We start from the raw sequence: 144179 nt of genomic DNA, 5'->3' as shown, positions 1-144179 counted from the left end.
GCCTGTTGAGCTGAGACTTGGTCAGGACCGGCCAGGGTTTTAGTCCAGTTCTTCTTGTTAGGATATGCCCTGTGGCCTTCTGGCTGGTCGAATTCAGACTGCCTTTGCAAGTTGAGACGTCGACCAGCTCTCGGTTCCGGTCTCCTGGGAGGGGCGGACCCCCGGTTGTGGAGTTGTCACGGCAACCTTTGATGCGCAAACGCAAGCAAACCCCCCCCTCCCCAACCTCACATTCGACCAGTACCAGTCAGATAACATCTCTATGTGATTGACTTAAAACACAGTATTCACTTCACATGTTTTGACATTGTTTGATCGTTTTCTGACATTGCAAAATGGAAATCTGACCAAACATTGAATACTCTACACCTATAATATTGGGTCAGAAAATATGCTCAACACCTAAACCTGTAATCACCAAATGTCTATAATGAAAGATAATGATAAAAATGTTACTTATATAGATGTAGTTACAGTGTTTAATCTTTTTATAAATATTGTTGAAATTATTTAGTTTTTATGTTACCTGCAATATTACTAAAAATATCCGAAACAGAGAGAAAATGTGCCTGGGGAGTCTCAAAGTGAGTAAATAATGGCTCACTTTTACTGAAAGTGACAATGGACATTCACATGATCTACAACTCACTTGGAATGGGGAGCTGATGTATAAATTCCTGCTCCCAGAACTCTTGAGGATGCAGCCAGGCAGGGATTGTGCATTACTGACTTGTCATTGACCAGAATGCAGACAGTACGCGCTAATAATTGTTTGTCGGGCTCCCATTGGTTTTTGCCGTTTCCATTGTTTACACCAAATTGGTTTCATTGTACGTAGGAGTGTATCACAATTTTACCTTTGCCAAGAAAATTGTTTTTGTGGACTGTTCCATCAATTAGCAATATTTGTTTCGTTGTTGCCTGGATTTTGTTCATTTATGTTGTATGTTGGAATACAAGTGTGTTAAGTTTAACTTTAGCAGACACTCAAAATAAAGAGAAATACCTCAAAGGTTTATAACTTGCAAGAAAAGCCAGGAGAGGATCTTTCAGATAAAAGATTTCCATCCCTTCCCAAAGCTCTCCTCCGAGGCCCCTCTTTTTATTAAATCTTCAAGGTTGCAAAATTAACCAATCAGTCCTAAAGGGTGGTGAATTAAAAGAGCAGCAACAGATAGGCCGATAGCAATGGTGTTATGGGCATCCTATGAAATCCCCCTTGCAATGACCAAAATTTATCAATTCGAAAATAAATGTATTAAAAAGGAATATTGTTTTGATTGTTTGAGTCTCCCCTGACAAATACTGATGAGATTAATAGTTACTTGGTAGGTGGTCATTTGGTAAACAGCCTTGGGAATTTCGGAACATGAGTTTCTTTTTTGTTTTTTTGCTCATGCAAACTACCACAGACAAAAAAACAAAAACAGTTGTGCCATAAAAAATGTTTGTACATTCATCTGAACTTACAGTAACTTTCATTTTAAGTTTACAGTAAATGCTTACATATGAACAGTATGTAAAATTCGAAACTGTCAACCTTTTCTGATTGCCGCCCTTATTAATAATTGAAAATCCTCCTTATTGAGGGCTAATAAACCTTACAAACCAGGACAGACTATGTAAAACACCACAACAATATGAGCAATCTATGAAGTCCGCTACCAGTGATGGACCTGTTTTGATCCCGACCACGTCTGCTCTCCCAGTCCCGGCTACCAACCAGGTTTCCACCCCTGACACCGCCATCGCTCGCTACGGATGATCCACTTCCGTGTTCGGATCACAAGCCGAGTACGAGAACGAACACCGGATCGTGGGCACAGTCCTTCCTCGTTCTTTAAATAAAACTTGTGGTAAATGTTTCGCAAGTAGGTCCTGTTTCCGTCCTGGTCCTGACACTCGTATGAAGACGTACCACTGTATGGACTGAGGATGTTTGCCTAAGAGAAGATTCACAGCAAACCTACCTGAATGGCACAACATCCCTTAATCAGATAATATGAGGGCACAACATTTGAAGATATACGTCAAATGGCATTTTAAACTTGTACGACCAGCGTCAGATGGGATTTACAATAATGAAAGGACGAACTCTAACTTGCATGAAGTGTTACATTTTACTTCTCGTTCACGATGTGACTTAAATACCACAATCCTTGGGGCGAGCAATAGGCTGTTATTTGTTTCCTCTCCCATGATAGTGAATCAGCACCCACCCTTGTGCCTGGTTGTCATAGCGACCACCCCCAACATTATTCAAACATAGAAATAAGGGGCACTTTCAAATTGAGAGGAAATCTGAGCGTGAAGATATGGAAGGCTGCATTAAGTAGAAAACCTTTATACAGTGGTACCTCTTCAGAAACCAGGCTGCTCCACATGGTTGCTTTTGTGCTATATGGACAATTAAGACATGGAATTCCTTTTTTTTCATTTCAAATTGATTGGTGTGTGTGTGTGTGTGTGTGTGTGTGTGTGTGTGTGTGTGTGTGTGTGTGTGTGCGCGTGCGTGTGTGTGTGTTTGTGTGTTCCAGGTTCAAACTGAAATCCTGTTTTCAGTTTGAGCATCTTGGGTCTGAGCCCAATAGATGAATGAAGGCTTTTCTCTTTATGACTACAGTTGGAGACTAAAACATTGAAAAGAATCATAAATGTTCACTTTACAATGACAGCTACCTCTCTACCCAGTTGTTGTTTTTGAAGTTGTTTCTTATTGGGAGGTAAGGGAGTAAGGCTTTTTTTGGACCTTCTTTTTAGAAGCAGGGATTTTCCTTCAGTGGTTTTTACCCTGGGATCAATCGAACCCTAAGGGTTCGGTCAGTCAGTCTCAGTAGTTCGGTAGAGCCTCTTGCTGCGAAAGTGGTCGGACCATTACAGTATGTCCAATATAACTGGCAAAATGTCCCCTTTTTGACAACTACTCTAAGTCGGATCGAATATGTTCCTGGAATGGTGAGATTTCAATACCCATGGAACTGAATCAATCAATTGTCACTCACTAAGATAAGCTCGCTAAGGCTTTCGATGGATACTTCTATGACTTATTGCGGGTTCATGCACTATGTTGGTTTTGTTCTGCACGGTTCTTTTTGTGCACCAGTAGGAAAACTATATGTCTTGAATTTGAAGAAAAAATAACATTGTACTTTACATAAAAGTAGAATTTGGTGAATGCACCAATGACATTTGTGGAATCCGGTAGCTCCAAAAAGGTTAAGAACCATTTTATACATTAAGCATTAAGGTTAAGACTAGCATCAAATGGGTTAACCTTCTTTATTTTTGCTCCTGTCTAATGTCAACTGCATGTGTCATGTGCATCATGCACCCTGGCAAGTGACAAATGCAGCTGACTACCATGGCCTTCAGTCAAGAGTGAGGACAATGAATAATGCAAACATGAAAAGATTGTTCTGTTTTTAATTTAGGTCCTTTTATACTAGGGTGCACGTAAATTGGACTCTTTTTTTTCTCACACCAATATTTTCGTTGACGTAGGAGGAATTGATATCTCAGCTATTTTATTAACACTTGTCTAGGAAAAGAATGTATCCGATCAAAACAACTTTGTTGTTAATTTGATCAAATATAAAGTTAGAATTGTTCGTAATTTTTATGTTGGCTTCCTATCCACAAAATCCTGCTCTACACCTACATGGCCATTCAAAACCTTGCCCCTTCCTACCTCACATTTCACACTGCCGCGCCATCCCGCACCCTCAGATAATCTTACTCCCTCTATCTCACTATACCCCCTGGCCGCCTCAGCTCCATGGGCAGCAGAGCTTTATATATATATATATATATATATATATATATATATATATATATATATATATATATATATATATATATATATATATATATATATTGTCACGACCAAAAAAGAAGTAGGACCCAGATGCGTAATGTTAATCACAAATTTATTGAGATATAGAGGAAAAAGCAGCTCCCCCGTGTTCGCTGGACGCGGGGAGCAAGCGGCCCACAGAATCGGAACGTGTTGCGGATGCAGAAGTGGATCTTCCGGAGCGGGAGATCCTAGTGTAGTAGACGGAAAAACAGCTCGTTAGTCGGGATGGGAGATCAAAACGTGGTCGGGGTAAAAAAACAGGTCGTAGCCGGAGACAAACAAGTCCTTTGACCTGATTGATTTGCCGTTTCTGGATAGTAGGTGTATTCCGGATGGTACCCATCATTAACAAATTTGCGTTTTTCCGAACAGATTTTCTTGTACGTCGTACTCGTCTTCAAATGCATAAAAAACTTACTTTGTACGGCAAAACCGTACAGGTTGACAGGTATGTTTATTCCTCAACAGCAAGCAAAACAAGAACACAGCTACATTCAATAGAACATGGCAATCAACAACTAGCACAACGAAATATGGTGCGTGCGTATTGACGTCACACAGTTTACAATGTCTCACTGCAATATCACGAGTAAGAGCGCTATTAAATTGACTAATCTTAACAGTCTCTGAACCTCAACATTTGCTACTAAACTACATTTTGTATATCCAATGGTTGGAGTTGATAGTTTAGCACCCGGATTAAAAAAAATACAAAATTAGAATTAATAGCACGTGGGTGTCTTGCTGAAGTTTAAGGAAGCTTTAATTCCTTTCTGGTGATTAAAAAAATCTAGCAGCAAAATTTCCAAATTCAGGTAAACAAACCTTTTCATGCCCCCGATAAGCAGTTAGGCGCCTTACATGGCTCTCGCAGCTATCAGTGTGTGAGTGTGCACGTGAAAGTGTGAAGCACATTGTAAAGCCCTTTTGGAGGTGTTCAATCCATATACTTTTACTTTTTCTTGAGTAAATTTGTGAATCAAAAATGTATTTTTACCCCGCTACAATAGGCGACATTGAAGTCGTTACTTCGTTACTTCAAAACATCCCCTCCACGAGTTACGCGTCTGTCTTTATTATGACGGACACCTCCGGCAGGCTCTACCACGTTTAACCAATCAAACGTAGCAGCCTCGTCATGTGACCATATTCAACTTCAGCCGGGGTCAGAATTTGTTTTACGTGTGAAACAGATGGATAATGTCTCTTAGCAATACCGACTATGAAAACACAGAAGAGAAGGATCTCCCCTGGCCTCATATCAAAAGCATGTTCACCTTAAAAAGGTTGCCAAACACCAGCTACATTATGAAATGTCTCCTTTCTTCAAGTTCATGGGCTAGCTTGTTGTCCACTTGCAGAGCCTGTTGAAATAAAAATGCGGTACAGTAAGACCTCGGTTATCGCGGTTAATGCGGACCAAAACCACCGCGATAAGTGAAAATCCGCGAAGTAGCGGCGCACCTTCAAAAAAAAAATATATATATATATATGTATAAATATATATTTTCTAAATCATTATTTTTTAGACCCGGTTAACAGGGACCAAAACCACCCGCTAAAAGTGAAAATCTGCGAAGTAGCGACGCCCCTTCAAAAAAAAAAAAAAAATCTCATCTCATCTCATTATCTGCACCGTTTATCCTTATTAGGGTGATGCCACGTCCGCCGAACTCGCTCCGTCGCGCGGCCCGGGAGTGACCTACGCCGACTCCCTACAGTGGGAGACTAAAACATTGAAAAGAATCAAAAATGTTCACTTTACAATGACGGCTTTTTTTTTTTTTTTTTCAACCATTACAGACCGCGAAGCTCTAAAGCCGCTAACGTCGAACCGCGAAGTAGCGAGGTCCCACTGTACTTGGTTCCAAAATGTGCTTAATGTATTTATTTAATTTATACTCTTTTATTTGATTGTTTATTGAAATACTTGATTGACAATAATCATTTTAATCTTCTATTAAATGAAATGTATTTTTTGTTGATTAGATGGACTTTCATAATTTGATGATCTGAATGGTCTGATCTGAAAAAACAATTCGATGTTGCTAAAGTTACTCAGTACTTGAGTAAGCAGGTAGGCGCCTTGCATGGCTGCATGGCCGCTATTGGTGTGTGAGTGTGTGTGTGAATGGGTAAGTGTGAAGCACATTGTAAAGCGCTTTGGGAGGTCTTTATTGACTTGAAAAGCGCTATATAAATGTAGACCATCTACCCTTTACCAAGTACTTTTTTACTTTTACCAAGTAATTATTTTTACTTCTGCGCTAGGAATATCATTTTGAAGAAAGGGTACTTTTACTTCCAAAACTTTAGGCTACTCTACCGACCTCTGGCGATAGTGGAGTAAATTCAACCCCCTCATTAATTGTGTTTTAGTCGAATATTATATCACTAAATCATATTTGTAATTTAAATATGATTCTGCCAAAAAATCCTCTGCCCTCCAGGGAATACTATTATTTAGTAGGGCCCCTTTGAGGTTTTTTTTAATCTGATGCATTTTATAAGTGTCTAGGCTTTATAATCTAATTTGGCATGGGTAGATGATATCTGAGTGACTGTGTAGCACGTTTGCCAAAATGTGTCGACTGCGTTTCTGTGTAGACACCGCCATCTTTTGCATTTATAATGTAAGTGCATGCAATATTAATAAATAGCAGAACCGGTCCAGACGCCTTCATCCGTGCGGTGGGCGGCTGTCAGGGCCCACGAGCCCTTCGCTGTCGGACAGAAAAATATCTGAATCATGTGATCTTAATTATATTTTGTCCATGAATACATATAAATAATTCCAAATGGTCAGATTCCTCTCATTGTTTTTACCTTTGTGTGCCTTTCATATTGAAACATTTAACCAATCACATTACAACCTTTACCTGTTGCCAGGGTCAGAAATCTACCCGGAAGCAATTTACAATTAGTTTTGCAAACGTTGTAGCATAAATCAAGCGTTGATAAAGCCGTTGTATTAACGATTCAGATTTCGAGTTGGCAAAGCGTCAGCGTTTTTACATGGTATTCACTATGCCAACCGCGGTGAAATTGAAGAAGACAATATATTGAGTTGATTTACTATCGTTTTTTTTTTTTAATGTCAAATCATGTTAATTAGTATAGCACTGCAGAGTATTGCAAACTACAGACTTTTTTCACACCATCCCCTGATCTAAAACCTACACGAGGGCACGGAAAAAGTCAAAAACTTCAGCATGAGAAAAATGAAGAAACCTTGGGAAGGTACCGCAAATGACGTAATCCCCCTTCCAGGATGATCAGGCTGCAGCGAATGTTGCAAAAACAATCAATACACAGATATTGTCAATGAGAATTATTGGTAATTCATAAGCTATAGAATATAAGTGTGTTTTAAGTCTAGTTTTGTTTTCAAGATTAAGCCATGCATGTCTAAGTACTAATGGTCAGTACAGTGAAACTGCGAACGACTTTTTAAATCAGTTATGGTTCCTTTGATCGCTCCACCGTTACTTGGATAACTCTGGCAAATTCAGAGCTAATACATGCAAACAGGGGCATCAGTGGCTCAGGAGGTAGAGCGCTTGTCTTGGGATCAAGAGATCGCAGTTCGAATCCCGGCTCCTCCGTGTTACATGTCGAAGTGTCCTTTGGAAAGACACTGAACCCCTAATACCCCCAATAAGCAGGTTAGCCTTACATGGCTTCACTGCCGCTATTGGGAAATGTGAAGCACACTGTACAGCGCTTTGGGAAGTCTTGACTTGAAAAGCGCTATATAAGTTCATTTCTTTCATTTCAGTTCCACTGAGGTTGCAGATCAAATCTCGGGAGGAAGAGCGCTGTGGCCCGGATGGAGAACTCTCTCGAACCTACGGATCTCTCTTGGTATCAATAGTAGACCAGCATTTTCAGAGAGAAGGCTCCGGACTGGGACATAGGGGGAAATTAAATCTGAAAGATATGAGGGAGCAAGTTCATGTATCTTTTTGTATAATAGCAACAGAACCGGGCAGCACGGCGGGGCAGTGGTTAGCGCGTGTGCGGCACAGTTCTAAGGTCTTGGGAGCCTCCTGTGTGGGTTCAAATCCAGCTACCGGACTTCCTGTGCGGAGTTTGTATGTTCTCCCCGTGCTTGCGTGGGTTTCCTCCGGGCACTCCGGTTTCCTCCCACACTCCAAAGACATGCATTTCAGGTGGATTGGCCAGTCCAAATTGTCCCTAGGTGTGAATGGGCGAGCGAGTTGTCTGTCACTGTGTGCCTTGCGATTGGCTGGCCACCCGTTCAGGGTGTCCCCTGCCCACTGCACGATGATTGCTGGGATGGGCTCCAGCACCCCCGCGACCCTACTGAGGATAAGCGGTGCAGCTAATGAGATGAGATGAGATGAGATGAGATGAGCAACAGAACCTTAAAATCATATGTTAAGCAAATAAGGAGCCAAATATAGGTTAGCTAAAATCGGGGTAATGTGATCAAACTTTCTTGTCTTAGTAAAAGCCTCGCTGCAGCACTTTGTACCAGCTGCAAGCTCTTGATTTTGTGCATTACAGCAATCGAGACGGGAGGTAACAAACGCACGAATTACAATCTCCATATCCAATTGAGACAGCATAGGGCGAATTTTAGCAATGTTGCGAAGATGGAAAAAAGCTGTTGAAGTAATATTCTTAAGGTGTGTTTGGAAGGATGGATTGGGTTCAAATATGACACCTATATTTTTGACTGAGTCACTCTGGGTTATATTACATTTGTCCATGTTCAGAGCAGTTTTTGAGTAGAAGTCACAGCATTTAGAATACCAATAACTAACATTTCGGTCTTTTCAGAGTTAAGGCGCATAAAGGTGGGTGACATCCATTCTTTTATCTCAGTGAGGGAGGCCTCCAAATTTCCACAGTTTAGTGTGGCAGATTCCTCCATCGGTTATATAGTTGAGTGTCATCGGCGCAGCGATGGAAACTGATACTATACTTGCAAATAATATCATCTAATGCAGGGGTCGGGAACCTATGGCTCGGGAGCCATATATGGCTCTTTTGATGACGGCATCTGGCTCTCTGAAAATTTCTGAACGAAACAAATCAATCAATAATTTTACTAATAATGTTACTTTAGCAAAATAAATAATAATAATAATAAAGTCAGAAAAAAACATGTCAAAAAAAATAAATAAATACACACATTTTAATTTATATATATTTTCACCTGCAACTTTTCGTTCAGGCACGCAGCTAAGAGCCAATCTGTTCTCCGGTGAGCGGGAGGGTCCGCTACCCGGAAAGTCTACTTTTAATGGATAATTTACAACAATCTGCACAAGTCATTTTGAAGCAAAGAAGTAATATTTCCTCGTTTTTGGTTAGCTTTTTTATGCAGAGTGAACCCTTCTAATCAAGAAGATGATGAAAAGGAAAACAGATGAAGATTACCGTACGTTTCAGCAGGAATGGACAGAGCAATTTGCCTTTATTGAGAGAGCAGGTTGTGCAGTGTGTCTTATATGCAATGATAAAATTTCCTCGATGAAACGGTCAAATATAGAGACACTTCGACACACGCCATGCCACATTTTCAGCGAAATATCCAGTGGGAGACAACAGAAAGAAGGCCTGTCAAGAACTACTTTCCACAGTCCAGGCTAGTCAGCAGCAGCTCTGTGTATGGGCCAAACAAGGTGATTTTAACTCTGCTAGCTTTGCTGGTTATATAGCAATTGTGAGGAGCGGGAAGCCGTTTACAGATGGCGATTATGCCAAATCATTCATGCTTGATGTGGCCAACGAGCTTTTTGACGACTTTAAGGATAAAGATAAAATAATCAAACGGATAAAAGATATGCCTCTTTCAGCAAGAACTGTGCACGATCGTGCCATCATGATGTCGAATCAAGTGAAGAAAAAACAAGTCGTTCTCACACCTAAAACACATCCAAACCAACTTGCGATCACGTTTAAAAGATGGAAGCCTAAACGCCAGCATGAAGCTGAACCTCACCACCTATCAACAGGACTACAAAGCCATCAGCAAAACCATGCAACACCAAAAGTCGCATTAATAGTAAGTCAGAAGTACTTTTCTTATTAATAAATACCTTTAACTTTATTTTGAACAACATGTTATAACAGAGTCTTATTATAATATATATATTGTTGGTCTTCTTCGATTTAGATAAGAAATTGCTGACCTGAGGGCCTCAGACAGCGGTGAACAAGCAGAGCGGGCAAGTAAACATGGACAGATATGAATAAAACCTCGGCCTGCAGACCAGTTGATTGTTATAATTATAAATAATTGTTAGTTTTTGTTATTAACTTACAATGTTGTTCAAAATAAATTCTGTCTTATTATACTATAAACTCGTTGATTTTCCTCTTCCATTTAGCGGTTTTTGGTATTCAAATATACATATGGCTCTCCTAGGATTAGATTTTAAAATTTGGGTTTTTTCGGCTCTTTCAGCAAAAAAGGTTCCCGACCCCTGATCTAATGGAAGCATGTAAATGCTGAAAAGAAGGGGGCCGAGTACTGAACCCTGCGAAAACCTCAGGTAACACTAAAGGGCTCAGATGTCATTTCACCATATTTATCAGAGGTAGGATCTTAACTGTAACAGTATGGTTCCTTAGAAACCAGTCATTTTTTCCAGTCGGTTTAATAAGATATTATGGTCCACAGTGTGGAAGGCAGCACTCAGGTCTAGCAGCAGCAACTGTGATAAAGCGCCAGAGTCCATTGCCAGTAGAAGATCGTGGGTTATTTGGTAAGAAAGAAAGAAAGAAAGAAAGAAAGAAAGAAAGAAAGATAGAAAGATAGAAAGATAGAAAGAAAGAAAGAAAGAAAGAGAAAGAAAAAAAGGAAGGAAGAAAGAACACCGACACCGTGACGCTCCCAATCACAAAACAGCTACCTAAAAGGGCTTTTGCAAAAGACGCTCAACAATAAGAAAAGCTCAAATTGGTATGCCGGAGTGACATGCGGTCTGAGGAGTGAGGTGAGACCTTGCGGTTCAAGGGTGTTAGCCACTTTGCTGAAAGACAGTTTGTGCTTTTTGAGAAACTTTTTAGACCTCAAGCTGTCAGACTTTAAAGGGACCCTCCGTAACATTTGACCACTGAATTTTGCTCCATTTGTGCTACCAAGCACAAGGAAGAATGCAAACTATGGAGGCTTAAGTGACCAAATGGGACATTTTTCTTATTCTTTTTCTAAAGAGCCTTTCACAGAGTTTTTGTTTATTTGAGGTACCTTTGGCAGGTGAGCCTTCCTCTAGGTGAGCCTAATAGTAAGTAAATTAAATACAAGTGTCTTGACATGTAAGCATTTCTAGAATACACATGTATTTTTGCCTATTATTCAAATCAATATTGTTTTATTAAGGGATGATTTTTTTTTTTTTTACAACTAAGAGAGCCAATAAAACACAATGTTACTCAAACTTTTGTGAAGCATTGTTATGATTGACTTTGCAGAGGTGGTAATCCTTTAACTGTCAGGACCAGACCGGAGACAGGACCCACTTTCGTTGCGTTTCTCACAGATTGGAAGAAAGCAAAAAGGTTGCTCCCACGATCCGGTGATTAGTGGACGCGGGAAGCAGGCCGCTCTGAACGCGGAAGTGGATCTTCCGTGGCGAGAGATGGCGTGTCGGGAACGAAAAAAGCCAGGACAGGAGAGCCAAAATGTGGTCGTGTCGGAAGCGAGTCGTAAGCCAAGAAAGGAGAGTAGACGTGGTCGGGGACAAAAAGAGGTCAAAAGCCGGGACGGGAGAGTAAACGTGGTTAGGATCAAAAACGGGTCGAAAACGGGAGCAAAAAACAGTTGGGAGTCAGGGTCCAAAAAGGCTTGCCTAGTGTTAACTGAGGTTTGCAGACGGACTGACAAAAGGGGACGGATAGGAGCGGGTTTAAATAGGGACAGGGAGCCAATCAGAATCTGTGGCAGTTGGCGCCAAAGGAGTGGGCACAGGTGATTCACATCGGTAATCATGACATTAACAGCTACAAGTAACACTTAGTTTTTTCTGTTTTCAGGTAAATTAATTCCTTTCAATGACTCTTTGCGGACTTGATGTGCTAAAAGGAGTACTAAGTGTCTTTTCTTGTTAGTCGTCACCGGAGCAATTCAAATGACTTTCATGGTTTTTCTTTGCATTATGTATGATTACTAGTGTGGTAGTGCTATCTGCTGGATACTATGTAGTAGTGCAGAGTATCTTGACCTCTTAATGTTTATCATTGCTGTGCATGTTTCCTCAAGATGTTGCTGTCTCTCCGTCTCTCTAGTCCTCTCTGTCACTCTAGTGCTCTCTGTATCTCTCCTACTGTATCTACCACCCCGCCCACCCTGCCCACCCCATATTCTCTCTTGCTCTCCCTCACTACTCCTTTGGACAATGTTCCTTTGTTAAAGTGGTTTATGACATACTTCCTCCAGTAGCTGTCTTCCTTTGGACTTGACAGATAGCAACACACACACACACCCCATATAGATATACATCTACAGGGCCTCTTTTAAAATATTGCCCCCTTTTACCTAATCCGGTGGTTCAGGCCCACCAGTGTATAAGAGATTAAAACAAATATTTCTCCACCTCTGTGTAAAGGAAAAACGAATGACGACATGGGGGGTGGCCAGAACAGAACATTTTGGCGTTAGCAGATAGTTTTTACATTTGATTCCATTGTGTTCTGAGCATCAGTTTAATGGTTGACTTTAAAGAGTGTCAACTTAAAACCTTGAAAAAAGCACACTGGTTTAATTCAAAGACCTCTGTCAATGTCACACTGAAAAAATGAATAATAATAATAATAATACTTTCAAATGCATAAATCAATTGTTTCAAGTGCTGAGACATGGTAAAACTGTTAAAATTAGCAATAACATGAGTATATGTGCCAATTCCAGCCTTTTTTAAGGTGTCGGTACACTCTGATAGGCCCCCCCCTAGAGCAATTTAACATCCAGGAACTAATAATTAGAGGAATAATACGTTTTCATTGGTTACATGTCAAATTTTAAAAAAATAGGTTGGGATTTTTTTCCACAGGGAAGAGATTTTAATGCACTGGTGGGATCAGTACCTAGTAGTGGTATCGATGACTTCTCAAGTTAATCATCATTATCAGGATTGGTATAAACACAATGTGGTATCAAGTCAAGTCAAGTCAATCAAGGATCTTTGTTAAAAGTGTTCTAGTCACTGAAAACTTTTGACATAATCAAGCTTGTGCGCCATTTGCCACTTTGACCCACATCGAATGTGTCGCATCCTTCATCCCATAAACTGCAAAAAAGGTGATCAATACGACTATGGGTTTTTCTAAAACAATACCCTAGATAGATAGATAGATAGATAGATAGATAGATAGATAGATAGATAGATAGATAGATAGATAGATACTTTATTCATCCCCTAAGGGAAATTCACATTTCCAGCAGCATCCCTGAGCTGAGAACAATACAATAATAAAGCCAAAAGAATACAATATACAAATACCCAGTGTGACGTGCAAATGCCCACTTTAGCATGTTATATAGAGTAACTAAATAGTGCTACACAGAACACATAATGCAGTAAGATTCGGTAATATCCAATGTAGGTGGTGTGGTTTAATGTGGGCCTTTACTCTGCCGGGTGGAGTTAAAGAGCCTCATGGCATGAGGAAGAAAAGATCTCTTCAGTCTGTCCGTAGTACAAGACAGTGACAGCAGTCTGTTACTGAAACTGCTCTTCTGTCCGGAGATAATGCGGTCTTTGGAGTGTTTTGACTTGTACATTATAGGATATTAAAAACCATGAATAAATCAGACTGACAAACATTAAATGCTGTTATTTTTTGTATTAATCTGTGGGACACAAGCATTTCCTCTTGTATAGTTTTGATATAATTTTTTCCTTCACAATCTCTTCCAACCCTCAGTCTGGTTTACGTTTCCCCATCTTGGCTCTCCTGAGTTTTTGGGGAGTGAAAGCCAAACAGATGGTCGAAACAAAGGGCGCACTGTGCTGCTCCTGAAGGTGTTCGTCACCTGTGGTAACACAGTGATGTAGTACGACCTGCATTACACAGCTTCAGGAATGTGACAGCTGGCAGTTGGGATGAGATGGCTTTTGTCAAACAAGGAAAACTCGGTGCGGCAAATGCTAACTGTAAACATGTATAACCTTTTCTAAAGGAGGTCTTAGGTACCAAAGTGCTAATCTCTAAAGCATAGGACTTGCCTATACAGCCCTTAGGGGCCGGTCACACAGACATTTGCGGCTGAATCACGGCTAAAATTTTGCGTTTTTTTTTTTGCCCGTGGTTGCCCGCGATGGAAAATGCGCAAAATTGGCCAACCCGCTGTTCATCCGTGGTATGCCCGCAAAACACGCCGGCGACTGTTCCGCTTCCTCATCGCGTCATTTCTGCGTCATTTTCTCGTGTGGACCACGGGTATAAAAGCTCCCGAGCCGGTTTTGTGCCCAAATCCGACTCCTACGCAACACATCCACCCCCCCCCCCCCCCTCGCGTGAACGCGCATTCTGCTGCGATCGCTTTTGTAGGAAGCGTGCATTGACGTTGGTGACTTTTTCATCCGCGTTAACAAACGCATTTTGTAGAATACGATCGCACTTTATTGTTTAAATAAACGCGGTATATAGACTAGGATCTCCCAATTGTTATAATTAGCTCGCTTTATAGTTTTAATAAGCGTTTTATATAGAATACGATCGCTTTTGTTGGAAGCGCAGCAGAATGCGCGTTCACGCGAGGGGGGGATTTACCGTTCGATTACGTTCACAACAAAAACAAAGACAGAATGGTTTAAGTTGTATTACATTCCCAACAAATGCAAGACGAAGTGGTTTTGGTTATATGTTCGTGATTACATTCCCTAAAAGTGAGATAAAACGAGGTAAAAGTGGGGATGCGAATCTCGACAGGGATGCATTTCTCGGATAACACCGGGCTGTAGAAATCATAACCGCTCAAGACACAGTCCAGTGAAGATCAAGATTTCAAGCTATGGCATCATTTGTATTTTATTATCTTGAAAAGAAATGTCAAGAAATAAAAATGGATTAAGACGAGGTCACTACGCTGACGGGGATCCATGTTCAGCCCCTTGACGTCTCGAGCACAACTGACGTGTGCTCGGCAAATTGCGCTGTATATACGCGGAGAAAGGCGTTTGACTGTCACACGCGTAACACGCTAATTTCACGTAATAACACCGCGATACAGGCGCAGAACATGCTATTACCATGCTCCACCCACGATTACCCGCTGAAATTTCCCGTCCTACCCATGTGTAACCACGACCTGGCCGCGGCCAGAGCACGTCGTTCCGCGTCATTTCCGCGTCATTACCTCGTGTTGACCACGTGTGCGGCACGCGGTTTAACACGTGCTCAAACATTTGAGCAGCTCAAAAGTTTTGCGTGCGGCCAACCACGTGTGAATTTCCGACCGCGAGTAAAGCACTGCTCTATCTCGTCTATATGGCGGTCTCAAAACGTCCAACAGCGCCCAACAGCATCTGCTAATTTCTGGCCGTTGTTCAACCTTGATACGCTCGTGAAAGGCTGTGTACCCGCGCTCTGAAGAATTGAGCAGCGCAAAACTTTTACGCGCTGCCACCCGCGCGCGAATTTCCGACCTCGTGTTAAGCACTGCTGTATCTCGTCTGAATGGCGATCTCAATGCGTCCAATAGCGTCCGCCTCAAAGGTAGAAATTTCTGGCCGTGATTCAGCCGCAAATGTCTGTGTGACCGGCCCCTTAATGGGACCCTATCCCAAAACCAGGATAGGTCACCAACAAGTGGCAGCGGATGTTAAAACTAGTGAAAATGCACGTTCATCAACAAGGTTTAGATTCTTCTTGGGGGCTAACGTGTTGATGTAAAACTCCACACAAGTGTTGCATTGTAACCCAAAGCTTTAAAGTCGTAAGGCACACAGGCGAGCCAAAAACCAATACCCCCTTTGTTGCTTTTACAACATAATATTTCAGTTCCTGCTGCACTTGTTTGGATCAACTATTGATGTCGCACACAAGCTTTTATGTAGTAGAAAATGTGATCTGCCTTATATGAAAGGACCTTAGTGATCATCGGAAAGGGCCGTTGCTGGCCATTTGGGTGCCCTAGGCACAAATGCTTTATGGTGCCCTCTATCACCATCACAAAAACATTAAAAACATTCTTAGGGCAATTTGTTTTTTTACATAATACTGTCAACAAACACGAGAATTAAATAAGTAATTTTCTTTTTTTTTTTTTTTTTGATTAAAAGGTGAGGATGGGGTGGCACGGCGGCTGGATGGTTTTGCGCGCAGCTGAAGTTCAAAGTTCAAGTCAAGCTACCGCAGAAGTTTGCATGTTCTCCCCATGCCTGCGTGAGTTTTCTCTGGGCACTTCCACCTTCCAAAAAATGCATGTTAGGTTAATTGGCTGGTCCAAATCGTTTTTGAGTTTTTCCTTGGCCTCATGTAGGTTTTAGATCAGGGGACGGTGTGATAATAGTCTGCGGTTTGCAACAATCTGTGGTCTGTGCAGCCCTTTTAGACTCTTTGTGATTAAGGGCGTCACAAATAAAAATGACTTGACTTGACTTCAAATGCTACCATAACCAGGCTGAATTTTTTAACCATAATTTGTCAAGAACAAACGCAAATAACCTAATTTTATTGCCATGTTGGCCTGCACCATCCATCAAGTGGCACGCTCAAAGTGACCAAGTGGATCTAATGTGCTGCAAGCCAGAAGGGAGCACTTAGACAGAGGACTAACTGTAACTCGGACGCCCGCCCCCCCACAGCCTTACCCTCCCTTCTCCTTTTTCCCTCCATGTGAATAGTTTTTACTGTCTCTGCCTCGTCCGTTGCTTCCCACATTGTCTCGGTGGCTGACAAACAACCCATTCATGGGATAAGCAGACATCCCAAGAAACCCCATCGTGTGTTTATGAATTCTCCGAGCAGACGAGACTGCTTTGCGGTCGAGGCTCTCTTCCATGTTTTGGGCAACCTTGTTGTCTCGGAGTAATTTTCCAGTCCTCCCGCTGTCCACTTTGATACTTTTCTGCTCTTAATGCCAGTTTCCAGCCTGCCTTCACCGCCTCATAACAAGAAATGTCAATATTATTTTCAGGGAGGTCGAGTACCATTTTTTCCAGATTGGTACCAGTACAAATACTACATTTGAGTATTCATCAATAGTCTGCGGTCATCAAAACTCTGTAACTACTAATTGTCATTCAAAAAAAACGGAGGGATCATGGTATATCTCAATATGACATTACTACTGTTTTCATTTCTTTATTTCAATTGCGAAAAATGGATAGACAGATTCCAAAACAGTCACAGGAAAGCTAATGCCTTGAAAAAAGACAATGTTTTTCAAAGTTTTATCCTTACATCAAGTAAGACCTGACAATTTTGCTTTACAAGTGTCCGATCAGCATTCAAGTAAACTGATCACCATCGAAAGTTACAATTGAAGATAATGCAGCACAAAACAAAAGCAAAGTACATTGTCGTTGCACAACTGTTTTTAATACAAAGTTGACAATAAACTGTTCTAAAACAATACAAGCAAATACAGCAACATTAAATACAATTGATAGGCACCTTCAAATATGGTTCACATTTGAGTTATTGGGTGTGGGCAAGAACTGATACCAGCTTGAGTTTAGTACTCATATTGACGAACAGTACTAAACATCAAATTTACCGATTTGTTCTTACATGCTTCGGAAAGACAAGTCTTCTTAGGTCATAATTATAGTGGGGAATAAATCAATTGAGCAATTAAAGAGTGAATATGTAAACCACTATTTAAAAATATGGCATCCAAAACCATTATTCAGCAACATGTGAATTGTCAACAAACATGAGCTCTGTAGTACGACCAGGTGGTTCAGTTCATTTGGACTTGTTTACAATTAAATGCCTGAAAGTGACAACAGAGCAGTTAGGTTCTTAATAATCTATCATAATGAAATCCCCGGGGCCATCTGCCTGTGTTAGAAAATGTCTGGGTTGGCGTTGTATCAAAATGAGGACTAGGCTTGGATATTACCTTGAGGAGGTTTTATATGACTAATGAACTAGTCTGGATGAAACTAATCAATATGATAAATGTGGAAGTAGATGATTATGAAACACGTTGGTTCTCACAGCAAGGTGCGACTCCCACGAGTCATATGTCAAGAATCGATGTATTAAATCTTCAACTTTAATGTATGTTCACACAGTACTGTTGTTAGGTACTTTGATTCCAGCAACATGGTTATGATTCCTGTAACAGTGTGCAAAATTAATGTACAGTGAGTGTCCTTACCAGGGACAGACATGAATTTCATTAATTTCAGTTCATTGTTGTCGGTCCACCAAAACGGACTGCAACTCCCAAGCAGTCAAAAGTACAGAATGAGTTGGAGGATGTTTCAGAGTTCTGCATCTGATCAGCTTGCACGGCGAAACTCGGCTTTGACTCCGCACTAAGAGAGTGACCCAAACTTTCCAGGATAAGAAAACTTTCCATCAACATGTTATTCTTCAGCGTCCTCAAAGGATACTTTGTGCAGAGATCCAGAAGGACATACCAGTCAGTGAAAGAGGCACTGTCTTGTTGTGTTTTTCTTTTTTTTTAGGTCAATTGGCCCCCTTCCATCCCTCTCTGGAGCAGCCTTTCTCTCTCCAACAACAGCTGCTTGATGCCTTTGGAGGCTGAGTCAGAGAAGTTCGGCCCAGACATCTGTAGGCCCTTAGCCAGATACCCTGAGAATTCCCTTCTTTAAATACATGTAAAAGGCCAATTTCTACTCAGCATAAAGCGTTTTTTTCTCCCACGGAGCCGACTGGTGAATAGGTCACCTGAAAGTCTTAAAAGCTTGATGGAGAAGCATCTTTCCAAGGGCACTCTATCCCACCTTGAATTCAAGTCACGTCCACAGAAATGGTAAAGTAATTGAACATCACGGATAGCGGCTAACCTCAAAGCCAGCCAAAGGCCGGCATCCATAATTGCAGGAGACGTTCTCCAGGATAGAGGTGCTTTGACCTCGGTGTGACTCCTGCTTACATCTTATTATGAGTGCCTTTGTAAAAATAAGCAGCAGCGTCGACATGCTTGTGCGTCCCCCTCCCCTGTGTGAGTTTTACCTCCTCACCCTGAGAACGGGGCATTCCAGTGTGGAGGACTTGCTGCCCTGTTCTCACAATGGGATCTACTGAGGGAGGCTGGAGCAGAACAGAGATCCTTTGTACCAAATGAATGTGCCTCGTGAGAAGTTTGGGAATGTCGCGGTTTGAGAAACATCGCAAAGTTTTTCGAAGGCCCCACTGGTCGACAGCCGTGCACTTTCAACATCCATGGTACATTTATACGACCTTGCCTCATAGATGTGATAGCGTGGGAACTGTGGTGTTAAACGCCTGCCATGAAGTCTTTGCTGTAGCTGTTCCGTAGCAAATCTCGAAATGTTTGAACCAGGATCATTAAGTACCTACTGGGTGTTGGATTTTGACAGCTTCACCACCTGTGCCTTGACACTCTAATGTGGTCACCCAACAAAATATCCAGCAACTCAGAACACCACACAGCAATTGGATGGATGGCAAGAAAATAACAAATCTTGCAAACTGTTATTGCAATACAGTCCATGGGGTTGTCATGTCAAGCACACAAAGACATATGTCATATCCTTTCCTTGTTACTGTAAAGAAATTCTGAAGAGAAGTTCAAGACGTTAAAACTTAGAGGGCCTTGTCCATTACTTGAAATTGCTATGTTGTCATCAAATGAATGCAAATTTTAATACAGTTAGTTGCCTTGTTCAAATTCACCATGTTTCGCAAACAGCCCCAACTTTCAGTCTATATATTTCAGTCTAAGTATAAAACATACTTTTCGGCGTATTTCTAGGTCACTTAGAACACCGGTCCGTCAAGAACTGGACAAAATGTAAACCTTTCGTACAAAACAGATTGGAGATCTTGAATTTTAGTGCACAAAAGGAGCACGGTTGCCACATATTGTTGCTCTTGACCTCGTGGTCTCATGCAAACATGCACACTTTTTAGATTGTCGGGGTAAAAATGTTTCATGCATTGTATGAGATGCTGACAGAAACCATTTTTATATTCCCCTACAAAAAATAGGATATCTAAAATATACCATATAAATATATAAGTGGATCAGTCCTAGTAGTGCAAAATAGATAAAATTAGTATTGTTTTCAAAATATATTATAAGTTTACTAATTTAATTTAGTAATTTATTTTTCCATTAAAACAATACAATTGTAAACAGCTAAATGTTAACACGACCAAGTTCATACTACAGATTTATTTAATTTGATCTATGAAAACAATAATTTCCTTCTATTTAATTGATGTAAGATTTTGGTATGACTTGTTTTGGGATTGAACCCAAGATTTACCAGACAATTTACCACAAGGCGACTGAAATGATCTAACTCTATCTTAGTGTATCGTCTGTTCTTTTCAGTACTTTATAGTCAAAAACATTTAAATGTCTATTTTTTGTTGACTTGCATATATGTTGAGTATAGTTTATGTAAAAACCGTAGAAGGTAAATTTAATAAAGCATACGTCTGTGATGTTCCTAAAATGAAGTATTTAAAAAGTATACTGAAGGTACCCTGCCTCCCTTATATGGTAAAAAAGGTAGACGCGAGTTGTGCCTGAATGATTTACTTTTTGCAAAGGTTTTTTATATCGTAGTATAAAACCGCAATCTGAGTCAGGTTCTGCCATTAGAAATTCGAAAAAAATCCCAAGATTAACACAGACACACAAAAAACGTCTCAAAACACATATTTTCAGCTCATCTGCTCGTGATTAGTGACGACACAGAGATGTCAAACGTAAGAAAGGGATCTCTTTCCTCAGCAGACAAAGCCTTATTCATGGGAGGAAACGTCAGATGTAGGAGGATAATTCCAGGACCTCGGAGCGTGGGCACTCACCTTCTCCTTCCTTGGTCTTATTGATCTTTGTCCATTAATTTTGTTGGGAAAAAAAGAAAGATGTGTTTGCAACAGGATAGTAGGACTGTTTACCTTGCACTCTTGTCTGATTTAAGTAGACAGCAGTTTGTTTTCCATTAGAGGCTGCTGAGGATAAACAAAGTAGTTGTTGTCTACTTTAAAAACCTTTGCCAAGGCTGAACAATCCCAACCATGTGTACTTCATGATGTGCTTAGGCTCAGTTTTGGTTTTATCAGTGTTGTAGATCACAATGAGTCTTTGGTTTCCCTATTATTCAATACCTAATGCACAGTGTGCTAATATTATGATTGTTTTACGTATCTTTACAAATATACGTCTTCTGATTCACATGATATGTCACTGAAAGTCAGTGGCAGGCTGTGCATTTAGTCCAACCCTCAGAACTATTTCATGGTTTTAAAACACGAACGGCAGCTACATAAGCGTCAATAACAACCTCATAAAATTGCAATATTATTTAGGCATATAGCCACATTTTACCCTTCAAAAATCAGTATCATATGTGCACATATTTCTTTCCTAGATATTTCAATTTCTCTGTCATACAGATTCCAAGTAGTTCTTTTCTATCGCCATCAAAACTAATGCTGAAAGTCGAGCCTGGCAGAAGTTTTTATTTGATTTATGGCTGGAAAAGTCAGTTTGACAGAGCAGTGGACAAAACCCTCTTGAGTCATATTTTTCAATGCCTCAATTTAACAACAGCTGTAAAGACTTTACCACTATATTTGATGGTTTATTGCCTTCCTTTTGAAATGTCTATAGTTAAAAACAAATACATTCTACTTTTTGTCCAAACATTTTCTTTTCCATTCAGCATATTCCCTGATTGCACAAATAATAGAGAGACACTTTGTGTTTGGCTCCTTGTTAGTTTTGTGTGAGTGGCAGCAGTTTCATTTCTCAGGCCCTGAGGTTGCTGACCTGCCGTTCACCTGTTCAGATCATAGATGACAACGTAAGATTTTGTGTGTTGTCTTGTCATGCAGGTGTTCACTGAACTCACAATGTGTGAGATCTTTATCTCCAGTACTAATTCTGCTGCTTCAAAGGACTTAGCCAAATGTTTGAATTGCAAGCCACAAGATTTGTACTCAAGGGACCACATGCAAGTCATTCAGTTGATTCCAGTGTTAGTCAGAGTGCACACTTCTATTCTACAGCATACGAATAACCTATATTTTATGTCCACAATATAAGGAAATGGTGTCATGATAGTCTGTGGTTTGCAATAGTCTTTGATCTGTGCAGCCTTTGAGACTCTTTGTGATTAAGAACTATACAAATAAACATGACTTGACTTGACTTAAATTGGACCGAATCTTGTGGCTTGTAAATTGTGTTTTACCTTGATTTCAGCAATATAATATAAAATGATCGCCCGTACTGTGAGTATGATCATAATTAATTTGAGGCATTTTAGTGCTTTCAAGACTACTTCTTGAACTCTACTGGCTTATCAACATACTGTCATAGAGAGATAGACATTAAAATGTGCTACACCAACCATACTCAAAATCGCCCTGAGCCTAACCTTTACTCCACTTGAGCTTCATCAAACAGGACCAAATAGGAAATCATTTTGATCAAATTCAAGTACAGCAAGTACTACAAGGTTCACTTTAATCTACAAAAACAAGTTAAACGTTACGGGCTTCCTCTCTTGCACCACCCGCCTGCTCCCCCCTTTTCCTCCGTAATGCACGGAGCAGGGTTCATTTGAAAGGCGCTGTTTGTTAAGGCTTTAGCGGTTAGTAAGTGCTTTCTTTGTGTGGCGGGAGCACAGAGACAGGGGGTTAATATCTCCCAGGGAGTGCGTACAAAGAGGGCCTTCAGCTCGCCTGGCCGAAGAGGGGTGGCGAGATGAATAAGGCCTGGCTGCAGGGCAGAGGTGCCAGCAAGGGCAACCGGAGGGCGTGGAAGTTCAGATCAGGAGGTCACAGGACGTCGAAAAGTCCTGAAGGTTTTATGTGAAGCTGTCTGCTGGGGGTTTATGGCAATGCCGGGGTAACCTTCTGCTAGTGATCAGAGCGGCTGAAGGATAAACGTCATCGAGGTCAATTTGGAGAATCTCGGGAGAAAGAGCGTTTAAGTGGCTCAGGGCACAGAAGTCCTGTAGATTGATGTTTACGACTCACACAATTAAATAATAAAATAGGCATTAGGAAAAATAACTTTCACAATTTGATTCTTCAAGTGCTAAATCCAGAGGTCTCCTAGTGCAGACAGGTTGAACCGAATCTCAAAAAGCCTGGGGCTCTGAATTTTTGGGATGGTTCCCTTTCAACATTTGTTGATGTGATTGACCTGTGTTTAACAAGGAAATTTCTACAATATGCAGTGTTCCTTGATTTATTGCTGGCTTGCTTCGCGTTTATGGCCGAAGCTGTTGTTGCTTTTTGTTATTGGTTCCAGTTTAGCCTGGCTCGCAGTATGTTTTTGATCGTCCAGCCACACATTTTTCCACTAATGCTGTTGCAGCCTTTCGTTAGCCCCTGTTGGCAGCTTTATGTGTGTCTTTTTTTCCCCCAGTAAGTCTCTTTAAGGCTGACCGCTCTTTGTTGTACTATTACTGCATCCACCTACGACACGATGTCTAAGCATTTTCTACAATAACGACCAACCAAAACTTTGCTTAAAACACTCGTAACCTCTTTGACTAGTAAACACGAACAACAAAATGGCGACTAGCTTGCTAGGATGCTGTCTTTAAAATGCATTAACTCTAAAATTACCAAGAATGTACCAATGAAATATATAGAATTTTTTTTGCCTATTTGGCCTGCTTAAGGATTTGAGAATACCTTAAAGTCATATTTTGTTGCTGCTTCTAAAATGATTTGCAATTGTATTTGAGTCAAAACCCATGTTTTATCACACATAATAACTGTATGGCTTGTAATAAGATCACGCTACAACCCAGTAGTTACGAGTGCTACTAGTTATCATAGGGCCCTTCAAAGTCATTAGGACCACAAACACCGAAGATTTATTTTGTGTTCTAACCAACAGCAAACCCTGACTAGGGTTTATCTGTTTTCTTGATGGCTTCATTTTGGGCTTCGAGCTTTGCTTTTCTGTGTGAAAAATGCAATTTTATCTGATACCCCTTTCTGTTTTGTTGACAAAGTGTCAAGGTAATTGATTATGGAACTTACCAAAATCCAGTGTTTGTTTTATTCATCAATGGAGTATACGTTCGATTGACATAATGCCTCTAGTGATTCATTTGTAGTAGCATGTTGGGGCTTTGTTGGTGTCAACATCTCTTTTTCTTTGAGAGAGGGAGGAAGAGCGATGTGTCTGGTGGTAACTCGTCTCTTCCCACGAAACGACTATTGCATTCCCGCTGTGTCGTGGTCGAAGCAAAAGTCTCTTTGTGCCTTGTCTGTCCGAGGTCCATCGCCACAAACACTGGGCCCTCTGTGAGCTGCAACCCAGTGCTGCTGGCTATTGGACTGCACCAACAACAGCAAAAATATGCTTTGCTTCATCCCTTTGCCCTCTTTTAGGACAATCATCTTCTGTTCCTTATTTAATTGCCAATGGTACTCACCTAAGTATTGGGTTAGAAAAAGGTCCCAGCTCTGCTAGGGTCAAAAGCAAACATCATCATGATCACAATAGTGATTAACCTCAAATAAAAATAATTTCAAAACGTTGTGGGAAGTTGGTTATAAAAAACAACTCGCGGTGCTTACATTATTTTTCATGTTAGTTTTCATATGCTTCTTCCTCCCAGTCCCTTTAGAACATGTACGTTAACATTGTTTTGTGTTTTCTATTTTTCTCGATTTGTTGTTTTGCTTTTGCTTTTGTCATGTTCGAAATTAAAAGTTTCATTCATTCGTTCATTCGTTCATTCATTCATTTACATTATTGCAAGAGAAAACTGACCATATACCTGTATACCGGTACATACATAGATGATGTGCAATCACTAATAGCACAAAACTCACTTGATTAGTTCATTTGTTCATTCTTGCAAGTCCAAAACATAAGGGACCGAAACATTGGAGGAAAAAGTATGTTAACGAATATCCCAAACTGAATACAACCTCACCCTTTTCAGATATGCTCATTTTGGTGTCACATATTTTGCTAAATCCCTGCCTCAATGAAGTAACAATAAATTATTTTCACTGGACTAGATTTTAACAAAAAAAAGTTTTTAATGTTTTTCTACAATGGTCATTGACCCCATACTTTATGGTGCATGTGTAAGTCAAAAAGTGCTCTACAAGACTTAAGTTTCATTTTTCGTTTTTGCGGCCTCTTTCAACACACTCCAAGGCACTGATTCAAAGCAGTATTGTAGAAGAATAATATCTATTCAGATTAATCCTCCCTCTTATTCCCAACACATTCCCCAGTTTACTCAAGTGCAGCGGTGTGCCAATACAAGCACCTCCTCCCTTCTTCTCCGAAAACTTCCCCTTTGACCTGCTCTGTTACAATGAACAGCAGGTGTTATGCTAAGACCACATTGCAGGAATCGAGTACATGTAGAATCTGGTACAAAAGGATGTTGGAAAAGTGATGGTTCTGTCTCTGCTCAAAGACATATTAAGGAGCAAAGCAGATGCACAGGGCGCCGTGCATTTCATTAAACTGACTGGTTCTTTCTGTTGCTGTTTGTTATGTGCAGTATTTTATTCAAGGTATGCCGTAATTGTTTACCAACTCAAATTACAGCAGTCTAATAATTTGATTAATTGTGATGAATTACATGAAAACGATTTTATTATAAATATGTTTTGCTCTCCAAAATGTGGGGGCACCTTCTCTCTACTTTGTACTGAGTCATGCTTGATGTGGCGTGGTTGATAGTGAGATGTTTATACTAGTTAGACTTCAACTCATTCATTGTTGCTAAGGAAAAACTAGAATATGTTTTCTATTTTTAAAGATGCATAAAATAAAAGCTCAATCAAAGCTCTTGGGAGAAAATAGCACAAATACATTTTGTTTTATCAAGAAAGTCAACATAATTAGAATCTAGCCGTCTTATCTACCCACCTATCGATCGATCTATCTATCTATCTATCTATCTATCTATCTATCTATCTATCTATCTATCTATCTATCTATCTATCTATCTATCTATCTATCTATCTATCTATCTATCTATCTATCTATCTATCTATCTATCTATCTATCTATCTATCTATCTATCTATCTATCTATCTATCTATCTATCTATCTATCTATCTGTCTGTCTGTCTGTCTGTCTGTCTGTCTGTCTGTCTGTCTGTCTGTCTGTCTTCCTGTCTGTCTGTCTGTCTGTCTGTCTGTCTGTCTGTCTGTCTGTCTGTCTGTCTGTCTGTCTGTCTGTCTGCCTGCCTTCCTGCCTGCCTGCCTGTCTATCTATCTATCTATCTATCTATCTATCTATCTATCTATCTATCTATCTATCTATCTATCTATCTATCTATCTATCTATCTATCTATCTATCTATCTATCTATCTATCTATCTATCTATCTATCTATCTATCTATCTATCTATCTATCTATCTATCTATCTATCTATCTATCTATCTATCTATCTATCTATCTATCTATCTATCTATCTATCTATCTATCTATCTATCTATCTATCTATCTATCTATCTATCTATCTATCTATCTATATCTATCTAATCATGCATGCATTAACACACTTACTTATTTTCCACCCACCGGCCCTAATTTCGTCTGCGGTCCCCTCCCCATGCCACTATTCTTGGTTTTTGCAATGTTGTGACTAGATGTCATTAATCTTCTGAATGTTGACAATGTGCCATAGAGTCCACGCGGAACGCTGTGTGTGTCATGCTGCTGCCACTGCCACCCTAAGGGCACCACGACACCCTAGTTTATCATACACCTGGGTGCAAAGCTGTGCCTTTTCAAGGTCACAAAATTATGTATAATGCAGAATTAAGTCAACTTTAACAGGCTTGATTTTGCTTTTCATCACCTGTAGCAACCTTGTTAAAATTGAGAGAAAGAAATAATGAGCTGATTATGGATGTGGGAGTCAGTCGGTCTTTGTGATGTTATCAAAAAATTGCACACAATTAACATGATGACTTTATGAAAATGATGATTTTATTATTACAGTAAATTGTAAAACAATTGTGATCTGTTATTTTATTGAGACTTTTCCATAGCCTTCAAACTCTGAAGTTATGGTGTACTCTCACCGGGAAGTTTCAGAAGAATGGGTTGCCAACCAAACTATAGCTAATTTAGTTCCTTTTTGAGCCATGAAGGCAAAATATATAGATTTTGTTTTCAGTGAGAGACACATCCTATATTTCAATACAAAATCAAACAAATCTGCCAAACCTGATTTCCAGAAGAAAAGCTAGTTCATCAGAGCATTTAATTTTTCCTGTGTGACAGTTTGATAATTTCCTAAAAAATTATCAACTAATAATGCTAGAGCCTGTCCGCTTTATCAACAAATATCACACTTAAAATTTAGCAGTTACTTTAGGTCAGAGACGTTCATTTTGACCGTCATTTCCTTCATGAATAATAGTTTCAAAACAAAGTGCATGCAGAGTACCTTTGTAAAAATGTCACTAAATACTGAAAAACAGAAGTATACAAGTGTATTTACTTACAGTTATTATGTTATGTTATGTGGTCACAGTTCCAACTTCGGAATTCTGGTGGCCATTATTCTTCCTCCATTCAGTTTCATAGATGTGAATCTTTGCCATTATTAAAATCTACAAATATTCGTCTCAAAAGTCCTCTCCAAGTTAGAAGTGAAAAGAGCCATACCTGACTCAAAGGCAATACATTCCCTGCTAACAAAATGCTCATAACCAATTTCAAGTAGACAATATCATCAAAATTGTAAAGATCATTCCAGTTGACCATGCCCAAACCTGGTGAAATCCTTCATGTGTGTCCCCTGGCCAATGTCTTCCAAAGCAACACCAATTCTGAAAATGTTTGTCAGTTCCCACAAACCCTGACTGAATCCTTACAACAGCCTGCCTCAAAAAGGAAAGTAGGACAGTGATGTGGCCATCTGGAGGGCATACATCATCCAAATTCACATTTGTTAAGTCATCATTCTTTATATATCTCAGATACTGTAATTAATTTTCAAGGTTGAAATGAATTAAGTGTTCGGGGCTCAATTATGGCAGGCCGTTGGAGAGACGAGTCTAAAATGTGTTTTGTTTATATTGGTGTTCTATGTGTAGTGGAACAAAGCTATTGCTGTTCTAATCCCCCGCAACCAGTGTTCAGCCTTTGAACAAACAGTTTATGTCATCTTCAGTGTGTTGGCAGAAGACTCTGGACTTTGTGTTGCATGTGAAATAAAAAAGAGGAAACGCAACAGCACTTAAGGCCGCATGTGGTGCAACTTTTTTTTTAAACAGTTTGAAAATATTAAAAAAAGATATATATATATAATATATATATATATATATATATATATATATATATATATATATATATATATATATATATATATATATATATATATATATATATATAATATATATATATATATATATATATATATATATATATATATATATATATATATATATTATATATATATATATATATATATATATATATATATATATATATATATATATATATATATATATATATATATATATATATATATATATATATATATATATATATATATAAAGTCAGTAAAAATGTAACTAAAGAGAACTAAAATGAGGGTTAGTAAAAAAAAACCCAATAATAAAACAGTCGTATTATCTCAGGCTTACACAGCTAATTTTGGTCATTTAAAAAAATTATTAAGTAACTTAAATTGTTTTATTTGAATAGGAACACTGAGATTTATTGTTGTTATTCTTTTGAATTAGTGAAAGCTCATTGCATCTAACAGCCAAGTCCACCTAGCGACATAATGGCCGCTCCAACTGCATTGTATCATCGGTGCAACTGGGCTGAAAAACAACACTCATCATCAGTTGGAGCTTTTTAATCCATACACATGTAATAAATATTTATTTTCAAGGGTGCAACTTTACTTGTTTAACTTGGTTTGAATAAAACATGATAGCTTGGAAACATGATTCTGTTTAAACAACGGAGTTTATGTGTGATTGCTTTAAAGTTATGAGCCTCGAGGCATGCGGCCTTTTAGCTCAATTTCAATGCAGCGACGATGCAATGGGAGCACAGGGTTGGGTGGAGTTGACCTGACTCTGCTGTCACGCTCACTTGCGGTTGAGTGAGTCAACGGCTATGAAATACACACGGACACACGCACACACAGTACATACCTGTCAACCTCAGCCAATTGCTTCCCTTATTAGTGATTGTAATTCCACCTATGAAGTGATTATAAACAAAACGGCACCTATTTTCTCACGGCAAAAGGCCTATGTAGAATGAAAAGAAAGATAAAAACGATTCCTCGCATTTTTGTTCCTTCCCCATCTACTCCACTTGCCGAGCGTTCTCAGGAGAAACAACCTGGAAAAGAAGCCGCTGGTGTCCTTATACAAAGCCACTGTGGAGGGCTAGCATGTGGCATCATACAGTGGTATGCTGGGTGCACGGCAGCAGACAGGAAAATACAGAAAGTCACAAAACATGCTAGAAGACCATCGGCTTCTCTCTGCACAGTCTAGAAGAGACATGGGCGTCACCAACCCGTTTTTGGCTGTGCTCAAGCACACCCAAATTCAGCCCAAGCACCCCCAAATCATTTTCAAATGTAAAATTATAGTAATCAAAACATGCTAGAATATCATCAGCTGCTCTCTGCACAGTTTAGAAGACATCGCAGCAGAGCCATCAACAAAACAAAGGACATGGGCGTCACCAACCTGTTTTGGGCTGTGCTCAAGTCTCCCCAAATTCAACCCAAGCACTCCCAAACATTTTCAAAATCTAAAACGTGTTTCCTTGATAAAGAACAGGGTAGGATGAAAAATGCCAGATTTAAAAAAAAAAAGAATAAAACAAAATAAAAATGTGAACAACTCAGCGCCGGAAATACTCTAGTCTGTAGAGGCCCAATACCATGACATTCTTATCATCAATAGATATTAGTCCTCATTTTATCAGAATTGAATCGAATGCAATGTCTTCTTCTGTATATGTGTGTGCACTCTTAGAAATAAATGTATAAAAACTGGGAATGGTGTAATAATAGTGTTTCTGCTAACCACAAAGTGTGATGTGATGTTCCCAAATAGGAGTTCACACTCCTTAATAGTGTTGAATGATCCTAAACTACAGCCTCTCAGTGACAGCCTCTTCCCTAGGGCCATCACCACTGCAAACAAGCCCAAAAACTGTGAAGACATATTGTATATCCATTGATCCATTTTTTTAAGCCGCATATCCTCAGCAGGGTCGTAAGGGTGCTGGACCCCATCGCAGCCAACTTCAGGCAGTGGACTGGGGACACCCTGAACTGGATTCCAGGGCAGACAGAGACATGCAACCATACATGCGCTCATTCATAGCTAGGGACAATTTGGAGTCACTCATAAACCTGCCATGCATGTCTATGGATTGTGGGAGAAAACTGGAGTGCCCGGGGGAAACCCATGGCAACACAATGTATTTTGGGACATAATTCAACAAAACCGCTAAACCTGCTCTCCAGACAAAACATTATTTTTCAGCACATTCAGCCAGTTAACCTAACATGCATGTTTTTGGAATGTGGGAGGAAACAGGATTACCCGGAGTAAACCCACGCAAGCATGGGAGAACATGCAAACTCCACACAGGAAGGTTCGATCTCATGACCTCAGAACTTTGCCGCACATGCGCTAACCACTGCTCTGCTGTGCTGCCCCGTCCTATATTTACTAAACAGTAATTCCACGGCTTGCAGGCTTGGCATGGTTTCGAGTGCATTTCAATGGCTTTTCATCATTCAAGGTAGGAACGACATGGAGAAAATGCGCTCGCTTTCAATTTTGTCTCAGAGTCATACGTACTCATGAGCCAAAGGTTCCCAACCTCTAATATAAAGTCTTTGTACAACGTTCAATGCTTCATCAAAAAAAAAAAGTCCCAGCTTTTTGAATAGCCCTCTTCAGGGGTACCGCTGTAATTAATGAGTTGTCCCGAGTGGTCTGGATTCGACAACCTATCAGTCTCAAAAGTTAATTCCACAGATGTGTGATGACTTTTGTAGCTACTGCTTTCAATGAAAGTGGGTGTGGACTCAGAATTTAGGGTTCTAAACTTTTCATGTTAGTCCCTGCGCCTTTCAAACAGCTACCTAACCTTTTGAACTTCATTGAAAATTCCAGGTAAAGTATTGCGTTTCTTTGCATCATTAACAATTGGAAATGGTAAAAGAAATGTACAAACATCAAGCAAAATACTTGGCAAAGTGCCTATTGATTGGCAGGTGCTTAAAATACAGCTGGTATTGGAGGACCTTAAAGCCAGTTGTAATGCCACGTTGCTGGCATGCCTCCAAGCGCACCTTGCAGCGAGAGCAGGGACAATAAGCTTGTTTATCTGTGACGCAGCTGTCACACTTCATATCCAGGAGATCCTTGGTCTCCAAATATGACAAGCTAAGATGTACCAGATGACAGAATAAACAATTGTGAGACCAACAAAACACAATCACAATTGTGTCGTGAAAAAAATATTAAAAATGAAATGCAATGCATTACGTTCCTGTGCTAATGGCTTCATATTCCCAATCAAATAAGCTCTTTGTCTTGGGGTTTCATCCAAACACGGCTGAACAGAGCGCTACATTGACGGGACGCAGACAGATTATCTTGTTTGAATGGCTTTCCCAAAGCAGTAGAAAGGCCAGCACAACAATAGGTAACTTGTTATTGGCACAAATCTAATATTTGTTTTACATGGCCCATAAGGGGTGGTTGAGAGCTGCTCTTGCTGGTACAGTAACTGTTTGTATTGTGCACAATGCAGCACCTCAGCAGGCTGCTAATTGAGCTTGTCGGACGCCGCCAAAACCCCCCGATGAAAGAAAATGGTGGCCGCGAGCTGTCGCAAGAGACACAACAATGTGGGGATTGAAATAATCTCTTTTGCGTGATTGTTTTGTCATTGAGTACAGTCACACTGTATGAAAGGTCTCGCTGGGTGCCCATATATCCCCAAGTGGGTACATAAGACATCGATTTAAAATGTATTTAAAAGTTAATGATTAGCTGAAGAGTAGAACTGGAAATGACTCAAAAATGGAAGCAGTGGGTTATTTGTGATATTGAAATAATCATATCTTCAGTAGGCATCAATACCAATTCCACATTTGAAAACTAGTACTTGATAACATTTTTTTTCCCATTTGACAAAATAAAAATCACATTTTTATATACAAACCCTAACTAAATTGTTAATGGGTATTTACCAGTCCCTAAATTCCAGGTCCCTGTTTTTACATAGCCAACAGGAAACATCTGGTACTGGTATCTTCCACAATTGTATTGTCTAATGTGATCAAAAACCAGTGCCAAATGATCTCAGAATAGTAAAAAGATGCAAGGCAAACACAGCGGCGATTACTAGGTATGGATCCCGCTATGCCCAAGAAATACAAATTTCTCGACCCTTGAATATTTATAAAAATAACAATTTTATAACAGTTTTTGTATTTTTGCCTATTATTCAAATAAATGTTTTCTTTTTATTCTGAATGAAGGTTTTTTTTTTTGCACCGCTAGTAGGCACTCAATGTTAGACACTGTCCCTTTAACCACGCTTGTTGTCGGGGGACCCCACTGAGCACGCGACTCTGAAAAGCTTTCTCCACTGCTGACGGTACCTTGCCTTTGTTTGGGTTGTACCAGAGTTCGCACATATTCGTTCCTTTATGTTGTCGGCCCAGTTCTTTATCTGTCCTCCTCTCTTAGACCTTGTAAAATGATCTTGCCTAGTCCTGATCTTCTGACATGACCGTACCAGTGCAGTTCTGTCTGCGCACAGTTGACAACAGTTCTCCATGGGGTCAAATTGCCCTTTTGACGGTGTTGCTCACTGTTTCATTGGCCCATGGGCTTTGTAGCATCGCATCTGTATGGCCTGGATTGCGGGTACAGATACCAAAAAAGGACTGGTATTGTAACAATGCTAAGAGCAGAAATTTCAATATACGTTGTTCTATTTAGGTACCATAGGTAAACTGGGTTATGCAGTGGTAATCATGTCTGCTTTACACACAGTCCTGGGTTTGATCTTCCCCCTGAGATCCTATCTGCAACCTCAGTGGAAATGTTTAAATCTAAGCTTAAAACTCACTTCTACTCTATAACATATGAATAACCTAAACTTGTCATGTGTAATAACCTGTGAAGCCCTTTGAGACTCTTTGTGATTAAGGGCTATACAAATAAAAATGACTTGACTTGACTTGACTTGATCGCCTGTGGAACTAATTTTCCTTTAACACAGAATATGTGTACTGTACATGGCCTTTTCATTTTTGTATGTACACACTGTACACCGGGGTTAAAAATACAAATTTATATTCTATGTTAATGACAATAAATAGAAACTTAAGTTTTGAATTTTATATTACCAACCAATTATTTGATCCGACAGAGAGCACAAAACGACGCCCACCATAGTTACGGTATGAATGTATCACTTGCGGAGCAAAAAGAGAGGCCGAGACAGCAGCGAGTGACTCTTTTGTTGCTATTCCTGATATCATAGCTGTATAATTTCTTCTTTATTATGCAAAGTTACCGCAAAAGACAGTTATATCAAAAGGTCTCAATTATTATATACAGAGTTGTATTCATGGGATCAAGGTGTCCAAAGATGCCAATAACCTTTTAAAGGTTGCAATATGCAATATGTTGGCGATCTATTAGGAAGTCAGAAGCCACGCGCTAACTACACATAGAAATAGATTCAGTTTTGTGTGAGATTATGGTATGTAGAGGATATAATAATTTACAAGTTTAATTTTAATTGCAAAACGCCACTTTTAATTGTATTTGTTTTTGTCATATGCTAACGAGGTACAGTGGCTTGCTAAACTATTTGGCCCCCTTGAACTTTGTCATCTTTTGCCATATCTCAGACTTCAAACATCAAGATATACAACTGTAATTTCTTGTAAATCATCAACAATAAGTGGGACACAATCATGAAGTGGTACACACTTTATTGCATATTTTAAAAAATTTTAACAAATTAAAAACAAAAAAGTGGGTGTGCAAAATGATTGATCCCCTTTACTTTCAGTGCAGGAAGCTCTGTCCAGAAGTTCAGTGAGGATCTCTAATGATTCATTGTTGATCTAAATGAGTAACGATGATAAATGGAATCCACCTGTGTGTAATCAAGTCTCTGTATAAATGCACCTGCACTGTGATAGTCTCAGAGGTCTGTTTAAAGTGCAGAGAGCATCATGAAGAACAAGGAACACACCAGGCAGGTCTGAGATACTAATTGTGGAGAAGTTTAAAGCTGGAGTTGGATACAAAATGATTTCCCAAGCTTTATACATCCCAAGGAGCACTGTGCAAGCAATAATATTGAAATGGAAGGAGTATCAGACTACTGCAAATCTACCAAGATCGGGCCGTCCCTCTAAACTTTCAGCTCATGCAAGGAGAAAACTGATCAGAGATGCAGCCAAGAGGCCCATGATCACTCTGGATGGACTGCAGAGGTCTACGGCTGAGGTGGGACAATCAGTTGTATACTGCACATATCTGGCCTTGATGGAAGTGTGTCAAGAAAGAAGCTATTTCTTAAAGATATCCATGAAAAGTGTTGTTTAGAGTTTGCCACAAGCCACTTGTGAGACCCACCAAACATGCGAAGAAGGTCCTCTGGTCAGATGAGACCAAAATCGAACTTTTTAACAACAATGCAAGATGTTATGTTTGTCGTAAAAGCAGCACAGCTCATCACCCTCAATACACCATCCCCACAATCAAACATGGTGGTGGCAGCATCATGATTGCTTTTCTTCAGCTGGGACAGGGAAGATGGTTAAAATTGATGGGAGGATGGAAGGAGCCAAATACAGGACCATTCTGGAAGAAAACCTGATGGAGTCCGCAAAAGACTTGTGACTGGGACAGAGATCTGTCTTCCAACAAGACAATGATCCAAAACATAAAGCAAAAGCTACAATGGAATGGTTCACCAAAAATTATATCAAGGTGTTAGAATGGCCAAGTCAAAATACAGACCTCAATCCCATTGAGAATCTGTGGAAAGAACTGAAAACTGCTGTTCACAAACGCTTTCAATCCAACCTCACTGAGCTCGAGCTGTTTTGCAAGGAGGAATGGGCAAAAATATCAGTTTTCTTGATGTGCAAAACTGATAGCGACTTGCAGCTGTAATTGCAGCAAAAAGTGGCGCTACAAAGTATTAACTCAATGGGGCTGAATAATTTTGCACACACAATTTTTCATTTGTTAAAAAAGTTTAAAATATCCAATAAAGTGTGTTCCACTTCATGATTGTGTCCCACTTATTGTTGATGCTTCACAAGAAATTACAGTTTTATATATTGATGTTTGAAGTCTGAAATGTGGCAAAAGGTCACAAAGTTCAAGGGCGCCAAATAGGCCACTGTATGCAAATGAGGGCGCAGTTTTTTTTTGCACTTTCCTGAAAGAAAAATGTTGTACAGATAACTCCAAAAGTTGCCATATCGGCCACAGTAAAGCGACACATTTGCTTGCAGGCAAGAAAAACATTATCATTTTTAGGAAACAGATAAATACCCCATACACACCCTGCCCTCTATGTCATCAATAGTGCAATTGTGTTTTCAATTTTGAAAATGTATTGCAAATGATTCATTTCAGGCACAGACTACATAGGACGCCGAAGAATTCTGGGATTGAGTTCAAAAGAGATCATGACTAAGATAGGATTGATTGCATTAAAAGTCGGTAGATTGCATTACGGGAGCATTTTAGAAGAACCTTGCGAACGTCTTCAGGAAACAGGTGCTGAGTCAGTGATGACAGGAATGCATCATAGAATGGGGAGGAAAAGCAAACTGTGTGAGTAACACTGAAAAAGAGCCAATAGAGAGAATAAGGGGTGGAGTTTTACCAGTGATCGCGTGCGGACATCAACTGTTTACCTGTAGCGAAAAGAAAGATGAAGGTGTAGGAGGGAAAAAAAGTGCCTGGTTCACAGGGGTGGGCGGGGACACGAAGCTCAGAGCATAAGCTTCGCACGCAACCTAACAATACTACCTTTATAGAGACTGTGTTGCGTTAGTCACACACGCACACATACGCACTGTGAATGATGATGCAGAGAATCTCGTAGCAACATGGTGATGACACTGTAGCTTTTCATGAAGGTGGTCAGACAAGTCAAAACATTTTGTTTTTTCATTTTCATAATGCATTCCCTATTTTTAAAGGGAAACATCTGGTATGTCTGCCCGCTGTGAATGCAGATAAGATATTGCTTATTAGTGTTATTTTCATCAACAAATGGACAAAATGCCCCAACTCTATTTAAGCCCTGCTAGCTCTGACACTAACTGTCCACCACCTTTCATCCTTGACTGTGTCTCTTACTTTGTCTTCTTCTGCACTCATCTGCACTTCTCATCACTTGTCAGTTGCAAGAACAAAACATTTGGGATAAAGTCAACTAATAATAGATAACCAAGGCCAGGCCAAACATTTTTAACCCCCTTTCTGGCAGACCTCTTTTGATCATCATGGTGTCAACGGTACTGTACATGATAAACACACTTCCACCGAGAAGTTAACAATTATGGAATTTCATGACCTTTACAGTTGAATAGCTTTGATTGTCTCTAGACTTTTGAAATTGCAAATCCATTGATTCCGTGTTTGAGTACTCTTTCTTCTCTTACCAGGAGCTAAACAGCAAATTGCACAACAGTGTTATTCATAAAAAAAAAAAAAAATTGTTCGTACCAATACCGTAGTTTCTTTCTTCTCCAGTTCTTTTCGATCTATGTTGCAACCAACTGAAGATACTTGTTGGCTACTTCCCCTTGAAATAAAACTTTCTGAAGGACAGTGATCTCTCATTTTTTGCTGGATTTAATTAAATTAATAACCGGTGATTGGTGAAATGCTTTAAGACTTAACAGTTTTGTTACAATGATTGTACAGTCAAATACTCCTGATGGGAATACATTCCAAAATATATCTATGAAAACATCAAATAGTTTAAAGGAAACAAATCATTCAAAATAATCATACTTTTTTCTCTGCAGGAGATTTACGAAAAAGATTTCTAGTTTTAGGGTTATAAGTATAAAGTTGTAACATTGCTTGAGTAAAAACAAAAAAAGTACAACTGCTGTAAAATTGGGCCTGTGGAGTGCACCTGATTATAAACCGCACCCTGTACATAAAAAAACAAAACAAAAAAAAAAAAAAAAACATTTCTTACCTACAAAAGCCACACCTGACTATAAGCCCCATGTACCCACATTGAGACATGAGATATTTAGAAGGAAAGAATCTTAATATTATACGGTACCTTAACCCCTTAATGTTACGTTTGATAAACAAACACTTGTCTGTCCGATGTCACCAGTCACTGAAATACAATTTCAAAATATACTCATCAGAGAAATATGACGAGCAGTCTGAAACAAGATACCCGGAAACTATAAAGCCAGCGTAACTCACCATTTCATACCTTGGCTGTCTTCAACTTCTTTAAATGTCCGCAAAAATTACTATTTTACAAAAAGAACAATCCACAAAAATGCCTACAGACAAATTGAAATAGTCAAGTCAAGTCATGTTTATTTGTATAGCCCTTGATCACAAAGAGTCTCAAAGGGCTTCGAATAGTGTGAATCTAACTGTAAATCTAAAACTGAGTTTTGGGATCCAGGACTGCACATTTAAGTCAAGTCAAGTCATGTTTATTTGTATAGCACATTTTGTCAATGTTCAGAGCAGTTTTTGAGAACAAGTCACAACATTTAGATAAACCAATAACTAACATATCGTTCTTTTCAGAGATACCCCTCAAACATTTCTGCTTTGTTGTTGCTTCTTGTAATTCGTTCGTTTCCCCACATTTTTTCTGTTTACAAAAATCAGACTCGTAAAATTGTTTCCAGTATGGTAATTAGCTCTTCCCTTTCGATTTATACCTTTTCCATGATGAGGGTCTGTTCGTTTTTTAATGCACAAAGCGCGAAGTTACATTAAACATGCATCTTTCTCGACATATACAGTATATATTCCTCGTGTCTCACTCTTACCTTTACTGCTCGGGCGCTCCTGGTGGCCATTCGAAAAGATGCACATTTAGCCACATCATTGTATTAGCCTCAGTGTAAAAAGCTTTGGAAAAAAGGCTTGGTTTATAGTCCAAATTTTACCTTGTTTCAAAAAAAATTCTTTTAGAGAATGTATGGTCAAGTCATGTCAAGTCACATTTATTCATACAGCCATTAATCACAAAAATGTCTCAAAGGACTGCACAGGATTACAATGATACAATTACCTGATCTTAAACCAACATGCGGGCAAGGACCAACTCAAAACCTCAGCGTGAGGAAAAAGAGAAACCTTGAGAAGGGACCTCACAAGTGGTAATCCACCTTCCAGGATGACCAGGATGAATTAGATTTAGCCTTACAGTACACAAACATAGTAAACACTAGGTAACATGTTGAAAATTTTGTCCGGAAAGGGCATGACAGCAACAACGCCCCTTGCCTGTAAACTAGTCCAGAAAGTCTATGACGGCCACAACACAGCTTCCCATCTCTGCCAGCTGGTCAATACAGGCGTTCACATACTTCAAGTCAAACGCTGGTCCGCTGACTTATCTCAAATCGTCCTTCTCCTTCGTATCACCACCAGGCAGGCAGTCGGAAAAAGACAGAACAATACAAAATATGAGGTGGGCATCAATCATGAGCTTTGGAATAGAAGTGTGTTAAGTCTTGATTTAAAAACTTCCATTGAGGTTGCAGATCTTATCTCCGGAGGCAGGGCATTCTATTGCACTGGGGCCCGGATGGAGAACGCTCTCAAGCCTGCAGACTTCTTGGCTCTCGGAGTCACAAGGCTCCGTGCAGGAACATAGGGGCAAATCAAATCAGAGAGAAAGGAGGGTGCAAGTTCATGCAAACATTTGTATGTTAATAAGAGAACCTTAAAGGCACATCTTAAGTGGACTGGGAGACAGTGCAAGTTGGCCAATAAAGGAGTAATATGCTCAAACTTTTTTGTCTTAGTCAAAAGTCTAGCTGTTGCATTCTGAACCAGCTGCAAACTTTTAAAGCAAGACATCGGGAGACCAGAAACCAATACATTACAGTAATCAAGCCGAGAAGGTATAAACGCATGAATTAAAACCTCTGCATCTGATTGGGACAGCATCGAACAAATCTTCGCAATATTACGGAGGTGGTAGAAAGCTATTCTAGTAATATTTTTCATGTTTGACTGAAAGGACAGATTACGATCAAATATAACACCTAGATTTTTGACGGAGTCACTATGGGTGATATTACATTTGTCTAGGTTCAGGACAGAGTTTGAAAACAACTCACAACAATGAGCTGGACCAATAATCAACATTTCAGTTTTTTCTGGGTTAAGGCGCAACAAATTAAGTGACATCCATCTTTGAATTTCGGTGAGGCAAGCCTCCAGATTTCTACAACTTAACTGTCCAGTTGTCTCCAGTGGCACATACAGTTGAGTGTCATCTGCATAACAATGGAAACTAATATTATACTTGCGGATAATGTCACCAAGCGGAAGCATATAAATAGTAAAAAGAAGGGGGCCAAGTACAGAGCCCTTTGGAACACCACAGGGGACATTAGAGTATTTAGAGGTCAGATTGCCATTGTTAACACATTGAATCCTGTCTGACAGGTAGGACCTAAACCACGAGAGTACAGTTCCTGAGATACTAATGCATTCCAGACGAACAAGTAATATGTTGTGGTCGACAGTATCAAAAGCAGCACTGAGATCCAGCAGCAGTAACATTGATGAGGCACCGGAATCTATTGCTAAAAGGAGATCATTGGTTACTTTAGCCAGGGCTGTCTCGGTAGAGTGATTTGCCCTAAATGCTGACTGGACAGTTTCAAAGAGGTTATTTTCTGACATGAATGGGAGTTAGAATCTTGAAATGTTTTTACTAACTTAAGGGAGAGTATACTATAATATTGTTATACGACAATACACTGTGATGAACTGAACAGTACATACCTGGCTTCCAGTAGTGTACAATTCAATTACAAGGGGCTGTAATAATCCCGCCATCAAAACACTAATTTAAACGAGTTTCACCTCTGCTGTTGGGCGTAGGTTTGGTCTTGGCATTGGTGGAGACAATTATATAAATGATCACACATGATTGGTGGGGACAAAACAATGATTGCTAGATATTGGTGGGGTTACATCCCCTACGTTTATGCCACAACCACACCCTTGGTTTAACGGTTCTTAAGCTGCAGTCGTGATTCTTTTTGCAATAAAAGTCAAGCCAAGTCGAATTTTTTTGCATAACCCTTAATCACAAGATGTCTTAAAGGACTGCACAGGATTACGATTACACCATTGCCTGATCTTAAACCAACATAAAATTGGGATTACTCTAAAAAAAAAAAACTATGAGTATTCTTAGTGGTCTTTACCGATTTGACAGCAATACAAGTTCCTTCACATTAGCCTAATCTATGCCATTTTGCATTGTGTTAAGCAACAGTGTAGATGAAGGTATATCATCCTAAATACAAAGTGTGATTATATGTGTTTCATGATTAGTATGCGAGTAGACATAATCAACAATTTAAATCATTTGCCTCTATTCGGAACAAATGTTTGATAACAACCCAAATCATTGAAATCTTTGCTGGGATTCTGAAAAACTATATCACACGCGTTACTTCTACTTAAAGTCTCTACTCTAGTGAAATTGAGTTCAATGTGGTAGTCCAAGTTGGAATTTTATAAAACAGTGTCAATTGAATGAATGCCTAGCATCCCCCCCAAAAAAAAGTTACTAGAGGAGAGAGATTTTTTTTTTGTTAATTCAAGCCTGGGTGGTGGTCCATGCCAAACTAGCTAAACAATGCTGCATGATTATTTTTTTCTCTTTTTTTGTAGTCAAGAGTTGTGATTGGCAGCCTGCGTGTAAATTCCCGTGATTTTGCCAGCGGGTGCCCGCGGTTAGCATAATGTTCGTGCTAAAAATAATTTGATGGTGTCAGAGTGTGCGAGCGCGCAGATACACTTTCGCGTAAGTGCGTGAGGCTTCCTCCCGTGTGAGCGTCTGCAGATAGCTTCGCTCATACAATGGAGAGCATTGTTCACTTGGCAGGCCCATGCCTGCCTGACTACTTGCACCCTGCACCCCCACCAACACTCCTACCTGAGCACTGAGACAGGTGTATTTGTCCCAGTCACGCATAGCCTGCCACACTCCCACACAACTTGAAACTGACACATACACCAATGACAGCGTGCAGAGGAGTTCAGGGCAGTGTAAGTAATTGTCCACGAAACTCACCTAAAACAATGAGAGGTCATTTGAGGAGTAAATCATACATGCGCTCACATATAGCGTCATACTCTCACACATGCACAACTATACTCTCATACAGACACTGGCATAGCCATGCACAAACACTACTGTACACTCGTTCTGTACACACTACCATAGTATCTCACACACACTACTACATTCTGATACATACACAACTATACTCTCTCACACACAACACTATACTCTCATACACACACTATTATACTCTCACACATACTATACTCTCATACAAACACTGATATACTCTCTCACACATATTACTATACACTCATACACACACTACTATACTCTCTCTCGCACATATGATTACACTGTCTAACATACACTACTATGCTGTCACACACATACTGCCATACTCTCACACATATTACTATACTTTCTAACACATATTACTATACTGGGAGCGACTCCTGTTTGACGTTGAACCGTAGAACATATACGCGCTGATCAGTGTGCATCACTACGGTTACCAAAAGTACCCAAAGTAAAACAACAATGAGAGGTGAGGTAATAATTACGCAATTGGTGAAAACATCGCACAGTAATAGCAATTTTAGTGGTGTGTGATAACATAAAGTAATGTGAGTGAAAGAGTATATTAGTGTGTGTGAGACTCTACAGTATTGTGTGTGACAGTATGGTACTTTATAAGTGAAAGTATCGTAGTGTGTGTGAGTATAATAGTATGTGTGAGAGAGTGTCGTAGTGAGTATGATAGAGTAGAGTTTGTGCATGGGTATGACTGGGTCCGTCAGAGAGCATTGTGCTTTCAAATTAAACATAGTTTCACACGTGTTAAACTGTGTTATATGCAGGGTTGGCTAGGTTACTTTAACTTGATTACTTTCAATTACTTTTGGATCACTCCAATACCAAATATGCTAATAAAAGACAAAAGAAACTAAATATGAATAAAATTACTAAATTTTGTGCAGGCTTGGGGAGTAACGGAATACATGGAACGGAAAAAATGATGTTGGCAACCTGTTTGGATTTATTTTCATTTTGTTTCTGTCGCATTTTATGTTAGTTTTGATGGAGATCAAAGAGATCAAAGCCAGGAGAGAAAGCTTACCACGTATTGTGAGTCAAAATTTTATTCATACTTAGTTTATTTTGTCTTTTATTAGCATATTTGGTATTGGAGTAATCCAAAAGTAATTGAAAGTAATCAAGTTAAAGTAACCCTACCCAACCCTGGTTATATGTGAAAGCACATATGATTTGCTTCTTAAACGACATCTCACATTAAACTGTTGAGTCTGAAAGAGACCCAATATTATGTAAAATCCAGCAATGTGTTACACTGATTTTATTTTAAAATACACCTCAAGGTCAAAACTGGACTCACAAGCACAGGAAATGATTGAACAAAAGTCTTCAACGCCAAAGAAAATTCTGGCATATTTCTATGAAAACGCAAACCAAATCCAGAAAGGGTGTGTTTGTCTAATCAAATGTCCTCTCACATGTCTGCATCTAGAATATCTGAATCATCATGAGTCAGAGGTTTATTTTATCATTGCTTAATTTACATTATGATATTTTCCTTCAGGCATGAGGCAGCGAGATAATTAAAACAACATTTTTTAACAAAAATGACAACTTTCTTTTTCTTTTAACAGCTGTATGAGCCCATGCTTAAAAAATATAAATCTATTCCCTTAATCCCTTAGCCTCGATAAACTATCTATTCTGCTTGCATAATAATAAAAACAAAATAAAAATAAAGATAATAATAGTGATAATAATAATGATAATAATGATAATGATGTTAATAACAGGGATAATAATGATGATCACGGTTTACTTTTGTGGTTTTGGTACTTATCGGATTTTGAATTGAATTGTCTTTATTTTCATTGATACCAATGTATTTTGCATTGTGGTTTGCAGGAGACAGCCCACAGCAAATGCCATCAGAGGGGCAGTTAGTGCAGATGTGTTTTGGGAACGCGTGACTGTCTGTGCATGACTGTGATAGGCCGGGTTACAAAGTACGGCTCCAGCTAGTACTGTATTTCACCGGTTCGTTACATTGAAAATAAATTAATCAGTTAAATTGGAATCTGAGGAAAGTCAGAAGAGCGCAAAAAAAATGTCAAAAAAGCAATAGCTGAGTTGCAGGTCCAGCCTTCTGTTACGGCTATGAAACAAGCCACCTCTGCCGAGCCTGTATTTAAACAATTCCGAAATCTATTGCCCATGAAACAGATAACTCTTGGGAAACCACTACATTCGGGATGCTTGTATTTTAATGACCACAAAGAACTGGGTATATTCGAGGATACCCAATGCTAGCGTGCAGCTAGACAGCTGTTTTCAAAATCGCTCACTGACATTGAAAGTATAAGCCCTCCAATTCTGGTGTACTTTCTTTTTATGACAATAAGGACCATTTATTCATCTTCTTAGTAGATCTACAGTTTTGATTGTTTTACACTTCTACACTAGGTCAGTTTCATCCCTGGGGGCTGTTATGACCGATCTTTTCCGTTGTTATTCCATATATTTACATGTGAAACATGCTTATTTGTTCCAGGTTTTTTTAAGTACCTAAGAACATGTCAAATGTATACTCCTAGCATAGATGAAACCATTGTTATTATTTCTGTACTGACTGTAGTGGCGCAAGAAGACAATTTGACATGGTAATGAGTTGAAAGCTTCGACTAGTGTGAATCTTACTGTAAATCTAAAACTGAGTTTTGGGATCCAGGACTGCACATTTAGGTCAAGTCAAGTGATGTTTATTTGTACAGCCCTTAATCACAAAGAGTCTCAAATGGCTCCACAGATCAAAGACTATTGCAAACTACAGACCGTTATGACACCTTCCCCTCATCTAAAACCTACATGAGTGCAAATAATACAGAGATATTGTCAACATAAAATATAGGTTGTTTATATGCTATAGAATAGTAGTGTGTTTTAAGCTTAGATTTAAAAATTTCCACTGTGGTTGCAGATCGAATCTCAGGGGGAGTAGCATTCCACAGCACCGGGGCCCAGATGAAGAACGCTCTCGAACCTGCTAATCTCTTCTTGGCTCTTGGGATCTCGAGTAGACCAACGTTTTCAGAGCACAAGCTCCGAACCAGAACGTAGGGGGAAATTAAATCTGAAAGATATGAAGGAGCAAGTCCATGCATGATTTTGTATAATACCAAGAGAACCTCAAAATCACATCTTAAGCTAACAGGGAGCCAATGGAGGTTAGCTAAAATCGGGGTAATGTGATCAAACTTTCTTGTCTTACTTAAAAGCCTGGCTGCAGCATTCTGTACCAGCTGAAGGCTCTTGATTTTTGACTTTGGGAGACTGGAGAGTAGTGCATTACAGTAATCAAGACGGGAGGTAACAGACGCGTGAATTATAATCTCCGCATCCGACTGAAACACCATAGGACGAATTTTAGCAATGTTGCGAAGATGGAAGAAAGCTGTTCTAGTAATATTCTTCACGTGTGTTTGAAGGGACGGATCAGGGTCAAATATGACACCTAAAATTTTGACTAAGACACTCTGGGTGATATTACATTTGTCAATGTTCGGATACGTTTTTGAGAACAAGTCACGGCATTTAGATGAACCAATAACTCATATTTCGGTCTTTTCAGAGTTAAGGTGCAAGAAGTTGAGTGACATCCATTCTTTTATCTCAGTCCTCCAAATTTTCCACAGTTTAGTGTGGCAGATAAAATAGGTAAAATATATGAATACAATCAGCAGGTGTTCAAGTTGATATGCCGTCATGAGTGTTCATTTCTCTTTTTACCAGGTGGAGAGAGATCAGTTGTCTCACTGCCTGGTGGAAAAACCTGTCCGTGAGTCTAGTAGTGCAGGAGCAGAGGCTTCTTTTTCCAGAGGGTAGGAGCCTGAAGAGACCGTCTGCTGGATGGGTTGCGTTGTTGGTTTTTGAGATGTCTTTGCGGGTGAGACAGTGGGTGTAGATTACTTGCAGAGACAGAAGTTATACTCCAATTATCTTTTCAGCTTTTCTTACAATGGGTTGTCAGGCCTTCCTGTTGTTGTCCCTGTAGCTGCCGCCACACACAGCAATGCAGCTGGAAAGGATACTTTCAATGTTTCCATGGTAAAAGGTATTTGTGGCACGAGGCTCCAGGTAGTCGCCACCTCCACCATCAGGAGATGTAGTGATTAAAGGAGAAAAACTTTGAGGATTGGTGGTTCATAGCTGATGACCCAGCAGCTGAACCATGGGCACTGGAGGAGGTGCGACAGGCAGCAATGCCAAGCAGGAAATACCAACGATCTATACTTTAATTGAAGCTCCAGAGACCACAGTGACTACTGAGAACAGTGCAGTTGGAGTCCAGGGAAGACTGGAGGACATCCTGGAAAGACTGGATGCCAGCAAGGAAGGACTGCACGGGGAGTGGGCAGCTAGTTACTGTTTTTAGTGTCTTTGAGACACTGTTTGCAAAATTGAGTCAATACAAGTAAAATGAGGGTTCGGTCTAGTATATACATATATATATATATATATATATATATATATATATATATATATATATATATATATATATATACATATATATATATATATATATATAGGACACAATTTTAACTACAGTTTAGAGTCAAGATGTCACACCAGTAGACCCCGTTGTGGCTGTAAATCGCTAAATAATCCTTTATATGGAAGCTCATTACACAGTTTAGGTTCATTGTTGAGACACTTTATGATGAAAAGCCACAAAACAAGCTTTCAACCAAAACAAATGTTTTACCAAGAAGCTTCAGCAAATAATTTACAACAATTTGATAGGATGAGTAGTATGTATGGGCAGAGCTATACACTGCAAACGTCCACTCTTACGCCTTTGCCCAGCACAATCTACACTGAAGATTAATACGTTGGTGTCCTTGATTGCAGTTTTAAACAATTTTTTTTTCAAAAGAACTTTGTTTGCACCTTGCTTTGAAACCATTATTAAGAAGAATAATGAGATTCAACACTCTTAAATAACTATGGGAGGGAGACAAATTTAAAATTTTATGTTTATATTTTATCATATCATCTAACACAGTAAAATAAAATACCGGTACAATGAAGAATTAGCTTTTGTCTGGAGAGCGGGTTTGGCGGTATTGTGGTATTCACCAGCTCAGTAGCCTAGATGGTAGTGTGCCCGCTTTGAGACTGGGAGGTCGCTGGTTCGCGCCTCGGCCGAGTCATACCTAATTGGTAAAATGGCGGCGCCTTCTGTTGGCTGCGGCTGCATCGGCTCGCTACAACGGGTCAGGTGTATCGATATTTCGTTCTGTGTACATTGTTACAAAGAATGACAATACAAAGGAAATTATTATTATTATTATTATTATTTTGTCTTAAAATATATGTAAATGTAAATGTCAATGGTCTGCATTTATATAGCGCTTTTCAAGTCAACGAAGACCTCCCAAAGCGCTTTACAATGTGCTTCACATTTTCCCCTTTTTACACACTAAATAACCGATATCAGTGTCAGCCATATGGTATGGCTCTCTCAAAAAAAAACTAAATATGTTTGCTTTTATGGCTCTTTGAGTCAAAAAGGTTCCCGACCCCTGCTGTAGCCCTCAGAGAATCCCAAATTTAACCAACTCAGGATATGATTGGTTGAATCAAGAGTTTTGTTCTTACATGTTATGTCTCATAAGAGTCTACAGACCTTCTACTGCAGACCACAGGGTAGATTTTGGAGTCTAGTAATAAAAGATCGCTGAAATGTGATTCATAGAATGCTTAAATATGAAAGCAGACATCTGGAAGCAGTGTCACCAGCAATGAAAGGAAGCTACCAGAGAATTTGAAGTTATTTGATTAAGTGAAGTATTGATGGAAAAAATATAATTTACACCACATGATTCAGATACAAGCGCCTGTAGTTTTCTGCACAGGATGGCTTCCTTAGACATGGGGTTGGAAGCTTGGTCATCCGTGGGGGACTCAGTGTAGAGCCGGTGCTCCTCTGCATTGAGAGGAGCCAGCTGAGGTGGCTTGGTCATCTGATGAGGATGCGTTGTGGACGCCTCCTTCCGGACGTGATCTGGGCATGTACCACGCCTCCCAGGGATGACCCAGGACACGCCGGAGGGACTGTGTCTCTAGGCTGGCCTGAGAATGCTACAGTATGCTGTTGGATGAAGTGGCTGTGGATGGGGACGTCTGGGCTTCTCTGCTGAAGCGAAATATAGCAGATGAGTGATTCAGATATTTTTAACACCAGCAGAGAAGGCCCTGCAGGTCCATATGGCCCACCACTGATGTAACCACTTTAAAACGTTTTCAAATAAGTGGATCAATTTTTATTATTATGCATAACATTAGACAGGTCACTCAAAATTAAATGTACTTGAATCAAACCGTTCATGTGTTCAAAGATCACAATTATTAAGTTGATAAATCATTTCAGGAGCTGTTCTCCATTTTCCGGGCATTTGCACTGTGGTAGACAGAGTTTGGTCAGTGGGCTACACATAAGGAAACATTTGTTCCCGCTGTCCTTCAATGGAGTGCTTGTGCGGGAGCTCGTCAAAGAGATACAAGAGGAGAGCACATCCAAACAGTTTGAACACAAGAGCTTCGCTGTGAAGCCTCCTTTCTGTCTGAGTAATGAATGTCCTCCAGTCTTATGATGATGGAGCACAGCCTGGCGATATAACTGACACCATTGTGCTCGCTGCCGTCAACGGTGAAAGTCGCATAGATCACTCAATTTTAGATTTGGCTTTGACTGGAGTTATACATTAAAAACAGTATTTATAGGAAGATACATCTTTAAAGTGTAGATGTTATTGGGTCAGGCAAGGAGAGGGCATATTACAGTCCGTAGGCCACATGAGGCCCGGCAGGCTTTTTCATCTGGAATGCAATTGAAAATTGTCAAAATATAATTAAAATATATACTATGGTAAGTAAACTAATACTAGAAAAATAATTGTGCAAACTTTCTTCACTTTGCCCCTCTGTGAGTCTCCAACTAAAATACTATTTCAGAAATACTATGAAATTACTACAAATATATAAATAATACAAATATAATTCAATTAAATTAATATATTATTTTACTTTTATTCTGAAAAGGAAAAAATACCATAGACGTACTACCAAAATACTACCACAGTAATACTATAATACAAAATACCACCACAGCAATATTACAACATAAATACAACAACAATACGACTACAGTAATAATACAAAAATACTTCAAAATACTACAAAATACGAATAAATACTTCAAAAACAACACAGCAGTTCTATTTTAGTACAAAAATATAAATATTATGCAAAAAATACTAAGGAAAATACTACAACACAAATATTAAGACATAAATACTAGTAAAATACAAGTACAATAACACTAGAAAAATACTGCAGATACATACAAAAATGCTACTATTCAAATACTTAAAAAAAATGCGACCATGTACATGATACAAAAATTCTACTACATAAATTCTACGAAAATAAAATTACACAAGTGCTAAAAATTGTTCCCATAGTGCAGAGGTTAGCATATTGCATTATTTTTAATCATAATGCAGGATTACTTATCTATTGGTGTTATGATTCAAAATAAGATGCGCATAGGCTCTATTTATTAGTTGTGGTAAGACATCAAAACATTTTTTTCCTAGGGTACAGATTATATATGTCATAATTACTGATTCGGGGCACCTGTGGCTGCTTCGTTGGCGCCAACAGCCCTGGTCGCTGATTGGCTCCTTGCCACTTTTTAAACCGTCTGGCTCCCTGTTAACGGCGTCAGACCGTCCTGCAAACCTACACTTTTGATAGGCAAGCACCGTACCCTCCGACAATCTCCTGCTCTGTTTTCTCCTGCCTGATAACCCTTTGCCGACCTGTTTCTGGACCCGTTTCTGCCCTGCTCTTCTGTCCCAGCCTTCGACCTTTCCTGCCACCCACGACTGTTCCCACTCGACACGGAAGTGCCACTTCCGTGTTCCGGCCATCAGCTGCCCGTGTCCGACGATCGTCGGATCGTGGAAGCAAGCGCTGCTTTCTTTTCAATAAAACTAAGTTAAACAAACGCTATTGGGTCCTGTCCCTGTCTCTGGCTTCCGACAATATATTGCTTTCTTCTCAGCAAATTAAATGATGAATGAGACGATGGTTCATTAATTAGTAAATCTGAACAGGTTCACAATGTCATGATTATTGATATGACTCACCTGTGCCCACTCATTTGGCGCCAACCGCCGCGGCTTCTGATTGGCTCCCTGTCACTATTTGAACCCAGTCATGTGAGTCCCCTGTTTTCAGTCCGTCTGTGAACCTCAGTGTATAATAGGCTAGCCCTTTTCGACCCTGACTCCCACTTGTCCCGTTTTTGCTCCCGTCTGTCTCCGGCTACGACCTGTTTTGATCCTGACCACGCCTACACTCCCGTCCCGGCTTATGACCTATTTTTGTCCCCGACTACGTCTACTCTCCCGTTCTAGCTTACAACTCATTTCCGACCCCGACCACCCTTTGCTCTCCCAGTCCCGGCTACCGACCCGTTTTTCCATCCCCGACACCGCTATCGCTCGCTACGGTAGATCCACTTCCGTGTTCGGATCACAGTCCAAATCCGAGAGCGACTTGCTTCCCGCGTCCAGCGAACACCAGATCGTGTGCGTAGCCCTTCCTCTTTCTTTCTAAAACTTGTGGTAAACGTCACGCAATTGGGTCCTGTTTCAGTTCTGGTCCTGACACAGAAGACACAAACTTCTTACGTTACTGAAGTAACCCATGTTATGAGTTTTAGTTTTTGAATAAATGACGAGAATATCTTCTTTTCCTTCAATGTTATATGTGTATTTCTTAATGTTTGTTCACTTTTTGCAAGACAACTATAGCTTTATTGCAAGTATTTTCAGTTGAACTAATGAATTTAATAACATGATTTTCAAATAATATATACATTTAATTTAATTTAGGCATTTACATCATGTGAGAATTTCTTACATGCTTTGATAAATATTGCTATTTTTGTTAGCAATCGTTCTTGATATCTGAGTTTCAATGATATAATGTTGCCCAAGCCGCCTTGGATTGAAAATCAAACCTATTAATTTGCAGCCTACCCTTAAAATAAAAAATACAAAATGACTTGTGTGCGAGCTCAACAGAGACAGACGCTGGTATGGAGATAAAGCCGAGTTCATGTACTCTCACTGAAGATGAACATATTTTCTGACTGTTGTTTACATTTGTTGCATAGTTTGAGATAAGCTCTTCCCCTGTCATTATTTCCCTGTTGCTTTTATTTTATGATTTCAGTAATTGATGCAGCACGTCTTGAAGATTTCCACCATGAGCTTCATTAAGATGCCTCCTCAATTTATTTCCTTTTCTTGTTTTTCTTCTTTTGCCTCAAGAGGTGGAAAAGGGCCTTCACACAGCAGTGGTGGTGAAGGAATGTGAGACAGGAATGCTGCTCAGTTACTATAAAGGGGGACTGATCATAGAAAACAATGTCTTTGTGTTTTCATCCTTGGCTGTAGTCACGCAACCCTGTGCGTGCAATAAAGAAAAAAGGGGGAAAAAAACTCACCTTTTTAACCTCTGGCGTATTCGGCTAACAAGAAAGCAATCACGCCCTGCCATTGACAGAATCGCGTGTGGTTCAGGTACCCTAAGGGCATACTGGAGAGGCGCCAGATGAAAATCTGAAGTATTGCTTTGCTATTGGTCCCTCTTTGGAGTCTTTTAATTGTAGTTGATATTCATCTTTCCTGAGCTAAGACACAGTTTGCATGGGCAATGTCAACCAGAACAAATAATAACACAATCTATGCTTTTTCTGGTTTATATGTTCTTTTAATTTGGTTGGCAAAGGCGTTAAAAAATGCCAATTGGTAAAAAACAAAGTTCTTTGTTTGAAAAGAATAATAACGTTACTTGGGAGCAGGGTTGGGTAGGGTTTCTTTAACCTGATTACTTTCAATTACTTTTGGATTATTCCAATACCAAATATGCTAATAAAAGACAAAAAAAACTAGATATGAATAAAATTACAAAATTTTGTGCAGGCTTGGGGAGTAACGGAATACATGGAACGGCAAAAATAATGTTGGCAAGCTGTTTGGATTTATTTTCATTTTGTTTTTGTTGCATTTTATGTTAGTTTTGCCGAAGATCAAAGAGATCAAAGCCAGGGGAGAAGATAGATAGATAGATAGATACTTTATTCATCCCCGAAGGGAAATTCACATTTCCAGCAGCATCCCTGAGCTGAGAACAATACAATAATAAAGCAAAAAGAATACAATATACAAATACCCAGTGTGACGTGCAAATGCCCACTGTAGCGAGTTATATAGAATATCTAAATAGTGCTACACAGAATACATATTGCAATAAGATTCGGTAATATGCAATGTAGGTGGTGTGGTTTAATGTGGGCTTTTACTCTGCCGGGTAGAGTTAAAGAGCCTCATGGCATGAGGAAGAAAAGATCTCTTCAGTCTGTCCGTAGTACAAGACAGTGACAGCAGTCTGTCGCTGAAACTGCTCTTCTGTCTGGAGATAATGCTGTGTAGTGGATGCGATGGATTTTCCATGATTGACCGCAGCTTTTCCAGTGCCCGTCTCTCAGCTACTGTTGTTAGGTTGTCCAGCTCTTTGCCCACAACAGAGCTCGCTTTCCTAGCCAGTTTATTGAGACGAGAGGCATCCTTCTTCTTGAGGCTGCCTCCCCAACACGCTGTCGCATAGAAGAGGGCGCTTGCCACAACTGTCTCATAGAATGTTCTCAGGAGCTTTTTGCAGATTTTGAAGGAGGCCAGCCTTCTGAGGAAGTAAAGTCGGCTTTGCCCTTTCCTACATAGAGCTTCTGTGTTGGCAGTCCAGTCCAGTTTGTTGTTTGAGAAAGCTTACTACGTGTTGTGAGTTATAATTTTATTCATATTTAGTTTATTTTGTACGATATTTTATATGTTTAAGGTTTATATAAGTATGTTTAAGGCTTATATAAGAAACCTGGATTGTTCTGTACTAAAAAATAATATGCTCTATGAACATAAATATAGTGAAGTTTAACTAACTTTTGAAAGATGAGCTTCAACAGTTCGACAAAGTCTTCCTCTGTGGTAAAAAGTGGCAGAAAAAAAGCGATCCAACCATTTCCTCAACAGCATCAGACTTCCAAATTTCACTTTCATTTCAAAAGAAATGGCTCGCCTCTTCTTTACACTTTACACTAACCATATTGAATGGGTGCACAAGCTTTTAAACAATGAAAATGTCAATGTTCTTAGGGTGTTGGACATACAGTATGGCAGTGTTTTTCAACCTTTTTTGAGCCAGGGCATGTTTTTTTACATTGGAAACATTTTGCGGCACACCACCATCCAAATATGTTATAAAATGACACTGAACAGTATGTTTAATTACAATATTATATATAATACCCCGAATGTTTACAGCGCAGACACATGACATTAACATAATATTTGCAAAAAATGATTCATATATGTTTTATAAAATTTAAAATTTTAAAAAGTGACATTGGATAATTTCTCACTAGTGTGCCGTGGCACAGTGGTTGAAAATCACTGCAGTATAGAATGTTTACACACGAACTAGAAAGAGGAAGCGGAGTTCCTCTTTGGGGTGAATGCTGGGTGACCTCTCACAGCGCACACCAGTAGCGGGGGAAAGAAGCATTTCAGTAAAAGGTGCACACAATACAAAATCTAACTTACAGCAATGTCCGGATATTTTTCGACTTCCCCCAAAATTTTTTCATGTCTACTGTTTTTCGTAAGTCGAATGGTCTTAAGCAGGGCAGCGTCTGTATGTACGGCGGCACGGCGGATGTGTGGTTAGCGCGTCCACGGCACAGTTCTGATGTATCAAATCCTGCGACCAGCCTTCCTGTGCGAAGTTTGTGTGTTCTCTCCGTGCTTGCGTAGGTTTCCTTTGGGCGCTCCAGTTTCCTCCCACATTCGAAAAACATGCAGTTCAGGTTAATTGGCCCGTTGAAATTGTCCCTAGGTATGAATGAGCGAGATAGGTGTCTGTCTCTGTGTGCCCTGCGACTGGTTATCAACCAGTTCAGGGTGTCCCCTGCTGATTGCTGGGATAGGCTCCAGCACCCTTGCGACCCTACTGAGGCTAAGCGGTCCAGATAATGAACGGATGGATGCAACAGATCTGATCATCAATTTATACTTTTTGTATGCCTCAGTAAAGAAAGTCTCACCCACACACAGTCTGAACATGAAAAATAGGTTTAAAATAAAGTAAATAAAGAAATACGTTATCATATGTGGGATTGCTAGATTTTCTTTTGGAAAATTGCTTTTCATATGTGATTTTACTTGAAAACGCAGCAGTAACGTATTTATTGTGACTCTCCAGTTTAATTCTGAATCCTCCATTCCTTGTTATGGAGCTGCATGTGAAGCTCTTATACGAGGAATACTATGGAAGGAGGCCCGCAGGCGTGAGATCATGAAAGTGAAGTCAGCAAAGACAAGAGATTCATTCATTCGTGGGAAGGTGATTTAATGCACCAACATCCTTGTGTGTCTGCACGCTGCCTTAGAGTATGATCATTACTCATTCACTGCGTTCACACGCAAGCTGCCTTCATGCTTACACCTGACGGCAGACAATCGAATCTACTGACACGAACGATGACATAATGATACACTTGAGTGCGCTACTTGTAATACCATAATGTTATGGGTTACTGTTTATGTTCCTGTATAAGAAAATGTGAAGAAAAGTTATCAACAGTTTTAAGTTTGTTTAGTGGATCAAGGAAAGGACACGTGCATACCTTTTGACATTGAAAAAAGCTTGATTTAATCGCAAACTCTATTTTTTACGCACAAAACACAATACGTCTCCAGAATATAACAAAAAACGTTTTTTTAAAACCGAAAGGTGCAAAGTATTGCCAGAACAGAAATGTAGTGTTATCCTTGGTGATCCTTAATGCACAAAGACAGTCTCGCTTCAAGCCTCTGGGAAGAGGTACTGCAGGTTCCACAATAGTCTTGTCCCCCTGGCCATTAGACTGTTAAATGGTCAATCAAACACATAGTAAATCTAAACTGCTGCTAATCTGTACATCTGTTGGTTTTGTTTGACTTTTTGCACTACTGGCAGTTCTTTATAGCTAGCCACTCCTTGCACATCTGTTTCTCTGCACTATTGTACTTACAGTGTTATTGTTACAGTGTTATTGTTACTGTTTACCTGACTTGTTTACCTGACAACCCATTTTGCACATCTAGTTAGCTGCTCCTCTTGCACTATTTGCGCTACTGTAAAATACTATACATAGCCATAATTATTTAGTATATTATTAGTACTCAATACTCCAACTCAATACAACATTTTATTTATATCTGTACATTCAAGGAAACTGTGCGGGTCAGATGTATCGACATTTCGTTCTGTATACACGTGTACTAGAATGACAATAAAGTAGATCTGAATCTGAATCTGAATCTGAAAGTTAAAGCAGAATGAAATTAAGTCTCAGATTGTTTTGAAAAAAAATGGGAGGCATTTGAAAGGATAAGAAAGTGGCAATCGCAGTGTTTCTCAACTGGGAAGGCGGAGTAGTTTTCATTGGGTGGCGGTCCTTTGGCAACGCAATATATTATAATAAGAAAAAAAATGATAGTCAATCACACTCTTTTACAGTAGATGGCAATAATGCCCTGCCCGATCTCTTTCACCTGTTCAGTCAATTGTCACTGTCCAGATTGTGTTTAGGGGAAAACCTTTCATTTTATTGCGTTTTTATATGTTTTCCTTCCCTTTTCTGCCCATAATAATGGGTTTGCAGAAGATTAGTGATACAGAGAACGAAAAGTGGACACCAGTGACCACAACAATCCAGTCGAAGAAAGATATGATTGCAAAATACTAAAATGGTGTACAAGTGTCTGCCATTGAAGCCCTACTTGACGGTTAGATTTTTAATATTTTTACTAGTATATTATTCTCTATTATCTTGGTAATAAAGAAAATACTGTCATTTAGGTACATATTTTATTAATAATTTGGTACGTATTATTTTGGTTTGTGGCCATTTTAAAGCAGTGTTAGTGGGTAGACTTATATGCCATGTAAGGTTATATGCGAGTACATATGGTAATTAAAGTCATTTTGGTTTTGCTGGTCTTTTTTTAAAGTGAATAAACTGTACGCTGTACGCTGGTTTAAACTACACAATCCTTAATCCTTTATTCAATGAATGTGACTTTTTCTCTTTATTTTGGTTACAGCTTGTAATTAGGAAGGGAAGGTGGGTCCTCAAGTCAGACCAGTTGGGAAGCACTGGTCCAACGCATAAAATAGTCGTGATGGTGAGTATGTTTTTATATGTTTTAGTATTTTCTTAACTTATCATATTTGTCGATATTATAATATTTGACATGACAATGACCAATATTTACAATTATCACACTATCTTTAGTTATGGGATTAGAGACAATTATAGATTTCCGCATGCATTTCAAATCACATTAATAATACATTTGTCACTTACAATAATTATGAATAGACTAGAAGAATTTAATTTATTGTCATTGTAACATGTGGAACACACAACAACATTAACATTCGTCTCTGGTACTGTGACCAGAAATAGTGCGATAATGAGATACGATTTCGCAGGTCATCTGTTCCTGTGCTTGGACGACTAAGCTGATCTTGAACCTATAAAAATTGTGTGCCACACAACAGAAATTTTATTGATTTTTTATGTACTTTTTGGTGAGGTGAAAAACCCCAGTGAGTGTTATTTGGTTATAATTAATTTCATGAATAGTGTTAATTATTTTTGACTGTTGTTATGTAAAGATTCCAGAAAGGGTCATGTGGCCAAAATTTATTTCATTAATACCGTAAGTTTATAATTCATTTTCTGACTTTTGTCCTGTGAGGAATCCAGAAGAGTAATTTATTTGTAGCTTTCTGGAAAACATGACATTTTTACATTTATGCATTCCTGCAATCTTCACACTTTATAAGTTACAAACTGAGGGGAAAAATATGTGGCCCCCACAGGAAAAGGTTTGTGTACCCCGGTTCGAATTCATATACTTTAACTGTCTAAACATAACAGTCTAAATTTCAAAAGATTGTCTATGAAAAACTCTTTTTGTATTGTGTTGAAGCAAAACAAAAGCGTGTTTTCTACTCCATACCTGTCAACCTGTACGTTTTTGCGGTACAAAGTACGTTTATTATGCATTTTAAGACGTGTACGATGCACAAGAAAATCTGTACGGAAAAACGCAAATTTGTCAATGATGGGTACCATCCGGTATACACTGACTTTCACGAAACGGCAAATCAATCAAATCAAACGAGTTCGCCGCAGTAGCCTCTATCTCGGTATCGTTTTATTCGTTACAAATGAAGCGAGCGGGTTGATGCTACTGTGCGCATGCGTCTGCTGCCTGGGGATTTCCCATCATGCATCATTCCGATCATGAACAAAGAAAGAAAGACATGAACAAAGCAAAAGCAGAGCAATAGGCCTATTTTACAACATAGTTTTTAATTTTCTTTGGATACAGTCATCAAGTCGCAATGGCCGACCCTGAATTAAAACGCCGTAAATCATTCTGATCTGAAAACAACAGGCGGGGTATATTGAGTAAATTTGAAATACACGTGGTCTTAAAAAACATTGGATTTCATGTGGTAGTTGTGTAGTGAAAGGAAGTCTGTCTCTTTTTAGTAAACCGGCTTTTTCGGCTCAACTCATTGAAGAGAGCCATCTCTCAAACGGCTCACTTGCTTTGATGCGTTATATTACGAACTAATATCTTGTATAAAGAAGTTAAGTAAAAAAAGAAGTATAGAAGGAGAAAATCAAAAAAAGACAGGTTTGCGGTTATCCCTTTAATCAGTATATTACCAACAATAATTAAATGCAGAAAATGAAAAAATAATTTGAATAAGAAAATGTATTATTCTACTTGGGCAGCACGGCAGCGCAGTGTTTAGCGCGTGTGCGGCACAGTTCTAAGGTCTTGGGAACCTCCTGTGTGGGTTCAAATCTAGCTACTGGACTTCCTGTGTGGAGTTTGTATGTTCTGCCCGTGCTTGCGTGGGTTTCCTCCGGGCACTCCGGTTTCCTCCCACATTCCAAAGACATGCATTTCAGGTGGATTGGCCGGTCCAAATTGTCCCTAGGTGTGAATGAGCGGTCGAGTTGTCTGTCCCTGTGTGCCCTGTGATTGGCTGGCAACCAGTTCAGGGTGACCCCTGCCCACTGCCCGATGATTGCTGGGATGGGCTCCAGCACCCCCGCGACCCTACTGAGGATAAGCGGTGCAGCTAATGAGATGAGATGAGATGAGATTATTCAACTTAATTATATTTGCATGTATTTTTTCCATCCACAGTGAACGTCCAAGCTACTTAATTTTTGAACTTCTTTTTTATAACAAATCTCATTCATGTCGAGCAACTTTGTATCTCACAACAAATTTTTAATTAAAAATATGTATGATATGACAAAATACATGTACAATGTATCATGTTAAACTACATAAATAAACATGTTTTAAAAAAAAATAAGGTGTAATATTATTTTGTATTTTTTAAGGGAACATTCGACAGTTTGTAACGGCATGGAGCCGCAGAGTTTGACAGGTATGCTACTCCCAAAAGCAATTCCCCTAACTCACAAATACTTTATATGGTTTAAACTTGCGGTTCGATATTCGATATATTCGAACTACTTATCCCATAATGCTTTGCACGTTGTGCGTCAGATGCTGGCAGCACGAGCTCAAGTGTAGAGCTCCAGTTATGGCTCAGTGTCGCTTTGACGAAGAACGAAAGCGCTCATTTCGAGGAAGCTCGCTGGATTTACTTCACTGTGCTGGATGGTAAACATGGAAAACATTTAGCTACTCGTCTCCCATTGGACTTACTTTAATCGCTTGGATTTTAATTTCGTTTCCCATGTACCTGTTATTTTTGGGGGCAGTTGGGAGAACTTTGAGGACGTGTCGTTTGAATGCTGACCGCGATGTTTTTTTGTTTTTCTTCTTTTTTATGTAACGATGTTAATTTTTGTGTGAAATGCAAGGTACACGCCTGAGATGGATGCCTGTTATGGATTAAACAAGCTCCTCCTGGGTCATTCTGTGGAATACTCATCTCGTCTAATGGAAACAGTGATGCCCCAGTCCAAGTGCGGGACATGAGGAATAGCGAAACGACTCTCACAGGACAACAACCTCCTCCTACATTCTTGTCCTCTTATAAATGCCATTGAATCTAAAATGGATTATAATCTGATTTCTTGGAATGTATATATTAGTGAAGCAGGTTCTTAACGACCAGCGACCACATGGAGCATCACCTGAGATCAAGCAGGTATGTGAGATGAGAACTAAAATGATATTGATTATTGTCAATCGTACACTCAAATGACCCATCTTTAGATGCGACACAAAGCCGCTTAGAACAGTCAGATTGCCGTTGGTTATGTTTTTGTTTCTGCAAGTTTCTCCTCATATTCAGTTGCTTTAAGTTTGCCAAGTCTGAATGTGTCTTGTGAACTTTCTCACATTTTTAGTATGTCAAAAGGGTAAATAACAGGTGTCTTTTTTTTCCCTTTTAAAATTAGTTTTGAAGCAGAAGCTGAAGTGTTGCCATTTTTTTCTGGTTGTATTTCAGAAAAAAATTTCAGAGCTAAGAATGGCCCTTGATCAACCAAAAGCTTGCACAAATATTGCTGTAATAGACTATGTGAGATCTTCTTACTCCCTCAGTTAGTAAAAGATTCATTGTGTGACCTGCAATGCACCTGCTAGTTCTAACGGCTCACAGCCTCTGGTTGTGCAAGTGATTTACTCACTGATGTGACACTCACAGGTAAAAATTGAACTTTGCCTTTCATGTCAAAATATAAAATCTCAAGAGATACCTTCACCGGACAAAAGGCAAGCTCACACCTGACCATGTGGCAAGGAAGACTGATGTCTATTGTCAGGAGTCGAGGGACAGAGCACCTCTATGTGTCTTGTAATGCAAACACAAGACTCCTTTACTCCACTGAAGAGGGACCCTCTGTCTGGAGCCAAATGACACTCATGGCATTGACGTTGGGACACTTGCCCTCTCTAAAGGACCTGAAGTGTCAAATAAACTCAGTAAGAACAGCACACACCCTGTCACCCCCAAGAATTCTATTATCTGGCACCCTGGGAGGCGGACAAAGAAAGACTTTGTGTCAGCAAGCGAGGTCTTGGCTAAACACTGGCTCTTCTTCCTGCTTTTTGTCGTATGCGAGAGGTGGAGAAGGCGCATGTTGGCAGACATGACCTTTGATCGAACCCCCCATGTGGCCAGAGCAAACACTTAATGAGCTTGTGCTAGTTGGAAAATTAATTACTTGAAGTCATACTCGTACCTGTTCCATCAATGCAAGTCAACTAAATACACGTACCGTAAAATTCTATTAGCCGCAACTTTTCCCCAAAGCTTTCAACCCTATTTTTGGGGTGAGAAAAATATGCTTAGTGTGCTCCAAACATTCATTGAATTACTTATTTCAATCAATTATTTGATTATAACAAGAAGCGAAGACTAAATATTTCCTTGGTAACAATCCCACAATGACTTTTTGAGATCATTCCACTTTAAAAAAAAGATGACATCTGCTACCATGTTTATTCCAGTAAGGTCACTATTTAAGGCTAGTTTGTTTGATATAGCCCCCGATTGTTCGTTTTAACATATTGTAATGCCTTTACAAGATGTCAAGGATAGCGGCTTCCATAGATATCTTACTAATCACCTTAAAGAACAATTTTTTTAGGGGATGGAAACACAAAAAAAAAAACATACGCACCAATTTTGCTCATACTAAACTCTCAGGCCGAGTCAACACTCAGACTAAGAGCTAGCCCCATATCTGCATTCTACATGATCCATGAACATGTATTTTAGATATACACATTTAGAGCCTCAGAACAAGCTTTGCATGGCTACTTAAAGAGGACACAAATATTTCTTGCACATCACATGCACATTATGTTGACCTACTAATGCCAAATCATTTTTTTAATTAACTAAAGGTATAGTTAAAACATTTTTTGAATTCAGCAATATCTGAGCTCTGAGAACGGTTTTAAATTACAGTTGTTAATCATCAGGGGCAGCACAGCAGAGCAGTGGTTAGCGCGTGTGCGGCACAGTTCTGAGGTCATGAGTTCGAACCTTCCCAAGTGGAGTTTGCATTTTCTCCCCGTGCTTGCGTGGGTTTCCTCCAGGCACTCCGGTTTCCTCCCACATTCCAAAGACATGAATGTCAGGTTAATTGACCGGTCCAAATTGTCCCTAAGTGAGAATGGGAGTGTGAATTGTCTATCTCTGTGTACCCTGTCATTGGCTGGCAACCAGTTCAGGGTGCTCCCTGCCCACTGCCCGAAGACAGCTGGGAGGGGCTCGGCACCGCCGTGTCCCTACTGGGGATAAGCGGTGCAGAAAATGGATGGATGACTGGATTGAAGTTAATCATCATGACCTGAATGTGTAGTCCTGGCTCAAGTACCTTTGGTCTATCATTGTTTTTCTACTGTAATGTACAAAATAGATATTTTTGCAAGATATTTATACACAGTATTTTAAGAACGCTGGTAACAAACAATTAAAAATGGTTAAACCGCTTTGGAAATTGGTTACCTGAGTGATATTTGAAATCCAGTGCAAACACTAAAAATGCACAGACGGTCCTTAGCTACGCAATGTATCAATACATATTGGCTGAAGAGTGTTTTCATTTGTGGTTTATTTCCTCTTGCTTCAAAATGAACTTAGTTCTGTTTATTTTTCAGAGCAAGTTGTCTTCGATTTTGTAAATGTTTGTGGCAGGATTGCTCAGTATGTCGTATGTGTGTTTCATCTTTCATACCACTCCTTGTTTAATGGATGACATGAACCCATCATTAATCTGTGATAGCCATCACTTTTTTCAATTTGTGAAACCAGCTGGCTCTCGATCACAGACAAAAAGCTGCCTCAAAGTCAAACCATTAGTCCTATGGAAGTATATTGGTGTCAGGCGGTCACGGCCAGCGCTCAAGAATTTCCTTTCTCACGCAGTGTCAAGCGTGCCGTCATATGATAGGCTTGCGGCAAACCACAGCTGAGAACCCTTTACACACCCGGGTTTGACTTGTTTAACAAGCCCCCTCAACACCCCTGCCCAAGAATTTTTATGTTTACAATGTTTTCCCTTGGGTCTTGTCCAAAGTTTAGAAAATACCTTTTTTTTCTCACAGGACTGTTTTAAGTCTGTAATTTTCACTGTCTATTAAAGAAGGTCAGCACATTTTTAGCTTCAAAAATTGAAAATTTCTTTGAGACACTGTAGAACCCCATGCAAATATCTTATTTTGACATAAATAATAAATAGTTGTTAAGTCATCTTACTTAAAATGAAGCTGACATTAAACAGTAGCTTTTTGGGTTTCAGTTAAATCGTTTTATGTCATTTTGATTAAATCTAAAGATGTTATTACAGTAATCGACAATAAACCCCACATTTTTAGGGCAGGTTAATAAGGCCAAATTGACAAAAATCTTAATTCAATCAGTCAACTATGATTTTTATTTATTTCACATGAAAAACAATAACGTATTTAAAGAAAACTTATAACATTAAACCCTGTGCAATACACAATAATAACTGACTTTAATTTTAGTCTTAACATACATTTGACCCTCTTAGCTCCAACAATTATTTTTTCTTACTCATGGCTTTTGACAAACATTCTTCAATGATGTAATTATTTTTAATAACAATTGTATGAAGGAGCTCTCTGGAATCCGGAAGTTTGTTACTCTCTGCCGACATCTCCTGGCTTAAAGTCACGATGGCAGCCTCATTCAGCTCATTCATGATGCATAGGCAAGTAAGTACAGACATTTCTTAGACTAGCTCAAATAAACTCTTCCTATTTAGTCTTTTTTTGGGGTTTGGGTTGGCATCCACACTTCCCACTCCCAATACCTTAAACCTAACGTGTTCCCCGACAAACAGCTATGATAAAAGTTAGATGAAAGCAGGTAAGCACAGTGGAAAATAAAGCATAAGGGCTTTTCAGACCTGTTAACACAAACATATTGATGAAAATATTTGACTTTCAACTTTTTAAGGACACCTCAAACGACGCATCTCCACCTTGTAAAAACAACACCATCTTTGTGTGATTCAAATTCACCTCGTAAATTACTTCTATCAATTTCACAATTGAGAAAATTTTCAAACTCTTGCTTTCTTAAACGACGAGTGAATCAAATTAAAATGGTTCATTGGCCAACTCAAAGTCCCATGCAATATACATAAGCAATCAGTCCTATTTACCATCAAATGTCAAAGGTTAGACCTTTTTTATTGTATCAGTGTGCCTTTTTCAGCTACAGTCAATGTGGCTTTGGAAGCTCTTATCGTCTTGCTAAGGTAGTGTTAATGATGTGTTTATGAGCTTGCATCAAATAGTAATTTGAAGAGCCAGACCTCAGTACCAGGTGATTGAGCTCAACATGACCTGACTGTGACCTCCCATGTCTGGCTGTCGTGACCAACTGTTTCCGCAACTCATGGCCGTGCAGTAACGACATGCACAGCGCAATAATGAAAATTATTCTGGTCTATTATCAGACTTGCCTCCTTAAATCAGTGAAAGTAGCGCCTAAATGTTTTTCAGGCACACTCATTTTTGATTCAGGAAAACTAATTTTAGCAGAAAGTGTGTCAGCACTTTTTATGTGTGCCACATGGTAGAAGAGAACTGTATTTTTTTAATTCTTTTTTTAGTACGGCACAAACAATGGAGACCTTGTCTCCAGGGGTTTAGAAGGGGTCTGGGAGTTAGCGGGTTGGGAGGAGTGGTGATGTTGGAGCCCTTGGTGGTGGATGGGCTGGTCTGAGATTGGGCAGCAGCTTCTGACCAAGAACAAGCCCCCGTCTGATGGAGGGAACTGCTGACCCTTCCTGAGTAAAATAGTACCTTTGTTTTCGAGGTGAATGTGTTAATGCCTGTCCGTCTGAGAAGTACATTTTTTCCCTTTTATGTAAAGCGGGGCGTGCTGCTGAATGTGTTTGTGATTTTTGTCTTAAATTTTCATTGAATTGATCTTGAAATAAAATGTGTAAGAAACAATAATATAAAGTAGGGAGGTTTTAAATATCCAATGGAGGCATACTTTTTTGTTAAATTATCATTTTGTGGCAAAGTTAAGGGATGTTTTTTTTAATTCAAATTAAGAATTTCACTAAACATTTAGGCTTCTGGTTGAGGTTCAATGTTAAATACTACAATTATTAGGTTTGTAATTAAGGAATGGATGGAAGTCTGTCAATTTATGAGGACGGCTCAAGATCACTGGCGATGGAAAGTTATAGCATGTTACTAGTGAGGTTAATTAATGTTTGTTCCTTACATTTGTCCCATCACTTGAATGGCGAAGAACACTAGAGCCATGCTCCAGTTTGATTTGAGGTTCTCATTATCCTCCTCAACTCCAAATTGTAAATCTCTGCGTCAAGCCCATAGGCGATGGGTCCCAATTTTACAATTTTGACATGGCCCGGGATTGAACGCATGGCCTTATAGTGTCATGGACGACTTTCTCCCGCAAATCTAATCTGGTAGTTAACATAACTGCAGACCTTTCAATTTCGTTCCACTTCACAATAGCTATGGTGTAGATTGGTCAGTCATAGGCCTTAGGTGACATGTCTGAGGTTGAGGTAAAGATTAGTAAGGATGTACATATTACCTGTATGCTATTAGTAATCGGAGAACACATTAGGTGAAAACTAGTTCGGAGTTGTTGGTTAAAGTAAAGTTAGAATAATGAAATAAATTAGGTATTTAGTTTGTTTGTGGTTCTGAGCGCATCTTAGAGTAAGTCTAAACCTTGACACAGATGTTTTGCGGCAGCCTTTTCACTTTTTGTGTCGATTTAAATATCTAACACGCTTGTGAAAGGTACATTGTGTAATATTTGACCACTAGATTGCATTGTACTGCCTTCTGCGAACAAAGAACAGTGCTAAATGAGCACAGCATATAGCACGAAGATGCAAGACAAACGTGGTAAAAACTACTAGGTATGTATTTCCCAATGTAAGAGAAATACAAATATCTCAACCTATGAATATTTATAAGAAAAAACATTGATATGATAGTTCACATATTTTTAAAATAATGTTTGTTTTTTAATTGAGTGAAGGGGTTTTTGTACTATTAAGATGCACTGAATATTACACACTGCTCCTTTAAGTGCAATTTTGTTGTATGTTGGTTGTATTATTTCAGTTGTTTGTTTTTTTGTCGTTACTTTGTACGGGCTTTTTTTTGCATTTGTGAATGAAACACCAACCATTCCTACTAATACTTTATATTGTACCACTAAACAATGCTGAAGGATTGCTTTACTTAATAGATGACGCCACCTTCTGGGCATGCACTATACAGTTTTAGATAGCGCCGTGCTAAAGTGGTGTTTGAGATCTTGATCATAAGTAGATTTTGATTAGAAATATCTTTCCGGATGAAAAACATCATAGAAAAAATGTTCACTTTAACTAGCTGATGATTTAGTAAATTGATCATTTCATGCCAAGTCGAATCAGATCTATTTGTCCAGCCCTTAATCACAAAATGTCTCAAAGGACTGCACAATTACACTATCCCCTGATCTGAAATCAACAACCAATTTGTGAAATAGTATTGATTTGCAGAGATTTTCAAGCCTATAGTCCTAATGCAGAGGATCAAACATCTACACTAGCAGCAGTGGTGAAATTCTGTTATTCAGTTGGTCACAGAGTATCGGATTTTGTCATGTTTTTTTGTGGTTGCACAGCATTGTCATGGAAGAATGCAGTTTACACCTTTTATATTGAGCTGATTTTCTTTTTTAAGCCAGGAATCATTTAAAATTACTTATATGTGAGGACACAGTAATGGCAGTGTCAGGCCATGTACCGTAAACACTTACTAAACTGCTTGTATTCGTATTATGGATAAAACTGATAAATAGAAATCATTTTGACAAAAAGTATTGTCAACTATAGACTCTAAGGCTTACCAGAAATGTTATGGAGATGGATGAGTGAGTCCTCCACACAATTGCCATTCAATTTTTGTTGCAAAGTTGAAAATAATTTTCCTGTAATGTTGTTTGGACGGGGATTGTGGAGTTCCAGCTACAGTACAGATATTTAGTTGCCAAAGACTCAGACTGGCAATAAGCCTTCAGTAAAAGTATTATTTTGGGCTGATGAAAAGACCACAAACTTCTGCTACACGACAGGCTTCACCTATGCTTTGCTTTGTGGTAAAAGAACAAAACAGTTGACACTAGTCCTTCTTAAGAAAACATTGGTAGGTTGCTGAGAATCAGTCTCTTAATGTTACGTTGTTGCTACTCAGGACATTCCTTGTTTTCATGGTTATACTTTGCTGCGCCCTTGTGGACGTTTGGAGCTGTGCCGATGAGCCATTGCGATGCATTTCCTTCACTGGCCACATTTAAACACGAATTTCAAACTTTTCGCAAACTTTTGTATACAGTCCTATCTAAATAATTAAGCTTCCAATCAAATGTGGCACAAACTAAACTTTGAATTATGTCATTAACTTGAAATAAAACTAGTTTACAGTCCCTTGTTAAAATCTTAAATGTAAAAACACAATGTGTTTTTTTACTCTTAAAAACACGAAGTCAGTCACCTTTTGTAATTAAACGAAGGGGCAGTAAAACACAATCTTTTTTAAAATAGAAAATAAAATAAAATATATCAAACCATTAAATAATTATTTTTCTATCATACACACCACATACAAAGGTCCCCCTACTACCCTAGTGGTTAACAGAATTAACGATAAAAAATAAAATAAACAGTTTCAGTTATATAATTGCAGGGTGTTCCAAAAGTCTTGGTCACATTTTGACAGTGAATATCCCGGAATTTATTAAGGATATACAATCACATCTAAATTTACAACGTTTGTAATCTCAGTTTTTACATGGAATGTTTAAAGATGTTTAATGTGAGCCCCATTGGTCCCTCAACAAGCATCAAGACACATTTTGCTAATTCAACCACACAAAAACGAGTGAAGAAATAACCTTACAAAAACACTGTCATTAGCTTTAAAATGGCCCAACTTTTATATTATTACCATTAATAGTTAAAGAGATGTAGGGACTTGAAATGTGTCCTAGACTTTTGGAACGTTTTGAAAATGTTATTTTATGTACTTGAACCAATCAATTTCTACTAAAATCAGTTTGTTCTACTCACACGTTTGTTTTCAATATAACATTATCCTTTCCCAAAAACACATTGCATATGAGTTTAAAAAAAAGTAAAAATAATTACTGTAACATTAAAGGGAAGGTGTTTAATATTTAGTGCCTCCTAGTGGTACTAAAAACTTTCATCCAGTAAAAAAAACAAACGTTGATTTGAATGCTAGGCAAAAAATACATGATCTATCATATCAATGTTAATTATTAGTTAACAACCACCGTGAAATCCCGTCTTAGATCGGCGCCATGTTCTCTCGGCATCCTGCAGCCACGCTTTGCCGTGTATCACTGGCAAAGCCGTCTAGTGGTCAGAGACATATTGGACTCTACGGAGAACTGTGGTCAACTGTGCCCAGACGGAAACTTTAGTGGTATGGTGACGTCACAAGATCATCAGGACTGGCCAAGATAATTCTCCATGGCACAGTCCAAGAGGGCAGGAAGAGAAGTAGACTGAAAAACTACTGCCACGACCTAAAACCAGCCAGGAACCTACAACTGCGGAGAAAGCTATCCAGAGTTGCGTCGTCGCTGCTTCCTCGACAACCAATGCGGTTAACGGACCATTGAACTATAGTAGATTTATTGTAACGCATGTTATTGTACGTAGTTGTTTACTGAACGCTGTGATTAGAGCACTATTATGAATGAGACCTTGTTGTTATTGGATATCCCGGTGTAAACAAATGTTTTGTGGCTTTGGGAATACCACACATATTATTCAGGTTGATATTCCAATTAATTTACTTTTAAAGGTTTCAGAGTGCTCTTAAAGTGTTTTTGTAATTTGTAACAAATATTCTTATTTTCCTTTCGCATTATTAAAATGTTCTTACACCATTTTTTAATTATTAACGGCAAATGAATAGCAGCTCCAAATATCGTTTGTCTGCCTTTTCTTCATACTAATAATCGGTATCGGCCTTGGAAAACCCAAATCGGTCGATCCTTAGTTTGTATGTTCTTTATGCCCAACAACATACATAAACCTAATATCTATCTTCTGTCATTTATTTGGATTGTGCATAATTTGGGAATGGGTGATTCTTTGTTTGCAGCATCATTTTGGTGTGATGATTTTTGAAAAAACAAAAATTTGTCATGTTTTTATGATTTTATCACAACACTAATACGTTTAACACTGAGAAATACATGGTGGTCAAACTTAGGGATCGATACAATTATAATTCTAGCTTGTTTTCTTAAAAAGTGTCTCTGTTTTCCACCCTGCCATTTCATAACAAACATTTCACCAAGATTTTTTTTTTAAGTTTTGTTAATTAACACACACATCTATATTAATATTAGGTTAATATAATAATGATAATGACAATAACAATTATACAGCATATTGAAATATAGAATGTTATTATTCTTATTATCCCGGACCTTTACTGTGCACAGTTGTACAACTGTGCATGGGAGCTGACCCCGAGTAATAATTTGACAGAACAGGATAGAACTTTAAAAGTGCTTACCACATTTTAAATAAGACATGTCACTTCTTGTAAATTACTTTTATGGAATTATAGTCTTTCTGAGGGGCAATTGAGCACATTCTAATAAAGTGGAAAAATTGCACTACGACATGTAGACTTTGAACAACACAGCAAGATAAAAATACATTCAAAACATTAAATTGCAGAATGAAATTAAGTTTAGCGTAGTTTATCAAATGATCAAATACAAAAAACAATTTCATATTGCTATGGTCTTCTTCAGAAATTGATTTCATCGCACCGCGGACACAAAAGAATTGAGCATGTGTGTCACCAAAACGTTTTATAAAATACAAAATAATATTTGAAATGGGGCAGCACGGCGGCGCAGTGGTTAATGCATGTGCGGCACAGTTCTAAGGTCTTGAGAATGAGATGAGAATATTTGAAATGTATTTTATTTAGGGCTTAATGACCGCAAACACTTAAAGTGAATAATTAAAATACTTTGAATTTACATTTTGCATTTTTTAGACAAAAAACAGGATAAGAGAAAGATGCGGAGATGGATTGTTACTACAGAGAGTTTCCTGAATACAATTAATAGTTAATGATGTCTTCTCTGATATGTTACTGTTTAAAGCTACTTTGTGTTCGTTTTTTTACATTCAGAATTAATTTACTTTGGACAATTGCTGTCACAATAATTTTTGCAGTGTGGTTTTGTACATATCTGTTTGGTTTAATGCATTTCTAAATGTGTCAATCAGTTTTAGTTTTACAATGATCTTTTTTAGTATCATGGCACCTGTAATAATAATCATGAGTATGTTAATTATTAGTTTATTGTTGTTGTAACCAAAACCAGGCGATGTGCCCAAATAAGCCTGATGATTGTATGCCCCAACAATTACTGGCTCAGTCAAGTTCGTAATACCATTCTATTAGCTCTGCACCAATCACGAATTAATGAATTATATGAATAAGATAGCCAGTACATTTCTGAAAATTATTTGGGAATTTTATTTTTGGCCACTAGGTGGCAATGTGGCTACATCAAAGTGCAGCCGGTGGAAGCCGGAGTGCATTGTATCGAACGGGATTGGTTCAAAAATGCATTGTGCTGTAAAGTTTCTACTGCAAAGATAAAAAAAAAACATGCACGTCGCCTCCTTTTGAAGATCAGAATACTCTCCGACTGTAATAAAAGCATAAACCTGACGACCTGCTGTCATAAAAGCCACCGGTCGCACCTCGGCCGCCGGAGAGTTTGTGCAAACTTGGATAGAAATCAAGCAAGTGCCTGTTGCCGAAACTTGGCAAACGTAGGAGTCACGTGCTCAGGTAGGGCACATTTTGATTGGATGACAACACAGTTTTGAGATTAATCGACCAGTTCCCACAGGTATAAAGTGTTTTATATCCTGTGCATTCATTCACTTGATCTTGTTTTTTTTTCCTCTCTTCTCCTTAGATTTACAGCGTCTGTCCTTAAGGAAAAAAACTCCCACTGAGCTTGTGGAATATAGGGCAAAGTGTCATTACTGTAATCTAAAACACTGATTTTAGGTAGAACTAAATAACTGAACTTGACCCTACACTAACACAGAAAAAACAAAACAAAAACATTATGATAATACCATTGACATTTAACTCATTCAATGCCAGACATTTTTGCATTTCTCTCACATTGTAATAGGTGGTGCCAGCGTTTTGTTTTTGTTTTTTTGACATTTGACTCATTTTTTTAAGGCCTACAGAAAATGTCCCTGTAGCTATACAGTATAGTCATAGGACATGTTAAAAGAAAGCTTGAACCTTCCTCTTTCCAAAAAAGAAATCATGTTTCGAACTTTTATCATAGTTTATTAAACAACAAGCAAACCCTGTTAAGTTCCTTAAATACTCGTTTTCGTGAAAACGTTTGAGAAAAACTTTTCCTTGTGGAAGAATGCATTTCAAAGTGAACTTTCACTTTGTTGATTTTGTTATTGCATTTATGATAACCGCCAATATTTCAAGAATGCATTCCAAAACACAAGGCCACTTTGCATGCAAAATAACATTTTATTGCAAGAACACTGAACTTATGCATGAAATGAAATGAACAATGCATCAACTTTCGATCATCATGGCGATCACATTCCCTCGGGTGACCGCGTTCCTGCGGACGTGTGCAAAATGACCTCCTCCCCTGACCAGACAATGATGATGGGACTTGGTCATCTCTTTTTTTGAAAGGAATAAGCTATGTTGAAGAATTAAACATGTATTACCATTTGTACACATCTCACACATTTGGGGCGGCATTAGCTCAGGAGGTAGAGTGCTTGTCTTGGGATCAAGAGGTCGCATGTTCGATTCCCGGCTCCTCTGTGTCCTTGGGCAAAACACTGAATCCCTAATGCCCCCGATAGCAGGTGGTTGCTTTGCATGGCTGACACAGTTAGTGTGTAAAAGGAAAAAGTGTGAAGCACATTGTAAAGCGCTTTGGGAGGTCTTCATTGACTTGAAAAGCGCTATATAAACTCAGTCCATTTACATTTACAATTCTCACATCACTGCTTCACTACGCCCACTTGCCATATGGGGTCACCTACACACTCATTGGCCGGATACAGGAAGTGAGGAACTCCTCGATTTGTGGATAAATATCTGATGAAAGTTACTCCTACGGCTTGATACTTACCAATAAGCAGCGCCAAACCATTTATTATATATATATATATATATATATATATATATATATATATATATATATATATATATATATATATATATATATATATATATATAATTTTAAAACAACAAAAAACATGTTTTGGCACTCAGGGACAATACCTCTGAAATGTATTTATACACAATGGCCTCGAATTAGTTAGCAATGTCACGTACAACCCATATAAATTAAACCTCAATCAAACAACCGGAGTTTGTTATAATGGATTTACGTATGTATGTGTGTTAGTATTTAACTGAATCTTGTGCAATATATTTCAATACTTGCTGGTATTGTATTTGTTTTGGAATACACCCTTTTCCTTTAACTATTTTAACACAATAACGCAACACACACACACACACACATCAAGTTCCTCTTATCAGATTTCCTTTTTATAGTTCAATTTCAGTTTGTGTCTTACCAGTTTTGTCTTTCGATTTTATTTTCTCCTTTAGTCCCCGTTCTCTGTCTGTGTAAGTACATTGTTTATGCAAGTCAGTGCTTTGACTATGAGAATCTGCAACGCAGCAAACATCAGTTCTGAATCAGCTGCTAAAGGTGGGGGGCCAGGGGTACAAACTAATAGTTGGTTGAAATTAGGGGACGACCCTTTGAGGGTCCCTGATCTAAATGCTTTAGTGGTTGGGTAACAGAGGTCATGGCCTTGATTTTGCTCACAATCTGGTTTTGTTTTAATTACACATGTTGAAACATGGAGACGCAACAAGACAGCAATTGCAGGTTGCACCTTGTAGATCACTCTCCTAACACCAATCTTTTTTGGTTTTAATCAATGCAACTTTTTTGAAGACGCGTCAAAATCAAAATTATGTGATAGCCGACCACTGTGTTTAAGAAATAACATTATATTTGCACATTTTTGATCCAGTCAATTTCATCCAGTCAATTTCCAACCACTTAGACTCACGAGAGAGCCCTGGAGCCCAATCCACCTAACATCCGGCTGGGCAGGGGACACCCTGGACTGGTTGTTGGCCAACCACAGGGCACACAAAGACATACAACTATTAATACAACCACTCACTCCTATGGACAAATTAAACCCAACAATCGACCTGCTGCGCATGTTTTTGGAACGTGAGCCAAAACCGGAATGCCCGGAAAAAACCCCACATGGACATAGTAAGAACATGCCAACTCCACACGGAGAGGCTGGTATCTTAAACTTAATCTAGGACTTCTGATCTGGGAGACAGACTTGCTTACCAGTCACCACCATGTTGCTGTTTTTGAGTCAGTAAAGATACATTTGTTAATGTACCAGACTATTTTACTTTTTCGTTTTTGTTAATTGGGTGTCACCACAGAGGCCCCAATACCCTACTTTACTGACTATCTTTCTCCTTTTCCCCCGGGTTACTTCCTCAGCTTACTTCAGTTATTATACTCTCATGTAGAGGGTAGAGGGCAGCACGGCGGCGCAGTGGTTAGCGTGTGTGCGGCACAGTTCTAAGGTCTTGCGAACCTCCTGTGTGGTTTCAAATCCAGCTACCGGACTTCTTGTGTGGAGTTTGTATGTTCTCCCCGTGCTTGCGTGGGTTTCCCCCCACATTCCAAAGACATGCATTTCAGGTGGATTGGCCGGTCCAAATTGTCCCTAGGTGTGAATGAGCGGTCGAGTTGTCTGTCCCTGTGTGCCCTGCGTTTGGCTGGCAACCAGTTCGGGGTGTCCCCTGCCCACTGCCCGATGATTGCTGGGATGGGCTCCAGCACCCCCGCGACCCTACTGAGGATAAGCGGTGCAGTTAATGAGATGAGATGAGATGTCGAGGGTATTCTAACGATAAAGCTGAAATTTTCACAAGGCTTTAACCTTGATTGGACAATTCTAAGAAAAAATTGATATTATTGTGATTTAATGGACTGTATTCACAGAAGCTCATGGCGTATTTCTGGTTAAATCTGGGTATTGATGTGAACTTTTGGCTTGATTTAATCTAATGCTACAGAACGTCTTCTAGTGAAGCCACTCTGGCACGCTCTAATGTAAAATATTAAATATATTGCAATTCTTTAGCCCATGCGTCAATATTGAGAATTGGTTGCAAAAAATTACACGTTCTTTTAAAAAGCTCAATGGACAAATACATAGTTCATATTCGGTAAAACTTATAATTCAAATAAAATTAAAATACAATTGGTGACTTTAATCACTTACCCAGTTTTTTGATGATTAACAATCACTAAAACAATGCAGTCCATTTATACAACTTGACATGTTTTAACCTGTGCAAATATATTTTACAGGCTTCGAGCAACCTGGAGTAAGCCTCCTAACTAGTAATAGATGTACTTGTTTGATTATTTTTTCCAGTTTTTTTCATCACAAATATATCTGCATGGGGTAAAACATATTCCCTGTGCTTTGTATGTGTTTGTTTGGATTTTATATTTCGCCTAGCTGCAGAATAATGAAAGTCTATTACCATATTTTCCGAACTACAAATCACTCCGGATTATGAATCGCACCAGCCATAATTAAGAAGGAAAAACTTGTTTTAGTCGCACTTGGAATATAAGTCGCATTTTGAGGGAGACATTTCTCATCTCATCTTAGTAGGGTCGCGGGGGTGCTGGAGCCCATCCCAGCAATCATCGGGCAGTGGGCAGGGGACACCCTGAACTGGTTGCCAGCCAATCGCAGGGCACACAAGGACAGACAACTTACTCACTCATTCACACCTAGGGACAATTTGGACCGGCCAATTCACCTGAAATGCATGTTTTTGGAATGTGGGAGGAAACCGAAGTGCCCGGAGGAAACCCACGCAAGCACAGGGAGAACATACAAACTCCGCAGAGGAAGTCTGGAGCTGGATTTGAACCCACGCAGGAGGTTCCCAAGACATGAACTGTGCCGCACATGCGCTAACCACTTCGCCGCTGTGCTGCCAGTGAGAAATTTATTTGATAAAATTCAACACCAAACACAATCATGTCATCTTGAAAGGTAATGTAAAATAATATAATATAGAGAACAATAGGCTGAATAAGTGTACGGTGTACAAACGTTACATAACTGACATGCCTGGTAATGTAAGTAACTACCTAACATATTAAGAGTTATTCAGATAACTCTAGCATAGAACACACACTTACCAAGCTATAAGTTTCACTCCAAATGACTAAATCCAATAAAGTCTTCTTTGTCTGTGTCATGGTAGAGGATGCGCCGCTTCCTCCTTACCCTTCTACGTTGCTTACGTTAGACTCATCATCACCTCCGCTTCTTGCTACCGCCAAACTTTTTTTCTGTTTTTTTTCTTCTGGCATCACATTGTACTATTTCTCAGTTGTATAAATTACCAGCAAATTTGAAATGATGAACACAAGCCTATAGCACCTTCTTGTTCATGTAGTGTAATAATAACACGTGAAATTATAAATGTGTTAATAATTTCACACATAAGGTTAAGTCTTAAAATTGCACGTGAAATGATGTAATAATGTGTTACTAATTTCACGCATAACGATTAGTTTGAAAATGACATGTGAAATGATTTAATAATGTGTTAATAATTTCACACATATGTCGCACCGGAGTATAAGTCCACAATAATAAACTGTGACTTTGAGTCTGTAAAATATGGAATGCTATTCTCTTGTAGGATGGACTTTAACTACTGAATTAGATGGCCTGTGCTCAATGTGCTGCTGCAGCAGCTTCCCCGAACTCCTACCTCACAAAAACACTCATATTAACCAATCAACCAAGTGACTGACCTTTTAATACATGTTTTAGACCCTGGCGTGGACCAATGAGGGTTTTCTATATGGTATGGGAAACACTGCGTAAGTTGCGGTATGGTAGTCAGGCCGACCACTACACAGTCTAGACGACATAGATTGCTGCTGTCTGCCTAGTTTGGCCTTTTTTGAAAAAAGTATAAGGAAAATGTGAGTTGTTTTGGGAGTCAGTTGCTGGCCGTTGGCAAACTTCCCCGCTGAAAGCTGCCAGCTTATCGACTTTAAAGACCCACGATTCTGTGGTCCAGCTTTTTATCTTCCCTCAGGGTCTTTGACGTCAAAGACTGTGGCGATATTAACAGCACCCGCTTTTGTTAAGTATTTTGTGCCGTTCATGCTAAAAACTTTCTTCCATACCCTTCTCTTTAATCAGCTAGAGGACGGGTTTCATTAAATAATGTAAACATCATTGTGTAAACTTTATTTACAGTCTTTTCTTTTTCCTTATTTATTTAATTTGGGTAATTTTAAGTGAGTACTACTATAGATTGAGTCCAAGCTTCCCTTTTCCTCTCCCTGGGTTCTTTCTGTTCTGGTAGTCGTGCTGGAAGGAGCCCAAGGGGCTGCATCCATTTCCAAGCCACATGTAAACAGGCATTGAAAGGCAACTTGGTCTTAATTAGCTGGAGCTGCCTTTTGCAATTGTGAAATGTTTATAATGTATCTGTGTGTGCGTATTTTTAAGTGTGAGTCAGGATACCGGCCCCCTCGTTTTTTTTTTTTTTTTTTTTGTGCAAGAAGAGGTTATATAGTAAGGCAATGGTGTCAAACTTATTTTAGCCTGCGGCTGCATGGTAGAGAAGCAATTCTTATGGGGACTGGACTATTAAATTAATGGCACAAAAGCGTGTCTTACCTGAAGGGTCGACGGTAAATTATAATTAGGGGATGAAAGGTTTGATTTATAAAATGATTACTGAGGGAATTTTTCCCTTATTTATTTTCTTTCTTTAAGATTTAATCTGTTGTGGTGTTTCTTAACTGTACATTTGTAAAAAAAAAAAAAAAAAAGAAAACTTAATTGCGATTTTTTTAAACCTGTATTTCAATTTCGATGTAAATTTTCAATTTTGATGGAGTCAATTTTCTGTGCTAGTTCTTTTTTTGTGTGTGAGTATTTAATATTAGTTAGCAGTGTGTCCGATAGAATTTAATGAGACCCCGGTGGGTAGGCAGTCTAGGGCAGGGATCTCTAAAATGCAGGCCGGGGGCCAATTGCCGTCTGCGTGGTGATGCTTTGATGCATTTATTTTACATAACAAGAAGTAATTGCCAGCCATTTTGATGGTAAGGGTAACTAATAACCTTTAAGATTAAAAAGGCATAAGATTGTTGTCAACGTGTTCCAGAAAACGTCTCTTTTGAAATTTTCTCATAATAATCAGGATGACCTTTTCTAAGTCGTTTGGATTTTTCAACTGCTATTAATCATCTTCTATGAACCATAGAAGCAGTTAAAATATCATGCTGTCGCACATCCGTCACGATGAATTGGTTGGTTCAAATTATTATTATTTTGACAAAAACAGATCATCTGAGAGTGGCAAACTTTTTTTTTTTCTTGAATACTTTTCAAATTGAAAAAAAGCCTCCTGAGTTAATAAAATAGTTGTATTGTCTTTAATATTGTCAAGAGTCCTTACATTTTATAGGGTTTACTCACTAATTGTGATTCATTTGGCAAAGCAAACTAACCTCCCAACATTGTAATTTATCTGTACAGTAATGCAACAACATTTGGCCATTTTGTAAAGGAGATACAGAATGCCATAAAAACACCTCATGATTTCTGGCCTTCGGTATTCTATTGTCATTAAGCTGTAAAAGCGCTCAGGATGCAACTGATACAGATGAGAAAAAAGCGTCTGATGAAAGCTCATAGTTTAGTCAAACCTGCTGTGCTGTTCTTTTCTGTTTTATCTCTCTCAAAGATAATCAAAAGGTAGGAAGTCTTTAAATTCTCACAGCCCCTTTTAACACCAGGAACAGCTCGCTACATCAGACCAGTTTCAGGGCACTGTAACATCAATTGTCTATGCAAATAACAGACTTATTTCCCTTACAATCGTTGAACCATTGATCGTTTGTGCATTGGTTTGGACTGATAAAATGAGCAATGCAGTTGGTGAATATTGTTTTTCATTGCACTCTTTTAGCAAACAGACGTACGCTTAACACATGAACCTTGGCATCGCACTATCTTCTGCCTGTCTATATCGCTCTAATTGTGTCCAAGACCCAGACAGGTCTACAAATATACAGGGTCTCTAACAGCCTCAACCAGGCCCAGGCCATGTTTATGTTTAGGCCAGTGTGTTGGAGGTGGCGGTGGTGGGTTGATGTATCTGGACCACTGAGCCTGTCCAAGTCTATCTCACCTCAGGTGGAATCAAGATGTGTGTCGCCTCGTGCCAGCAACATGTGCTTAAAGAACTCAAGCGAGCCTAAAAACAGACACATTGTCCGGCTCATTTGAAATAGTTATTTAAAATTGCTAAAATTAAACAATGTCCTATGCTGTCTCTTTAGTGCACTAAACTAATTGTTTCACACTATGCCCACACTTCCGTGCAGCCGATGCTGCTCAATGACACCAAAATTGCATTTTTGGTTTTGAAAGACTAATGACCATTCCAGGGTTTAGTGAGCTTGGATACTTTTTTAATACTCCGGTGCACTGATCCTGCTGCTGTTCTTATCTGAAAGAAAATCTCAATGATGAAGACGATAATTAATGATAAGTCATGGAGTCAGGAAGCCGCGGTTCAGTGTTTATATTTGCTGCAAGACATCTTCTTTTCATTAAAACACTTATTATCCCCGATTCCAAACGCTTAGCACAAACATCCCTCCTTGTGCTGTTTGTTTGACTTGTGGCTGATTATTCAAACATAGCAGTAAAAAGCTGGGTTGGCCCTCTGGTCTTGTAAACAATGGGATCCGTGGTACGCGATTGAACACCACCGTTTTCCCCTTTTTGTTTTTCTGCTGTTATTTTTTGTGGAAGTGTGCCATCGTACATGCTGTGTCACGTTTTCCCGCTTTTTGGCATCCTTGGTTTTGATGTCTCATTGTGTGGGTAGACAAGATTTGCAGTGTTCCCTGAGGAAGGCATCTGTTTTGCAAATGTTGATCCAGTGTGATTTTTGTATATTTTGCAAAGTCGGTTCCAAGATGTATTGAAAAATAGGTCTGTAATGAGTTTTAGCTCAGAGCTGTGTCAGAAGCGGTGCAATTTAAAACACTATCCGTTCTGATTGACCTGCTCAGTGAAGGGCAACCATTTCTCAAACTGTGCTATTTGCTTTTTAGCCTCTATAACTTTAGGATGTATTGGCACCTTAAAAAAATTAGACGCTGAGTGGGGGCCTTTTCATTTAGGCCAAATGCAGGAGACATGGCATCTGAAAAGCTCAAATAAATGACATAAATTACTGTATACTGCAGAGACTCATAACAGTATTGTTACAACCATACTGCTCTGAGTTTTTTTCTAAATGCATACATTATTTATCTATTGATCTTTTAGTGTAAAACGGGCAAAATGCAAGCAATTTAATTTTTTGAATGTTCTTATTGCAATCCTGTCTACATCTCAACCATCAGTCCAACACCAACAGGATCCGTGTGATGAGTTTATAATTGTTTGCTTTCCGCCAGGTGCCGTTCCTATAGATGATAAGGACAACTGACAACTGACCAGTGCGTTTATTGATGTGTGTGTAGATATTTGTGTGCTCATGAAGCAGATTTTGCTCTAAATTTATATTCAGAAATACGATTCATTGGTATATCAACTCAGTTTCATGCAATAACAAACCTGTTATGAAATCATGGGAATTTGGGAAAAATAACAACTTTGGAGCATGACTGTCTCATGCTCATATGAGGGTGTTTTTGAGATAGTTCTAAAGAAAAACCTTTAGTAAAATATCAATGGTAACACTTTTTTCGCAATTCCTGCCATCATATGAGTCAGTCCAATTACTTATATGTCCCGGAAGTCATATTTCCAAGGAGTCATATTTTAATGAATACTTTATTCAACACATTTTGAAAATTGCAATTGTCTGAAACAGAGTTCACTTAGAACCTATTTTCCTTTATTGCACGTCATTCAGTCATGTTGCTTCGCATCAGTGGAAAGAACAGAATACCTTATAGTTGTGGCTTTTTTGGAAAAACAACATGTGGTAGCAAAATGTAGTGTGTGGTTAGCCTCAAGAAAATAAAGTTCTGTTCCGTTATATGGACTCAACATTTCTTACAAAATTTCTTAGGTTGTGCAAATTCTGGCAACACAACAAACAATGGAATGAACAGGTTGGATTTACCTAACCAACAGAATAGTACAGTTCTTATTTTTGAAAAGAATATGCACGTCTCCCTTTTTAGAATTCTCTCTAAACACATTGCATTATAAAGCTCACTTTGAGAACTTGAGTTTTTTCCCAATACTCCAGTGACTTTAGATATTCATTCAATTTCTTAATCATTCTTCTTTTTAGGTACTTAATTTGCATACATTAATTATATGCTGGCCTTCAGATTTGCTAATTTTATCCTAGTTGGAAAACATGTTCCTGACACTTTTCCAGTGTTTGATTTTTGGGGTACATTTTGGGGTTTAGAAACTCATAAACAATAAACGTGTTGCAAAAAATGAAGTTTTGTAACAGTATCATACCTGACCTTTTCATTCTAGGCCAGAAATGGCAAAATCTTGCACGCTAACATGTGCAGCTGCTGATCTGCTTACTGGGATTAGACACAAGTGACTTGGCTTATGACGTCGGCATTTTCTATGAACGAGTTTTAACCAAGCAACAGATTTTTATTTATTTTTTTTCAAATAAAAAAAACAAATATTTAGACCTATTGCATCAATTTGCTTTGTCTCATTTTTCAATGAGCACACTTAATTCAAAGATATAGAAATATATTCAGTAGATTGGCATAGTTTATCTGCTAAAACATGTTTTTATTGTCAACAGCAATCTTGTTTCTGTGCCACAATAGAAGGCAGTGGGTGTGGAGTTGGGTGGCACAGGAGTGTAATTATGACATTAAAGTAAAAGGAATTCAAAATACATTTAACCTCACAACCATTTTCACTGACCCCCTCCTTAGCAAAGAATCCTAGGGAACACGCTCTGACTTGTTACCAGACACAAGGAGAGCCCTGAGTTGAGAGGAACGAGGGTGAGGTTCTGCTCAGTGAAACCAACCTACTCAAAATAACGTGTGAGAGGGACTGTGTGTGATGGCTGTGCAGGATGCACAAGAAGCCGGTTATGTTTTACTGTAGTATAATAAGGGTGGTAACATTAAGACATTTGACCTCCACATCATCTTTTTTCCCTTCCCAGGCTAGATGGTTGAAAACTATTTTTAATTTAAAATGTCAACCTGGCAGCAAATTTTGGTTGAGTGTTTTGGCAGCTTGGATTCGAATCGGTAATGAAATCACTGGTTGCCAAGGTTATGAAAACATTAAATTCTTCCAACAAATATCATATTTCCAAACTTAAATGTGTATCAAAATAAAAATGGCATATGATTTAGCAAAAACATCACTCTTATTAATGGCTAACCTTTGGGTTATAGTAAGTAAACCCCAAAACTCACTCAAACAAGTGTGCTACAATCGAAGCGCTGTTCATGGACTCTAAACACGCTAGGCCCATTGTACCACGGACAAGCACGCTTGCTCCTAAAGTTTGGATCTTACAGGTGGTGTGAGTACAATCGATTGACACCTGAGCAAGGCACGGATCTCCAATTTGGTACAATTAGAAACTGACCCTAAATAAACGTTTTTGCTATCATGTTGTTCTCTTTCCATAGCGATGCTGAGCCAACAAAACAAGCGCCGCAAACAATGAGGTCTTCCTCTTGCGAGAATCAATGCGATGACGGATATTTCAAAGGCAACTTGGTCCACTACAGTTTGGTTTGAAAAATGTGAGTGCGGGATGGTGGGGAACAGTCAAAGTGGGAAAGTCAGCATTTGTTTTTTTTTTACTGTATAATTAGCCTTTTATTTCCTGACAACAAGTCAACGCTTGAAAATGTCATACTCAACCTCACCAGTGAGCCCAGTCTAGAAATTGGATTGGGTGAACAAAATAATGATGACCCAAAGTGGTTTGATTACAGTGCGGGAGTAGCTCAACTTCACATTACATATTGCTATTTTAGTCGTTTTTCTCAGTATAACATATTATTTTAATATAAAGTGAGAGGCAACATACACGCAAACCATGTCAAATTATTCTGTTATTTATTATATTTGAAACTGCATGATCATATATGGCAAGACTAACTATTGTGTTTGATCTCACTTTCATTGTTAAAGTGCAGTTTTTGTATCAGGATTTCAAACTGCTTTGGGGAAAAGGTATTTGTGAGATACGCCAAATTATACTGTAAGTTATAATTTGGTTTGGAGGCTCACTCAGCATATGGTGGGCTGTACCTTTGTATTCCAATTATTTGTCCTCTTGCAACAATGCTGTAAAATGTGCAGCCTGCTGGGAAAATAATTCCACACAGCACATTATAAACAATGGAGTTTTAAGGAAAACTAGAGCGTTTTTGTTTGTGGCATTAAAACCACCTCTGCACCCAATAATGTGCAAAACAACTGGCAGGCTTGACAAGTAATGGCGTTACGTAACTAGGATACAAACAATGTGATTGTATTCTGTTACAGTTACAGAAATAAATATGTAACCAAATTAAAAGTTTGTTTAGAAAAACAAACTTGGACTCAAGACATCCTGGAGCTTTTTGAAAATTTGGAAAGTGAACCCTTGGTGTGTGAACTGACACAAAGCATATCTTGTCAGAAAGTTGTATTTTTGTTTAGTAAACAGTACTATGGGGTTAAAATTTGAGCACTTTTTTGCAGGACTACAAGCAACTACCTGACCTTGATTTCCTCAACTCATTTCCACGTTTCCATAGTTCATTTATATTCAACAAGACCGATGAATTTTACTCATATTATACATTTATTTGTACTTTATTACCATATTTGGAATTGGAGTAGTCCAAAAGTAATTGAGAGAAATTGAAAGTCATTGAGTTACCATACTGCAATATTAAAATTATGTTTCTGATTACATTTTTCAATAGGTATTGAATTACATTTTCAAAGTAACCCTCCCAACACTGCCAACTGGATGTCATTTTTGAAAATAGCATTTGAACCATGTGCTATGGCTCTGATCATTAGGGCCTGCTGAGTTTTATGAGCGCTATTGAGGTGGCCAAGCGTAACCTATGGCACTACAATGTGAGTCACCTTTCTGTTGTTTAGGAGGGACGGCGAGGTCAGATGGAGTTCTTCCTACCAGGAGCACTTTAGCTGACATAGACTTGGCTCGCAGGCAGCAAAAGCAATTAAGACAGTTGCGACAGCCTGTAATTATGCCTCACCCATGCGTCACCTATATTCCCTCTCTGTGTGTGCCCATTATCCTCTGTAGTGTAATTTCCACTGCGTAGTTTAGGATCAGGTCAGGACTGCGCACCTGAAATAAAAGTGGTGAAAAAAAAACTGCAGCTGCCATGTTGCTGTGATTGTTTGAATGCTGAGAGATGAAGGTTGGTACGCATTCATTTTAATGCTGAATTGCATCAGAAAAATGTGTGATGCACTGAAATAGATTGCTCGTGGTTCACAACCGAGGCACTACTTGTTGCAGCAGAGGCACACTTGATTCAAATATTTTGGTAATTAATGGGAGAATTACTCAACTATCCGGACTTGGTTAATCATGTCTTGAAGCGCTCGCGGCTGAAGAAGTGCACCACTTGCGGCAGCAGAAGCCCTCTTGTGTAAGAAGTTTACACTCTGTTAAAGGGAAACTTGTTTGTCTGCTTGTTTGTACTTTTCTCACTCATCACTTGCTGGATTGAAATTGATTGATTGTTTTACGTTTTCATGATTATATGTTATTTGATATGTCATGGAACATTTGAGGTCAAATCAAGTTTTGTGCTTTTTGGAAGAGAGGCACTTATGGTTCAACAAGTTTATTCTTTTCCTATTGTTTTTTGCGCACCATTCAATTGTATGAAACTCAAAAAAAACATGAAATAATAATGAAAAGGATTACTTGATTAAGTTAGCTTAATTCATCAAGACTTGAGGAAATTACTAAATTGAGTGTGCTTCTTGTTGAAGATTAGACACAGATCAAATTACAAGATTTTTAACAAGTTGATTTAATGGTGGATGGAGGATAACTTCCTTAACACAGATACATTGGATAAACATGTGATAAAGCTGTTGAGACAAGGTGCTTATAATTCAGTAATTTGTTTCAGAAGTACAATACAATATGAAAGAGTTTAATCCTGTAGGGTTTGTACGGGTGCTTGAAATCCTTGAAAATGCTTGAATTTTAATGTTGTGTTTTCATAAATTAAAATGTGCTCAAATTTGGGATGAAATTGCTTGAATTGTTGGCATGATTCTCAACAAGTCTGCTTAAAAATGACACTGACACTGCTTCCTAGTGGCCTATCTTTACCATTGCATATCTTCTTCCCTTGTGATTAACAGCAGCTGGCATTAGTCTGTATGTCATTATCCCATGAAGCGTCATTGCCCCTTATGGGTCGCAGCCAAAAGAACGGGTGCATGTTACACCTCAACAGGGCACTATGGAATGTGTATTAGTGCAAGGTTTATGTATCAATTAGGGAGATTTATTATAGGCCACGCAAAAAAAATTAAGGTGGAATTTCCCAGTGGTAAATTGTTATGGGAAGAACTTCCTGCAACTGAATATGTATATTTCATTTTTACTTACCACCCACACGGTAAGAGATTTGTCTCAAAAACTAATATATTTGCAGTTTATTCAAGCTCTAAAAATCACACATCTTGATAAATGCAAACACAAGATGAAACATCTCATATATAAATTGCAGATATTTTGTGCCTCTACAAAATACATGATTTACACTGGTTTTCTTTTAATGGTACTGGAAAAATTGTCCTAAAAAGGGCTTGAAGTTGGCTATAAAAAAGTGTACGAACCCTGATCCTAACTCAGGATAGGACGAGTTCAAATCACTCAGATAGTCTCACATCTGACTTCAAATGTTGACGAATAAACATTTGATCCTACCTCTCAGATAGGATATGGCGTTAAATATGGCGAATTGACATCTGAGCCATTTAGTGGTACCTGTGGTGTTCCGCAGGGTTGGCCCCCTTCTCTTCAGCATTTATATGCTTCCACTAGGTGATATTATTCTCAGGTATAATATCAGTTTCCATTGCTACGCAGATGACACTCAACTCTATCTCCCGATGGAGGAATCTGCCACACTAAACTGTGGAAATTTGGAGGCCTGCCTCACTGAGATAAAAGAGTGGATGTCACTCAATTTCCTGCGTCCTAACTGTGAAAAGACTGAAATGTTAGTTATTGGTCCATCTAAGTCCCGTGACTTATTCTCTAAAACCGCTGTGAACATCGACAATTGCCACATCACACAGAGCGACTCACTTAAAAATTTAGGTGTTATATTCGACCCCGATCTGTCCTTTCAAACACATGTGAAGAAAATTACTAGAACCGCTTTCTTCCATCTCCGTAACATTGCTAAAATTCGTCCTATGCTTTCTCAGTCGGATGCGGAAATCATAATTCACGCGTTTGTTACCTCCCGTCTCGATTACTGTAATGCACTACTTTCCGGTCTTCCGATGACCAGACTCAAGAGTCTTCAGCTGGTACAAAATGCTGCAGCGAGGCTTTTAACTAGGACAAAAAATTACGATCACATCACCCCAATTTTGGCTAACCTGCATTGGCTCCCTGTTAGCCTAAGATGCGATTTTAAGGTTCTCCTATTACTATCCAAAATCATACATGGACTTTCCCCCTCATATCTTTCAGATCTGATTTCCCCCTATGTCCTGGCCCGAAGCCTTCGTTCCGAGAGCGCCGGTCTCCTGGTGATCCCAAGAGCCAAGAAGTGTTCCGTTGGTTCGAGAGCGTTCTTCATCCGGGCACCGGTGTTGTGGAATGCTCTTCCCCCTGAGATCCAATCTTCAACCTCAGTGGAAATGTTTAAATCTAAGCTTAAAACTCACTTCTACTCTATAGCATACGAATAACCTAAACTTCTTCTATGTAATAACTTGTGAAGCCCTTTGAGACTATTTGTGATTAAGGGCTATACAAATAAAAATGACTTGACTTGACTTGACAAACTTATTTTCCCCCCTAACCCGTTTAGGAAAATTAGTCACTCAAAAAAGTATGAATATTTTTATGTTCTCCAGAACCTGCTATGACGTGTTGTGAACATTTACACCCTCAATGAATTAATCACTTTGACATGTTGTCATAATCTCTTAGCTCTCCAATGTAATATCTTCAAGACTCCAATTTTCATAGGATCCATAGTTTAAAAAATGGGCATGTGTAGCCTTTCCTTCATGACAGCATGATTGAATGCGTTTGTGATTGGCTCATTAGGAAATGCGAGCGGGGCTTTCGGGGTGCTGATAGGTGTCTCCGGGGCAACAACGTTCGCAACGAATGTGCCTATGCCTTCCTCGTCAACATTGAGGGCAGTGTGGCAGCAGGCTGTGGGTATTGAGATCACGTTTCCAGCAGAAGCAGGAAGTGAGAATTGGAGGGTTCCTGCTACTCTTTCTTTACCTCTTCCTACATGGAACCCAACTCAAACCATGTGTGCTGTGACCTCATGGGCTCCCTAAACGCAACCAACCAGGCCTTGTTTCAGCAAGTGTTCTGGTCTTCCTAATGTGACTGCAGGAAGCCTTCATCTTGCCATTATTATTTGAATAACCCCTCAGTGCAAAACCTCTCTCAACCAAGATTTTAAATGATTCTGCCCCATGTCCGGTACCGTAGTGTTTTCATTTAAGTCTTTGCACACTGTGGATGTGACAGAGGAAGTACAGTTATTCGTCCCTGGGGTTGTAGGTATTTCCTGACACTCAAGCTGCCACTGGTTAACAAGGAGCAGATTTAGAAAAATGGCTTGAATGGACATTGACAACTGAGCTCTCACACGATACAATGGTATTTAGCAATAATTGTTTTGTAAATTTACCTTTAAAAATAAACAATCGAACACAGGCTTTAACATGGATGAATATTTGTCACAACCATTTATATATCAGACGGAATTTTTAGTACAGTATTTATAGATCTAGTAACACGTTAGTACTGTAATGCTCTGAGTGGAAAATACATGTAATCGAAAATATTTTGTTCAAACCAGTGAAAGAAAATAAGCGCATATTGCTTACTTTTTGCATAAACAATTGTTTCCCCTTTATATCTTTCATGTATAATTTTAAAAAGTCAATCAAGAGGATGTTTCCTATTACTAAAATAATGTATCTGCACTTTTTTTAATAAACATAAGGTCACAGAATATGTTTTATTTAATTAAAAACTAAACACTTTATGGAAAATGTGGGCTGTATTCAGAGAGAAGTTGCGGCATCGTGCCATCTTTTAAACCCAGACGTGTTGACTAATCATCCAAAGATTAAGGCGTTAGACAAGGCCTCTTTGAAGCTGTTGCTTTGCTCGCCACAAACTTTTTTGCTGATATGGCAAGTTTTTTTCAGGGTTGGAGGAAGTTCAGGAGTCTCACTGTACCTAAGTGTTGCTTTGTTGTGTCAGTCAACTTAAAACATCTGCATTTGCCCACATGTACACGCTAATAGATAAACCCCAAGGCAGAATATTTTATCACGCCTACTACCTGCCTCACACGATTTTTCCAACATAAGTTATAACCCCAATTGGTAATTAGCATTGGTCCACAGAAGTGTGTCTTTTTTTCCAGTTAACCGTGTTGAAAAGTTATTAGGGAAGTGTAGTTCGCTCAAATCTACCCCCAACTTTATGGTATTGTTTAAACCTCAGTTGGACAAATGATAAATGGATTTATAAATATTTTCCGTTTTTATTGATTACATTGTGAATCCATGAAAAAAATGTCCATGATAATTGCCTATTATCAGAGTTTTCTCGTGTGATGTGTCCACTGTACTTTAAACTGTTTCAACGGGACTGTATCGTCATAAAGTTATACTGGAATGTTTTGACAGCATATGACTTAATGCGTGTTAACTCACAATGACACACTTTACTGCAGTCATACCTAGACCGCCAGTGGTCTGCAAACAAACAAATGTGCTCATATACAATCTTAAAGACTGTGGTTAATTTTAGCATGCCATCAGCATCTTATACAGGACTGTCTCAGAAAATTAGAATATTGTGATAAAGTTCTTTATTTTCTGTAATGCAATTAAAAAAACAAAAATGTCATACATTCTGGATTCATTACACATCAACTGAACTATTTCAAGCCTCTTATTATTATAATATTGCTGATTTTGGCTTACAGCTGAAAACAACTCAAAAATCCTATCTCAAAATATTAGAATATCATGAAAAAGTATACAAGTAGGCTATTCAACTAATCACCTGAATCATCTAATTAACTCGAAACACCTTGCGAGGGTTTCCTGAGCCTTAAAAACACTCAGCTTGGTTCAGTAAACTAAATCACTGCTGATCTGACTGCTGTCCAGAGGACCATCATTGATACCCTCCATCAGGAGGGTAAGACACAAAAAGAAATTTCTCAAAGAGCAGGCTGTTCACAGAGTGCAGTTTCAAAGCATATCCACAAAAAGTCTGTTGGAAAGGAAAAACTTGGCCGGAAACGCTGCACAACCAAGAGTGATGACCGCAGCCTTAACAAAATTGTGAAGAAGAGCCGCTTCCAGAATTTGAGGGAGCTTCAAAGACAGTGGGCTGAAGTTGGAGTCCAGGTATCAAAAGCCACAGTTCACAGACGTGTCCGGGAAATGGGCTACAATAGCCGTATTCCCATGGTCAAGCCACTTCTGAACTCAAGACAACGGAAGAAGCGTCTGACTTGGGCTATGGAGAAGAAGCACTGGACAGTTGCAGAGTGGTCCAAAGTCCTCTTTTCAGACGAAAGCAAGTTTTGCATTTCATTTGGAAGTCAAGGCGCCAGAGTCTGGAGAAAGGCTGGAGAAGAGCAAAATCCAAGTTGCTTGAAATCCAGTGTGAAGTTCCCACAGTCAGCAATGGTTTGGGGAGCCATGTCAGCTGCTGGTGTTGGTCCACTGTGTTTCATCAAGTCCAGAGTAAATGCAACTGTGTACCAAGAGATTTTAGAGGACTACATGCTTCCATCTGCTGAAAAGCTCTATGGAGATGAGGATTTCATTTTCCAGCATGATCTGGCACCTGCCCACAGTGCCAAAACCACCAGTAACTGGTGCACTGACCATGGCATCACTGTCCTTGATTGGCCTGCTAATTCCCCTGATCTGAACCCCATCAAGAATTTGTGGGGTATAGTTAAGAAGAAGATGAAAGACACCAGACCTACAAATGCAAATGAGCTGAAGGCCGCTATCGAAGCATCCTGGGCATCAATAACACCTCAGCAATGCCACAAGCTGATTGCCTCCATGCCACGCTGGATTGATGCAGTAATCCGTGCAAAAGGATTCCCAACCAAGTACTGAGTGCATCAATGGACATTTTCAAATGTTTGATTTAGTTTTGCTGTTATAAAATTATTTTTTTACTTGGTCTGAGGAAGTATTCTAATATTTTGAGATAGGATTTTTGAGTTTTTTTCAGCTGTAAGCCAAAATCAGCAATATTAAAATAATAAAAGGCTTGAAATAGTTCAGTTGATGTGTAATGAATCCAGAATGTATGACATTTTTGTTTTTTTAATTGCATTACAGAAAATAAAGAACTTTATCACAATATTCTAATTTTCTGAGACAGTCCTGTATATGTGTTTTTGGGAGTGTGTTGTGGTCTTGTATATTGTTTTTGGTAAATATTCAGTCGCCCAAGTCGGATCTTCACAGACTCCCTCAACCAATGTGCGCTAGTGTTTGATGAGCTCATTTGAAATTCATCTCATCAGCTGCACCGCTTATCCTCAGTAGGGTCGCGGGGGTGCTGGAGCCCATCCCAGCAATCATCGGGCAGTGGGCAGGGGACACCCTGAACTGGTTGCCAGCCAATCGCATGGCACACAGGGACAGACAACTCACTCGCTCAGTCACACCTAGGGACAATTTGGACCGGCCAATTAACCTGAAATGCATGTCTTTGGAATGTGGGAGGAAACCAGAGTGCCCGGAGGAAACCCACACAAGCACGGGGAGAACATACAAACTCCGCACAGTAAGGCCGGGAGCTGGATTTGAACCCACGCAGGAGGTTCCCACGACTTCAGAACTGTGCCGCACACGCGCCGCCGTGCTGCCCTCATTCGAAATTGTAAGACGAAAAAAAAAGTAAGACTGTTCTGATAGAACCCTATTGCCTGCATGAGAAAGTAAGCCTGTCAAGCCTGATAAATTGTGTTTTAAAAAGTGTATTTTTTTAACTGTCATTTCAAATGATTTATTTCCTGCATTAAATGTTTTTGTTTGCTCTCAGCATTCGGTTTCTGTCAATCGTTGCTGCCAAAAAATTGACAATAATAAAAAAAAGGATTTTCAAAGAGCATCACAAAGTGCTATTTTTAATTGGTTCTTCTAGTGTGCCGCTGGTACACTTGCCTGGATCCTCTCACTTTGTTGTTTGGCAATGGTCACGCGTGGTTACGTGTCCAGAGCCATTAAGTTTATGGTAATGTGTTGTTGATCCTGATTGATTGGTCTTAAATACATAAATACAGTACATACATACATCAAAGCGGCGCTGCCACGAGCGGCTGCCTTTTCCAGCAGCTGCCCTATTGTTTTATTGTTTGCTCCTATCTTCGGTGTTTTTTCTTCCCGTTTTGACAACTACACTATGGATTAATTCTATCCTATGGACATGGGTTTTAACACACAAGAAATGCGTGTATTCAAGGATTTTCAACTCCTTGCCCTTAAGAATTCTCGTGCCGGCGTGATGAAGGGGCCTATCGTGGGGAAAAGCCGGAGCTAGCGAAGCGGCTAGCGGCGTTATAAGTCTTCGGTACCATCCGTAATCATGGTAAATGCGAACTCACGACCAAATAAGATCATCGAGTGCTTTTGGAAAACATCGAAGCGCACAGGGAGCGCAGTTGCTGTGTTTTGCGGAAACGTGGCTCACGTTTAGCATTCCGGACGCTAACGTGTAGCCACCCGGAGCTACCCGGAGCAATCCGGCTTCAACGCCGCTAAACAGAGACACGAAAGCCGGGGGGAATCGGAGAGGAGGGGGACTTGCTAACACGAGGTGGTGTATCCCTGGATTTTCGCAAAGAAAAGTTCTCCATCTGCCGCAGGGATGTCGAATTTTTGGACTAGCGTGACGTCATCCACTTCGCTACAAGCACCCCTCGGGCATCATGTTCATCTGTTAATAAACAACAGGGTAGACTGCTGGAAGTGTGAATTTCCCTACGGGGATGAATAAAGTATCTATCTATCTATCTATCTAAAGTAAGGATTTGTGGACATCCAGCCCAGCTAAGATCTCTGCTTTTGATATCTAGCGACATCATATATGACACCCCTCGGGTAAAACAACCAAGTGTTGCAGTTTATTAGATCTCATTGGTTTTAATGATGATTATTTAATCTTTTCACAGAAAGTCTTAGTATGTTATCGGAAACTACAATTAATTTAACCTGAAAACATTTATTCATTAATTGAGAATATTGAAACGTTGAATTTCAGAGCTGGACCAAACCAAAACAGTTGTGTGTCAGATTTGACGCTGTTGAAGCATGGTTATATAGTTGGTACGTGAATGAAATTGGACCACTGTGTCTACAATTCCTGTGTCTTCCATTTAACACTTAACGTCAGCTCAAAGGTGATAAGGGCGCTAATCAGTCAGTCTGATCTGCAGATCAACTAACGGTTTGCTGGACAGAGCAACACAACCTAGAAGACACACAACCTCTAAGTGAAGAAAGAAAAGTACATAAGATTTTGGGGGGATGAAAAAATAGTCTCGCTAGCTACTCATATCCCAATTACGGTAGTTAGAAAATGAGACGATGGCTGTTGAAATATAGCTTGAGAAACAAATATTTGCCATGAAATTGTCTAGTGTGGGGATGTAATTTTGGGAAAAAAAGGATGGATGATTTTAACTAAATTTGTGAACTTTATGTATGGGTTAGTATTTCATATTTTACGCATCCTCAACTAAAGTATCCAGGCAGAGTTCAGAGGGAGCCTTACTGTTCTAATGCCATACTTTTGTGTCTGATGTCTCAACTAGGTCACTTGCATGATTCTGTTAATAATTTATATGATTTTTCTGCTGCCCAAGAGGCAAAGTATGCCTTCAGCTTGACACCTGACTGTTTCATAGTTATATGCTTTCATAGCAGTTTACTCTAGAGTGGTCTTTTTTTTTTTAATTTCAAGTGCTAGTATTTGCCATTTCTCATTGGGGTTTTGCACACCTTACACAGTGAACAAACTAAGTCATGCTTAAATACAACACAATGGCATCCAAGCAGAGGTTCTGTGACCTAACAAGAGAGTGCAAACACAGCAGTGACTGCTGTCTTCATCCGTTTTTTCAAAGGCTTCTGTTGCAGTAGCACATATGAGAGAAGGTCCATTGTTCCCGATTATTGTCACCTTCAAGTACATGTTTGCGCTACGCAAGTCTTAAAAGCAGTAGAAAGAGATCTTCATTTGTTTGTCTAATTTGTCACTGTGACAGCTTTTGGAATGGCTGGGCTTAACTCAGGTGTTTGCCGATGAACCCTACCAGGCCTCAAGATGCCACAGCCAACTAATATACATGACTGCTTGCTGTATCGCTATTTACTCTTTGCGGTCATTATGCTTTGTATTCTATATTCTGATTGGCTTAACAGTCGACCTTCCCCTGTTCGGCTTGTGTCTGCCTGCGTGTCAATGACGTTGCAGTCTGTGTTGTGTACTTACATAAAACAGCTTGACGAACCTACTCTATGTGTGCGCAAATGTTTTTCAACTTCAAGTTTCTCCAACAGCCATCATGTTGTAGGAGATGATGAATGCTAAAGACAATATGAGGCTTTGTTGAATTAATTGGGTGCGAAACCGTGAGCACTACTTGCTGGCTAATTAGGTAACCACCGAATTGATTCTAAACTAAATATAATTTAAATCAATTTACTCTATAATGTCAACAAAATTGTCCGCACCCACGAAAGCACCGGCAGCCCGAGAGAAAAGGCATAGAAGGATGCTTTTCATTGCTAACAATGTTGAACTTCCTAACTGGGTAAATGCGCCTCTTTGGCGCTCCCAAGTGGCCTTGGGAAAAATGATTTTCTGTAAAACGCAAATAGGACACATTCTTAACATATTTCATGAATCTTTCAACATTTTGGGCGGTCCTCATATTACAGCCGGAGATATTGCCCGCCTGCATTTATGTTCTGGCAATCCTAAAGAGCGTATTGAATCGCATATTTTTTTTAACCTAAAAAAAGGACTCAAAAACTCGCAGTTTTTGGTCGTAACAGAATTTAAAGCGTATTCCTGGCGGTGAGACTGTTAAATTCTTACTACTGGACTGACTACCAGTAATATGCAGGAAAAAACACATGAAAAGGCATAGGTCCTGAAATCATTATTAAGTTATCTTTAGTACCAGAGATGAATAATACTCCATTGTGCATCTCACAATCATTTTGTCACTTACAATGCTTAGAGTAGAATGTAAGAAGAAAACATTTTTTTTCACTGTATCATTTGAAACGCACAGCAAAGTTAACATTCATCTCTGGGAGTTTTGTATCCCTTAACCACTAGAGTCGTAGGGGCACCGTTTCCTGTTGTGTGTCTTGGGCAAGTACAGCCTGGTGGCGCCCATCACCGTGACTAAGAATAGTGTGATCATGAGATAAAATCTATTGCCTTTTCGTCCCCTATCCAACTGTTGGTACAGTGCTCTCATATCCTAGCTGATCTTGGAACTGGTACGACTATAAACAGCACAACAGAAAATGTATGTTCCATAAACTTTTTTCCTGTCAAAAACTCATCCATCCAAACATTGTCTGCACCGCTTGTCCTCAATAGGGTCGCAAGGGTGCTAGAGCCCATCACAGCCATCTTCGGGCAGTTGACAGGGGACATCCTGAACTGCTTTTCAACCAAAACTTTACGTTTTTACACTTAGGCACCCTTGCAATTGACACACTTTTCTGTTCCAAACTGTTACGGCCCCTCAACATTCAAGGCAAAAATTATGTGGCCCTCACTGGAAAAGCTTTGGGGACCCCAGCCCTAGTAGGTTGCACAATGCTTCATAATCAAATTCCTTGTTATTGTTCACATACAAAGGAATGGTAGCAAAGACATTCACTCTTTATAATTGCACTCAGAGCTCATTTAACCAGTGTCCTCAGTTTCAACACAGGAAAGTAGAAAAATATGATTTGCGGTCAGGGAGAAAGGAAAGTGAGGCATCTTCTCCAGAGAATGGGAGGAACGTGTGTGTGTGTGTGTTTTTGTGCATTTAAAAAGGCTATGTTTGGGCCTCCAGGTGTGTTCACCTGCGGTTGTTTGGACTTGTGAGGCTTTTAGCAGAGGTGGCTTCATGACAGTACTAATGATACGTTGCATCAGGTGAAGACATAAGTTTGTTTGTCTGCTAGCTTGGCTCTCGGTGACACACAGACAAGGACAAACGCCCTTAAACTTGGCCAGCAGTGTTGATTAAAATGACAGCCATGAAATCAGGAGCAGTGACTACTCGCAAAGTAATGGACAGGTTAAACAAGTCACAGGTCAGGTCGTTGCCATGCAATCAGGTACAGCAATTACACAACCTCAACCAAGGTGGCTGACGGGTCAAGTTTAGGTTTGATTGTTATACTTTAAAGGTGAAGTGTTCCATGTGAGTCTGTGTGTGTGTGTGTGTGGTTTCTGAAGAGCTTTTTTAAGTGTTTCAGTGCAAAGGTTCTTGCGGCAAAAAAGTTAAACGATCAATAAATCTTACTATGTTGTTTTTAAGTGCCGTTGACAACAACATAGTGAACATTGTTTGCACCAAGATTTGACATGGCACTACAGGGTAAACGTAATGAAGACTTAAAGAGAAAAGACTGCCAGGATTAATAAGCAAAAATATAAGGCAGCGTTTGTAGACTGGCCTTATTTGTTATGATGGTACAATGAAAAATAGTGCATTGTAACAATGGTGCAATGAATAGTGGCGCAATAGCATTTAGCAGTAAACCAATTTTTCAATACACACGCTTATTCATGGTGTCGATGGCCCTGGAGAAAAACTGTCTGAGTTTTTGTTCATGTTTTAAGGGAACTTTGGTGCCTACCAGAGGGATGCGGCTCAAAGGTGGTTAGCCGGGGTGTAAAGAGTCCATTTTAATCTTGATGGTTCTGCTGCGGCATCGCAAGCCAGCAATGTCCTCCAGAATGGGCAGATAATAGCCAATGATTTTCTGGGCTCCGTTGATTAATCTAATTTGAAAACATAAGTTTTAAATTGTAATTGAAGCATGTCATTTCGACAAATGGGGGGAGAAAAGTTTGGTTTTATGTCATTTAGGGAAATGTAGCATTTTGGTGTTCTTAAGGTTTAACTGCAATATTTAAGGTTGGAAATATGTATATGTTCCTCCATTTATCTTTTGTAGCACCGTTTTGCACACCCAAGTAAGCCGCATTACTGGCTGATGAGTAACTGCATGTTTCTTTTACAACAATCAATTGCATGTGAAGTTCCAAACGCCATACAACACGCCTCCACCTGTAGCGAGAGCCATATGATTTAGACTGGGTTACAAGCTATCTGGAGACATTTGAAAGGCATAGATGCCAGCTTGTTCTTATCTTTACTGGCTGTTCTTCTCTGGTAGTACAGGACAGACTTAGTGCTTCTATTTATGATGTTGTTGGCACAAGAACAATGATTTGGTTAAGGCACCGCACATTCCTGACTATTGACATGCTGTGGTCTGGAGAAGCATTACCAAGCCAATGATGCTCTGAAGCTCGTGCACCACACCTGAGCATCTCCACGACAACGGGAATCACAATAAACCAATGATTTCGCCACCAACCGGTTTGACAGAAAGTGCATGGCTTTTGCAAGGAACGTCCCTTAAGGAATGGCGCGGGACAAATGTAATAATTGACATTGGCTGTGCCGCCAAGTAAGTCCTTGGCCAGTCTCACACAACATAACCACAGTCATAATAAAATGTATTTTCTTAAGGCAATACCCAGGTAACAATTCAAGTTGACAAATGTCTCTGTCCTTTAAAGGTTTAGCTGTGAACAATAATTAATCTGCAATTGCACCATGTTGTTGGACAAGTATCAATCTTTTGGGATTTTAAAGTTATCCAGGGTTACAGGTAACCATAGGTGTATGAATGATTGTAGTTTGCATTCCGGATTTTTTCGTTGTGTTTTGTGTTAAAGCGCAACAATCCATGCAAGTAATTCCTTAAAAAGCTTCTACAAAATCATAAAAGTCAAATCAGAAACCTAATGACGGACTTCCGCTGGCATAATGACCAAAAGTTTCATCAATGGAATTTAGCAATTTATCAAACAACATGCTTATCTTGCTTCAATTTTTTATCATCCTATTTCAAAGGTGCATATGATTAGAGACTAGAAACTGAAAAAACATGGACAATTGAATATTATTTTGCCCATCCATGCACCCATCCAACCATACTGGTATATACTGATATACTTGTGTGGCAAATTTTTCAAACAATATTTTTCGTCTTTCATCTAGCTATACTGCCATACTTTTATTATTCTTGTCGCATTGGAAAGGGCAAGATGAGTGCAAGGCTGTTGAACAAGAGGCGGCTTGTTTGCGAAGAGCCCACTCATCCCTGAGTGGTTTTGTTTGCTCTGGTCTCTTTTGTTGATGTTCTTAATTCTCTCATGCCTATTAGATTTCCATGCAAGGACGAGGTGCCAGTATCTACATTTAAACTACAGGGACTGTAATTGGTATTTTTGGTTATGTCTCTGACATTTTTTGTACTGATTTTCAAACACATCTATGATGTATGATGATGATGGCAGCATGTTTCATCAGACAGCACATCCAGTGACACATCAAAAGTAAGGCTGCAACTAAAGACTATTCTACTTGTCTACTACTCACCAACTGTGAAAAGAGAAGTTGAACAATCGAATGATCATCCTTTTTTTAGATTTAGCATGATGTTGATTAATTTATGTGGCAAATGATGATAAAATGAGTACAATGAAAATACATCTTTTATCAAAGTCTGTAAGAACAATACGAAACGATCAACAGTTTGAAATTAAGCAGTTTGAACAGCTGACATTTGTCATTATTAATGTTGCATGCATTTAATTTCCAATACGTTTGTCAGGCACAACCAAGCTCTCTTATAGCGAAATGCAGATTTATAAAATGTACAATGCATGTCATTAAAACCCTTTTGGTTTGAACGTCACTTGACTTTTATCAAAACGGTCAGTGTTAAATTTCATTCAACTGTCCTACATGCCATTTAGATGTTCATTCTTTACCGATCTACCCCCATGATACGGAAGGTTTGCAAGTGGTGTTTTTATTGGCTAAAATGCTCCAAAACCTCAGAAGTGTTGGTTCGTGTAGTTCAGTGGTTCCCAAAGCGGGCGGTGCCGCCACCCTGGGGGCGGTAGAAGATCTGGGGGGACGGTGAGGAAGAATGGGGCGGTAGGGGGGCGGGAAGTCGAAGTCAGAAGTTTAAACGTAGTGCAGTTGTGAAACCGCAAAGGACTGGGTTTTTATAAAGGTTTTGTAATGAGTGATGAAGTTTTGGCCAACCACAATTGTTACTGTTCGAGTTTTAAAAGCGCCGACCAATAGAGGCAAGTTTTAATAATAGCACAAGGCAATAAACGCAATTTAAGGTTTGCAAGCACCACACTATGCCACACCCACCGTGTAAGCTCACCGAGTGTCATGGCGGACTCAACAGAGTCAACAAACGAGAAGGAAATGAAGGTTGCTCCGCTAAGAATAAACTGGGGGGGCCAAGGGGGGGCGCCAGCCTGCAAAAGTTTGGGAACCATTGGTGTAGTTGATCTTGACAATGCCATTACTGTATATTTATGTTACCGCTCAAGAAAGAGACGCTTTTGGCCATATCGCATGTTCGACTTTCAGCACAGAATATATTTATGTATAGATACCCCTCACGTTTCTGGTGACAATAGTTGACAATGAAATCCGTTGACTATTTCTATTATCGGTCAACAAATAAGTAAGGCAGTGTCCAGAATGGATCAACTCATATTTGTGATAAATTTGTGTATTTCCCGTTTTTAATATGTGCATGACCCAAAAAGTACATATGATCCATCCCTTTTTTTTTACATTAAACTGTCCAAATTGATATTTGCAAAGGGGATTGAATTATTATTTACTGTACCGTACTGGACCTGACAATTTCCCGACATTTGTATTTCCTTTATTCATTGGTCACATTGCTAATCACACTTCTAACTGCTAACAAGGAAGTTGTGTTTATTTTTCCGGGAGCTCATCGGGCACGCAGTCTTTTTCATGTGAACGTGAAACACCTGCCAATGGGCAAGTGGATTTTTGGCGGGAGGTAGCGTGGGAAGTTCGCTGCACTTCCTGACCCCACACGCTACGGCAGCGCATTGACCCTCGTCACGTGACAAAGGAATGCTCGTCGCCTTTTGTTTTAACCTTCTCGGCACTCATGAAGTTGAGAGCAACTTTGCATACTATAGAATGATGGCTCTCCTGGCACTTTGCCTCCCTATTCTCTATCCCGCGGTTGCTCCCAAACAGGATTTGTGAGCAGCCCTCCCCCTGCCATCTTTTAAATCACTTCAAGCGCCACTGAAGCCCTTTTTTTGCACCCTAAAGCAGGGCACCCAATCGAATGGCATCACAGGGCCTTGGACACATCAAGATAATCTACCCACCCTCTTTTTACAATTTTAGGGCCAAAACAAAAGGCGGGCCCAGTGAAGCGCATCTCGGCTGGTGGGCTGAATAGAGGGGCCTCTTTCATGGCTGTTTATGAGCACCCCTCATGAAAAACACACATACAAATCACATCCCGTTCTCCCAAGGGCTCCTCTGATATGGGGCAGGGGGCGGGATTCTTGCATTGCTTTTCTCTCTCATCCGTTTTTTTTTCCGCCCGCTTGATGGATTTTGCACCCTGCGAACCTTTCGGGCCTATCTATCTGTGTGTTTGTTAGTGTTATGTAACAAGAAGCAAGCAAATAATTGTGTAAAGCATCATTAAAATGGTTAAAGTGCTAGATGCTAAACAGAGTGCTTTAATATATATTTAGAATTATTCAAAACAAAGTTTTGTTAAAAGTTCTGCGGTAGTGTGGCCTTAAAGCTTACGTCTACAAAATACATTCCAATTTTTTTTGAAATATCTAAGATTATCAGTTATTTACTAAATTCATTTTTTTAATTTCACACAAAGGGGATAAAAGTTGGAATCCGATTACAACTCAAGTCATTGCAGGGACCTTTCCGAACAGTGGAAATATCACGTGAAGAGTTGAATGAGATTTTATCGAAAATGTTTAACACACCTATTGTTGATTTTGTTCAATCATCAACCCAAAAATCTTGAATAAATATATAATGATTAATATGGACAATCAATAGAAAACCCAGAAAAGTGTTATCAAAGTTCCATGTACTAAAATCCTTATTGATTTCGTGATTTTTTTTTTCATTTACGCACAACTTTAACATTTCAAAAAATACGTTATGATTACGATGATATCCTGGAGCGTGTCGGTCTGACATGCTGAATTTTACTTAAGCTGTAATTGGTTGACTAATCGCGACCATTGTTTTTTAGTTGGCAAATAATTACCTCCTGTTAACCCTAGTGAGCATAAACAGATGAGTGAATATGGAAATTGTCCATATAAGGCTGTAGTAAAATTGTCCAATTTGTGTGTAAATGTATAATTCCTACAAATTGTATGCTATTTAATAGTGGTTTATTAATTGACATCATTTGTTTGAAGAACACTTTTACTTACGGTAGATAACAATCAGAAGTAATTAGAAAGGGCTTCAAGCAGCACCTTTTTGAGGGTCTAGTTGACAAATTAAGAAGGATTTGAGAGCTCGTAACTCAAACAAATATGCCTTGTCGCTTTTAAAATACCCAATCTTCTGTACATTTTTCTCTTACAAATTTAGTAAAACAGAGGGAAAATATTCACAATGGAAAAAAAACTTGCAAGTCATCCTGCCCGCGACACGCCGGCTTCTAACTACCCTTTTCCGCTCGTTGTCATATCTTGTTCGACAGGTAAGCTTTTGACAGACGGGCAGGTATGCTGGCTGAGGGATTTGTTTTGGAATGGTGGCCCATTCTTTGGGTGTTCTTAAGCAAACACAGCGGCGCTGCACGTCCTGTTTTTACGGCTTTGGCAAATCACTGTTCAAACTTTCAAAACGAAGCTGCTTCCAGAGAGCATATGCAAGAGAGCAAACAAGCCTTCAAATGCCCGACCTTCTACCTACACGCATATTAACATACAGTGTATGTCATACACAGTACATACAGTTATTAACTCACACATAACTACTCAAACCAGTAATTGTGTTTGACATGTTTCCATAGCTACAAAATAATATATGTAGATGTGTGAATTGCACAGGACTGCAACTTTTAATTGCCTCTCTCGAGAATAATTGTCTAGCTTGCGTACTGTAACAATATACATGTTTTTTTTACTTGCTTTGTTTGTATTGGATTTCAGTACCCTAAGTCAAATGATAATTTTTCTGTTTCTCCAAAAATGCTGCATACCCACCTGCATCTGGATTAGTCACCAGTCAAAATATCTCTTAATTGAGAGCCACCATCTTTTTCTTGTCCCTTTAACACACGGGTCAGGAGCCTTCATAACCCAAATAGGTACTGATGCAACACACACACACACACACATTATATATATATATATATATATATATATATATATATATATATTAAAACAGGCAGCACGGCAGCTAAGTGGTAAGCATTTCAGCGGCACAGTTCTTAGCTCATGGTTTCAAATACAGCTACCTGACTTCCTGTGTGGAGTTTGCATGTTCTCCCAGTGCTTGTGTGGGTTTCCTCCGGGCACTCTGGTTTCCTCCCACGTTCCGAAAACCTGCATTTCGGGATAATTAGTCCTTCCAAATTGTTCTCTAGTAGTGAACGAGCGAGTGAGTTGTCAGTCTGTGTGCCCTGGGACTGGCTGGCAACCCGTTCAAAGTGTCTCCTTCCCACTGCCCAAAGATAGCTGGGATGGGCTACAGTATCCCGGCAACCCAACTAAGGATAGGTAGTGCAGATAATGGCGATTTTAAAACAAAATTTCACTAGAATGCAAACCCCGCTCTCTAGACAAGCACTAATTCTTTAGTGGTCTTATTTTACTGTGTTACATTTAGTAATTTGATACGATTTATGAATTAATAATAATGGCAACCCATAAAAACAAATATACCACATAAAATTTGTCTCCCTTCCAGTTACTCAAGATCGAGGCTCATTTTGACCATCATTCTTGACGTGAGAGGTTTCAAAACAAAGTTTGAGCATCGCCTGTTTGTAAAAATGTCACAAAGTACTGCAAGCAAGAAGTATAAGCTTGTTCCGCGCAGAGGGCTTTGGGGGAAATGGTGAGGGAAGCGTCCACAGTGTGCAGAGTTCCGCCCACTCCTACTGCTCACCCGTTTAAATTGCTTTGGGTGCTTGGCTGGCATTTTCAGGTGTTTACATATGTTCTATGGGTTTATATCTAAACATGTCTCAACAGGGAACATACATTGTTTGATGAGCTTCCATATACAGTCCGGGATTCAATAAAGACGTACAGCCAAAACAGGGTCTATGGTGTAGCACCCTCAACTGTAAGCTCCAGTTGTGTTTGTACATGATATATTCTGGACTGAACATTTTCTTTTCCAGCATTGCTTCAGCTTCACATATATCAGTGCTTCTTCAATTATTTTATGTCGTGCCCCATCCTTGGAAGAGGAAATCATCTCAGGATTTGTTCCGCCCCAAACAGGCCTGATATAAGCAGATAGGCACAATGGGAAATAAAGCATAAGGGCTCTTTGACCTCGGTCGGGCTATGTTAACACATACTTAGTAGAGAAAATATTTAACTTTCCACTTTTTAAGGTCACCTCGACACCCACTGTTAAACTACTGTAGTGAAGATGCACTCCCCTTGACGGAGCCTCTCCCCCTGTAGGTCCCACCTCATTATTTGAAAATCAGTGGCATATAATAAGATTGGAATGGCAGAGAGATGATCAGCATAACACCTATTTTATCTCCTATCCAGATGTACTAAAGAGCCATATCTTGTTTGAGAGCCATACGTTCCAGACCCATGCTTTAACATGTACAGAAATGCTCACTCCTGAATGTTTAGTGTTGCCCTATGTTTTTTTTCCCTTGACTTTACAACATTCTAATTCCTGAGTATGAACTGCGATTGACACACTCACTGGTTTCTTATGGCCTGCAGATGTTTACAATAGCTTCAGCCACCCAGAGGGAAGGTGAGGTGAAATGATGAGCTGTCAGTCAAAAAAAAAACACTAAAACAGAGGGGAAGGCCTCCGTCAGGATGTCTACACCTGTCTGGCATTTCCTGCGGCAGTATCGAAGGGTGTAATCCCTGACATCGCCCCTGTTTGTGCTTGTGTTTTCATATATGCTTTCCGGCTGACATGCCACTTCTGCTTCACTTGTGACTCAGGCTGGCTGCAGGGCATCCTTCGGATGCTGCCACCCACATCTTCTTATAAGCAAACCTCTAGTACTTGTGCCTTTGTTTGCCATTTCATACAGAGTTATTTAATGGAGAAATCCAGATGCCCCACCTAAGCTTAAGTGATTGTTGAGTTAGTTGTTTTGTTGTTGCTTTACACTTTTAGATGTGTAAGCATAAACAGGCAAACACATAAATAAAAAAAAATGCAAAAAAGAACTTTGATATGGACCCATAGCATTGAGTGTTGAACAAACTTACATTGGCCATCCATCCAAGCTTGCTATCAGATCTCCTGACTGCAGCTATCCAACTGTACTGAGAGTTAGTGCTGTTTTTTATTTTTGGTCATTTGTTTTTGATGTGAAAGACCCTACGTATTTTATAAATGTTTTCGTTTTTGACAAATACAATTTAGAGGGTTTACTTTTGGCCCAGGGTGCAAACATGTGAGGCGGAAAAAGATATGCACTTAATGAGCATGGTTTAGGTGTGTCGACTGCTTTAGAGTGCCACATTGTTGCAGTTAAGAAAAGCTTTGCATACATTCCTTTCACCTAAATATTTCAGGGGAAATTTCAGAAGCAACTATGCAAAATGGGAGCGCATCTTTTTCCCCTAGTGTAGTAATCTACGGACCAGGAATTTTAACTATTTTGCCCGTGGGAAACAGATGATGGGAATACATAGGTCGTCAATGCAAAGCTCTAGTAAAATTTGGCATTTTGTATCCACATACAGTACCTGTTGAGAATGTATATTCCTCTATCCAATTTCTGTGCCAATTATCCTCACCACGATTCCAGGGCTGCTGGAGCCCATCCTAGCTGTCTTCAGGCAGTGGGCAGTGGGTACCCTGAACCGGTTGCTAGCCAGTCACAGGGCACACAATGACTGAGAGCTTACTCACTTATTCACACATGATGAACAAATTGGACCGGCCAATTAATGTAATTTTTGGGACTGTTTGAGGAAACCGGAGTGGCGAAAGGACAGTCACATTGTATCTTAAACCCGCCAGATTTAGTTACTATCCATTGTTTAGTAATAAGGTACAGCTTTAACTGATTGTGTATGACTTATTAATACAATTTATTTGATTAATTTCTCAGGCACCCATCTTCCTAGTATGATAAATATCCCAAACTGGCTACTATTTACTCTACATTGATTTTGTTATAATCCTATAAATGTACACAATTATCTTTTAAAAATTCCTCTAAAAAGCCATACAAAAACTCACTGCATTGAAAACCCCACTTTTGTAAAGGCTATGAACTGAGCCCTGCCAAGAAAAAAAAAGTGAGTCATTGACGCCTACGCTGAACATTTTATTATTGCCTATCTTGAAGTTGCCTGAAATGGGTGCTGAGCAGGTTAAGGCTTGCTGAATAAAACACATCCCAACATGGGTGCTGCAACAAATATGCCATGATGAGGACTGTTCACTTTGTCCATATAACAGGAAAGATTTTAGCTAACATACAAGTACCTCATTTTCCACACTCTAAGGCGCAACCCACAAAAGTCACCTTTTGTCATGTATTGTTCATATATAATACGCACTGGACTATATAGTGCATGGAATTAAAACTACAGTATGAGCCACTGCATTGATATATTGCACTGTGGAGGAATTTCTTGTAATGGAAAGGACTACATTTTAAATTAGAATACAGGAGACCCGCTTTTGAAAAATGAAGACTGGACTTTGGAAATGACCAAATGATGAAAGATACTCCCCAACAGTGCAATGTTTTCACCTTTGTTGTCTTTTGTTTGTTGTAAGTTACAAAAAAAGGTAAACAGCACAATGAAAAAGTTACAAAAAGAGAGCAACAGTATTTCTTGATGTATATAAGTGCAATGATTGATTGATCTGTGGTAAAATGACGCTGACCAAAATAACAAAACATTGCATGCAACGGGAATCAAACCCGAGTCGTAGCGACGAGAGCGCCAAAACCTGACCACCTTACCAAAAGACCACTAGTGATACGGATGACATACAAAAAGTAATTTCCATCATCACACACGTTCGAGAATGGTGAAAACAGAAAGTCGTCCTGTAATATAGAAATAAACTCAAACATTAGTTTCTGGCATGGTGAGAAAAATGTATCATAATTAGATAAAATGAATGCCTGTTCTTATGTCATCTATATCCCTACTGGTATGTGTCGGCGTCCTCACAGAAGCGACTGAAATTTTAATCCCTTTGCCTACAATATTTTGCGGTTTTGGTTAGCGATGTTGCACAAATGTGGTAAATACTGTAAAGCTTTAGGTAATAACGCTCACATATACAGTAAATACTGTTGGCATGTCAAATCTTGGCCGCGGTATTTTGCAGTATAGGAAGTGCACCGGGTAATAAGGCGCTCTTTTATGTAAAATGTATGGCCAATTTGGGGTTTTTAGGTGTGCCTTGTATTTCGGAAGATATGGACAACAGGGACAAGAGGGATGAATCAGCAGACCAGCACCTTGACATGAAGCATGTGATCATCTGCAAAGACCAGCCTGCTGAGATTTGAAGCTGCGTTTTTGCTGTCATGGACCTTTTGGACAATTTTACATATTACCCACATTTTGTGTGTGTTGTTACCCAATGCAACATCTATTGCAGCCTGGTCATCTTGAAAGGAGATTTACGTACCTCGCATGTCTGTTTCAGATCAGGGGATGGTGTAATTGCAGCATGTGCAGTCCTTTGAGACATTTTGTGATCAAGGGCTGTACAAAATAAATGTGACTTGACTTGAGTAAGGTAATTTATTCTCAGCCATGTCAAAATTAACTACCCAAATTACTTAATGGAAACTTAAGCACTACTTCAAGCTTTGAAAACTAAAATCACACTGTTTTGTAATGTGTTTGGGCTGTTATTTTTACACATTAGTTGTTTTTACAGTTTTTTCCTAGAGGTAAATCTCCACTTTAACTGTTATTCTTGCACAATAAACTCCCTAACACACCTTTTCTAGAAGTAACTAAGCTATTTTGAATCCTCTGTTTTTAACCCTTGTTTTATACTACCACATGTTAAGCGGTGCTGCTTTTGGCTGGACCGAGATGCGTCGGGTGTAGCATTGGGAGATTCCGTAAAGTGTGTTTATGACCACGCTGTGCTGTGACGTGAGTAGCACCAGAGAACCAGTAGTCTGCTTATGCACACACCCTACAACAAAATCGGGACCAGAGAAGTGTGATTGCCAACAGGCTAATGGGATTCTGAGATTCTTTACTGTGGGACAGTAACTGTGTTGTGTTTGTGCGTAATCTAAATGAAGGTTACCATATTCTCTGCACTATTAGGCGTGTGGAATTACAGTATGTATTCGTGTGGGGTATAAAGTTTTTCGATTGACCCATCATTGCACAAGCACTGGTATACCATAAAATCTTGTGTGGTATCGCACATGAATAAATACTGTATGCAGTTCCAATTTTATCCACATGTAAGGCGCATGCGATGATAAGGCGCAGTTCCAAATTTCTGGCAAGTTTGTGGTTTTTGGGTGGGCTTTAAAGTCAGGAAATTACCATAATCTCAACAAAAAGTCTTGCCCCTTCTGTCTGAGTCAGACCCGATGGTGTTTTATTGAGGCTTTGTGCTGCTGCTGTATGATGTGACATTAGTGAAATCCACCCTTGGCATATCTTTTATTTCTGTTTCTAACCTGTTATTTTCAGGCGCTGCTGCGCTAGGCTGTAAAGCGGTCAGTGATTTGGAAGCTTTCTTTGTGGGTTGAACCAATTTTTCCATCCAAGCCTCATTTTACATGCTCTAACACTTTTGGATCAAAATGAAGTTGTGAAGAAACCTTGTGAAAAACTTTCTTAAAAGTCAGAATGAAAGTGCATAGACTTATCATTTGTGTCATTGCCTTGCCATATGAGTCACATTCTAGACCAGTGGTTTTTGACAAAGATCGATCCCTAGGGGTTTGGTGATTGAATCTCTGGGGTTTAGTGGAGCCTCTGCCGCGGAGGATAAGATAATCTGACTCATTAAGGCTATATGAGAAAAAACAACAAAAAAAAAAAAAATTAAGCGATGACACGCCCTGCTTGGTCATCACTAACTGCAGATGATCACGTGACATTGCTAGGCCATTTAGTACGCGCTGAATTAATCACGCTCTGTTGCAATGCGTCATGTAAATGTTTGTCATACGTTGTGTAATTTCTCATACTATAACATTAACTTAATATAACATACTATGTTGGGTAAAAAAAGAAAGTGGTTGGACGTATATGTACAATATGGATTTTCATGTATTACACAACGGAATGGGAGTCAGCGCCCCTCATGCATTATTTGCAATTCAAAGTCGAGCAAATCCTAGGCTTGCATGGGCAAAACTCAAAGAACACTTTGATAAGCTGCATGGAGACTGGGAATATTAAAAAACAAGGCATGTGGAATTCAAGGTGAAGAAGCTAAATTTGATGAATGGTTGAGAATCACAGCCTTTTGATGATACGACATCACATTATTTGGGGGCAAATTCCGAACTTGGCAACATAAGGTGTTTCACGAAATTTGATATCCTTTGAGATGTAAATATAGAAGGTACAGAAAGTACATGATTAAAGCAAATGAAATAAGAACGTATTAATGTTGAAGATCATCAGCAACCCTGCTGAAGGCGGCAAAAATAAATGAGTGTCTGTAGTTTGAATTCTTCCTTGTAATTTGTAGCACTCGTTTTTGGTTGCACCACACAATGCAGCCATTTCTACCGCTCAAATATTATACAGCGTCCCTTTTTAAGACAATCAACATTCATTCCTCTACTGTATTGTGTGCATTTGCTGTCTTATTATTTTGGGGGTTTTGTGGTGTCTTTATTATTTTTGTTTTCATTTGGTAACCAGTGTGTATGAATTATTCAAGTAAACCACTTTACACCTTTAAGATGACCTGAGGGTCTCAAAACACGATCCTTCCCTTACTGTTGCTTTAATTTGGAGTCAGTGTGTGATGCAATGTCTTTTTTAATTCCAGAGTGAAGGGATCCAAATTCTGGGAACACATTGTCAACTTTCAATGGCTCACACAGATTCCATGGTAAGTACGTTTCCTTAGCCACTGCTCAACACATTTACAGTCTTGTACTCCTATAAAACTTGTCTTGAAAAAGTTAGCTATCATCATTAGGCGGCATGTCTTTATTGCCTCCTAATGGGGATTTTTTTTTAACTCCAATTTATTGGTAACACCTATAGATAATTGCCATAGATCAGGGCAAACTGGCCCGTATGTGGCCTGGCTGGCTTTTAATCTGGTGCGGCTCCACTCCAATAAAACTATAATATAGAAATAATAAAGAATTACTACTAAAGAAATACTACTATAGACATACTACTACAGAAATATTAAAAAATAGTAATACAGAAATTATACAAAACATTACGACAGAAATTATACGGAAATGCAATACAAAAAAAACCTATAGTGATCCTACAAAAATACATCTAAAGTAATACTACCTAAACTGAATATCAAATTGAGTTTAAAACTGGGAGCCAATTTATCATTTTGCTTGTGTTTTAAAACTGATTTGTTGAATCTAATCTTATTAAAAACAAATATAAAAAGAAATACAACATGTAAATGTCTGCATGTACATTTATTCATAAACAAGAAAAATTGGATAGGTGTCCAGGACCGGGCCCTTGGCCAAGTTATTTTTTTTAAACCAATGCTTCCCTCGACTTTAAAAGGTGGCCCACCCTTACCATAAATATTTGCTTTAAAGTGATGCAATGTCATATAAACACTCTAATTACAACAAACATAAGCCACATACAATAATAAAATATACCAATGTATAACGTGGTAGTGCATAGTGGGATTGCCCACTATTCCACGTCAGTGGTTCTCCACTTTTCTGATTTAAGGATCCACCATTCCGCCCTAATGACAAGCTGCGACCTAATTTAAAAAAACAATTTCACTTTCCAAATGTTTGTCAACTGAAAGGATCGTGCACTTTAAATCAGATGGAACATATTCACTTTTGAAAAAAATGACAAGCAAAACCAAAACGACTTAAATAACTGTATACAGACGCTGCCCTACTTATGAATGAGATAGGTCCCGGACGATCGTTCATAAGTTGAATTTGTTCGTAAGTTGCTTCAGTGCTATATTTTTTATGTTTATGGTTTGTATAAGTATGTTTAAGGATTGTATAAAAAACCTGTATTGTTTTGTACTAAAAAATACTGGAGTGGAAGAAGAGCTCGAGCAGGGCATTATCGCCATCTACCTTTAAGGAGTGTAATTGATCCTCCATTTTTTCTTCTACTTAGCGTTATTTTTCCAGGGCAAAGGCCTCAGACCCACTGAAAACCATTTGAGAAACACTATTCTACGTCACCCCATTCAGTATGTTCCTATCAGCATGTCACACAGGGGTGATACTCCCTCCTGGCCCCTTTTGCTGGCCCCATTGACTTGACAGAACTCTGTGTTTGCCCAATCATTTGGGAACCGGATACAAGAAGGAATTGTTAACTGCGGCAGGTCAGCCTGCGCCCCTTCTCCATCATCCCCCTACCCACTTCCCCCATTCCGAAACTCTGTTGACTCATCTCCATGGCAAAGGGGCTGGAATTTGTTTTCTTTGAGCAGCCAATCAATGGGCATTTGAGGGTTGTCACATGATCAGGAAGTGTCCCGTGTGTTTGGCTGTGTCGGGAAACCGTGAGTTTAATGTCTGATGTGCTCATCAATGATTCTCTCGCGCAGTTGGTTCCGTATGTTTTTTTTTCACGTGGCACAACACAGACACACACTAAAAAAGTATTGACCACCAATTAACAAAAGGAAACGACGGAATATTCGCACAAAAAAGTGCTGCGCAATATAATTATTTAATAAATAAGGAAATACATATTCACAATCAAATGAGAAAACTTAACTTTATCCCTTCAAATGGTAAAAAAATAAATACAATAAATGACAATTCAGACCTGCAAATATATCACAAAGTGACTCTTATGATACTGTGGTCGACAACCACCGGGCGGTGGACCAGTACCAGGCCGCGGGTCATTTGATACCAGGCCACACAGAAATAAAAATTTTTAAAGCCTTATTTTTTTATGTATACCATATTGATTTATGTACTGTATCAATGCTTTTTCCCCAAATAAATTCAGTTTGGGTGCGCGTTACATAGAGGTTTTACGGTAGTATATCGCCCTAATTAAGCAATGATTGATCAGTCGACAAATATCACTGAAATCATTTGCTCAACATTGGCTGTAAGGGAAGTCGAACACGAATCCTTAATGTTAGGCCACTACGAATGTGGATGACAAAGGAAAGGGCAATACATTTGATATCATCATCCCACTACATACCTGTCAACCTGTACGGTTTTGCCGTACAAAGTACGTTTTTTATGCATTTTAAGATGAGTACGACGTACAAGGAAATCTACGGAAAAACGCAAATTTGTCAATGACGGGTACCATCGGGTATACACTGACTATCACGAATTGGCAAATCAATCAAGTCAAAGGAGTTCGCCGCGGAAGCCTCTATCTGGGTATCATTTTTTTCGTTGCAAACGAAGTGAGCGGTTTGATGCTACTGTTCGCATGTGTCTGCCGCCGGGGGGATATCCCATCATGCATCATTCCGAAAAAAATAAATGTGTTGTACGATTATTTTGGATTTTGTACGGGGAAATACGACAATGGAAGTTGACAGGTATGCCACTATAATTACTCACTGTGCCACGTTGTACAATGTTTCAATGGAGCATCATGAGAAATAGCTCAGCCAAGATAAGATGTGGGTAAAAATAGTGTGATAAGGAGATTCAAGTCAAGTCATTTTTATTTGTATAGCCCTTAATCACAAATAGTCTCAAAGGGCTGCAGAGGTTATTGCACAGACTATTATTTCAGACTGTTATTTCCTGATCTGGAAACAACATGAGGGCAAGGAAAAACTCAAAAACCTCAACATAAGGAAAATGAAGAAACCTTGAGAAGGGACCGCACATGTGGTATCCCCCTTTCAGGATTACCAGGCAAAGGATGTTGCAATCACAAATAATACAGAGATATTGTCCACGAAAAGTATAGGTATTCATATGCTATAGAGTAGAAGTGTGTTTTAAGCTTAGATTTAAACATTTCCACTGAAGTTGCAGATCGGATCTCAGGGGAAGAGCATTCCACTGCACCGGTGCCCGGATGGAGAACGCTCTCGAACCTGCGGAACACTTCTTGGCTCTTGGGATCACCAGTAGACCGCAGTGTTCATTTTACATCTGAAAAGTGATGGTTCCGGGGACTCGCATGCTCAAAAATCTATGGGTCCCAACAGAGATCTATGGGTCCCCAGAATTTAGTGTTATCGAGGTTGAAATTGTAAATCGGCGACAGAAATATGAATAAATCTATAAATCTATATATTCATTCAGTTTTAATAATCACACTTAATTGGTAATACAAAGCAGTTATCACTTCAGATTTTTCAGTTCACAAAAATACTGTACATTATACAAAATAATATTGCTGAAATATTAGTCTATATATTCATGCAGTTTTAATCACTTCAGATTTTTCAGTTCATATATTCTTCGTGGTTTGCTGTCCCGCCACAATTGTAATGCCTTCTGAAGGTACAATTGCAGCAACGGAATTTCCATAGCTAATTTTATGGTTTTCAGTGTTATTGCGCCGATCCAATGTGCTTCTGAAAGTTCGTATTGCGAAATGTTTTTTGTCACGCTGGGTGCACGCATCACAGAACATGTAGCCTCCATTATCATCCTCCTCATAGCGTAACTAGGAATATAATTGAGTCCAGCTTGGCAGAAGTATTCTTTTGTTTATTTTTTGTCGAATCGTTCGCTTCAAAACACGTGTTTTTCTTGCCTTCGCAGTCTTCTGAGGAATTTCTCCGCCGTTTATTCGTGCCGGAATTATTGCCGTTGTTACCACTTTCTGTATTATGTTTCGACTTATTACCGACACTGAAGAAATTACCAATTTTTTGTTGATTTGCACCTAATACCAACTGTTTTTACTGAGGCATACTTCTCTTTCACTCGACAACCACCAAAACAATGACGTCATCCGGAAGCAGCGAGATCTTGTTTGCCGAGATCTCGTTTGCCGAGATTGGCGTGAGACCAAAACAACAATAGCGGATTTGCCTGACGAAAAGTTTGGAGTGCGGTAAATCTTTGTTTAAAAAAAAAGTAATCGGGCAATAATGACAATTTGGTGTCAAAAAAGTTGCGTCCCGGGGACGCACGTTGATTTGACACAATGTGTCCCCAGCAAAAATGATGCGTCTAGGACGCAGGGACGCGGGCAAACGAGAACACTGAGACCGGAGCTTTCAGAACGAAGGCTTCGGACTGGAACATAGGGGGAAAGCTGATCTGAAAGATATGAGAGAGCAAGTCCATGTATGATTTTATATAATACTAAGAGAACCTTGAAATCACATCTTAGGCTAACAGGTAGCCTCTGCAGGTTAGCCAAAATCGGCGTGATGTGATCAGACTTTTTTGTCCTAGTTAAAAGCCTCACTGCAGCATTTTGTACCAGCTGAAGACTCTTAAATCTGGACTTCGGGAGACCGAAGAGTAGTGCATTACAGTAATCGAGACGGGAGGTAACAAACGCGTGATTTATAATCCCCGCATCTGACTGAGACAGCATAGGACGAATTTTAGCAATGTTGCAAAGATGGAAGAAAGCGGTTCTAGTAATTTTCTTCACATGTGTTTGAAAGGACAGATGAAATATAGTACCTATGTCATTTAGATCCCCAGTGATTTAGTGTTTACACACACAGTACATTTGGGCTTAGTATTATTATTATTCAAGGTATTTTTATTATTACAAAGGTGATTAATGGGCCATTCTGCATGAAAGGTTTTCGACCACTGAGAGGGCTGCATCCTAACTATCTGACTAGTAGAATTGTGGATCTCACTATTTTTTACACTGTAATAGAGGATTATGGGAAAGAGTTCAGCCCCCAAAAAGGTTGTACTTTGTGGTACCGTGAGTAAAAATAGTGTGATGATGAAATAAAATCGTCTGCCTTTTTTCTATGTCACCCAGATTCCTAGTGGTCCATTGATTACACCGTAGAATCGGGCTTATTATTATTGTTATTACTATTATTACCTTTATGATTATTGTTATAATTACTAATTTTATTATTGAGCCTGGTCCCGAGACATTAAACTGGTTGAAAGTACAACCAACGGTTGCTGACCATGGCTATAAAACAAAGAACCTCTTGATATGGTAAAACATATTTATAGTGCATACATCTAAATTGATATAAATTAGGCGTATTTTCAAGGTAATCATCTAAAACAGGGATCGGGAACCTTTTTGACTCATAAAGAGCCATAAAAGCAAAAAATATTAATTTTATTTTGGGAAAGAGCCACACCATATATTATGAGACAAATTTACTAAATTGCTAAACCCGCGCCCCAGACAAAAGCATAGTCTTCAGCACATTTATTTTTGATGATTTGATAAAAATTATGAAAAGAGAATAATGCCAGAGCCCCTGTCCCAAAATCAACAAACATACCACTTTAAACTTGTCTCTTTCTTGCAATTACTCAAGATCGGTTAAACTCCTTTTTACCCTTTTTTTTCATACATATTGGTTTCAAAACCAGATGCAAGCAGTTATTGTGTAAAAACGTCACAACATTCTTCAAATAGGGAGCCTGATGAGCTCACTTTTGGCGCAGACTGCGTGGGGCGAGAGATGGGAGGGAGTGCTTGCACATTTTGCATAGCTCCACCCATCCCTCCCACTCACCCAATTAAATGACTAAGTTCTCTTCCGGTGTTTTGGCGTATTTACAGTTCTGTGGATTCATCATAAGGTATCTGAACACTGAACACAGATTATATAGTGAACTTTTATATAAAGGATTCTTTAGCGTTGTACAGCCAAAACGAGTTTTTTTTCCCCCCTTTTTTTGTGTGACACCTTGACTGTAAATTGTAGTGAAAACGTGCCCTATATATACTGCGAAGAAATCATATATTAATTAGCTTTGGTTTGGCCTTACGTGGACCTGAATTGAATAGACATTTCAAATTTTGAACAAGATGGAGAAATTTTCCATGCAATCAAATTTGTCTCTGAGCCACAGACACTCATAGAAAGAGCCATATATGGCTCGCGAGCCATAGGTTCCCGACCCCTGATCTAAAACATTCCTTAAACAAAAACATTTCCGGGTGGTAAAATAGCTTTTCAATGTTGTGAATATATTTTGGTGTAATTATGTCTCAGTATCTTAGACTTTGTTAGCTACATTGCTTGAAAATTGGCTCATCTGAACCATAAAAACAGGAAAAAATGTCTTTGTCTACTCAATGCCACAGTGGTACCGATAAATGGGCCCTTCTACAATTCTGCTACTCCATCCTGAGGCATTTCTCTGTAACATTAGATATTTTGAATTACTTTAGAGGCGACCTAAGCTTCCTCTCAACCTTCCAAACAATATGTGTTAGTTTGTATTCCCATCATTGTCTGCATGTATCGACATGCAAGTGTACGAATGTGTTGTTTGCGCTTTTGGCCTTCACACACGTTGTTAGCTCAGGGCAGGTGAGTGTTTGCCTACTTGTCTCACTTTATGAGGTCAGTGTATGCTTAAGGAATGCAGCACGTCCGATTTGTCACCACTTATTGTTAAGGTCATTTTGCTGGTACATTGGGTTTTTCTGTCGCCTCGTATGTGACACATACTGGATGTCCTTTTTCCCGTTGTTTGGTCTTTTCACTCTTAATGGATCAAAATAAAAAAACGATTGAGCGCGTAAAATGCAAGTCGGACCAGTCCGGGCCTGCAAGTGAATCACTACACATTGTAATCGTGTTGAATCAGTGTTGATGAGATCCAGGGTTGCTTCCGCAGCCCCTTCTTGACTACATAGATTGTACTTTCACCAAACACAGACAATCAGATATGTTTGTAATGCGGAAGTTGCTGTGAGGTAATTCCTTTGGCTTGAGCAAAACATATCTACTATTTATGTGTGAACCGCCCAACTCAGAAAAACAACATGTACGAGAGCACGAATGTTCTATTGCTAGTACGATTACTTTCAGGTTCTGATAGCACATGTGGGGTGGACTTCATTGAGCTTTCTGTAAGCATTTGAGTTCACACTTTTTATATTGTTCCGTAGACATAGTTGTCTTAAAATGTTGTTTACATTAAGGAAAATTGTCATAACTTATACTAGCATATTTGTCCACCTTTTTGGGGGACAATGAAATCGTTATGAAATATAATCTTAACGTGTTATTTTCGCATGTCCTGAACTGCTTATTTCTTCTAAATCCAGAGTCGCCGCTCTCAATCAGTGTTTTGATCGTTCCGTTTATGCAGAGAATTGACGCAGGTAGAGACTGAAATAATATTAATATATTTGGCCAGATGTGCATGTAAAGGGACAGTGTGTAATATTTAGTGACCCCTAGTGGTACAAAAATGTTCATTCAGTAAAGAACGAAAATACTTTTGAACTCTAGGCAAAAATACATAAACCTTATACCAATGTTAATTTTCTATAAAAATCACAGGTCGAGAATTTCTTGTACAGTGCTTATCTAGAAGTCTTCGCCATGTTTGTCTAGCGTCTCTTATTATTTCTGAAAAATAATGAATGGATAAATAAATTATTTCTGAGTAGAATGTGACCCATTAAGAAAGAATGTAAAGTTGATCTAAGGTCTTTTGACTTTTTTCTAGATCACAATCTCATTCAAGTCTTTAACGATCTAATGTCATCACATTTTGTTTATTTTTTAAATAGTATTTTTCTGAGTGAAGCATCATCTCCATTTGTGTATATGGGCATGTTTATAATGCTTCATTTCGTGTGCAGTGTTAATATTGACAACAAAATGTGACTTTTGGGACCCTTATTGTGAACCTAGCCTTAGTCTCCTCCTTATTTGGTGTTATTGATAGTAATGCCTCATTCTTGCATTGGGATTTAGGTTACCGCAATATGCACTAAAATATGGAGGGCTTTTTGCACTGTGCCACCATCTGGGTGGTCCTCACGGCTCGCTTGTCCGTAATCCTCCTGTCCCATAAATCAGTGTCCAGGCTCGGGACAGGAGCTGATGCTGTGTGACCAGTGGAGCGAGGCGGGTGGGGTGCTTGGGTAGGGGCTCGAGGCACTAAGCCGAAGCTTCAGTCGCTCAAAGGGTCCGGCCACACGTCAGCTCTCCACACCGTCTTTAAAACAACTCATCATGCATGGTTGCCTTTTGGGAAATGTTCCCGGCTAACCGTCATTAACTGTGTCTGTTGGTGTTCTTGCACTACAACATCTTAAAGGCCTCTCTGTGTGTTTAATCCTGCCACTTTCGATCAAAGCTTCGGCATTCAAACCATGCCCTCGTTAGATTTTGTACGCGGATTTTTGAATCTTTTCGGGTGCATTTCATTAGACAGTCAACCTTTTTTATATCAGATGAAACGCATGTTCTTATTTTTTCCACCTTAGCTGGTATTACAAATACGCAAGATTTTCTGATTGTATTTAGGAGCCCAAATCGGGTGCATCGTTTGAGGTCGAAATAATACATTTGCTTTATTAGTGTATGTGCTAACAATGTCCAACTTGGATCAAAGAGCCTTAATTATTTTTTTACATGGCGCCTATCTGCCTTTTCCTTCTTTTAGCATTGTTTTTCGGGACATGCAACACATTAAGAAGCAAGGGGGTAAGGGTGTGTTTCAATGCCCGTCCCACTATTTCAAATACAGTCTAAATGCCAACATAACCCCCCAAAAAGTTAAAAAGAAATTGAGTTTATACAAGCGCGTCTAAGAAAAGTGCGCACTTGCATGCGCTACATATGGAGCTTGACAGAGAATGTAATGATGACTTAAGGTGAGTAGAAGGTCCAAATTATTTATAGCACCTTGAATTTGATCCCAATAGTCATGTGTGCTTTTTCTAGCATTCACTGTAATAATTATTTTGGAGGCGGTACAATTTGCTTACCAATTCATTAAAGTCCATACAGGTTAAACCCCAAATAAAGGAGTTGATTTTATTTTTTACACTAAAAAAATTTGATTCCAAGAGGGCTTTTGCGGCATCTGGTACCAGAACCCCCAAAAAAAGGGTTTTCTGACTAGAGCCAAAGTGGCCTTAGATGAAAGCCATGCACATGCTACCCATCTCTCAGGAAAAGGTAGAAGGATGCTGTCTGGCTGCTCTACAACCTCTCCACTGAGCTTTTATCTTAGGGGGGAAATTGCCTGCAGTTGTGTCCAGAGTGCAGTTGTGACATTCATGACAATAATACTGCTTGGAATAAAAACAGTCAATTGGAGCGTGATAGAGTAAGAGAAAGCATAAAAAAGTGTGATATGATATAAAAGAAGGTAAGATGAAAGGCTGTGAGCTACACTCTTGCTGGTACTGATGGAACATTTATTGACCTGCTCATTTCTAGTGAGATCCAACGCCAGTTTGCAGCCCTCGGATGCCATTGAGACGAAACACAATTTGTTCTTTTGTTTGCCAGGATCACAGGCTTATATTTATTGTATTGTTTTTTCCCCCCGACACATCCGTTTTCATTTTCTCCATTCCCCCTCATCACCCGTGCTGAGTGCAATTTAGTTTGATGAGCAGGTGGTCTTTCTAGAGCTTCTTGGCGTGTGGGGCTTTCAAGCAAAGTCAGTCATGTAGGCCGGGATTAGGGTGGGGGTTGAAGAGGGGACGAAGGAGAAAGGTCCAGAATGTGTTGGTACTGGTGACGGCGATCTCGGAACTCCGCTGTGAGAATGAACCATGCAGAGTGCACATTGTAAGAGTTATTTTGTGGCTAAGTCTGACTCCAGATGGCTTTTGTGCGGCCAAAGTCCTTCAGGCTTGGTGGAACTCTGCGCAGCGGGCAAAGAATTGGCCAGACAGCCGTAGAAGGCAACACGTCGTCTCAGCTTTTATTACCAAGTTGAATTCAAACACTGGAGCGGAACAAAATAGCTAAATGAGAATGCGACGCGCAACACAAGACACATATTGTCATGTCAGTGCCTTTAGAAATGAAACTTAGGCATATTGGAATGTAATTTTGACTTTTAAACAAGGATTGACCGTCCTTTGGAGTTTATTTCATACTATACTCTTAATTCTAAATACATGACTAGTGTATTGGAGAAAATGTCAGGGAAGTGCAAATTGTTGTGAGTCATTTAGTACCCAGTCCGACCAAATGCTAGTGGGACAGTCTCAAGTTCAAACATGACCCAAACGAGAAATGGACGGATTGGTCAAAGTTACATTTTCAAACCACTTGAAGATCTATCCATTAATTCTATTCATGATTTGATCCCCTGTTCGCATATTTGGACATAGGGGCAACTTGCAACTCTGTATCCTTTTTCCATCGTCTGAAAAACTGTCTTGCTACTTCCAGGTTGCCTTTTTCAGTAGCCTTTATCACTTTTAGCTTGAAGCCAGCAGTATAGGTAGAACAGACGTTTCCTTATTTCTCCAGGCTTGGTTTATTGCAAAAACAATTTTACAAAGTACTTTTTTATTTTTCAAATTCAGCACACTTTGACCGTAAATTCTGTGACTACATGCTCGCATTTACCCCATTGGTTTCCCGTTGGTTTGTTTTTCCTCTATAAGCCACACTCCTCTTCCTATGTTCCGCCTACGGTTTGCTACTGGTGATACATGACCAAATGTGCGCATATAAGCTGACCGCAAATTTCATTATTATTGTATATTATAGTTCTAAATGTGGCTTTTACGTTTCCCATTCTACAAGAATTAAATCAAACAAAGCTAAACACAAGCACGGACAGACATTATGTTATGGTAACTGATCTTTGCATTGGCCTCAGCTGCACAGTGTTCTAAATGGGCGATTTCTGATATGATTGAGTGACAATCGTTAAACAAAATTTACAGATTAATCTTTTACTGTGTCTCAAAACCACAAACAACTCAAATATGGACATGCACTAGTTCAGTTAAGAACACAACTTATACTTACTCCATCTTTAGCATTCCGCAAAGAGCTCCTTGGTGATTGTGCCACACAAACAATCATGTTTAGCCACTAATTCAGAAGTGTAAAACCCTCCTGTGTCAGAACTGTTGTTTTGTGATGTCGATACTATCTCACATGGTCCCACAGCCTGATCTGGTGGTTTTGTTTTGCCTCTTCAATTGCAGCATTGCAAGACTGGCTTGATCCTAAAAATGTCAATACAGAATTTGTGTGTGATTGATGTTTCCTTTTGTTGACATGCATACTTACTTCTACTGGTTTTGGTTTAGTTTCAGGAAGGAGTGAATAACTTTCCAATCTGCTGTTGAAAACACTGGTAAGCTTACTTAAACAATAATGGTTTTGTTGATGTACTGACTGGCCCTTGAGAGCTATTGGAACAAAAAAGAGTAGGCTTGATGAATTTTCAGGCTTTTGGACCTTGTCCCCAGAGTGCTTCCCAAGTGGTTGTGTCTACTCGAACCGATAAACAGTTTGGGATTGAATCCAGACCCTGTTAGGGTTTTTTGGAGGCCTGGGGCGCATAACCACACATACTGGAAATGTTAGTCATTTGTTTATCGAAGGTAATATTTGCCTATTTGTAAACGTTTACTGGATTAGCCTCCATGTGTTCCTCATTCCACCTTACTTCCACCCTTTGCGGGACCTGACATCGTTTTATTTGTGCCTCTACTTTTGAAAAGCATTTACCTTAGAGCCGTCTAAAAATTTCAAAGAACAGCTTACCTTTAGAATTATTTGTGGCTGCTAGAAATCGGAACAAACAACAAGCATGTCACCATAATTAGCTAGCATGGAGGTCTGCATCCTGTCTTTACCCTTAAATCCTAATAATGAGCTCGTCAAATTTAGATTGACACAGCCCTAAAATAGCTCCAGCAGCACCGAATTTCCCCAAACCCCCTTCTTTTTGCTTTTTACACAGCAGAGACAGCATTTTCTTTGGTCTTTCTAGCTGAATTGGTCACAGCTGAGTGTCATGGGGTGTTGCTTAATTGGCAGTTGTGGTAAATGCAGATATGCTTCACTATGCGTATCTTCCTCAATGGGCCGTTGCACTATTTGACTTTTTTCAAATTATCCTTTAATTGGCTACAGTCACAGTCTCTTGCCTTAAAACCTATCCTCTGTGCTTACCTGCATGTGGCCTATTGGACTTTGAGGTCTTGTGGGGCGTGGGTGATGGGTTGGGTGAAAAGCTTATATTTTGCCAGATGTGTTGTTTGTGTGTCATTTTTTTCACAAGGCTGACTCCACGTATTTAAATAGCAATATACTATTTCATAAGTTTTATATACTTTATTGCCATATGAATTTTTAATGTGTTGTTGAGAAGTTGTCTATCATGAGGTAAATTTTCTTGTTAGGCATATAACCTTACTTAATACTAGTTTTAGTTTAATGACTTGTCTCAATAACTAGTGTGTTTGACTTCTTGACTGATACTTAAACTCGAGCACACCAGAGAGCTGCGGAGATTAACTTCATGCTGCTTCATGCCTGTTTATGGCTTAAAAAATGGTCTCATTCTATTTGATTAGGTTTTAACTTTCTATTTCAAATACGATTTACGTACGTTATATATAAATAGATATAAATAGACACAAGAAAACACGAGCAGCACGGCGGCGCAGTGGTTAGCGCTTGTGCGGCACAGTTCATGTCATGGGAACCTGTCGTGGGTTCAAATCCAGCTCCAGACTTCCTGTGCGGAGTTTGTATGTTCTCCCCGTGCTTGCGTGGGTTTCCTCCGGGCACTCCGGTTTCCTCCCACGTTCCAAAAACATGCATTTCAGGTGAATTGGCCGGTCCAAATTGTCCCTAGGTGTGAATGAGCGAATGAGTTGTCTGTCCTTGTGTGCCCTGCGATTGGCTGGCAACCAGTTCAGGCTGGCAACCAGTTCAGGGTGTCCCCTGCCCACTGCCCGGAGATGGCTGGGATGGGCTCCAGCCCCCCCGCGACCCTAATGAGGATAAGCTGATGGTACGGCTGATGAGAGATGAGAGATGAAGAAAACACGAGAAAAAAATACCTCGAAGGAGCAGCCAAGTGCTCCTAGACCAAGTCCATATACCGTAAATTCCGGACTATACAGCGCACCTGATTATAAGCCGCACCCACCACATTTTAAGAGGAAAACCGATTTTGTACATACACAAAGCCGCACCTGTACATAAGCCGCATGTGCCCACGTTAAAACATTAAAAAATGTAACACAAACACAAAATTAATCCAAACCTGACTTCAAGTCCCGCGATTGAAACTAAATGTCCTTCATTGAAGTACTCAGTCCAAAAATCACAGCCGGAAAAATGAACGGAAAATGATACCGGTACTTAAGATTTGATGCAGACCTGCAGAGTCCGGGTACCCGTTGAAAGTAATCCAAGGAAAAAAAGTGTATATTTCCATAGGTAAGGGTGGGAAAAATATACTGTATATTCACTATTGTCCGCCACGACAACAAACTGGTCTCACCTTTACCCCACTTCCCATCAGCCCGCGTTTGCTCCGCCCCTCTTTTTCAATTTGCCCGTGCAGAATAAGTGTCTCAAATAAATACAAATAAATACATTACAAAAATATACAGTTGCAAATACATATTATACATGGGTTACACATATTTACAAAGAAAGACGGTACACCGAGAGAGTTTTCAAAGCTTTAATAATAATAATAATAATATAACTTTCATCCCAAACGGTGCCCGTTAATGGTAGCAACACGCTAGCAACACGCTAGCAACACGCTCGCGACACAGTAAACAGGTCTGGTAAAAAAAAAAAAAACATACCGTACTTGTAAAAATCACGGTAAACCGTCCTCATCTTCCTCCTTAGAACTGAAGCCATCAAAGTCGTCTTCCTCAGTGTCGGAAAGAAACAGTGTCATACAGACTTGCGCTGTCACTGTCGCTGGAACTTTCATCCACTCCTGATTCTGTGCCCTCCTCTCCGTTACACAGCAGACCGGCTTTTCGGAACCCGTTGATGATGGTGGATTTTTTGATGCTGCCCCACGCTGTCAGGATCCACTGGCAGACTTGCGGAAAAGTTGCCTTTCGCATGCGGCCAGTTTTAGTGAAGTTGCAGTCTTCCTCCGCGCATATATTCCACCGGTCTAAATTTTACTTTTTGTACTCGAGCACCGCTGGTGGCCGTTAGAAAAATTACATAAATCGGCCGCATCACTGAATAAGCCGCAGGGTTGAAAGTTTGGGGGAAAAGTAGCAGCTTATAGTCCGGAATTTGCGGTACATCTGCTTACATCGGACAGCATGTTCTTAAATGTGATTTGCAGAAAATGATCTCTTTTTCTAGGATAGCTTGTGGAAAATAATAATTTTGTTTGCTTTCAACACCTTTTCATAATTTTTGAGTGGATGAATGAGTTACAGTTGCCAGTGTATCCTCAGCCCCCATCTTTAAAATGGCTCGTGAGTCTGTCAGAAAGGTTTTCCCCTTGCTGCATCCACTTCCAAGTGGGCTTCATCAGCTGTCCTGAGCAGTACTGTGATCCCACCATGGGGTGTATATGACTGTGGCTGTGGATCACACTACACTTTAATCCCCCTCCTTTCCTTTTAACCACAATGGGAAACATGTGCTTACGCTGTGTAGGGTACCGGCCCACCATGGGAGAAAGGCTGTTTACCTAGACTCCAAAACTAACATTTCACAGCTCCCGTGGGCACCGCTGCTCGCTACCTTTCGACAGCTTTAAAGGGAAAGAAACAATGACAGACAATTCATCGGCTTCATTTTGTTGCAGACAAGATAATAACTCTGTGCTGTTGTTGCTCACTATAACTGTCTCTTCACGTGTCAGCATGGAAAATTTGCCACTAGACTTTTTTTTTTTTCACTCACATCTGGGGTTGGTATTGAAATTTGTTCTTGCTGTAATTTGTTATCGTCTTATATTCACATTCTAAAGTGAAATTTGGACCTGATTAGATACCAATAATTGCACGTATCTGCTTCTTGGTTAGCGAATTACTCAGAAAACTGCACATTCAAACCACCAGAGCCTTTCTTGAGCAATTTGTCCGGATGTGCATGTTTGACGCAGAGATTACATGTCCTTAAATTCTGCATTTTCTGTGTTGTAAGGGGACGACATAACACAGAGCCATGTAGACAAATGCCTCGCCTGAGGGCAGGAAATGCACTCCAGATGAAGATTCTACACCGATTTTGTCTGAACCTTGTTCGGTGTTGAAGTCAGTATGTTAACCTTTTATCTAACTGAAAAACATATTTGGAATCTGAAATAAGGGGGATGAGACTAGCCTTGTAAACAATGATCTTAATTGAAACTATTGTAACGTTTAAAAAATGTATTTGTTGTCCACTTATTGTTCCTTGTGGTTACTTGGTTATGTTTCCACAATGCACAAGAGGTGAGCTTACTTTTCGCAAATCGCTTACTCAGTGTGCAGAACGGTTGATTATGTACGTAGTTGACGTTCGACATTGCTTTTTAGCTCTACATCTTTAATGGCATTTAACTTGTCCACTGTAATTGATGCCTCTTTTCTTACATTACAAGACTTCTTATTAGGAATCGACCAGTATGCGTTTTTCAGGGCCGATATGACACAGATCCTTAGTATTGAGATGAGGCCGATATCTGATATTTGGAGCCGATATTCACTTGCTTTAAACGGTTCTAAATTAGGGTAAGGAATGTTTAATAATGCAAAAAGAAACAAATATTTGTTATAAACGTAAATGAGGTTTTTATTACAGTTGCTGCAATTGAATGAGTCACAACACAACACGTGGTAAAATTCTCTGCTGGCTTTGATCTCGTTGACAGCTTGTTGTAGACTGCCCAAAACATATCAAAGAGCTTTCTTTTCGGTTTACATAAAATACATTTTAGAATATCAACCATCACAATACATGTTTACATCCATTTTAACAAGATACTTTTAACAAGAGATCGTATAGTGGCTTTTTAACGTTTACAAGGAATTCAACATATTTTTCTTTAGTCTGAATTTTAACCAACATCATCCTTTTTATATATATGAGAAAATAGAAATAATAACAATAATGAGTATAATAACAGGTACAATTTACCTGCTAATGAATGAGTCACAACACAACACATGGTAAGCTTCTCTGCTGGCTTTGATCTCTATAAGGGGAATTAGCATTTTAGCACAACATGCAAACAAACATAAAAGGCGACAGAAACAAAACGAAAATAAATCCAAACAGCTTGACAACATCAATCACATTACTGTGCATGTTGAGAGATTTGTCAGCTGTGGTTTTAATGTTTAAAATTAACTTTTTGCGGAGCACCAAAAGATCGTGTCTTACCGTTGGCAGCTCGCTGTAGACTGCCAAAAAAACCCACCTTCCTGTCGCAAAGTCTAAAGCCAAACCAAACCTTGCCACATACCAGCAGGTGGCACTGTTGGACTCATCATTGCAGGACACTTATACAGAAACGATACAACATATTTCAGCAGGAATTTCAATAAAATATTATTTTTATTATTATTATTATTATTACACCCGTTACATAAATTTAAATAAAACTTGATATTTCTCTGAAACCCTTTACATTAACTACATTAGAATTACAGCACAACTAACATAACTAGTCTTTCACTTAAACCAAAACCAGCAGTGCGGGAAATAAAATAAGGCTTAGCAGCAACTCGTAAATTGGTATATTAATAGCTACCTGTTTTTTTTTTTTTTTAGATAGATAGATAGATGGACTTTTTATTCATCCCCGTAGGGAAATTCACACTTCCAGCAGTATCTTTGTGTTGCAAAATAAAATAATAAAATAAAAAGAATACAGAAATACCCAATATAACGTGTTGATATAGAGTATTTAAATAGTGCTACATAAAATACACACTGTAATAAAAATAGGGTAATATGCATATGTGGGGGTGGGGTTTAATGTGGGCTCTTACTCCCCCGGGTGGAGTTAAAGAGCCTCATGGCAAGAGGAAGAAATGATCTCCTCAGTCTGTCCGTGGAACAAGACTGTGACAGCAGTCTGTCGCTGAAGCTGCTCTTCTGTTTGGAGATGATGCTGTGTAGTGGATGTGATGAATTGTCCATGATTGACCGCAGCTTTTTCAGTGCCCGTCTCTCAGCTACAGTTGTCAGGCTGTCCAGCTCTGTGGCCACAACAGAGCCTGCTTTCCTCACCAGTTTATTAAGACGTAAGGCATCCTTCTTTTTAGCGCTGCCTCCCCAACACTTTGCCGCATAGAAGAGGCCGCTTGCCACAACAGTCTCATAGAACATTTGCAGAAGCTTTTTGCAGTTGTTGAAGGATGCCAGCCTTCTGAGGAAGTACAGTCGGCTTTGTCCTTTCCTGCATAAGGCTTCTGTGTTGGCAGTCCAGTCCAGTTTATTGTCCAGCTGCACACCCAGGTATTTGTAGGTCTGGACAAATTCTAGTAATTCTCCTTTAATAGTTACAGAAACCGGGTGAGTTCTAGTTCTCCTGAAGTCCACTACCATCTCCCTGGTCTTGGTGGTGTTCAGGTGCAGGTGGTTAGTGTCGCTCCATTGGACGAAGTCCTGAATCAATTTCTTTTACTCCTTTTAAAATAGATACATACATTAAAATAGTCATACAACTGACATGACTTAAATTAACTTGAAACAGAACGTGCCCAAAGAAATAGAAATTTCAACGGAGCTCGCCAATTGAAAAGTGTTGGCACTCCTGTTTTAGAACCACATTTACGAACTAATTTCATAAGAGCTAATTAATCAGTCTCCACCTGAACATGCTTTCCTTAAACAGGTTAACTCCTCTTTTTTACGCTCTCTTAATCACAAACATGCTTTTCAACCACAAACTTTTTAAAATCTTAATATTGTAATGTCTGTTACTTTTATTGCTTTTGTTCACATTTGTGATGGACCCTTTAAGGGAGAAAGGACGTCATGAAGAAGGGAAGTGACTGGTGGGGAAGTTCTGCTCTCAGTCTCTCAGTGTGACTGGCAGCTAACAGTAGCTCCTGTGGAATGTGTTTTTTACCGCCTTTTATTTGTTCAAAAAATCGGCGATCAGATTTCATCAGTGACTGTGTGCATCTTTGACTACACGTAGGGGCATTACAATATTATCAGCAGCTTGATTTACACTCAGACATGTCTGGAAATATACGGGAGTTGGCAAAGATGTTTGCAGTGTTTGGAGTCAGAAAAAGCGCTTTCCTCAGTGCTTCCGCCCCTGTTTCTTATTGAATCAAAAAGATTACTACTAAAAATAACTTGATAAATCCTTGGGTAAAATATAAAATTTTAATTGCAGGTTTAGATCATACCGTTTTGTGTAAAATTTTACATAGGAATAGCAATATCTCAAATTCTGAAACCAGTAGGTTTTCAAAGTAGACTTTACATCAGAAGCCAGAGCAACGGAGAAAGCGCTGTGCTCCTTTAGAGAGCCTAAATGATTGGCCAGTCTAGTCAACGCCTACAATCGTCCCGTCCGTCCCCTATTCTATTCCATTCTATTCTATTCTATTCTATTCTATTCTATTCTATTCTATTCTATACCAGCTCAGTAGCCTAGATGGTAGGGCGCCCGCTTTGAGACTGGGAGGTCGCTGGTTCGCGCCTCGGCCGAGTCATACCTAAGACTTATAACATTGGTAAAATGGCGGCGCCCTCTGTTGGCTGCGGCTGCATCGGCTCGCTACAACGGGTCAGGTGTATCGACATTTCGTTCTGTGTACATTGTTACAAAGAATGACAATACAAAGGAAATTATTATTATTATTATTCTATTCTATTCTATCATTATGGCAGCCATTTCATCTTTCAAAAATTCTGACACACCTCACACACATTGTATACGTCCGATTATCAGGTCCGAGACTCTAGAGAGTCTTCAGGTGTGATTGGTTTTTGTTGCTGTTGGAACTCAAATTTTTCGCTAATACTCTTGCATCACTCTCTTGCTCCTATGTCACTTTATCCAAGCATCCATGGCCGCCTTAGTAAATCCACCATTTTGATGATTGTTGCAGTTTTTCCCCCATTGGTCGGCTCAGGCATCAGCTGTGAAGAGAGAATGTCCCTCCTTCATGATAAAGTTGAACATGTTTTGCATTTATATAGTGCTTTTCAAGTCAATGAAGACCTCCCAATGCGCTTTACAATGTGCTTCACACTTACCCATTCACACACACACACACTCACACACCAATAGGGAGTCAGCCATGCAAGGCGCCTACTTGCTTATTGGGGGCATTAGGGATTCAGTGTCTTGCCCAAGGACACTTCGACATATAACACGGAGGAGCCGGGAATCGAACCTGCGATCATTTGATTCCAAGACGAGCGCTCTACATCCCGAGCTATGCCGCCCCAAGAAATGAGTTAGGCCTGTTGACAGGTTTCTGACAGTTAATTGTTAGGGCGTAAAACAGACTGACCTTAAAGATTGGAGCAGCAGGTCTATGTTTAGATATATTATTCATCATTAAAATGGCACACTCAAGTGATTTATTTTTCCAAATTGATAGATAACTACATACTTATTACCTGTTGATTAGTGCTCATATCAAATGGCTTTCTGATTAGGAGCAGTGAGCCTTGTACCTGTCTTGTCAGGGAACGACTTATACTTCCTCTATTTATCTGGACTTGATTTAGCTTAACGGCAGTCAGGCTGTTAACCGTCCTTACTGAGTTACTCAAAAACTGAACAAAAATAGTCATCGTAAAACAAATGTGGGGCTTTGCAGTTTTCCGAATAAGGATGAAATTGCTTTTGGTCATTTGAGCTGAAAACATGTCTTCTCAATCTACTGTTTGAGCCAAAGTACTCAGTTGTTTTTAAAGCCTGGTTTAAGATTTTCAAGTAAGTTAAAGACTTTCAAACACTTTAAGGATATTCGTAACGTTTCAAGTTTTAATTCAAGTAGTCAACTTTCAAGTTAAAGTTAGGTTTGGAGCCAAAAGGGTTAGGTTTCATATTTAGGGTTTCAAGCCAAAAATAGGCTTTCAAACACATTTAAACACAAGAATGGTGTGTCAGCTAGGTTAAGGTTTTAAATTACCTTATTAGTCAGTTTTACTTACATTATGAAATTACTCTTTTTACTCAGGATTCACCTGTGTTGCCAATGTAGACAGAGTTACTAAAGTTACCTTGAAAAAGTAACTTGCATTACTGATTACCTTCTTGTTGTAAGTAACTTTTGTTCCGGAGTCTCATGAGGAAAGATGCTTCTCACATTTGCTCTCTAAACTCCCTTTTATCACTCCTTTGTCTCATTACTTTGTTTTTGTTTTTTTAACACACATTCCCTATTTGTATGAATTACATTAACGCCTGGCCATTATTTTCAGTTAGTCAATCTCAAATGCAGCCAGTAGTAAGAAATGGTATTTGAATTAACATAAAAACTAAACTAACTAGTGTAATATTATGTGATATAAACGAGTGACATAAACTATGTATTTGTAAATATTAATACACGTAAACACTGAAGAATAGATATAAATGTAAATGTAGTTGTTGTTCTTGCATCCTGTTAATAACAATAAGGGAATTGACCTAACAAGCGTATACTTTTAGGTTTAGATCTACTGGGAATAAATAACTTTTAATTTAGGTATATAGCTTACTCTTGTAATCGAGCGGTTATTAATATAATATTACCCTATTATCATTTTTCCTATTATTCATATTCAAATTTAAATTAATATTTTTCTAATTAATGTCAAGTTGTATAGGCTTAGTTTTGTGTTGGGTTTTGTGTTTCACATTGGGGTTCCAAGACAATCCGGTTTCCGAGTAACATTTCAATCCAGCTGTAGATTAAAAAGGTTGAAATAAGAGTTTTAGGAAATGGTTAAGGTTTTGTTTACAGCCAGGTTTTTTGTTGTTTTGTTTTGTATTGTTTAAAGGAAGGGTTAGGTTTTCAAAAAAGGGTTACGAAACAAGGATAGGGTTGAAGTAAGGCTGGGAAAGTTTAAAAATCACTTATCAAAACAGAAGAAATCTGTGTTTCCCCCTTCATTCGGTTATGTGAATCGAAGGGGAATAATTTTCTCATCATCTATCTTTTGCATTCCTGCCAAATGTACATTGAACAAGTAGCAGCAAGCGTCTCATTCCATTGCCGAGCCTGCCAGGTAGCAGGCACACTGTTGACACAAGGATTCGGGCATTTCCTTAGATTATATTTTCAAAATAAATGATTCCCTTGCTTCATTTTCGTTGTTTTTTTATTTTTCATTTCTGGATTTCACACTTTGTCGTTTTATGATTAGAGCAAGAAGGCAAAAGTTAACCATGGTCTTATTAAGTGTGTGGGGACTAGGGACACATACTTTCAGCTCGAAGATGTAATCTGATTTGTAGAAAGAAACAGCTTGTTTCACATGACTGCTTAAAAGTCACTACTGGCACAAAGCACGTGTCTTTGGGTGCAGTCGTGAACGTGTCGAATTTGTTGATATCTGTTGGTCTTTGCTAAATGTTCTTCCTCTGTGGTTTTGTTTGGGAGGGCTTCCAAATAGTGGAAAGGTGATAAAGGGGGCCGTACTCCCAGATAAAGCTTTTTCAAAGATTCTTTGAAAGTCAGTTATTTAGGAGTTCATTTTTCATCTGGAAAAAAAGTTGGAAATGGTCTGTTAGGAACTCTTGTTTACACATTTTCCTCTGCGGTTTCTTTATTGTGAGCTAATTGACCATCAGAAATCATACCAAATTATCAAAGTGGTCTCTAAAGCCTCACTTGACTTTAGAGGACTTCTCCACTCAATCCCAATGGAGATTTATATCTGTCTTCGGCTTTTCTCAATGTCTCAACTAGGGGTGCAACTAACAACTATTTTCATTTGTTGAATAGTCGGATAATTATTCATTTTTTCTTAAATGTATCCGTAAATTGTTTTAATTTTGTGGCATATGATAATAAATACAAGAAAAATTGATAGTTAAAAATACATATTTTATCAAACATACTCCACCCAGCCCCCCTGCTGCCCCAATAGAGACATCAATCAATAAATAAACCTCTGTCCATTTTTAGGGACAGACAAATAAATCTATTTATCTACCCTGGTCATATCCCTCGAGAGGGGTGACCGACAGCAAGACAAACACATACAAAAACAAAGGACAAAAAAAAGAAAAAAGAAGCAAATAACACACACAACATGTTTTGGACCATGGCCAACCCAAATGCCCAAAGCACCATGGTACCCAAGTTGGTCATGCTTTTGTCCCTCTAGATGAAATGGGACACAAGAAAGCAGCATTGTCACTCGGGTCAGGGTGACACAACACACTCTGCTTCTTTTCTACCCTCTGTCATACTTCTGATCACGAGGTAAATGAGTTATCATGTGAATCAGGAGGAGATTTAAGTTGCATGCGGTTAGGCAGGGCCCGACAGCTTTCGTTTCCCCCTGCCGCATCATACAGGTGCCCTTCCCATCCCTTAGAACACGTCTAAACATCCCACTATCCTTTTACAACACCTCTCCACTCATTCCTATCACCAACAAGAGCTCTAGCTTCCACTACATTTAGACCTCTTTCCCGCAGTGAACTAATAACACCATCCATCCACGTCAATCGCGGCCATCCTCCTGGTCTCGTCCCATTGACTAAATAATATATTAAAATAAAGTAAACATTTTCTATCACTGTAAACCAAGAAGAGGCAAATTATCAGCTGTAGACCTGTAAATAAAACTAATGTGATGTCCATTCTGTCAAGTACATTAGGTGGTCCTCCTCAAAGTCTGTAACTATAGTACCTAACGATTCTCAACACTTTGATATCAAACAGTTTCAACAACTGACGTTTGTTTTTCAGACCGCAAACATTTTACATATTGCACGTTTGTCAGGCGCAGTCAGCATAGCGCTCAAGCTAAATATACGCATAGAAAATGTACAGGGAATGTCTTTAAAATCATATCGACTTGAACATTACTTGAACATTACCGATGTGAGTCAGTCTCTGTTTTATTCAGAAGTCCAGCTTGCTATTTATATGTTTATGCGTCACCGATCAAACTATGCAAGCAGTCTTTTCATTGGAGGCATCCAGGCCAAAACATTCCAAACATTAGAAGTTTTGAGACGTGTGGTTTATGTTGACGTCGCCATTTTTGTATGTTTATGTTCCCGCTCCAGACAGAGACGCCATTGCGTATGGATATCTGTTAGTATGGATAATATTCATGTCGAGATGCTTCTCTGAAATTTCTTTTCAACTATTTCTATTATTGATTTTTGTCAACAATGTAGACTAATTGTTTCAGCCCTGGTCTCAATGTGGTTTGTTGACTGTGTGCCGTATCCCTCATTGATTTATTTCTGTCACTTTGTCCTGCATGTGATTTACATTAAGGTAACAATGTTAAATGTGTTCTTTAAACACACTTTTGCTACGAGGATGCCCACAAGACCTTTTCTTTCGCATTGAAACCATTGCCAACGGTACTGGTTTTGCTTTGGCCAAGTCATAGACGAGACGATGCAATAGGTAGGAGGCTCCGAACCCATAAGGCGTGTCAGTGGGGGCAGTTTTTCATAAGGCGCTAATCTCACCACACAACAGGCTGCACGATATTAGAAAAAGAGCTTCTACCCCTGAGCTAATCAAGACCCTGGCAGCCCTTGAAGCTTTAGCTCATCTTGGGGGACTAAGCCTAACCGCATGCAACTTAAATCTCCTCCTGATTCACATGATAACTCATTTACCTCGTGATCAGAAGTATGACAGAGGGTAGAAAAGAAGCAGGCCTGGCTCAACAGACACCTGTTGCGCCCGAAGGCCAGGTGAAGGTTTTCAAGAAACAGACCTTGGGGAGTCTATAAGCTTGTCCCCCCCCAGATGTACAGTTTAATAGGGTTAGGGGTTTTCAATAATTAAATATGCATGACAATAACACGGCACAAATTTAAAAGTAGACAACCTGACCTTGTCAAATAATTTATGAATATTAACGCGTTCAGAGACATTTTCTACTTTGAAGTTCAAGGCAACCTGCCATTTATCGCTGGCTTCAGCATTTAAGCTAGCAAGGGTGGTCAGATAGGCTATTCAAGGTAAATCCAACAGATATAACAGTATAATATATTGCACACTTTAACCATTTTAACCCTTAATTATCATGGGGGCGCCTTTGCCCCCGTTTGCCAAGTGCTATTTAAATTACCATAACTCCGTGACCGTTGGGTTTAAAGAGAAAATTCATACGCCTCCTGAAAGAGGATATTTCCCTTAAATTCAATGAATTCATCATAAAGTATTTCTCTAAAACACCCACAAGGTGATGGCAACTTCCCACAATGGATAACCTCTCAGGCATTGGTAGTGGAGGGTTGGATGAAGGAACACGTTTGTCTGGAGCAGATCGATCTCAACCAGACTAAATAAAGCAATTTTTGTCATATGTAACCAATAAAAATTGAATCATTTGAACATTACTTTATTAGTTCTGATTGTCAAAGGGGCAATAAATTGATGGGTCACGTATATTATTATTCTATTCTACATTTGTTTATCCTCTGATATTTTTGTACGTTTTTGTACATTATTATTGTTATTATTTCAATAGACCTACCTTTCTGTTAGTTACCTTCCTTTAAGACTGATACATGCCTATCTTTCATGATGGGTACTGCTGAACACCATCCTCCCCTGTACTGGAGAGGATTCAGGGTCAGAGTTGGCGCCAGAGATCCAGTAAACTATATGGACACTAAAAAGCAAGACACAGACACTTTTTTTGTATATATTTATTTCAGTTCATATTTCCAGTTTATGTTGTAAAAAAATACATTCATGTTCAGTTCCAGTCCCTACTAATTATATTCCTGAAAAATCCAAGACCAATTTTTGTTTTGTTTTTCATTTAAACTCATTACATTTTCTTAACAGGCAGTTTGGTTTGTCCGGGAAAAAAATGGGTAAAAAGTAATCACTCATAACATGAGTTCTGACTCTTTCATGGACAAAATAACAAAATAAAACAAAAAAACAGCCAGCGGCCTGTATGATACTACACAATAAATGGTTCTTGCCGAGAGCCTGTGCTGTTACTGATCACTTTTTGAAAAATGTCTATTCAACTGTTTTATTCAATGTTAAAGTAATCCATAGTAAAAGGAATTGTGAAATATTTTCGTCTCATGCATTTGAAATGGTTTGAATTGAGAAGACATGATAATTTTATCTAAAGCAACAGGAGAACCTGCAAACTCCACACAGGAAGGTTCGATCTCATGACTTCAAAACTGTGCCACACACGTGCTAATCACCGCATCGCCGTGCTGCCCTGTGGGGGACATGGTCGAATAAAAACTTTCATGCGGGCCCGAACAGGTAGAATAATAAGAAAGAGAGAGGGAGGGAACAAAGAGAAAGATTGTACAAGAAAGGGAGATACATTTAAAAAGAGAAATAGATCAAAAGGAGGAAAAGAAAATGCAAAAGAGAGAAAGTGAAAGTGAAAGCAAAAAAAAGAGAAAAAGGAGGCAAGGGAAAGGACGGGAGAATACAGAGAGTGAAAAAAAAGATAGAGAGTAAGAAAGGGACATAAAGGGAAACAGTTCCGGTTGCTTTGTGAGGGCGCCTGACTTTGGCGACATCTAAAACTGCAACTTGTCTGTCTCTTGAGCTTTTGTCAGTGTTGTCTTCTCAGTCTTAGTAGGCCTGATGCAGCCAGTGGGCTACATGTTTGAAAGTCAAACCACCACATTGTTTGGATCCAAAAACCTTTGACTGCTTTCATCCCTGATTGACCTAACTCCAGTGAAACCTAATCTTTATTAGGGCCTACAGCTAATCCACTGCATGTCACTCCTCCAGCCTTGATTTTTGCAATAGTGCGTGAAGTTATCGGGGAAAGCAGGAGCCAAGTGCTTAACGTAAAGTCTGATTTGGCATGGTAATAACCCTAAAAATGGAGCAACAGGTTGGACCGAGTAGGCAGATGTCACACCTAAAGAGAGCTGACTTTGTTCTCCGTCATGTTGCCTGCTACGGGTACCCAAAAACTTCAAAAAGGTTGGGCAAACAATTCGAAGTAAAAGGATGCGTTTTGGTCAATATGTTTCTCTGTAGTTTGTATTTATCCCTGTACTTTTAAGCACTCGCTTTTGATTGCATGACACCATACGACAACATTTATTGGTCAAATAAGATGCACTTTCCCTTTGAAAAAATATTCATGAAATGAACAGACTGATCGACCTTTAGTTTTCAGATTATTCAGATCACTTGAAGTATAATTTTCTTTCTGGCGTAAAAACCCTGTTGGAAATGTTACAAATGGAGATAAAAGTCAAGTCATACTGTATTTATTTGAATAGCCCTCAATCACAAAAAGTATCAAAGGGGTGCACAGACCACCACCATATATCAATTAATAACTTAATATTGTAAGCAAAACAGCAGACCAATAGTATTGAATTGTGAAAGAAAATACAACCTTATTTGGTCATAGAGAGTTTCAACATGACATTTACTAAGCATGCACACACTTAAAGAAGCAAAAATGATAAGCCAGTGGGGTTAGGATCAATGGTTTCCAGCATTTTTAATACATTTGTCATGCTTTGAGAAGTGATATTCAGCATTAAATTATGTTTCACTGTGATCCTGGTTTAGGGGGTCAAGTTAATAGTTCACATTCAGGTTATCTGAGATCTTAAACTGATTTGTCAGAGCAGATGAAATATTTCAACTCTGCTTTCTCCGTTTTCAGATGCTATCTGGGAAGCGAGACGAAGCTGGAGACGTGATCTCAAGAACTTCCCCAGGTGATTTTGTAATCTTCTCCCAGCATTCTCATCCCATGCAGGCTCCTTATATAAACTGACCCTTATAGCGCAAACAACGAGTACTATGCACTAGTCCAACGATGGAAGCGATAGCACCGCGACTTGGACTCACCGGGACGCTATGAAAGTTCAAGTCGCGACAGCGCTGCCCTAAAAATGCGGCCATATCGCCTTCAAACGCTCAGCCGCACCCGATGAAGATAAGGGTGTGATTACCCACCGCAGCGTCGGTGACCTTCAAAAGACCTCGATGATGAGCGAATAGAGGGTGCCGTGGATACATACTGATGAACCCTTTTTGTTTCTGTTGGTAAATAGAGGACTGACTTGTGTTAGCATGGCAGGATGCCCATAAAACAAGTATGCGAGACCAGCAGATTGCGGGGGGGAGTGATAGGGGCCGGGCCTCGACGTCCGCTCATCGGCATGCCAAAGCAAGTTGGGACGAGGCTCTGTTTACTGAATTGCCCCGCTTGCCCTGTTTCATACGATGAGGCAGCATCATTTCCCTCTTTATCCCCGTCCAATATAATTTCATGGGTTCACTTGAGCATCTGCAGCACTTAGTGTCTACACTTCATACTCATTCTCACATTTATGTGCAGAGCTTCACCACCGAGCGCACACTCTGCCCCCTAATGAAGAATAGGTCTCATTTTACTTTAGTCTAGGACAGTAAGAAAAAAAAGATCTCAATGTCAAACACGATCCACTATTTCAGAACTACTACCGTAAGGGAACACTTTAAGATTTGATTGGGTAGTCGCAACATAACCTGGAAAAAATCAAACATTTTTTTGATTTGTATGTTATTGTAATTTGGGGACACAATTATTTTTATAATTACTATCTCAAACAATCTTAAATATGACAGCTGATAGATATTTGTCAACCTAGATTATTATTTTCCAAAAACAACTACCAACATATGTGCCTATTTCCCTTATTATTCGTTAAATAAAAGACTAACTCATAATTGATCTAACAACCAAATCAATTATTTTCTTCTTTTTTCTACCGTAAATTTCAGACTGTGGAGTGCACCTGATTATTAGCCGAACCCACCACATTTTGAGAGGAAAACGGATTTTGTACTTACACAAGCCGCACCTGTATATAAGCCGCATGCGCCCACATTAAAAAAATGTAACACAAACACAAAGTTAACCCAAACCCGACATTAAGTCCCGTGTTTGAAACTGAATGTCCTTCATTAAAGTACACAGTCCAAAAATCACACCGGGCAAAATGAACGGAAAATGATACCGGTACTTAAGGTTTGATGCAGACCTGCAGAGTCCGGGTCCCGTTGAAAGTAATCCAAGGAAAAAAGTGTATATTTCCAAAGGTAAGGGTGGGAAGAATATATATCCACTATTGTCCGCCGCGTCCACAAACACTCACCTTTACCGGTCGCCACTTCCCGTCAGCCCGGGTTTTTTTCGCCCCTTCTTTTTTATTCGCCCGTGCAAAACTTATCAGAATAAGTGTCTGAAATAAATACATTACAAAAATATACAGTTGCAAATACATATTATACATGGTTACACATATTTACAAAGAAAGACGGTACACCGAGAGAGTTTTCAAAGCTTTAATAATAATAATATAACGTGCTTTGTTTTGCTTTCGCTTTTAATATAGATGTACGAAGTGTTTTAGCCCTTTTTTTATTTTTACACGTTCATGTTAGCGAAATCTTTCGTACGGAAGATTACGATAACGCGAACATACAATTAGCCTGGGTTAGCTTTATGTTTACGTTAAACATTCAAGGTAAACATTCAGGGTGTTGGAACGGATTAAAACGATTTACATTATTTTTAATGGGAAAAATGATTTCGGTGATCGAATAAATCGGTTTTTGAACAGGGTTCTGGAACGGATTATGGTCGAGAACCGAGGTTCCACTGTATCCACAAGCCAAGAAGATGCAGTTTTACTCGGCGCGTATATTCCACCGGTCTAAATCTTACCTTTTGTACTCGAGCGCCGCTGGTGGCCATTAGAAAAATTACATAAATTGGCCGCAGGGTTGAACGTTTGGGGAAAAGAGTAGCGGCTTATAGTCCGGAATTTACGGTAATTGTTTCAAAGCACGGTGCAAGTAAAGTTCTCATCTCATCTCATTAGCCGTACCGCTTGTCCTCATTAGGGTCGCAAGTAAAGTTATTTTGTGAAAATGTCACTAAATATTGCAAACAATGATACCAATGAATTTACTTTAAGTGCAAACCGCACTGGGCAAAGGAGAAAGAGTGCATGCGGCCTTTCCTGTGTATAGGTCTGCCCATTCCCACCGCTCACCCAATCAAATTGTTCTATGTGCTATGCTAGTGCTTTTGGGTAAAACATTTGTTTTGGGTTAATATTTTTTCTATGAGTTTTCATCATAAAGTTTAATAGTTTAATGTGCTCACATATCAAGGATAATTTTGCGATTTACAGCCAAAACAGGTTAAAAGAAGTGCAATTAACTTTTGCATCAAAAACAAAAAACCCAAATAAGTCGAAATTTTTGTGCACTCGTTTAGGGTGGTGATGGCCCTGGGGGAAAAAATATCGCTGAGCTTGTTTGTCCTTGTTTTAGAAGCTCTGTATTTAGCGCCTACCAGAGAGGGACAGGTGTAAGAGGTGGTGGCAGAGGTGGGAAGGGTGCTTTATAATGTTGACGGCTCTGCTGCAGTATCACAAGCTGGCAATGTCATGTCGACTAGGCTGAGACAGCAGATGATCTTTTGGGTTGAGTTGATTACTATCCGTATGTTTTTCCCGTCCGCTGTCGTCACACTGTGACGGTATTAACAAGCGCTGGTGCGTTTGGATTTTTTGGGGAGGGGTTTTATTACCTCATCTAAGTGAAGTAGTAGATTATGAAAGATCAAAAAACTTTGCAAACACATCCAAAGTCAAAAATCTGACCTACAGTTACAGCACAACAAGCTCCAGTCATTTGCATTCTGGTTGAAGGATCAAAAGATCTGTTATTTTTATGCAATACATCTTTGAATTGTGTTTTTTCTCCTCTCGGGATCATTTGGGACGAGGTCAATCATTGGTATCTGTATTATGTTTCTAGGATCAAAACTAAATCCCAGTTTTGCAATGCAGGACTCAACCAACCAGCGGCATCCAAAAGCCTGTGCTTTGTCACCAAAAACGCTGCCCTCAAGATCCCGCTTCAGCGTCTCAGAGCGGGACAAGCTTTGACGTAAACGCAGCAGGATGGCGGAAAGGTTTTCTATTTCTTCAACGTTATGAAAGTGATCAGTCGGGCTAAAAAAGGAAGCCAAGACGGTGAGCGCACCACAAGTTTACCGCAGCTGACCACTGCGGACGGACAGACTTATTGTTTGACTTATTCTACACTGAGCCTGGATTAATATTTTCCCGTACGGACATCTGCTTTTCATACGTGCGCTCTTGGTTGAAAACCACCGGTGTCACATCCACTGTGTTATCCAGTACACATCAACACGCACTGGAACTGCCAAAGGAAAATAATCAAACATTATTTTCATTCTCGTGCAGAGACCTGAGCCAGTATTTAGCCCACGTTGACTGGTCAAGGTCGGGTGATGGAGTGCTCTAAAAAACAGAATTATGGAAGAATGTACAGAAAATCATATGATATTTAAAATTTTCATTGCCAATCAATTTGAACTGAATACTTTGATGAGTGAAATGAAAATAAAATCAATTTAAGTGTAAACTGACTTCCATAAAGTCCAAAGTCAAATTTTGAGGCAAAAAAAAAAAGCATTATGTCATTTGCAATTACAGGGTAATTCAACATTGTTGGAATATATCATTCTGTGATTAGGGTCAATTAATAAACCCGAAAGAAAGTGCTAAGCCACGGCCACCATAGTTACGGTGGCACACGCAGAGCAAATGGAGCAGCCAAAACAACAGCGAGCGACTCTTAAGTTTCTATTCCTGATAGCATAGCTGTATGATGTCTTGCTTATTACGCAAAAGACAGTCAAAAGGGGTTTCATTATATATACATTATTAATCATGGCATCAATGTGTTCAAAAACGCTAATAACCTTTTAAGGGTGGATTCAAATAATAGGAAGTGAGAATCCCTATTCCAACTACACATAGAAATAGATTCAGATTTGTGAGTGATAATGGTATATAAAAGATATACAAATGACTGACCCAGCACATTAAATTAACAAAACGAGCTGTGCCATCTCCACCCGTTCCGAGTTTCCAGGCAAGACTACATAATGAGCTACATAATGAGCCTAACTTGCAAACTTTTTTGACTGACAACTAACCGACCCAACAGCTGCGTAATAAAAATAGAACACCTTCTGTAGAACAAATAACGTTGTGTCAGTTCGCATTGACCCTATGCACGTTGAAATGGTGAAGCCACGAGTATGCCATGCTTTTCTGTGATGCAAAAGGGGCCGGGCTGTCGTCTGCCTCTCGTTCTGATTGGCGAAAAACAGCGCTGTCGGATCTATTATTTGTCTTGAATCTTGAAATGTTCTCCAAAAACCTGAAAATTCGCATCAAAATCAACATTTTTGTGTTTGGACTGCATTTGATTGTGTTATATCTTATGTACTCTACCTTAATGGCAGTGAACAGTATTTTATTTAAAAGCATTCATATTTTGACGGTTTTGAAACTGGAGGAATGCCTTGCATAATTTGAGATTCTTGTGTTACTGTTATTAAAGGAATCGTGTCACAATCATATTGTAATTGTAGTTCATTATAATATGCTTCCACAATCTGGGTATTTGTGGTCATGTTGATGTATTCCTTTGGAACTAAAATAAATTTCATTTGTGGAGTGTAAATGCTATATCGCTTGTCACGGTTTCACTACTTCGCGGATTTTCGTAGTGATCATTCATTCTATTCTGCATTCTGATTGGCTAAACAGTCACTTTCCCTACTACAGTCACTACCTAAAACAGCTTGCTGAATTTACATTACTTATGTGTGAATTCTCTGGCAAATTTGTGTTTCGTGAACTTCAGCAAGTCGCTTAAAAATTGGACACTTTGATGAGCCGTTCATTACAGTTTTACAACATAACCCACGATGACAAGTATCAATACAAAGAAGCGACAAATTAAGTTTTCCTTGCCCTCATGTAGGTTTTAGATCAGGGGATGGTTTAAAAAATGGTCTATAGCCCGTACAGACATTTGAGACTTCTTGTGAATAGGGCTAAAAAATAAAAATGACTTGACTTAACTGCCTATCACGATGTTATTTTCTCGAAAAACACACCTTCTCTGCGTACTTCAGAAGAAGAAAAGACTTCAGTGCAGAGTCAGGATGCAGCAGCTCATTTAAAAGATGGTGACATGAAGGAATTTGATCTCTACTTTATTATTGCAATGAATGGTATCAAATGGAGTCAATATGTACCAGTTGCTTAGGCACCCATCATTCCCCTAAAAGAAGCTTCTTGAAGACAACTCTTGTGACAAGTAATCCAAAATGACTCGTACCAAAAAATAATATTTGCCAGGTCACGAGGTCACAGCTATCGGAAGAAAACTGTAAGAGGGGGGTTGATGGCTTGATGTTTTGGAATTTGAGCTACATGACATCTTTATGGCCCCCAAAAACATTTGCATGACCACATTGCACTTTCCCTCACCATACTCCAGCACACACGCACGCACACATGAACACACTGCAGGCGAAAGATGACCTTTCTATTCACTGCGCTTCTATAGTCATGAATGGAGCGGCTCAACAAAAGGTGACATCATTTTCTCAGGCTTTGATTGGCTCCCTCTGTGCCCCGGAATGACATCATATGAGCCCCCAAACCCAAATTTTCCAACAGACCCAACCACCGGCTTCTAACTCGTAATACAACCCTCCTCCCCCTACTGTTTTTGGATGCTGCGTTGCCAAGACAACACATCCAGGAAATGGGGCAACACTTGGCAGTATATTAGAGCTGTCTATCCCATAATGAGCTTAGACGGCCATGCCTTTTGTGCGCCGAGTAAACAACCATGGAACATGATAGAGTAAGCCCAAATGAAAGTGTAGGCAAAGTGCAATTTCACCCACGACCCTGTTGCACAGCTTTCCTCTTAAAAAGAAAATTTGTCTGAAAACCATTCAACTTTCTAACTCAAAACTGGATGTTTTTTATATTAGCAACAAATATAGCACGACAAAACCCAAATAAATTTGCATGTTTAAACAATGATATGTTCAACAACAGTGGTTCCCGACCTCTCCTGTACCACGGAACGGTTTAATGTCTGGCAGTATGTTCAGGGCCTGGTATAAGGGCAAAATTCTTAAATACCAATAACAATATTTTTAAGAATTAGGGCGGTTCCAAATTGTCCCTTGGTAGGAATGAGCTCGTAAATGGTTGTATGTGCCCTGGGACTGGCTGGCATCCAGTTCAGAGTGTACCCTGCACGTTGTTTTAAGTTGACCGGCATGGGCTCCAGCACCCCTGCGACTCTAATGAAGAAAAAGTGGTGCAGGACATAAAGGTATGAATAGAATATTGACAATGATTACATTAATAAAAATAGAATTAAAACATTATCAATTTGTGTATCCTAAAATGCCGTTTTCAAATGAGTATTCACTCCTAACATTTCACAAGCACTGCTTATGGCAACCTTTGATATTGCTAAAACAACATAATGGGGTGTCATGCCTATTCAAATAGCATTACAATTTAACCCTTGTTCAATGTGTAAACAAAAACGGGTAACCGACAAATTGATCCTGTCATTGATGTTAAAATCTAGATTACACTCCAGCATGTTTGTATTAGCTTTGTTTTCTACCAAAATTACATTAAAATAATGCTATGGTAAATACTTGATGAGATTTAATCAAAATTCACCATGATTGCTTGTTTGTTTGCAGCTTTATTATTTGGGGACAGCACAAAAACAACACCAACAAATGATGAAGAATAAGAAAAGGAAATATAAATATATATCATTAAATAGCAAACGTAAACTTTGCTCGATTATCTTAATGAAATATTATTTCTATCCCAGAATTACCTGAATTATATTGCATAATAGGGGCCGGGAACAAGCGGCTCACGTGCCAGATCTGGTTCTTCATGAGTAAATCCTGTTCAGAGATAAAATAAGGGCCAACTTTACAATTCTAGTGTATGCAAAGCTAAACCAATGCTGCAAATCAATAGTTTGGTCCAAAATATATAGGGCAGGATTTCAACTACAGTTTACCCTCAAAGTGTCACACCAACAGACCCCATTTTGGCTATACATCTCTAAGTAATCCTCTATATAAAGTTCATTAAACAATCCATGTTGAGGCACTTTATCATTTAAACCCACAGAACTGTAGAAACTGTAAACGCCAGATAACCCCTGCCAAGCAACATATCAGGGTATATATATATATATATATATATATATATATATATAGATTATATATATATTTATCACTAATAAATACGTCTGTACCAAACCAAAAAGTGTTGCTGTTTAATTTTAATAGAAGTCATGACCTGGACTAATAAACCCTTAAAAGCCATGTTAGGCAATTCCACGTTCACACATACGTCAACATGAACTTGAAAATGCCGTTAATGAGGATAATTGGAAGTGCGCCGGGTGCCAAACTTCCTTGGTTCCAAACTGCTTTCCTTGAAGACAACTCTTAAGTTACTTCCCAAAAAACCAAGCCGCATCTGAGGAAAGAATTACAGTTAACCGCGCATACTCCTGGAGGAGTTCCAGCTCTCATGTTGAGCTTATGCATATACTATGTGACCCATCTAAGCTAGTCTCGTCCACCCGAGTGGACAAAACCTTTTTTCCCACATGCTTCTTCTCTTTATCCAAAAATCTGAAGCAAAGCGCTACTTTTCTGTGGCTTTTTGCGTTATGTGATGTGATGTGATGTGATTAACGGTGTTAGACGCTCCTTTGGGCCCAGTGGGAGGAAGCTTTTTCGGGTAATGGGTATCGGTTACCTCTGGCAGGCCTGAGGGCTTGCGTAGGCTCTCACCGACCGTGACGTCCGTCCACTCATCTCTGGGAGGAATTAACTACTTGTGATTTCCCACTATAATTTCTAGTCAGCAGAGGTGATGGAGTTTTACTCGTATCTGAGCAAGATTAACCATATTGTTTTTCTGGGAATTATTTCACTCCAAAAGTAAATGATTTGGGCTTCTACCATGTATGAGAAACAAATACAGTGGTACATACAAGCTTAATAAGTAAAAATTAATGGGCCCATTTTTGACCTCTCAAAAGGATCAAAGTGGAACCTATATAGCTACAAAACACATCGTCCTGACCACTAGAAACACATAGTCATCAAACATTTGAAAAATAAAGCAATAGATAAATAATATGATATTGATGAAATAAAATGTAAGTAAGTACACTTAAAGTAGAAGTCACTGCTACTTTTATCAAACTTGAACACACAATTTTTTTCCCTATTTCAGTTTTACTCACCACGCTATCACTTTCAACCAGTCATTTGAAAAAATACTTTTCCAAGGAGATTTGTCACTGCCACCCCTTTAAAACGTAACGGAAATTTGTAAAACAAGTATCATTAAAGAGAGCGGTTGAACGACCAGTTGCCACTTTTTCCAGGCTCTATGGCAATCCAAAACAGAGTAAAACTGAACATTATACAGTGAGTCTGACACCACACCACAAATGATCAAGGGTTTTTTTTTGTTTTTTTTTTTCCAACAAAAGTGGCATCTTCTTCCCACTTAGCCAGGACCTCTCTTAACTCCTTTGTAGACACCAGTTTCTCTGGTTCGTCCAACACTTTCCTTTTTTTGGGGAACAGAAATATAACCTCCTTTGAAATTATTGAAGCAAAGCAATGCGATTGTTGTGATCGGCTCTCGGTGATTCCGGATGATGCTCCTTGGCTTGGTCACTCACGAACACCGCGCCTGTGTCTTTCTTATGCGGCACTAGCTCAGGAGGTAAAGCGCTCGTCTTGGGATCGATATTGAAATGGAAGGAGTATCAGACCACTGCAAATCTACCAATTTCGTTTCGATTTCGGTTAATCCTGCAGCCCTAACGTGTTGAGCACAAATCGTCAAACCTTCAAACTTCTGACTTGGACTTCGGACTGCCGCCCCCCTACCACCCCCTTCGTTTTAGAAGAAGCATATTATTTTTTATTCCATTAAGATTTTCTTACTTTGTATTGTTTACATTATTTGCACTTTGACTTCATTTTCAAAGTATTGTCCAACGGAATGTATTTTGTTCAATTAGATTTATTTTTAGTTTTTAGTCTCGTTATATTGCTGCTTTTTTCGTTTGAAACTCTTGACTTTTGTTCTGAAACAGTTGCAATACAAATACGTATATCTCTTTCATCATGTTAGTTTTCATTATAAGTAGTTATTAAATTTAAAAACATTTTAGTTCCTAAAATCTTTGTGCTGTTTTAATCGTCATTATAAACTAAATCATGTGGGGAAGGGTTACATTATCTAATGATCATGACGTTTCTGAGCAACAAGTGTTGTTATCGAATCGTTATCAATCGATATTACCCAGCATCGCCCACCCTTAATGCCCATGGCCCTTATCCAGTTAAGCCAGTCCTTTCCACACCACTCGTCATCATATGTGGCTTGCATAAATGCTTCTCTCTGGGCAAGCGCTCTCTCTCAACCACTCCATCCTGCTCTTAATCCCCATTGAGAGATGGAAGTGGTGGAGAAGGAGGAGGGTGTAGGGGGTTGGATGATGGGCTAGGGGGCAACAGAGCAGGCCAAGGGCTCTGCTGACATCCATGGGAAATCTGCAGATCCATTCAGCGGTAATTATGGGCATCAATGCAAAGAGGCAGTGTCAAGGCGTGGGGATGGGGCATGTGGGTGTGGGAGAGTTTGTGGAGGGCAACAAGAGTGTGGGGGTTGGAGGGTACAATCCAAAGATGGACATTATGACTAAATGTGAAAACGAGGACTAATAATAAGTCGAAGCTCGTTAAATGGACATGAGCTTGACCTTGACAGACATTTAGATTTGTATTTTATATGAGTTATCCTTGAGGAGATTAGGAAATGGGATAATAGAAATTGTTACAGGATGAATTCACCCCTTGATTTCTTTCGGAGATTAGGGATCACATAAACATTGTCTGAATTGAATCTTCTTTATTATCAGTGATATCAATGTTCTAAAACATTGTATACAACGAGGTTAGACATTGCACTCCACGTTCAACATTTTATAAAGACTCTAAGAGAAAAAGACGTAAAATACTGTAAGGATGAATGGCTGAAATAAAATATTTATAACGTAGTGCTTATGGACTGGCCTGAATTATTATACTAGTGCAATGTTGGTGAATGGAAAAGAATATTGCAATAAAAAGAAGTACAACAAAATTTAGGAGAAACAACAACAAAAAACAAATAAGTCTCAAAGTATATATTTTCAAGTCATGTGTATTTGTGTAGCCCTTAATCACAAGGAGTCTCAAAGAGCTGCACAGACCACAGATTATTGCAAACTACAGACTATTATGACACCATCCCCCCTGATCATAATTCTACATGAGGTAAAGGAAAAACTCAAAAACCTTAACATGAAGAAAAAAAGAAACCTTTAGAAGGGACCGCACATGAGATAATCCCTCTTCCAGGATGACCAGGCTGCAATGGACATTGCAATAAAAAAATAATACACAGACATTGTCAACATGAAATAGAGGTCATTTATAAACTATAGAATATAAGTGTTTTAAGCCACTGAGGTTGCAGATCTAATCTCAGTGGGCAGAGCATTCCACAGCACTGG

General features: G+C 39.2%; 2 long non-coding RNA genes across 3 annotated transcripts; one reads left to right on the top strand and one right to left on the bottom strand.

The window, feature by feature from the left end:
- Positions 1 to 3909: 3909 nt before the first annotated feature.
- On the bottom strand, positions 3910 to 4854 carry LOC148373845 (uncharacterized). The gene is made up of 2 exons (XR_015852824.1): positions 4682 to 4854; positions 3910 to 4044 (listed from the first exon to the last, which is right to left on the bottom strand). It is a non-coding gene; the product is annotated as an uncharacterized LOC148373845 (long non-coding RNA).
- A 53308-nt stretch (positions 4855 to 58162) lies between these two features.
- Positions 58163 to 138419, top strand: LOC148373844 (uncharacterized). 2 transcript variants are annotated; one of them, XR_015852822.1, is made up of 5 exons: positions 58178 to 58265; positions 58469 to 58758; positions 106483 to 106545; positions 133306 to 133360; positions 136493 to 138418. It is a non-coding gene; the product is annotated as an uncharacterized LOC148373844 (long non-coding RNA). The 2 variants fall into 2 exon arrangements; XR_015852823.1 differs by lacking the exon at positions 106483 to 106545 and having other exon boundaries at positions 58163 to 58758; positions 136493 to 138419.
- Positions 138420 to 144179: the final 5760 nt, after the last annotated feature.

The sequence above is a fragment of the Urocampus carinirostris genome, chromosome 1, assembly GCF_059441175.1.
Source record: "Urocampus carinirostris isolate Australia breed hairy pipefish chromosome 1, RoL_Ucar_1.0, whole genome shotgun sequence".
NCBI classification, from domain to species: domain Eukaryota; kingdom Metazoa; phylum Chordata; class Actinopteri; order Syngnathiformes; family Syngnathidae; genus Urocampus; species Urocampus carinirostris.
This window is presented reverse-complemented; position numbering and strand designations above follow the sequence as displayed.